The 144,179-nt window shown below is 41.6% G+C and overlaps 1 protein-coding gene across 1 annotated transcript; it reads right to left on the bottom strand.

Annotated features, from left to right (window-relative positions):
• Positions 1-40,000: 40,000 nt before the first annotated feature.
• On the bottom strand, positions 40,001-111,952 carry LOC148047268 (vomeronasal type-2 receptor 26-like). The gene is made up of 8 exons (XM_087708016.1): positions 111,525-111,952; positions 109,457-109,748; positions 108,344-109,150; positions 106,539-106,766; positions 105,634-105,760; positions 104,489-104,862; positions 99,855-99,916; positions 40,001-40,154 (listed from the first exon to the last, which is right to left on the bottom strand). Exons 1-8 carry the CDS (start codon positions 111,950-111,952, stop codon positions 40,001-40,003), a joined length of 2,472 nt encoding a protein of 823 aa, XP_087564142.1.
• Positions 111,953-144,179: the final 32,227 nt, after the last annotated feature.

The following is a 144,179-nucleotide window of genomic DNA, read 5'->3' as shown; positions in this document are numbered from 1 at the left end:
ATGTGAATGTGCATGTCCAGAATCCTGCCAAAACGTCCTGTTGGAGGATGTGATTGATGACTTCAGGCAGAGGGGAGGGGACACAGGGGTAAAGTTCAGATGCCGTTTAGTGGGATTTAGTTTCAGCTCCACAGAAGTCCGTGCCAAGATGTTAGTCCTAATAAAGAATGGGTTTTCTTTGAACTTTGTCTGGAGGCTCGTAAATTAATTAGGTCAGCTCTTGGAAACTTCACATAGAGTAGAGTAGAGTAGAGTAGAGTAGAGTAGAGTAGAGTAGAGTAGAGTAGAGTAGAGTAGAGTAGAATAGAATAGAATAGAATAGAACAGAACAGAACATATGGAAGGAACCTTGGAGGTCTTCTAGTCCAACCCCCTACTGAGGCAGGAACCCTTTTATTATTTCAGACAAATAGTTGTCCAATTTCTTCTTAAAAACTTCCAGTGCTACAACATTCACAACTACTGGAGGCCAATTGTGAAAGAATTGAGGACAACACAATTGTCAATAGTGGATCGCATCTTCCTAAAGACTGTTAATTCTTCTCCAAGGAATGCACTTTTCATCTACCCTTTAAAACTGTATTCAAAGAGAAACTGGCACATATTTAAGTCAGAATGCTGTATCTGTTAGACAAATAGGCCTGGAATTGCTAGGATCCATTTTATTCCCTTTTTATATATATGGGAACTACAATTGTCATCTTAAACCCAAAGCAGGTATGGCAGGTAAATGAACCTGCCAATAGAGGGTCCCACCAGCTGGGATATTTCATGAATTCTTCAGCTAGTAGAAAATCATATCTGGTGTAATAATGTTCTTAAAACCTTTTATAATGAATTTGATCATGAGCATTTTAGGATAACAATAGGTAACATGTCGGATAATATATTTGTAGTCTTTTTTCTAATGTGATTTGACATCTAGTCTCTCCTCACCATCACAGGTCTGCAGCAGAAACCCTCAAAGAAAAGAGGATGTGATCATGGGTAGATATTTATCTTTTGATCCTCTGCCCACACTGTTATATGAATCCCCAGCCATGAAACCTACAATGGACGTAGTGAAAAACAGCTCTTGAATTCTATGATGAAGATAAGAATGAATCTATCATCAAACACTACACCCCATTCACTTTGCCGGATAGGGGAACACAACCACTAACCTGTGGGACTTTGTAGGTTCCTCCTAGAGTTGACATCTGGATGGAGATGTCTCTGTGAGCTCTATCAACAAGTGCCAAAAGGTTGTCCTGCTTTCCACAGCTGTAGTTGGGAACATTGGCTTCTCCAGTAGAGAGCATGTCCAGCAAGGCATCTGAAGTGCCGAGGGTGTTATCATAGCTGTCCTGGATGTTGCAGCCAAGTGTGAGATTGTGCGAGGCCTTGTGATTTTTATTTAAAACTTCAATATTGAAAATGACACGTAGTATATATTTTTTCCGATGAGGTAAACTAGTGTAAAAACATGCTCATGTTAGAATTAGCAGCAGCAGCAACAACAAAATGCTCTAATCCATCTTTCTCCACAAGGCAACTGAGATTTAAGCCAATATTAACCCCAAACCAGAGGCTAATGATAGTCAATCATCATCCTTTGATGTTTGTGAGTGTGGAGAAGATAGAATGGACATAGTCCTCCAAAAGGATGAAAATCAGAAATACATCATTATTTGTAGCCGTACTAATTTCCATGAGCCCCGTAAACAGGTTGCAGAATAATTCAGTCATTAAAATAGGACAATCCTAAATGGAAAAGGATTTTGATAAGTAACCCAGAAAAGCTGTTCTAAAAACAACTCATCCGCTATTCCTATGAAAATGAGGCATTGAATATCAATAAGCAGGTATAAAAATATACAAACTGGACAGGGGAAATACAACAATCACAACTTTCAACAAAACGTAGTTCAGTTCATAAATAGAGGATTGAACAGAGAAAAGTATAAAATATGGACTTCTTTCAGGTTTTATTTTCCTTATGTCAGGATTTGAACCTCTCCCAGACAAAGTATAGAGGCTGTGGAAATCACAACGATTCAAGAAATTAGCCATGTCCTGTAATATAGGAGTAAGTAAAATAAGAAGAAGAAAAAAGAGAGTTAGAACTGCAAATGGAGGGAATGACACTCCATCACAGTGAATGACTTACAACTGAATCTGCCTAGAAGGAGCCACATTGAAAGGTAATGTTGTGTGTTCTGTTATTGATGGAGAGATGACTACACCAATGAGAAGATCTCCTGGTCTATAATAACTCCATGGCTTTTCTTCATCCTGATGGTCCAAATTCAGTGGGCACTTGATTGTAAGTTTCTCAGAGACTGGTTGAGACACCTGCAGCATCAGAAGTAGAAGCAGGAGGTTCATCATTCAATGGGCTAAATCAATCTCCTTCCTGTTTCTAAAAAAGAATTGGAAGCATTGGAAGCCTTCTCACATGATGGAATATCCAAGGATTTTCCTGATTCAAACGGAGATGAAAAAATATCCACCTGGCAAAGAGAGAGAAAGTATATTCAAGAGGACAGGTCCTGCCTATTCCATGACTTGTGCCACAAAGAGCATAACTTGTGCTATTTACCCTTTTCTGATGCAAGATCCTTTCCATGTTGCTTCTGTCAGATGTTTACATCAAAAGCAGCCACTGGAGAAGTAGGAGAAGAGCTCTCAAGACCAGAATGGTAATAACAGTGAGAAGGAAACTCTCCTCTTGGGACCCTGAGCTTCTTCGTTGTAAGGAAGGGTAGCTGGAGAAAAGCATGTTTGTTAAAATTTATAAAAACTCCCTTTGGGTCACTCTTCTGTAGTGGCCTTAGACCTTCCTGTTAGGACATGTCCAGAAAGTGGTGCTGAAGCAAGAAATATCAACAGCCAGAAAAGTGACTTCTGCTGTCCTTCAATGTGGTCCTTTGCCTCCAGAGACTGTGCTCTAATGCCATGGAAGCCATCAGTATCCTTGAACCCAAGCCTAATGTTAAGAGTAGGGCATATTTAAGATTTTCTTTTCAATGAGATCTTCAAATATTAATCCCAAATTGGAGCTGATTTTAGAATTCCTTGTAACTGAATGAAATTTCATTTGTCATCTGTTCTGGAAATATCAATTTTTGCATGAGACCTAAATGCTGTGCTGTGAGGTCTGCAGCTGAGATGGTGGCAGTGCCCACAGTGTGGGTGATGGTGTAACCTGATTTATTGCCGCCACCACCCAGAATTTGGTTTTGGGGGACCTGGGAACAGATCCTCAGGTTTTATAGATGCACATGGTGTGACTGTTGTGACATTCCTATCTCTGAGTCTTTGTTTGAAATTCCAGCCCAGATGACCTCCAAGTGCTTCCAAGATATAATTCAGAGTCCCCACCTTATGGTATTGATAAACTCCAGCCTGGTCAAGCATTCATGCTGTGTGAATGTGGCCCTTACAGGAAGAAAAATGTCTCCAGATTAGAAACGATCTTAGAAATGATTCTTCAGCCATTTGGTGAATTAATACGCATGATTAACTGACCCGTCAGCTGACAGGTTCAACCTCCAAAAATAAGCAATGGTTAAAAGTTGCAAGTGTGAACGCAGCTATTGGTGACTTGACCAGGTTAAGTGAGATGCATAGCTATGACCAGAGCCAGTCTATGGTCAAAGCATGAGGATAATAACCAGGAGACCATGAGTTCTAGTCCTGCCTTGGGCAGAAAGTCAGCTGGGTGAACCTGGACCAGCCAATCTGTCAGAGCCCTAGAAAAGAGTCAATGGCAAACCACTTCTCAAAAGCCTTGTCACCTATGATCTTTCTGATATCCTTCACACCCAGCCAGCTGAGGGTATGGGCCTTCTTCCCAGGTAAGTTTTTTTTTTTTTTTTTTTTAACAGAGAACTTTTTTATTTTTCTTTAAAAAAAAAAAACACAAATATGTCATCATTTGTCAATCATTAAGACATTGAAGTACAATTTTTTTTGTTGTGTGTACCCCTCCCTCCCTCCACCCCCCCATCCCCCCTCCTCCTTCCCCCCCCCGACTTCCCAGAACCCGTACACGGTATGGATTTTTAACTAACACAGTCTAAAATCTATTGAGAAAAAAGAAATAAAGAAATTAATGACATTCTAGATTGAACTTAGCTTCTTCTTACTGAACTGACTTTTAACAGTTTAAATCATTTCTGATCTTAAGCATAGGCTAACTGGAATTTCTTAGTCCCGTATTTATTTTGTATATAGTCAATCCATTTTTTCCAGTCTCGTTTATATCTCTCATTTGAATGATCTTTGAGATATGCCGATATTTTAGCCATTTCAGCTAAGTTTGTTACTTTCAATGTCCATTCTTGGATTGTAGGCAAGTCTTCCTTCTTCCAATATTGCGCCACCAACAGTCTTGCTGCAGTTATCAGGTGCAGAATCAAATTGGTCTCTACCACTGTAAAATCAGTACATATACCTAGTAAAAATAACTGAGGAATAAACTTTATCCTTCTTTTAAAAACATTTTGCATGACCCACCATATTTTTATCCAAAATGCCTTAACCTTTTGGCAGGTCCACCATATATGATAATATGTAGCATCGAGAGAACCACACCTCCAACATTTAGGCTGTACATTCGGATACATAGAAGCCAACTTTTTAGGATCTAAATGCCATCTATAGAACATCTTGTAAAAATTTTCTCTCAGATTTTGAGCTTGTGTAAATTTCACATTTCTTACCCAAATTCTTTCCCATGTATCCAACATTATTGGTTCCTCAATATTTTGAGCCCATTTTATCATACAATCTTTAACTAATTCTGTTTCCGAATCCATCTGTATTAATACATTATATATCCTCTTTATATGCATTAAGCTTTGATCTCTTATTTGTTTAAACAGATTATCCTCAACTTGAATAAAGCCAATTTTTTGATCTATTTTCCACCTAGCCTGTAATTGCCCATACTGGAACCATGTTTGAACTACCTTCTCCTCTTTTAATACCTCTAAAGATTTTAATTGTAATACCCCCCTTTCCGAGGTAAGAAGCTGTCTGTAAGTAAATCTGTCCTGTTTTTGTGCTGTATTCATATTTTCAATTGCATGTCTAGGAATTGCCCACATGGGTATCTTGTCATTTAATTTATATTGGTATTTCTTCCAAACCCGCAATAAAGCATTTCTTAAAATATGACTTTTAAAGTTCTTATCCAATTTTTTGTTGAATAACAGGTAAGCATGCCAACCAAATACCAGATCGTGTCCCTCAATGTTCAATATTCTATCATTGGTTAAATGAATCCAATCACTAATTACAGATAATGCCACTGCATCATAATATAGTTTTAAATTAGGTAGTTTCAATCCTCCTCTCTCACGTACATCTTGCATTATTTTCATCTTTACCCTCGGCTTCTTTCCTGCCCACACAAATTTGTTGATACCCTTCTGCCATTCTAAAAGGTTCGCATCTTTTTTAAGTATAGGTAACATTTGGAAAAGAAATAAAAATTTTGGTAAAATGTTCATTTTCACTGCCGCTATCCTGCCCAGCAAAGATAAGTGCAATTTCTCCCATTTTTTCATCTCTGTCTGTATGCTATGCCAAAGTGGTTCATAATTATGCTTATATAATTTCCCATTTGAAGTTAAAATGTTAACTCCAAGATATTTGACTTTTTTAACTACCTCACATCCTAGCATCACTCCTAATTCTTCCTTTTGTTTAATATTCATATTTATAGCTAATATTTTGGTTTTTCCTAAGTTTATTTTAAAACCAGACACTTGACCATATTGATTAATCGTATTCATTAAAACCATACTGGATTCCTGCGGTTGTTCCAATATTATGACCAAATCATCCGCAAAAGCGCGGACTCTATATTCTTGCTGCCTAATCTTGATCCCTTTTAAACCATCCAAGCCCCGTATTTTATTCAACAATACTTCCAAAGTTATAATAAACAATAATGGGGACAAAGGACAACCCTGTCTTGTACCTTTTCCAATTTGAAAAGAGTCTGTTAAACTTCCATTGACTATGATTTGTGCTGTTTGCTGTTGGTATATTGCTTTAATTGACTGTAAAAAATTATCTCCTATCTGCATTTTTTGCAATATCTTCAGCAGAAATTGCCAGTTAACTCGATCAAAGGCCTTCTCAGCATCCAAAAATATAAACGCAGCAGGGATCTGGTTGTTCTTTCCCAAATATTCTAATGCATTAATAATTAATCTGACATTACTTTTCATCTGTCTCCCTTGTATAAAACCTGTTTGGTCCGTGTGTATCAATTGTTGAATGACCAACATTAACCTATTTGCTAATATTTTAGTAAAAATTTTATAATCTACATTCAGTAATGAAATAGGTCTATAATTTTTGGGTTGAGTAGTATCTTGTTCTTCTTTGGGTATCAAAGATATAAATGCTGTCTTCCAAGATGGAGGGACTTTACCTTCTGTTTGAATCATATTAAATAATTCTCTAAGAGGTTCTACCATTTCTAACTGTAAGTTTTTATAGTAAACCGCTGTCAAGCCATCTGTACCTGGTGCTTTCCCTAACTTTAATTGCTTAATTACCTGCAGGATTTCCCCCGAGGTTATTGGTTGATTCAATTTTTGCCTGTGTTCTTCTCTAACTAAAGGTATTTTCTCTTTGTCTAAATATTTGTCTATGTCTAAACCATTAATTTTATCCCCTTTATACAGTTCTGTAAAAAATTCCCAGAAAGCCTTTTGAATCTCTTCCTGTTGAGACACCTCCTTCCCTCTGTAAAACAGTTTAGATATATTTCGAGTTTTCCTTTTTTTCCTAATCTGATAAGCTAACCATCTGCCAGGTTTGTTTGCATTACAAAAAGTATTGTGTTTTGCATATAATAGATTAGTAGCCACCTGGTCAGAGATCAACATGTCAAATTGAGATTTTAATATGTTAATAGCTTCCTTAACCTTTGTATCGTCTGGGTTCATTGTTAACTCCAGCTCTTTTCTCTTAATTTCCTCTTCCAGTTCTGTTCGTTTTAACCCTTGCTTATTTCTATGTGTTTTATTTATATTCATCAAAACTCCTCTCATATACGCTTTGCTTGCGTCCCATACAAATTCCATAGATGTACCCTTATTCATATTCAAAACAAAATATTCAGATAATAATTTTTTACAATCATTAATATACTTTTCATATCTAAATAAGTTTTCATTCAATCTCCAAGACCTTCTTGCCTGCACTACCCTTCCCAACTCCATCCAAACTGGATTATGGTCAGAAAGGACCCTAACTGCAATCTTTGTTTTCTTGACCCTAGAAAGCAAATCGTTAGTGGTTAGGATAAAATCAATCCTTGAAAGGGATTGATGCCTGTCCGAGAAGAAAGTGAAGTCATATTCCTCTGCATTTCTTTCTCGCCAAATATCTCTCAATTCAAAATCATCCATAATGTCAAAGAAAGATTTGGGTAACTTAGCTCGCATCTTGGTATTTAGGCGGGAAATCTTCTTATCTCTCTTAGTGTCTATCACTCCATTCCAGTCACCCAATAGTATACAGGAACTATAGTCCCACTGTACTAATTTAGCATGAAGATTTCTATAGAATCTATCTTGCTGTTGATTGGGAGCATAAATTCCCAAAAGTAATGTCTTTTTCCCTTCTAAGATTAAGTCTAAAGCAATATATCTTCCGAAGGGATCTGCTTCTATTAATTCAGCTTTCATATCTTTTCTTAAGTATACAACTATACCATTCTTCTTTTCCATAGCAGAAGCTGCAAAATGTTGACCAAGTTTTGAGTTGATCAAATATTTTTGATCAGTTGACTTGATATGAGTTTCTTGCAAACAAATTACATCGTTCTTAAACTGTTTGAGATAATGAAATATTTTCTTCCTCTTCTGTGGAGAGTTCAGTCCATTGACATTCCATGTTAAAATCTTAGTTGTCATTTTTGGTTGGTTGAAGCATTTTTAGAGCTTCCTGCACGGCCTGTTTAACCTTAGGTCTAGCTCCTCCCATTGCTTCCAGATTTGTTGTTGTAGATCCTTGATCGATGGCCGATGATTGTTGATGCTGTTGCTTTTTAGCTTGTTTCTCCATACGTCTAGTAGTCATGCGGCTAGGTCTTGGTTCCATAGCACCTTGCACTTCTAGAGAAGAAAGATGCTCCATCTTGTCTGATGGTTGTGTAGTTTGCTGTCTATCCTGTCTTTCTTGTGGTCTTTCTCTGGGTCCAGATGGTGCAGGGTGTCCGGCCTTCAATATATTATAATAAAAATCTCGGGCTTTCCATACAGAGTTGAGGCGGTACCTTTGCTTATCAAATGTAAATATGATGCCAAATGGTGCATCCCATCTATACTGTATCTGACGATTTCTGAGTTCTTCGACCAAAAAAGCGTAGTCTCTCCTGGCTCTTAACATTGGAGGTGGTATCTCTTTCAAAACAACCAGGTCTTGACCGCCAATTTGAAGCTTAGTGTTATAAGATGCTTGCAGTACCATATTTCTAAACTCTCTTGTAGTAAAATATATAACGATGTCTCGAGGAAGCTGCTTCTGCTTTGCCAGCCAGGAGTTGACGCGGTAAGCTTTGTCAATTTGCCAGCCTTGATTGGTCCCTGGTCTTCCCATCAGGCGGTCAAAAGCTTCCGATAGGATCTGTTTCAGGTTCTCCTGTTTCTCCTCACGCAGCCCCCTTACTCTTAATGCGAACTCCATTTGTCGGTACTGTATCATAATAATTTCTTTTTCAGCATTTTCCACTTTTTGTTCCACCACCTCTGTTTTCAATGTCAAGTTAGCATTGGCATCATTAAGAACCTCTAAAGTATCTTCCACTCCAGAAATATGTTCTGTTAATACAGTTACAAGACTCAGCATGTCGTCTCTAATTTTATCAACCTTAGCCTCAAATTTCTCATACAACTCCTGTTTAAGTCCTTTTATTTCACTTTTAATTTCATTTTTAATTTCTTCTTTCATTTCTTTTATTTCCTCTTTTCTCTCCTCTCTATTATCTCTAAATTTATCTTCCATTTTAATTGTCTGTGCATTAAGAGCCTCGCTTAGATTACTCAGAAAAAATTCTTTCGTTAACACATCCCCAGCAGGGGGCGTAGGAAGCGGAGGCTGCAGCTTTGTGCCAGGCACTGAGGATGTGCCCCTGGAAGTAGAGGGTGACGACTTCAAGTTAATATTTGGTTTTGAGGCCATTTCAAAATTTATCTGCCTGCAGTTAATAAAACTCTATTGCCTAAATAAGCAGCTTTAAAAAAAGAGGCTTTTATTTTGAAGTTTAAGGCTTGGCAAAACTTTCAGTGAGTAAACATTGTAACAAGACCATTCAGCAGATTCATCACCATTTAACTTCCAAATAAGCAAGGTTAATAAAGGAGTAAGATTCTTCTATTGTGAAACCAAAACAAATGATAAGCAATCTCTTTTGTTTTGCATTCTTTTGAGGGTTTGCATTGTCTAGCAAAAAGTGTTCGTTATTATCGGAGAAACCAGGCTGCTCGGCGCCATTTTAGAAGCCTCTGAGTAAATAATTTTTCGGAGGAGAAAAGGAAAAGAAGCTAAAATGTTGATAAGCAATTAATGTCCACAGTGAACGGATCCAGCTCGTGATAAGAATAAATCAAACAAAACTTTGATCAGAGTGGGAAAGACCTACTTTGTCCTGCACAAGGCAGTTTGAAGTTCCCAGCACGGACAGCCGTTCTGCCTTGGGCTAGCCCCCCTTTCCTTGCAAGCACAAAAGCTGCAAAAATCGAAGAGCATTTGCCAGCAAAACAGTTTCTTCTTTCCTTCTTGCCTGAAGGATAAGAAAACCTGATAAGACGTCAGATGGAAGATCCTCTAAACAGGTACGTAGCCAGGAATTCGGAGGCAGCTGATTTTTTGCTGCTTCCACCAGTAGGCTCCTCCCAGGAAGTCCGGTATGGGCCTTCTTGAGTCTGTCTTCAGTCCTGGAAAACCAGCCAAGCGGGCTCCAAATTGCTGAAATTGGCTGAAGTTTTTATCTGATTGCTCTGTGAAGAAGCAGCAGCAGGAAAGCTCCAATCTTGACCAGGAGGGTGGTTTCAAGTCCTCATGGAGGCTGTGGAAAGGGTGAAGAGGAAGCAGGGGTCCTGGAAGGACACACAGGGCTGCAGGACACTGGTGTCCCTTCCTGTCAAGGTGGCGCAGTGGTTAAATGCAGCACTGCAGGCTACTTCAGCTCAGCGGTTCAAATCTCACCGGCTCAGGGTTGACTCAGCCTTCCATCCTTCCGAGGTGGGTGAAATGAGGACCCAGACTGTAGGGGCGATATGCTGACTCTGTAAACCGCTTAGAGAGGGCTGAAAGCCCTATGAAGCGGTATATAAGTCTAACTGCTATTGCTATTGCTATCATGAACTTTTAACTAGGTGAAATTCTGATGTCATTTCCAGTATTGGAATTCCACAGCTATGTGCCAACATACCTGTCTTATTAAATTGGAACCTTAAACATAGTTTTGCCTTGGACTCTGATTTAATTCTACATGATATTTGGAATGCTGACATTATTCCAATACTCCCTTTAAATTAAATCACCAGCACCCCCTCCCTCATTGGGCGGGGGGGCTGGTGAGGGTTGCTGTTTTCCCTACTGCTGAGCCACCCGGTCAGTGTAAAATATCAGCGAACAATTAGGAGAAAGCCTTTTGAGATAAGAAGCTGAAATGAGACATAGATCTTCAAATCTTCAAAGGTAAAAGCAGTTTCGCTTTTAAAATTTATTGCCACTGGCAAGAAGCCCAGCCTGTGGGGGATGGTAAGAAAAGGAATGAAGGAGCTTATTCTCAATGCTGAGAATGGATGGCATGAAGATCTGATGAATGGAGATTCAAGCCACCCTCATGCAGTCAGCTTCGATGGAGATCCCAGACAATTCCGGACAACTAAATGTGAGTGCATACTACCCCTCCTTCCCCCCAGACAAGGCTTGGAAAACCCCCTGGAGTGGAGATTTTGACTCCTTCCAAACAGGGATATTTGAAATGAGCCAATGCCCTGCACCTGAGTTGAAGACAGAATCCCTATCAAGATGGGATTTTCAACCCAGCCAGCAAGAAGGGATTTGGCCAGAATCTTTCACTTGCCAGCCACCAGGAATTGGGCTGCAGCTAGTGGATGAAGAACCACTAAATTGGGCTTTCTTTCCAGGTATGATGGTTAAGATTCCAGTGAGCACCTCCTGGACCATCAACATGGGAAAGTCCCCCAAGCCAGCAGAGGGGCCCTTGGGCCAGAAATCCTCCAAGCCAGCAGAGGGGCCCTTGGCACATAAACCCCGCTAACCAGGCATCATTGGGTGAACTGCAACCTGTGAATCAGGCACCCTCGGGATGGGTCTTAATCCCAGGTCATGGATGAAAGGGATTCCAATTGGTACCTGCCCTTCCTCAGCAGATGGCCCCATGACAGAAAACTGGGCAGTGGCCAACTGAGGGATTGATCTCCCAATTGGTTCCTGTCTCCCCTGCAATGTCCCAAAAGATTCTTGCCCAACCTTCCTACAGAGAAAGGTTCTCAACAACGGAAGAAGGGATTACCAAGGGGCAAACTACAGAATGGATAGTGGAAAAATGTGATGAGGTGGTTCCTAACTTTAGAGATGTAACTAGGTCCCTTTCTTAATGGGGGAAAATAAAATGCCACCTTTGCTGTCAACTTGGCCACCAAACGTCAGAGTGCTTGGCTCCAGCCCCATTGCCACATATGTGCACAACAAATGCCACGGCGGAAAAGGGAAGGCCCCAGATGCCACCACAAAAGTGTCATCTGGCCCAACAACCTCTGGAAGAGGATCCCCAACTTAAGGTGACAAAGAGTCCTACCAAGGGGAAGGCCTCGGAGGAGGAAAATGCTGAAGATGACCCAATGGTGCATGCACCCATCCGCCCCTTCGCCTTCCAAGTCAACCTCTAAATTGGAACCGTAAGCATAGTTTTGCCTTGGACTCTGATTTAATTCTCCATGATATTTGTAACGCTGACACATAAGTTGTCAAATAAATGCAAAGGAAGCAAAAAACCCAATAATAATGGTTAATTAAATGAGCCTAAGAAACAACTGAACAGTCATTCATCTGCTTTAGTCATTAGATGTTCCTTAGTGTTTAGATCTGGTCTCAGGATGATAATGTAGCACTTGGGGAAGAAGATGCAGCCAAGCAGTCCAGAACTGGAGGCCAAGATGGAGAAGACCTGCACGGCCACCATGGACTTTCCTTTGGTGCTCAGATAGGTGGGCAGGAAAGAGATCCAGACACTGCAGAAGACCAGCATGCTGAAGGTGATCAGCTTGGCTTCGTTGAAGGCCCCAGGTAGGTTTCTGGCCAGGAAAGCCACAGTGAAGCAAATGGCAGCCAGGAAGCCCATATATCCAAGGACAACATAAAACAAGGTCACAGAGCCTTCATTGCATTGAAGGATAATCTCTCCAGGCTGGGAGTGCGGATCAGAGTCAGGGAATGGGGGTGATAGTCCCAGCCACACGACACAGATGAGAAATTGGACACCAGAACAAGAAAGGATGATGGAGTTGGCCAAGCTCTTCCCCAACCATCTTCTCACCCTGTTTCCTGGTTTTGAAGCCAGAAAGGCCAGCACCACTGTGATTGTTTTGGCCAACACAGAAGACACGGCTACTGAGAAGACAATGCTGAACACTGTTTGTCGGAGAAGACAAGTGGCTTTCCTTGGATGTCCAATGAAGAGAAAGGAAGACAAAAAACAAAGCAGGAGGGAGGACAGGAGGATGAATGAAAGGTCCCGGTTGTTGGCTTTGACAATGGGAGTTTGGAGGTATTTAATGAATATGATGAAAACAAAGCCTGTGGTTAGGAACAAGAGTAGAGCATAGAACACAAGGATTATGCCCAGATGTTCTTCATAGGACAGGAAGGTTATTCCTTTGGGGATACATTGGACTCGGTTCTTTGTTGGATATTGATCATCTGGGCACTTGGTGCATTTTTCAGTATCTGAGAAAACAAAGTAATATTTCTTTCATAATCTTTCAAATATCAAGAAAATACATTTGATGAGATTTGATACTGAAAGACAGGAAAGTTCTCAGTACATAGAATATACTTACACTTCAGCAAAACATCCCCTATACATACAACTATAAAAACAAGAGCAAAACCAAAATAAAATTAAAAGGAAAAAAAATCTGGCACTGCAAGCTCCCTTCTCTGAGGTAATCCACCTCACTCTTTTCTTGCACTGACCTGATTTTACCTCATTCCAAATGCCTGGGAGAAGTAGCAAGTCTCCAGAATTTTAAGAAGATGGGGGCCTATTGAATTTCAAGGGGATGTGGGTCCAATGCAGCAGGACCTGAACCAGAAAGAGCAGGTATTTGATGACCCATAAAGTGGGAATATTTTAGTGAACAGATCTTTTACATGCCAATTATATCTGCTGTGGTGGGGTCAGCAGATATCCTCAAGGAGAGGAAGCACTGCAGATACCCTGGTTGTGTCTCGTGTAGGGTTTTGAAGGTGAGTTTAATTGCACTTGGGAATAAACTGAGATCCCGTGGAGATTACACAATAGAGGTGTCCTATGGAACCACACATTGAAATCACAACACTATGCATGCCTTTACATTCTGGACCATCAGTAAATGGCAGGGATTTTTCGAGAACAACCCCATTTGTATGGGATAGAAACAGAAAACTGATGGCAGAAAAGACCGAGTGCTCCATCACATCTACCTTTTGAGATATTAGTTTTCATATTAATTTAATATTATATTTTATTTCATGTTTTAAATTTTTGTAAGGTGCTAGTCATACATGTATACCAATAATGTTTAAACTCAGTTACTGATGATTGACACACCAACTAGACTTTCAATCAATTTCTCTAAAAATCTTGGACAAGGGGTAAAAGTTGTCTTACATGGTTGGATCCATGGAGAGCCTCTTGAGAAAGGTTGCAACACTGCCTACTTCAGAGAGATTATACAGCCTCTTCCAGTTAAAACTCATTGACTACCCTGGATTAGGGAGTATCTCCAAGCTGTAAGGCCTTCTAGAAACCCCTGAAAATGTGATTCTGTCAATGGCCCTGGGAATCACCTGGTAACAGAGTCCTGCGTGCTGGTTGCATAGTTGTTAGCATCTTCATGCATTCCTCTCTTACTTTCTTGGAGTTTATTTCTCACTGTTTTAATTTTTAATTATTGCTTTAATTGTATGCCAACAAGGGTCCCTTTGTGTCAATATAAATTTGATAAATAAATTTGAAAATAAAAAGATCTTAAGAAAGATTAATTCATGAAATAATTCAAGAAGAGCAACTGAATCCATTTTCTAGATTTGGGCAACAATTTTAAATGGAGAATGAGTTCAACATTAGTATCAATAGATATTAAATAGATTGATCTTTTGTTAGTTCTCCCCCCCCACACACACTTTCTGTTCTTTTTAATCCTAAGGAGGAAGAAGGCGGGGCTTAGCAGTGAGAAGACGGACTTTCAGGCATCTCCTGAATGACCATCTACACCGGAGTCTTTTTTGGAGGATTCTTTTGAATCTAAGCTGTCCCGTAGAGAGAGTGACGTGGGAGAAACTCCAGTGGTCCCAGAGATGTTCGCAAAATCTCTGGGAACCTAAGGAAAACCTTCCTAATCCAGTGACTTCCGGATCGGCTCAGATGCCGACTGCAACTGCCATAGCCCAGACAGAGAGCTGAATATGAACATGTCGTTTGATGTGAGTTTTAAATCCTTTTTTCTTGTTGGAAAGAGAACACCCTAAATTTGGAAACTTAGTTTAAAATAAGGCTGATAAGTGAGAAAAGCGGCGGTGATAAATGTTTGCCACTTGGAAGTTTATTTTTCTGTTCCTTTTTTTTAATTCCTGGAAGCCGGGCTGGACTTTCCTGTAATTCGAATCGGCTTTTTGCGTTCCTTCTCTTTGTTGTCGATACCTTTAACTTTGAATCTAATGGGGCACTAAATCTTAAACTTAAAGTGCTTTGAAGATCGGGTTTCTTTTTTTTTGGGGGGGGGTTGTTTTTCTTCGTTGCCTTTTAGCCCTTTTGATGTTTTTTTTTAACAATTAGTAATTAACAAACGGAACGGACTAAAACAAGCTGTAAACTACAAACTACAAGCCAACACTGCCATCTTGTGGACTCGAACTTTGTCATTAAAATCCCCCCTGTAATGCATTTGATTTACGTGTTTACGCAGCTGGGAACCTGTGAGATAAAACAGCAAAGCTGAGCGTGACCTTGAAGAGACTCTTATCTTAGGGGGGGGGGGGGGAAAGAGTCCGGAAAAAATCATTTGTTTTAGCTTGTTGACATCCTTTCATCTCCCAACATCATTCTCATATTACCGGCTGTGGAGACATCGGCATTGAGTTTTTCCTTTTTGATCATCACCATCGACCTTTTGATCTTTTACATTTTTTTTCTTTTCTGTTTTGATTATTCTTTTTAACCTTTGGATCACCTCTTGACTATTTACATTTTTTCTGCTTCTTTCTTTTCTCACTTGCAATTGAAGCACCCCTTCTCCCCTTTTTGGAGGGGGGGTGTCTTCCTTTTTTTTTACTATTTCATACTCTCTTATATATATATATATATATATATATATATATATATATATATATATATATATATATATATATATATATATATATATATATATATATATATATATATATATATATATATATATATATATATATATATATATATATATATTTAATTGCATTCTACTGCATTTCATCTTTGAAAAAAAAGTTTCCTCTTCTTTCCTTCCTTTTCTCTCCCTTCTCTCTTTTCCTTCCCTTTCTCTTTTCTCCCCTTTCTTATCTCCCCCTCCTCTCCTCTGTGTACTTTACGTACTTAATCCACTATACTTATAACCCTCCACCCTCTAATACTAATTGGCTATGAGCAGAAAAGCAGCTGCCTCTGGCTTAATATCAACCCCTGCCCCCTCACCTGCGGGAGACCAGAGGACAACACAGACGATGTCCCATCAGGAAAAAGAGAAGGAAGCCAACTTTGAAACACTTATACAAATGATGCAGAAAATGCAAGCAGGAAACGATACCCTCGTAAAATAGCAGTAGACTTATATACCGCTTCATAGGCCTTTCAGGCCTCTCTAAGCGGTTTACAGAGAGTCAGCATATTGCCCCCAACAATCTGGGTCCTCATTTTACCCACCTCGGAAGGATGGAAGGCTGAGTCAACCCTGAGCCGGTGAGATTTGAACCGCTGACCTGCTGATCTAGCAGTAGCCTGCAGTGCTGCATTTAACCACTGCGCCACCTTGGCTCCTCAAAAAAAATGGAGGCAATGGAACAACAAAACCAAAGCATAGTGCAAAAAGTTGATAATATGGAAGGAAAAGTAGAAAGTATACAAAACTGGATGCTGAAATATGAAAATAGGATTCAAAAAATTGAAAATAAGATTCAAGAAGGAGAGAAGAAAACTGAAAAGCTAGAGATCAGACTAAGTGATGTAGAAAGAGAGAGCAGTAGAATATTAAGATGGGAGATGAACAGGTCTGAATTTTTTTTAAGATTTCAAAACATAGAAGAAGAAAAAGGAGAGGACTTAGTTCAGATAATTTCAAATATTTTGATAGATGTTCTGGGGATGTCCCAGGACCAAATAAAAGAAACAATCGATGAGACTTTTAGAGTATACACAAGGTATGCAATGAGAAATGCTCTTCCAAGAGAAGTGCATGTAAGATTCACTAAGAAAACAATTAAATCACAAATCCTACAGAAAATGAGAGATAGAAAATTAGAATATAAAGGAAAGGAGATTGTAGTACTCAAACAAATTCCAAGAGAGGTGAGAGAGAGGAGAAGAGAATATCAATTTCTGACCAAAGTATTGATAAAAAAAGGTGTTAACTACAGATGGCTCATACCGGAAGGTTTATTATGTACTTGGCAAGGACAAAGACACAGGATAGGTACAACTGAGAAGGCAGAAGCTTTCTACGAAGAATACTTTAGAGAAACGGTGGAGAAAGCTGGGAAAGACGATGCAGTGATACAAATACTGGAACCACCTGTAACCGCGACCGAAAAAATAGAAGGAGCAGTAGGTGGAAGTGAGAAAGAAGGGGAGACAGGGAATGGGAGCCGCAAAGAAAAACGAGAACCTAGATCCACTAGAGCGATAAACCCTGTATAAAAAGTATAAACATGGAAGAAAGAAAAATGATTACAATTAACATTAATGGACTCAATTCAATAACTAAAAGGAAGAAAGTATTCCATAAATTAGAGAAATTACAACTTGACATAATCTGTCTGCAAGAAGTACATATTCAAAAGAAATATGAACATTTACTGACTCAACCAAAGCTTGGGAAAATGTTTTCATCATTGGCAAATTGTAAGAAAAGAGGAGTGGTCTTCTATATTAAAGGCAACATCCCAACAAAAGTAGTATACGCAGAGGAAGAGGGAAGAATTTTGATGGTGGAAATTATGGATACTAAAAAGACACTCCTAATTGGAATCTACGCCCCCAATGAAAAACAAGATGAATTCTACAAAAAACTACACAAAAAAGTTTTGGAACTAGACTATGCTGATATTTGTATGATGGGAGACTTTAATGGCATTGTGAATCAAAATATGGACTATAAAACACATAAAACAAAAAAATTAAATAGGAAGCCTCTGCCGAAATCTTTTTTTAGGATGACAGATGAACTAAATTTAAAAGATATATGGAGAGAAAGAAACGTTAAAAAAGAACAATATACCTTCTACTCAAATAGACATTCTTCATTCTCTAGAATAGATATGATATGGGTCTCAGCGGAGTTGAGCTCCAACATAAAAGAAATTGAGATTGAAGCAAGTACCTGGGCGGACCACAATCCAATTTTAATTAAATGGAAAGGCCAAAGGGCAAGATCTAGATGGACACTAAACAACACTATATTGAAAGAAAAAGAGTTTGTACAAAAAATGGAAAAAGAGCTAGTCCTTTTTTTAAAAGAAAATAGGAAAGAAGATACGTCGTTGCAGAATCTCTGGGACACAATGAAGGCTGTTATCAGAGGTTTGACAATAGACTACATAAGGAAGAGAAACTAAAAAAAAAGACAAATGCACAAAGCTTTAGACAATGACTATAAAATACTTGAAAGAGACCTACAGAGAGCACCACAAAAAAAAGATGTTAAAATAAAAATGGACATAATTAAACACAAAATGGACCTATTAGAAAAGGAAGAACTGGCACAAAAAATTAGAGGTGCCAAACAGAATTATTTTGAAAATGCGAACAAACCAGGCAGGTGGTTAGCATATAAGATGAAAAAAGAGAGAGAAACAAAGAAAATACTTCAACTAAGAGATAAACAAGGAGAAATTCAATATGCGAATACCGAAAAAAAAAAAATTATACATGACTACTACGTTAAACTCTATGAACAAGAGAAGGTGGAGGAGGGATGAGTCAAAAAGTATCTACAAGATGCCAATCTCCCCCAGGTACCGGATGAAACTAGAACAATGTTAGAAAGAAAAATAACAATGATGGAACTAACAGAGGCACTTAAAAAACAAAACAATGGGAAAGCCCCAGGACCAGATGGCCTACCCGTGGAATTCTATAGAACATTTGAAGAAATATTGACCCTCCCACTTTTACAAGTCATGAATGAAGTGATGACTGAGAACCAAATACCGAAGTCATGGTCAGAAGCGTATATCACATTACTACCCAAGGAAGAGACTGATTCAACACAAATCAAGAATTATAGACCAATTTCTTTATTAAACTCAGACTACAAGCTATTTGCATCGATACTAGCTGAGAGACTTAAAAAATACTTAAATGGCTTCATTCATTCAGATCAAAATGGCTTTTTACCTAAAAGACAAATCAAAGACAATATGAGAATAATTTTGAATACCTTGGAATACTATGAGGCCCACCCAGAAAAACAATTGGCATTGATGTTCCTTGATGCGCAGAAGGCCTTTGATAATGTGAATTGGCAGTTTATGTTTTTGCAACTGGAGCAGATGAACTTTGGCAAGAAATTCACTCAAAGTATACGAACGATATACCAGAAACAAGCAGCAAAGATAATGGTAAATGGAGAACTAACAGAACCGATTGAAATAAAGAGAGGTACAAGACAAGGCTGCCCACTATCACCGCTACTCTTTGTCCTAACACTAGAGGCCTTAAATAGAAAGATTAGAGAAGAAGAAGAAATAAGAGGAATGAAAATTAAGAGAGAAGAGTATAAACTGCAAGCGTTCGCAGACGACTTAGTTTTCATTCTTGAAGATCCATTAGAAACCGCACCTAAATTGTTAGAAAGAATAGAGGAATATGGAGAAGTAGCAGGCTTGAAAATAAACAAAGATAAAACAAAGATCATGACAAAGAATATCCCAGCTACACAAAAGGAACAGTTGTCAGAAATGTTGCAGATTCAAAACACAAGTAAGATTAAATATTTGGGGATACATTTATCACCTAGATGTAGCACTCTTGAAGAGGATAATTATACCAGATTAAAACGACAAATAGCAATCGATTTGGAGAAATGGGAAAACTTGCATTTATCAATGATGGGAAGAATTTCCACAATTAAAATGAACATTCTACCTAGAATTCTATATCTGTTTCAGACAATCCCAATTAGACTGGGTAAGGATTTTTTTCTAGACTTAAATAAAATAGTTTTGAAATTTATTTGGCAAGGGAAAAAAGCTAGAATAAAGCTTAAATTACTACAAGATGTTAGATCAAGAGGAGGTTTTGGATTACCCGATTGGGAGCTATACTATCAGGCAGCAAACCTGATGTGGATTAAGGAGTGGATATCATTAAAAAACTCTAGATTATTGAACGTAGAAGGTCACGATCTGCTGTTGGGATGGCATGCTTTCTTATGGTATAAGGGAACTAAACCACATGGTTATTTTAGAAGACATTATATAAGGGAGGCGTTGTTGTTAAATTGGGAAAAGATTAAAAAATTACATTATTTAAAAATTCCAGTCTGGACATCAACAATTGAAGCATTCTCGTATCCGATAATACATAAAAAGGAACAAACAGTTAGATATATAGAATTACTGAATACAGAGGGTGAGCTCAAATCTAGTCAAGAGTTGAAGCAAGAAGGGATGGAAATGAACTGGTATTCATATGTACAGATACAATCTAGATATAATGAAGATAGAAAAACTAAAGGTCTCTATAATAAAATGACTGAGTTAGACAAAATTCTAACAGGTACTGATGAAAAAGTAATTAAAAAACTATATGGATATTTATTGGAGTTTAAATTGCATGAAGAACAAGTTAAAGAAACTATGATTGCTTGGGGGAAAAATTTTAAGTATGGGATTGATTTAGAGAATTGGCAGAAATTGTGGTCTCAAAATTATAAAATGACAATGTCTACTGCATATAGAGAAAACTTGTATAAGATGTTTTACAGGTGGCACCTACCCCCGACCAGAATCGCAAGAATGTTCAAGAATAAATCAGAAAAGTGTTGGAAATGTCACCAGATACCTGGCTCATACTACCACATGTGGTGGACTTGCACTGAAGCCAAAAGATACTGGACTAAAATCCACATGTGGTTGGAGAAAATGATACACAAACAAATAGACTTTAAACCAGAGGTCTTTTTATTGGGAATCTTACCAGAAATCTACAACAAAGACTTAAAATATTTGATTGTAAATGTGTTAACAGCAGCCAGAATTGTATTTGCAAAAAACTGGAAAAATGAAACAATACCAAAAGAGGAAGAAATCATTCGAAAAATAATGGACTGTGCCGAAATGAGTAAATTGACATTTGAAATTAGAGAGCAAGAGGATGAACAATTTTATAAGATATGGGACTTGTTTTATCAATGGCTAAAGGAAAAAAAACAAAATCTTGGAAATGAAAAATGATACACTTATGTCTTAATTGGAGAAAGTAAATAATGATATAATTATGCTGTGAAATAATTCAACAATGATATAAGGAAGTACTAATATAAGGTCTGGTGATATAATGTATAAGGTTAAGAACTTACTATAATGATATTTCGCTGCTGATAAGGCAATTCTAATAGGGGAACAAATGAAAACTGGAATATACAGGCAGCGATGCCTTGTTGAATAATGAAGGAATAAGATCTCTGTTTGAAGGTATGAAATGCAAGATTAACAATGAATAGAAGTATATTCTCTGGGGGAAAATAATGCTAATGTTAACTGAATATATATTGTAGAAGGAAAATGAGACCTTTAGTTACATTAGAGGAAATATCTGAGATGGTAAACAGTATTTGAAGATGTAGATGTTAAAACAACCGTAATCAAACGACATGTTGCATGTGATGATGGTTTTTTTTTCCCCCTCTTTTCTTTTCCATTCCTTTTTGGACTTTTTTTTTTGCCCTTTTTGGCCTTCCCCTCCTCCCCCTACCCCTTTTTTCCGTTTTTTTTCTTCTCTCTCTCCCTTGTTTTATTTTGTTGTTTTTTGTTTCTTAAACCCTAGCTTATTGTGGTGCTTATCAAATATACAATAGAGAGATATGGGATGTATAAACTTAGTAGGGATGCACCTGTGATTAAACGACATATTATATGTGAAGATGGGTTTTCCCTCCCCCCCTTTTCCTTTTCTTTTTTTTCCCCATCCTCTCCCTTTCCCATTGTTGTCTGTGTAATAAAAAATAAAAATAATTAAAAAAAAAATGCATATCTCTCACCCACCTTCCTGAGTGGAGATGGTCCCCTCTGGACAAGGAACACAGTCATAGCAGCAAACTGGCTCTCCTTCTCGAGCCTTCCTGACAAATCCAGGCTGACATTTATCAACACATTTGGACTGAGGCAGAGACTGAGAAGAGAAAGAAGAAATGCCAAAGAAAATATGTAGAGGTTCATCATTCATGTAAGATGGAAGTAGACAGGAACGTTACCCAAATATTCTCTAGCCTTCATTTAGGCAATATGAAATCTCTAGAAACTTCCAAATGTTTCAGGAGATACAAATCCAGGCAGATGCTTCATTTAGTTCCTCTTCCTTTTCTTGGGACATATCAGATAGCAAAAAATGTACCTTTTTACTTAACAAAGTCTGAAGGGATGAAATTGAGAAAAGATTTAAGCATCAAGTGACAACCAGGGTGTTCTGCCTTACAGTCTATTTAATATGCATTCCTCTATTCTTCATATAGGCATGATTTTAAAATAAGATCAGGGGTTAAATCCTCCCAGTTTGACCCAGTTTGCTCAAACTGGTAGCAAAGATAGGCCAGGGTTTTCAGAACCGGAGGTAAAAATCCCTGGTGGCCCCACCCTCGCCTGGTTGCCCGATCGCTGCTTGCCCGATCACCCGATTGCTCGCTCACCAGTTCAAATTCAGCTGCTTGGCGCTTCCCTTACGCCCCACCAACCTCCTATATAATGTCCCTTTGCCACGTGGTCTAGCTACTTGGTTCGCCGACCCCTGTTGGATCAGAAGCCTCTCCTGGAACTTCTAAGAAGCCTTGTGGATAGCTGCCCACTCAAAAACTTATGCATTTCTGATTGCAGGGTAGAGTGTCTCCCCCACTGGGTCCCCTGGCTCCCCTGTCTGGCCTGGCTAAACTAGGGTGACCAGATGTCCCACATTTGGCGGGACAGGCACGATTTTTCATCATTTTTCCCGCGTCCCTCCTGCTTCTCAAAAAACCCTGCTTTATTTTGGCGCTCGCTGGCTCCCCCGCCCATCATCAGCTGCCGCTAGCTTGCTCGTTCCATTCCCCCATCTATTCTACTCTACACTAAAAATCTAAGCCAGCCCAGCCTGCCGCTCACTGATTGGCCTGGACTCCAGCCAATCAGTGAGCTGGCTGGGATGGAAAACGCGGCGTGCTTAAATTTTTCCATCCCAACCAGCTCACTGATTGGCTGGAGTCCGCTTAGCATGCCGCATGAGTCGCATGAGTCTCCATTTCATTTCGCTTTCACTGCCGTTTGCTTTGTTTTGCTGCTTCACTGGTGAGTAAACCGGGAATTAGTAACCTGCGCGGGGTTAGTGAAACAGCCGCCGCCGCCCTCCTCCCCTTCCCTGTGTGCGAGAAAGGCGCCCGCTCGCCAGCCTGCGCCAGCCCGCTCACCCTTGGGCTCCGGGGGCAGCACCTTCCCAGCTCCGCCGCTGCCGTGCTGCTTCCTTCGCGCCCTGCGGAGTTTTCCCTGTGTCTCCCAGGTCGTGCCCATTCTGTGTGCGAGAAACTCTGCAGGGCGCGAAGGAAGGTGCTGGGGAGGTGCTGCCCCCGGAGCCCAAGGATAGGTGGGCGGACTGTCGAGCGGGCGCATTTCCCTGTGTCTCCCAGGTTGCGCCCATCCTGTGTGTGAAAAAGCCATCCGGGGCGGCTTTCCCAGCCTCCTTTCTGTGCCCCTGCCCCGGTTCCACCTCCTCCAGCTGGCAGCCAACGTGAGGGAAAGGCGGAAGAGCGAAGGTGACGATGCTGCTGCTCTTCTCCGCCCTCCGTTCGCGCCTCCATGCCCACCCCAGCCTCCCGTTCACCCCGGATCCAGCCACCTAAGCAGATCCCTCGCTGTCTGGGGCAGCTTTCCCAGCCTCCTTCCTCTGCCCGTGCCCCAGTTCCACCTCCTCCAGCTGGCAGCCAACGGGAGGGAAAGGCGGGAAAAGAGCGAAGCCCTCCGCTCACGCCTCCGTGCCCACCCCAGCCTCCCGTTCACCCCGGATCCAGCCACCTAAGCACATCCCTCGCTGTCTGGGGCAGCTTTCCCAGCCTCCTTTTTCTGCCCACGCCCCGCGCCCTGGTTCCACCTCCTCCAGCTGGCAGCCAATGGGAGGGAAAGGAGAAGAGCAAAGGCGACACTGGCGCTGCTCTTCTCCGCCCTCCACTCGCGCCTCCGTGCCCACCCCAGCCTCCTGTTCACCCCGGATCCAGCCACCTAAACACATCCCTCTCTGTCTGGGGCAGCTTGCCCAGCCTCCTTCCTCTGCCCGTGCCCCAGTTCCACCTCCTCCAGCTGGCAGCCAACGGGAGGGAAAGGCGGGAAAAGAGCGAAGCCCTCCACTCGCGCCTCCGTGCCCACCCCAGCCTCCTGTTCACCCCGGATCCAGCCACCTAAACACATCCCTCTCTGTCTGGGGCAGCTTTCCCAGCCTCCTTCCTCTGCCTGTGCCCCAGTTCCACCTCCTCCAGCTGGCAGCCAACGGGAGGGAAAGGCGGGAAAAGAGCTAAGCCCTCCGCTCACGCCTCCGTGCCCACCCCAGCCTCCCGTTCACCCCGGATCCAGCCACCTAAGCACATCCCTCGCTGTCTGGGGCAGCTTTCCCAGCCTCCTTTTTCTGCCCACGCCCCGCGCCCTGGTTCCACCTCCTCCAGCTGGCAGCCAACGGGAGGGAAAGGAGAAGAGCGAAGGCGACACTGGCGCTGCTCTTCTCCGCCCTCCGCTCACGCCTCCGTGCCCACCCCAGCCTCCCATTCACCCCGGATCCAGCCACCTAAGCAGATCCCTCGCCAAGCGGCTCTTGCAGGAGATCCTCTAAGGAAAGGCTTGGCTTGCAAACTGTCTTCAGGAGCTGCGCAGGGCAAGCCCGGTTCTCGTCCTTACTTAAGACGGCGGGCCCGTCCTCGCTTGCGGGGAGCCACCTAAATCTTGGTAACCGGCAGGACAGGCGGCAGAGCTTCCCGGCTGTTGCAAGATAAGGCAGGCAGCTTCCTTGGGGAAGCAGCGCTCACCGCCTCTTGCCCGCAAAGGGCTTGTTTGCTCTCTTCGGAGGATGCTCCCTTTTCAGGGCAGGGATTCCTCTTCCTCTCTCTCTCACACACACAAACACACACTCAATCATACTCTCTTTCACACACACACAAACACCCTACTCACGCTCAACTTCCTTTCTCTCTCTCTCACACACAAACACACTCAGTCATTCTCTGTCTCACATACACACACCACTCACCATCACTCTCACTCTTCCTTTCTCTCTCTCCTTCACACACACACCCCATTCTTAAGAGACCTTTGTCCAGTGTATCTCAATTAGGGGTGGGGACGTTTTAAAGCTGCCCCGTTGCAAGATTTTATTTTATTTTATTTTTGGAACAGAGAACTGCCTGAATACAATCTGTATCATTCACTGGAACCAGAGGTTTACTCTTCCAAGCTTTGGGACTTGGCCTGGAGAGCCCATCCTTAGGGAACTTCTCTCTATTTGAATGTGTATATTGAGACAGAGGGCTGTCTGTTTTCTTTTTTCCACTGAATTGGTGAAAATTACTTTCTAAACTTAAAAAAAGAAAAGAAAAATGGGCTGGAAGGAAGAGAGAACACTTTGAGTTAAGATGAGCCACAAGATTTTAGGGAAACAAGACAGGGAAAGAGCAGAAAGACAGAGAAGGTGAAGGTAGATAGGCAGAAGGAAGGAAGAAGGAAGAAATAGGAAGGAGGGAAGGTGAGAGGATGGAAGGAGGAAGGAACAGAAGCGAAGAGGAAGAGAGAAATGGAAAGAGCAGAAAGACAGAGAAGGTAGATAGGCAAAAGAAATGAAGCTGAAAGAATGGAAGGAGGAAGGAAGAGAAAAGGAGGAAGGGAGTGAGTGAGGAAAGAAGAGAGGATGGAAGGAGAAAGGAAGGAAGAGAGGGAAAGAGCAGAAGACGGATAAGGTGAAGGTAGATAAGCAAGAGGAATGAAGGAAGAAGTGAGGTGTCTCGAGGAGGGGGAAAACATTTAGTGACCAAAGTTACAATGGCATTGAAAAAAGTGACTGATGACCATTTTTCACACTTAGCGACCGTTGCGACCATTTTTCACATTTAGCGACTGTTGCAGCATCCTCATGGTCACGTGATCAAAATTTTGGCAACAGATTCGTATTTATGCTGGTTTCAGTGTCCTGGGGTGACCTTTTGACAAAATATAAAATTTTTAATCAACCCCCCCCCCCCCCCCCGCCAGTCAAAGGTGTCCCTCTTTACCAATCTGAAAATCTGGTCACCTTAGGCTAAACCGCCTGGCTAACTACCAACTTTCCCCCCCAACTTCCAGCTTACTTACCTTCGCTCTTCAGACCGAATCTGGAGCTGCCTTCCTGTTTCTGCTTTTGAAATCCCTGGCTTTCTGTCTGCAATCCATCTCTTTGGCTAACAACTGAATCTGCCTTCTGCCTTCTGCCTTCAATTGGGTAAGTAAGTGGGGGATTTATTTTTACTTTTTTAAAAAAAGGTTACTTGGGGCTTTTTTTAGGAATTTAATTTTTTGGAAATAATAGCCATTTATAAAGTTTTAGCTGCTCTTATAAATTTAGATTTGTGCAGCTTTCTGAGATTTTGTGTGTTTCGTAGTGTTTCACATGCACTACACAATCACACACAATCAACACCCAGCTGCATGTCACATTTTGTGCTTGTGATAATTCGTATTGTGAGGTCCCTATGGCTGTGATTTCCCTGTTTCTTGTTGCAGGGAACATTTTGTGTGCTTTTGCATTGCGTGACAGTTGCACAATGGCATTGTGTTTTTGTTAAGTGTGAAAGTTGTTCTTTGAGCTCTTTGCGGCTTTGTGAGTTTCCTGCTTGTGCCAGGGGCCATTTTGTTTGCTTTTGCAATTCTGCTTGGGCAGGGGGTTGGACTAGATGACCGGCAAGATCCCTTCCAACTCTGTTTATCTGTTAAATCTGTTAAGTCTGTTGCAGGAGCCAGTTTCTGTGAAAAAATGTTGAGACTCTAGAAAGAGTGCAGAAAAGAGCAACCAAGATGATTAGAGGACTGGAGGCTAAAAGATACAATGAACAGTTGCAGGAACTGGGCATGGCTAGTCTAGTGAATAGACGGATCATATCTGGGCGGCTGAATAGAGAGGTGGGAGTCAAGCTCTTTTCCAAAACACTTGAAGGTCAGTCAAGGAATAATGGATGGAAACTGAACAAGGGGATAGTCGAATTGGAAATAAGGAAAAATTTTCTGTGAGTGAGAGCAATCAACCGATTGAACAGAAGTTGCCTTCAGAAATTGTGGGAGCTTCATGACTGGAAGCTTTCAAGAAGAGACTGGACTGCCATCTATCATAAATGGTGTAGGGTCTCCTGCTTTAGGGGGTTGAACAAGATGACCTACAAGGTCCCTTTCAACTCTGCTATTCCGTTATTCCCCAATTGGACCAACAGAACTTCCATCCATTCTTGATTCCATTTCATTGGATTCAATTGAAACCTGAAGTCAGGCTCTGATTAATAGAATTGCCTTCATCTCTGATATTTGAAGACAAGGAACAAGTGAACCTGAAGCTATTAACCTCAAGTTCCTAAGCATATGATTTCTCTCAACAGCTTAATGGTGACAAATGGCAAAAGGGACATTAATTGGCAATGATTTGTGTCCTAAATAATAATCACCCCAAATTTCATTTCGGATATAGATGAATCAGCTTCAGAATTGTAGCATCTGAAGGATACTTTGGTCAAAAGAACTGAAGCCCCCTCGCTCTATCTAATATAATTATAGATGTTTCATTCTGCACATTAAATTCTCAATGCAGGATACCAACTTTTTTGACTAGGTTTACCCCACTTGAAAAGGGTCCTAATTCTTTGGAAAAATGAAGAAAAGACATTAATATTTTCCCCACCTTGTTGAGCAACTGGAGCTGTGAGAAAGCAAATTGGTTGATTTTAAGTCGTTGCCTTTCAAACCTCCCCAAAAGCCCTTTGACGGGATCATACTTTGGAAAAACCACAGTAATAAATATTCCCAGATCTGCTGCTAGGTCTCCATTTTGATTCAAGTACAATTCAACCAGGGAAAGATTGTACAATTCCTTCTTCTTTAGAAATGAATGGAACTAAAATGGAAACATCCAGGAATTTTAAAAGCAGAAATCTTGGTTTTTTTTCCAATCTCACATGACTTTTTCACATTTGAATCTCTCTACTGTGGTTGATTAACTTCTAAATATTGTGAGTTGGAAGAACAAGTGTTGCCATTTCTTCAAAACCCAAGAACAAAGGTTCAGTAATTGTTCTCAATCATTTAGTATATTGACCAAAAGTGTAGTGAGAAGATACATGTCAACCTTGAAGTGAACCTGGCTGAGGCCATCTTTTTGTCTGTATTGCTGCCCCAAGGCAGAAGAGGAGACAGAGTGGGGGAAATTAGGTACATGGTGTTTCACCGTCAAAACCAAAAAAATTTCCTGTGGGAACCAAGGACATTCCAGCATGTGGCTTAGAGAGGAGGAGTAGAGTATCCAAGCAACCTGCCAGCACCTTTATTGGACAATGTGACTGATGACTTGGGGGGACAGGGGGAACTTTCATTTTTTTAATTAGGTGAAAATTGTGGGACCTTTCAGAATCAGCTTTCACCATTGTGTCAATGTGATGTATCCAACAAACTTTTTCTTGAGGAATCTTCCTGCCTGGGAGTTCTACTTTCAATGGGTTCATTACTTGAAACACTGACAATATAATTGATTAAAATTTTCATTCATAGGTTACATTTTAGGAAAGGTCACAAATCAATTGAAGAAAAAACACAAATAATTAGAGTATTCATAAACTCCTTGAAAACAACCGGGTGATTAGCAGAAAAAAAAGCATTTGTTAAGAAGATGGTTGCAAGGCTAATCCTTATTCATATAGAATAGGGGGGAATGACCCGTTGAACTAATTCTCCTTTATTGTGAGACTATATTAACAATGGGAAGGTCCAAATCATTTAATAAACTCTTTTGATGGTCAAAATTAGGGAGGAACTTATCTGAGTTTCTTTTTCTGACTGTTTTGCAGCTGCTGGTTTCCTCCCCCACATCTTATCCAATCCTTCCCTGTGCAGCATCTCTTTCTCTCATCCTCCAAATTCATTCCCACATATCATCACATTTCCTTATTAAACTGTGAGAATGCTGGAAGTATAATTTGATTTTAGCAAAGAATCAACAAAATCCTTTCTGATGTGGTGAATGGGGATCTATTTAATTGAGCACTGGATGGCATGATAATTAAGTGGACATAACTGTGTTTAAAATTGTATTCAAATTTTTTTTACTGTTACTGATAAAATTGGGGAGTTATAAAAAACAATTGGACCTTGGTCATTATTTCTTTGATATTTTCATTAAAAAAGGAAGGAGATAAATCATGATTTGTGATACAGAAATTATAAATTATTTTGATCTCTTTTAAAAAATCACAGTTCAAGAATATAAAAATATGATTTTGAAATAGGGAGAGGGGCATATGTAAAATCCAGTTGGAAACTAATTTTGAGCTCCTAGTACTTAATATATCATTACATTTGGTATAACACAAATGAATGGCAGCCACAATCTACATCTTTCTTTTAAGATTTCATTTGTAGTTTTTCTAATATTATTCTGAATGTACAGTGGTTGCTGATTATAATAAAGTAATAGTGATGTTTAAATGATTTGATAATAATAACATTACTAATTTGATAATGTCATGAACAGTGACGTGCGGTGAAGGATACCGTTGGTGAGGCAAGAGTGGTGAGTCCCTCCCCAGCCAGCCAGCCAGCCACCCCCACCCGACCTGCTCCCTGCCTGGCCGGCCAGCCGGCACAAAGACAAACCACTCTTCTGCTCGCAGCCAGCCAGCCACCCGACCTGCTCCCAAGAATGTCAGTGGGGACGGAGGAGGCGGGGGCGAGGTGGCAGAGCGCGTCCCCGCTGACATTCTTGGGAGCAGGTCGGGTGGCTGGCTGGCTGGGAGGAGAAGAGTGGTGAGTCTTTGTGCCGGCCAGCCGGCTGGCCAAGCAGGGAGCAGGTCGGGTGGGGGTGAGTGCTGGCTGGCTGGGGAGGGACTCACCGCTATTCTCCCAGCCAGCCACCCACCCACTCCCACTCGACAAGGGCTCACCGCTCTTCTCCTCCTCCTCCTCCTCCTCGTCCTCCCTGCTCGGTGCTGGGCTGGCTGCTGAAGAAATGGCGGCTAGTGGTCAAAGAAAAACCTCTCCAGAATCACCCTTGCACTTGCACAGTCGCTCAAGTGCAAGACATGATTCGCTGCTCCCAGATCAGGAGGCGGGAGAATCAGTGCCTCTTTTGCATATTAAATATTTTGCTTTTTAACTCCGCCTTAACTTTTAAAAGGTGAAAAATTCCTTAAGCAAAAGAGGATCTGAATTCTCTCGCCTCCTCCTAGTTAACACTGAGAGCAGACACCAAGCCACTGTGACTTGAAATCTGGTGGCAACTATCCTGGCTTTAATTCATTAAAAAAAAATATTTAAAACTCTTTCCTTTCTCTCAGGAGACTGCGGAGGCTCTGCCTCCCTTGCCTCTAGTGACTGCACGTCCCTGGTCATGAATCACACAGTGGATTCATACCAGGTCTCCTAAGAGGCACCACACTTGGAGAAAACATTACACAGAATTTTCATCAGCTTTAGGCAAGGACAAAGAAGGGGAGGAAGAGATCAGTTTTTAGCCTTGAGGAAAGAGAACAAGCAGAAGACCCATGTTGGTTTACGGGAGCTTAAAATCAGAAGGAATTTGGGGGAACTTTTTCAAACATAGAAAACATCTTGGTTGTAGAAGGGAAAACACAGCTCTCTTCCAATAAGTACAATAAGATTTTATACAAAAGCTTAAGATCTTGAACAACTAAGCTCAGAGAGTCCCAAAGACCCTGAAAGGAATTTATAGTTTGATGGATCCTTGTAGGGACCCCTTACCTTCCATGGATGCAGCCTTGGAGCCCCCAAACTCTCTTCTCCCTTCTTCCTTCTCCTCTTGGTCTTGGATGCAGAATTTAAGGCATGAGCCAGAATCTTAATGGGACTGTAAACAGAGCCGTCATTTGGGATCTGCATCCTATTCTCTTTCTCCTGGTTCTCCACTGGTGCTTTCTGGGTGCATCTTCTTCGGCCTTTGACAGAAAATTCATGTTTTGAAACAGAGCAGTGAAAATACTCAGCTTGAAATTCACGTTTTACAAAGAAAGGATCTTTATAGGCATCATCTCTTTGAAATTCAGGAGTAGAGGTCCAAATACTATGGACGTACTTGAGACGCTCGGCCTTTGTTATAAAATATACTCCAACCATTGTCGTGATCCACACTTTCCCTTCAATGGGTCCTGGCAAACTTTCAAATATTGAATGGAAAGGAAGAATTCTGTCAAAGGGAGACTCATATTCCATGAAGTGAACAAGGACATTGACTTGTCTCCACTTAGAGAGGGCATCCCTGAGGGTTGCTGTTTGTCCAGTCGCTGAGAATTGTTGTGATATAACAACACAAATTCTATTCTTGACAAGCATAGGAGTAAAAGTTCTCATGAAATGCTCTCCTTTCTCTGTGTCCGAAGCAAAGAGACCAATCAGGGTCCATTCAAAATGGAGGAGCAGTTGGACAATTGCTGGGTACTGAAACCCTTCTGTGGGGAGCATCGGATGGAAAAAAGGGAATTGACTTTTATCACTCAGAGTTTCTGAAGCAATTCTCTGACTGATCTGAAAAAGCAATGAAGAACTCTGAGTTATATTTAGGGTGTAAAGTCCAATTTTTTAGCTTTTAATAAACTCAGCTTTTTTCTCATGCACATATCAGAACAGTTTCTTGTTGATTAGTCATAAGGACATATCAAGATACAGAATATAAAACACAGAATTGGTTTGGATTCTTTGTGCAGAATTTTTTTTAGTTATTTGTCCAATTACATAAAGACAGAGAGACCACAATTCCTAATATGATTTGCAACATTTCAAGAACCTTTTATTTGAAAAATATTTGTTCTAACAGATTTTTTTTTGGACTGTGTCACTATCCATACCATTAATTTTATAAAAAACAATTATATGCCTTAATTTTATAAATTGTAGAAATTCCCAATTCAGCTCTGAAGGCAGCAGCTGAAGTCCTTTTATCCACCCACAAGATGCTTCTCATTGGATGTGATCAAATTTGTTCAAATAGTGGTATAAATTAAATCCCAAAGTTCAGCTCAATATAAATGCATGGTGTTAACTTTGGCCTTTTGTACTTTAATCATTCAGGCTAACAAGGCTCCATAGCTATGATTTTTTAAAAATTCTTTTAATTTTTTAAAATTCTTTTAAAAGAATTTGACCCATATGGGCATGGCAGATATTATTTATATGTGTAAATGAAGTTGCCAATATAGGGTCCCACCAATTGGGATATTTCTTGAAAATCCTCTTCACTGGCAATGTTGTTTTTCAAACCTTTTATGATTAAACTGATCATGAGGATTTCAGGGTAAAACATAATTAACAGCATGGATAACATATCTTTAGTTTTATGTAAAATGGTTAATTAATGTTACTGGTTCTAACAGGTTCATAATACCTAGTGATTTATCAACAGTAGGAGAGATAATCCAGTAAGGCTCTGTTTATACATCTTGGATTTGTTCGTGTTGGATAATACTATTATTTTGACTAAGATCATATTTTTAAAAAGTGAGCTTTCTATTATTGCTGCACCTTCCTGTTGTACAGAAGACCCTTTGATTGAACACAGAGCCTCTCCTCACATTCACAATTATGCAACACCAGACCTCTAAGCAATGAGGAAGGGGTTATGAGAAGATAGGATTCTTTGAATCATGGCTCCCCCGCTCACTGTATATCCCAATCCCTAGTCATGACACCTACAAATGCCATGGTTAAAAGCAGTTCTTGAATTCCATAGAGAAGACATGGCTGGATCTATTCCTCACAAACAAAACACCCCACTTACTTTATCAAATACAGAAATGCAAACACAAACCTGTGGGATTTTGTAGGGGCCTGTTAATGTTGACATTTGGATAGAGATGTTATCAACAGCTCCATCAAGAAGAGCCAAAAGGTTGTCCTTCCTTCCACAGCTGTAGTTGGGAACATTGGCTTCTCCAGTAGAGAGAACATCCAGCAAGGCATTTGAAGTTCCGAGTGTGTTTGAATAGTTGTCATGGATGTTGTAGCCAAGTGTGAGATTGAGCAGGAGGAGGTATCCTTTGTTAACCATTTCAATGTTGAAAATCATTCTTTCTTTTTCATGAAGTACATTGCTGTAAAGCTATGTTCATGTTAACATTAAGATTATCAACAGCAAAAATTAAATACTTCTCTCTATTTAACCCTTTTTTACTCTACAAGCTGAGACTTAAGCCAATATTATCCAAAACCTGAGGTAAATTATAGTGACCTATCACCCTTTAATATTTCTGAGTATTGAGAATATCGGATAGAGATACTCTTCCAAAAGGATTAAAAATCAGACATACGCTATAAAAAATTAAAAAGGCATATACCATTATTTGTAGATGTACTAATTTTCATCAGCCCAGTAAAAGGTTGCAGAATAATCATTAAAGTAGAACAATCATAAATGGGAGAGAATTTTTGATGAGACATACAGAAAAGTTGTTCTAAAAACAAATTATTCCTATAAAAATCAGGCACAGAATATCAATGAGAGGTTATATAAAATATGGAAATGAGCTGGGCAGGGAAAGCTACAACAATCACTACTTTCAACAAAACTTAGTACAGTAGAACCTCAGTAGAACAAACAACAGGAAATTTGGCACTTACTAAAAAATCCTGATTTGGTCAGGGTCAGAAGCGTTCGTGACCAGAGGTTCTACTGTATTCAAGTCATGGATTTAGGAATGAACAGGGAGAGGAAATTAATGTGGAATTCTTTTTGGTTTTATTTTCCTTATGTTTTTATTAGAGCCTCTTTCAGGTAATAAAACAAAAAAGTGAGAGGCCGTGGAAATCAAAAGGATTCAAGAAATTAGTCAGGTCCTGCATTACAAGAATAAGTAAAATAAGAAAGAAAGAAAAAAGTATGTTAGAACTGCAAATGGAGGGAATGAAACTCCATCACAGTGAATGACTTACCCCCAGGTCGGAATAGAAGGAGCCACATTGAAAGGAAATGTTATAGGTGTTATGTATGATGCAGAGACGACTATACCAATGAGAAGATCTCCTGACCTATAATAGCTCCATGGCTTCCACCCATCCTGGTTGTCCAAATTCAGGGGGCACTTCATTCTCACTTTTCCAGAGATAGGCTGGGACATCAGCAGCATCAGAAGCAGAAGCAGGAGGTCCATAATTCACAGGACTGAATCAATCTCCTTCCTGTTTCTAAAGAAGAACTGGAAGTATTGTCACAGGATGGAGTATCCAGTGGTTTTCCTGATTCAAACAGAGAGAAACCGAGATTCCCTTGGAAGAGAGAGAAAGTACATTCAAGAGGACAGTTCCTGCCTCTCCCATCACTTGAGCCACAAAGAGCATAGCCTATGGTTTTTATCCTTTTCTAATGCAAGATCCCTTCCATATTGCTTCAGTCTGATGTTTACATCAAAGACAGTCAGGGGAGAAGTAGGAGGAGAGATATCAAGGCCGGCATAGTAATAATAATAGTAAGAAGGAACTTCACCTCTTGGGACCCTGAATTATTTCCACGTAAGGAAGGGTAGCTGGAGAAAAGCATATTTGTGAGAAATCACAGATGTACCCCTTGGGGCCTTGTTCTGTGGTGGCCTCACTCCTTCCTCTTAGGACACATCCAGAAAGTGGTGCTGGAGCAAGAAATATCAACAGCCAGAAAAGTGACTTCTGCTGTGGTCTCTTGTCTTCGGAGACTGCTAGGAAAGGTCGAACAGAGCTATGGAGTTTGATGCCACTTTAGGTTGGTGACACTTAACACTAGTGCTGCCTGTGCTCCAAAATCATGGAAGCCATCATTATCCTTGAACCCAGCAAATGTTAAGAATAGGGCCTGTTTGGGATTTTCTTCTCAGTGAGATCTCCATAGATTCATCTTAAATTGGAGCTGATTTTATAACTACTTGTAACTGAAGTGAAATTTCATTTGCCCTCTTTTCTATAAATATTTTTTTCATGAGATCTAAGAGACAAGATCATGAAAGCCTGTGGACCACAACACTGAGTAAGAGAGAGAAAATGATAGAGTTGATTAGTTTCCTTGACAAATTATGTGTTGTTTTTCCATACTGAGGGGCTTTAAAGTTTCTTGGTCTCTTAAATAAACAGTGAGCTGTGAGGTCTGCAGCTCAGATGGTCTGTGTCCATAGTGTGGTGGATGGTGTGACCCAGTTCTGGCAGCCGCTACTGCCGTTTCACTCAGGGACGCACTGCACATTGGAGCTTGATGCGCACTATGCGCGCATAAGCAGTACAACAAAGATTGCTCTGCATATGTACAGAAGCCAAAAACAAGATTGCAGGGCCTATGGTGCTGCCGGGAGAACCGGTTAAGGGGCATCACAGGCCTGGGTTTCTGCCGGTTCCAGCGACCCAGGCCGCCAAACTACTACCATTTTGGCTGAACTGGGAGCCGAACTGGAAGGAACCCATCACTGGTGTGACCTGGTTTCTTGCCACAACCATCCAGAAGTTGTCTTAGGGGGACCTCTTAGCAGTTCCTCTGTGTCTTCTTTCTCCCTTGCATCTTCAGAGAAACCTCTAAGGAGAAGGAGACTCATCTTTGGTTGGCCACGGAATCCCTGAAAATATTACTAAGTTTTAAAAAGTGTTTCATAGATTGCAATAGCTGGGAATCTTGTCCTGTTGAAGTGTGCAAAGCAGAGCATCGGGCTAAGCCCAGGGTTTTGTTTATATATTTTGGCATGGCCCATTATGCCAATGGAGCAGTTTTCTGTCCTTAACCTAAGTAAAGGATATTGTGTGATGGTCAATGCAGTCTATTTTCACAAAAGATTGAAAACTTTTTATATGATCTGCTTTTGGATTCAGGGTCCATGGCAGGGGCAGGTTCCTCATGGTTTGCACCGGTATGCCAGAACCTGTTCGTGAAATTGAGCGCACATTTTAGAACCTGTTTGTCCGGTGGGACAGTACCGAAACACTCCCTTTCACCTGCCCCCCTCTCTCATTCTCCCCCCCCCCATGTTGAGTCACCACTCGTTCACTTGCCCCACCCGTTCCGTCACCACTCGCTGCCCCCACCCATCGGCACCATGCTTGCCCTGCCTGCAGCTCACTGATTGGCTGGATCACAAATCGCTTAGAGCACAGGGCTGCAGGGCCATCAGTAAGCACGGGGGAGGGCAGGAAACCAACTGGAGTGGCCTGCCCCCATTGTAAGCAAGTCTGGTGATCTTTTGCGGCCTTCACAAGGATCCCATGCTCACTTATAGAGCAGGGCCACGTGGCCACCAGTAAGCATGGGGGAGAGTGTCGGCAATCGAGCTGGACCGGCCTGCCCTGGCCCTGCACTATAAGTGAGTCCAGTGATCTTTTGCAGCCTTCGCAAGGATCCCGGGCTTGTTTATAGAGCAGGGCCACATGGTTGCCAGTAAGCATGGGGTGGGGTAGGGGGCAGCGGTGGCAGTCCAGCTGGGGTGGCCTGCCATGGCCTGCAGTGGTCTTGCACTATAAGGGAGTCCGGTGAACTTTCGTGGCCTTCGCAAGGATCCTGGGCTCGCTTATAATGCAGGGCAGCATGACCACCAGTAAGTGCGGGGCTATGGTGGTGGAAAGACAGCTTGAGCGGCCTGCCATGGCCCTACACTATAAGCAAGTTCGGTGATCTTTTGTGGCCTTGCAAGGACCCCGGGCTGGCTTATAGCACAGGGCCACCTGGCCGCCAGTAAGCGCGTGGGGGGGGGGGGCAGCAAACCAACTGGAGTGGCCGGCTGTGGCCGTACACTATAAACGAGTCCTATGATCTTTTGCGGCCTTCGCAAGGATCCCGGGCTCGCTTATAAAGCATGTTCTTCTGTGGAGCCAGAACTGATTACTGGTTAATGGTCTTTGCACTTTACCCCTATCTCTCCCCTCCCTCAGTCTTTGTCATAAATCATATCCACCAACAAGGTTGTAGAAATATGAGATCCGACTCTGGCTGAAGGGATTCATGGAATCCTCCCTCCCGTCTATGTCAACTTGATAATAGTCATGGCAATGCTTTACAAGTTGACATTAGGAATGTCTCAACATCATCTCTTTCACAGTTCTTTTTGAATTTGTCTTTTCATACCACTGAGGTTTGGGTAGTGCCCTAACTGGTGTTGGTGCTCCTTCTCTTTCTCTGGATGTGCCTTTTCTCAGCAGTTAGTTGAACTCCAGATCAAGTTCCATCCTCATCATTGCTTCCTCTCTCTGAGCTTCTAGTTCCAGTTTCTTGGAAGGAGATGCTCAACAGTCCTTTTGATTTCCTGTGAGGAGTGTCCTGTAGCAGACACTTTTATAGCCTGAGCTTTCCTGACAAGGTTTGCCTAACAATTCTCTTGGCTGCTTCTCAGCTGACTGATTAAGCCTGCAGAACTGATAATCCCAAAGGTGCTTTTCTTTTCAGTAAGCAGCTGGACTTTCTTTTTTTTCTTTTGAAGATGTTTTGCTTTTCATGCAAGAAGCTTCTTCAGCTCTGACATGAAGCGGGGAATGGAGGATTTTTATTCCTTGCAGACAGCTGGTCATTTCTATTCTTTTAGAGGGTTGGATGCTCTGGGCCCAGTGCCGAGCCTGTTATTGTGTGCCTATCGAATTTTCAGATTCATATATTGGACTCAGAGGCTGCTAATCTTGCAAAATCTACTTGACTGGTTCCAAAAACTAGTATTGTAAGTAAACTGGAATGGCTACCATGAGCTGTGGTAATATGGTTGCAATAAGGTGCACTCATAAGTGTACACAGCACCTTTACTTTACTTTACTTTACTTTACTTTACTTTACTTTACTTTACTTTACTTTACTTTACTTTACTTTACTTTACTTTACTTTACTTTACTTTACTTTACTTTACTTTATTGTCATTGTACATATCAGTGGTGGTTTGCGGGCAGTATGCCCTGGTATGGGCGTACCGGAGCCTGCCCAGAACACTGGCTACCATTCCAGTATGGTGCTCCGAAGGGCCCACCCAGCCGAACTCATTACCTGTCCTTTAAGCCTTTGGCACTTCTGCGCACACGCATGGCGCATATGGCCCCTGCGGGATGTTCCACTAAGCAGCTGGAGTATCATGGAGGCTTGGGGAGGCATTGCAGGCAGGTACAATACATCTGTGTGCCATGCGTGTCCATGTGAGTGATGCCGGGCCTGTTCCAACCGTACCGGCTGGAACGGGATCCGGAACCCACCACTGGTACATACCGTATATACACAGTTTATACATACAACAAAATTCACATAACACCTAGTGACTGGGCCCAACATACATAACAATCCCCAAACACACCCCCACTCACCAAAAAATTCCCCGCCTCTAAACCACCCAAACATCCACACAACAGAACAAGTAGTGTTGTCCAGTATCTTCCTTAGCATTCTCGGGAAGTACAACCTCTTCTTTGCCTTCTTCACAAGCATGTTAGTATTCATGGTCCATGAGAGGTCCTCCGAGATATAAATGCCCAGAAATTTAAAACTACCAACCCTCTCCACCTCCTTGCCATTTATGTACAATGGTTAATCTACATCTCTATTCCCCCTGAAGTCAATTATAAGTTCTTTAGTGTTTTTTTTTTTGGGTGTGTGTGTTAAGTGTAAGATTATTTTCTTTACACCACAATGTCAGCCCTTGTACTTCCTTCCTATAAGCAGACTCATTGTTCTTACTAATGAGCCCCACCACTGTCATGTCGTCCACGAATTTAATAATTACATTGGTGTTATACAATGGGGTACATGTATGTACAAAGAATAAAGGAAGGGGCTTAGCACACAAGCCTGGGGGGCTCCCGTGCTTAATATCAAAGAAGAAGAATGGTGAGATCCCATCCTTACTGACTGTGACCTATTTGTTAGAAAATCCTTTATCCACAAATAAATCCTCTGATTTATATCCAAATTGGACATTTTAAGAAACAACCTATTGGGCAGAATGGTATTAAAGGAAGAGCTATAATCCACAAATAGCAACCTTACAGGCGTTCTCTGTTGTTCCAAATGATTTAATACAGTGTGGACAACAATAGACATAGCATCAGTTGATCTATTACTCCTATATGCAAATTGTTATGGGTCCAAAGTAGATGGAAGACTAGCCTTAATATAGTCCCACACAGTCACTCAAAACATTTCATGACAACAGATGTTAAAGCTATTGGTCTAGAATCATTAAGAGATACCACTACTGTCTGCTTAGGGACTGGCACTAGAATGGATGTCTTCAGGCAAGTAGGGACAGAGCACTGCAATAGGGATAGATTGAAAATATCCATAACCACTCCAGATAGCTCTGCAGCGCAGTCCCTAACAACCCATCCCATGATTCCATCAGGCCCAGCTGCCTTCCAGGTGTTCCGCCAAAGAGTCATTACTGCTGGACAGCAATGACTCTGCCCTCTGCCATACCAGACAAGAGTCTGAGTTCTGAAAAAGAGGTTCAATCCTCCGTCTGTATGTAGCTTTAGAGTCCCTGATGCCCCTTTTCTATTTAGCTCTCACCTCGCTATACTGTTGCGCATCCCCAGAGTGGAAAGCAGCATTTCCAGCTCTTAGTAAAAGACACACTTCTCTATTTATCCAGGGCTTGTTGTCAGAGAATACTTGTCTGGTGGTAGTGACAACATCAATGCTGCTTTTGATATAAAACAGTACTGTTGAAGTGTAAGGATCAATATTGTCCTCCTCCAACCTCGTCAAACCAAATTAAGCCTCTATCAAATGGAAGAGAAGGACCCGAGCAGATAATCCTCTCCCTGGCACAGACTGTGCATCTCTGCTGGCTCTTTGGAACAGCCAAATGCTGCACCAAAGTGTGAAGAGAGGCAACGTAAGAGCAGAATGGTCAGTTATCCTCTATAAAAGAGTCTTCATTGAAAGGAGTGTAACAGTTCCTTCATTAGGGCCAGATTTTGTTTTTATGGTCTCCCAAAAATAAAGTTAACTTTTTTTTACCTTTTCAGATCAATCACAGTTTTGCTTCCCAGGTTCCGAGTTATGAAAATCCTTTCTTCTACCCAATGCTCCCTGCTGAAGGAGCCCAGTACCCCGGGATGGTGAAGCTGCTCCTCCATTTCAGGTGGACCTTGGTGGGTCTCCTTGCTCCAGACACTGAGAAAGGACAAAGATCATGAGGACGTTGACTTCCATGCTGGTCAGGAATGGCATTTGCCCAGTTTTAAAGCTTTTCTCCAACTTCTTGGACTGTGAACATAGACTGGCCTTTATACTGTAGTTGGAGAAAGGTGAAGGGCTTTATTTATGGTGCAGACTTGACTTCATTCCATGCAGGTGTGGCCCTTTTGGGTCAGGTATTTGAAATGATTATAATGAGCCTCCAGGAGGAAAAGCCCTGATCACCACAATCCGCTGGGACACAAAAAGAATCCTTTCCTGCTCGATACATCCATAGCATATTTTACTTTCATATGATGAAAAAGTACAAAGTATGGTGGGCTTATGAAATGTTATCCTCTTATGACACACTTTGTAGAACCTCTTTCCTGTGTTCCTACACCAACAATGCCTTTTCGGTGAAAGTCTGGAGACGGTGCAGGCAGAGAGAAGACCTGGCGGCTCTCAAGGAAGAGGAGAGAGATTCAATCCTGGTTCTTGACAACTATTTCATTTACAACACAATCTGGGCTGTGGCACGGGCCTTAAATGCAACTTATTTATTCAGATCCAGTAGGATATCTAAAGGTGGTAAAATCTTGAAAACCCCATGCTGAAAGTTATGTATTTTCTATTGCACTGCTCTCCAAGGCAGTTTGGAATCGATGTTACAATTGTAAGAATCGGGTAACTATCCTGACAATAGTTATACTGTATTCTGAATATAAACATTAAATTAAATTCCAATTTTCCATTGCTCTCCTTTCTGCAATTCATTTCACCCTGTTTCTTTCTTTTCCTATTTCTTTTTACAAGCTTCTTGGTAAAAATATTATTCTTCCACCTCTTTCTTCTTTAACTCTTTTTTTATAAGCAGGACCATTACCATGTCACACAGAGTTGAAAGAACTGTCCTGTGTATATTAAGTTGTCTAACATCTCTGATCCCCTCACTTCCTGGGCTGCCCTTCTGCTCCAGGACAGCCTTTGCTCAGAATAGATCTCATCCTTCGGCTAAGAATCCCTTTGATTTTCCTTCCCCAGCTCAAAACTCTCAGTAGAATCATAGGTATCAAAGGATCTCATCAAACAGCAACATATGGAGTAGCCACTTTGGGCCAAGAAGCTCAGCAGCCTAAGGGCAGGTGAGAAGATGAAGAACCTTGGACTGGGAAAAAGCCTAGAAGCAGCGAGTGGAAAGAATATTCTGTAAAACATTCCATAAATATGCAATACAATTGAAGGAGGTGACCTCAACTGGTACCAGAGATCATCTTTCACAATGAAGACATTGGGGTCTCTTCTCCGTGCCAAGTGACCCATCTTCACTTCAATGCAGAGTTTCATAAGCACAAGAGGGATGGGTTGCTGTCGGTTTTACTTCCAGTTCACAACCCGTGTGCCAGAAGCGCATGCGCTGTTCAATATAAATTGTACTTTGCACATACACAGAACAATTTACAGTGAACTGCGCATGCACAGTCACTAAAAACCAAAATGGTGGCAGCCGCAAGGGACCTTGTTCGGGGACGTGACAGGCCTGGGTTGCTGCCGGTTCTGCGACCCAGGACTGAATTCCACTACCGGTTCAGCCGAACCAGGCCAAACCAGGAGCAACCCACCTCTGTAGCACAACCTACTGGTAGAGCAGTGGCTCTCATGGTAATCCTCAAACTGAGCAAAGATTTTTCTCTAGCCATCTGCCCATCGACCTGTACACCAGTTGTTTATAGCTTTGTTTCTGCATAGAGGATCTGACTTTATTTTGGCTTCACAGGCAGAATTCCTTCAGGGTGTTTGTGCACAGCATCCATTTCCTTTTGGGTTTTAACTTTGGACCTCATTAGTTCACACTGGATGTATCCTTTGCTGAATTTCCCTTTGACTTTCCAATCTCTGCAGTGACAGCCATGAATGGGAAAGATAAAGAACATCATTGTTATTTTCCAAGTCATTCTTGCTTTTTCTAAGAAGATGCTTATTCTATTCTTCTTCAGTACAGATCCTTCATGCCAGCTCAAACGGAGAAGTCTTGACAGAGAGCTTTCTGTGTCTATATGTAATATCGCCCATTTTCTCTTCCATTCCAGCTTCATCCTTTCCTTCCAACCACTCAGTTTTATAATAATTCCATCAATGGGGTATATTTGGATGAGAATGGAGAGCAGGTAGCAGACCTGGACATTGTGAACATGGTGGTTCCCCCCAATTTGTTTGTTAGCCAGATGACAGTTGGGAGGCTGGAAAGAGTGGGATCCTTGGATTTCAAGTTGATGATGAACCAGAATGCTCTTGCAAGGATGAAAATGCTGGACAAGGTGGGAAGAAAACTTTATTCTTTTTTTAAAAAAAAGTCTTACCAAGAGGATTGCTATAAGAGTTACATATATGTTTGTGTGTTAAATGTTCAGGTGTCCATAAGAAAAATATCTTTAACTATTCCAGTTAATTGTTTATCATTTTTTTGCCCGCAATCTAGATTGAAATCATGCGGCAAATGAATGATTTTGCCAAAGCAGAAATCCATTCACCTTTGTCTTTAATTTGAAGTTAAATTGAGAACTCAAAATAAAATTGTAGAGGAAGGAAAATTAGACAAGACAAAGAGGCAAACCGCAAGCAGCCAAATCAATTTGATGAGCTCCAATTTTTTGTTATAGCAAAAATCTAGCAAAGCAAGGCTTGAACTGAAGATCCCCAAACTTTTCCTTTTACCTCCTTTAGGAAATGCAATAAATCATTTTGTGGATGTTATTCATTTCCTTCTCACGGCCCAGCCCCTGCCTCCTTCCAGGTGTGTGGAAATTTGTCCTACTGGATTGAGGAAGAGGGCTCAGGAAGGGAAGCCCATTTGCTGCTATGACTGTCTTCCTCGTGCAGAAGAATCCATCTCCATCATGGAAGGTGGGTGGGAGCAGGAGAAAGGGGAAGGCTTTAGGAAGGACCAATTTCGGAAGTCTTGGTCCTAGTGTGTCCCACCTCTTACTGTTGATCAAGATGTACCTTATTTGTTTTTGATGAAACTTAGTTGCTGCAGTTCTCATTTCAAAGCTATTCCAGGCAGCTTACAAAATATCAGTATCAATATCTATAGCACTTAGATTTATATACTGCTTCCCCTAGTGCTTTACAGCCTTCTCTAAGGGATTTACAGAGTCAGTATATTGCTCTCAAATTTCAAGCCTCGTGGCATAAGGTATTCTATTGTGAGCAGAAGAGTGGAGTACTCTTCTTGTCAAATACCTCTGAAGTCGCTCAATTGTGTTCATGTCCGATATAGTGTGCTGATTCCAGGCAGATGAGCTGTATTCGAGGATTGGTCTGGCAAAGGTTTTGTATGCCTAGTTAGCAGTACAATGTTACTGGAGGAGAAGATGCTTTCCAAAATTAGGTTAACAACTCTTAATGTTTTATTGGCAATGCTGTTGCAGTGAGCTCTGGGGCTTAGATGGTTTGAGATGAGTACTCCTAGGTCTTTAACAGAGTGAGGGCTGTCTACAAGGTCGTATCCGGCTAGTTTGTACTTGGTGTTCTGATTTTTGTTGCCAATGTGTAAGATTAGAGCATTTGTTGGTTGAGATTTGAAGTTGCCCCTTGTTCGACCATTCTTACACATAGTCCAGGTCCCTTTGTAGGACAGCAGTATTGTTGGTGGTTTTAAATAGTTTTATGTCACCAGCAAAGAGGACACAGTGACTTTATTTTGTCAGCCTCAGGTGTCTCCTGGGTTTGTATCTCCTAAAGATGACATTCCACAGGTTCTGTAGGAGGCTCTTCTTTAAAGTCATTCTATGAATCCTGGCCCATGATAAGGTGTAAAGTATCGTGAATTGGGACTGAGCCAAACCTCCACCTTGACCTTAGGGAAGATGACTCCCTTTTGGTTTTTATGAAACAGGGGTCCATTTCGATATCCTAACTTCACATCAGTAGGTCTTCTTGAAGCGGAAGTCCACCTAACGTTGCTTTCTCCATGGCAAAAGTCATTTTTATATCCTTCAGTTTGCATAAGCTACGTTAAGCGATCCTTCACGTGTGCTTCATTCCATTGTAGGCAGGTTCTCATTGGTGCCTTAAAGCACTGGGAAAAGTCTCAATTTTCAAGAGGTTGAGCTGTGAAAAGGTAACATGGTGGAACTCCCTTCCTTCCTAGAATCCTTCCTTCCTCCCTCTTTCTCTCTCAACAAGTTCATTGATGAATTGGGGACATCAAAAAAGAAAAGTAATATTAAGATGCTCTAGCTGGAAAGGACGGAAGAAATATATTTTCACCTACATGCAGTCATTCACACCAAACATTTATTTTTACCCAAACAATGCATTTTTATTAAAGGACATGTTAAAGGAACTTTAACTCTTGCTCTTTTTCAGATGCAGACAAATGTACCAAATGTCCACAAGCTCAACATCCAAACACTAAATGAATTCACTGTATCTCCAAGATTAAAAGTTATCTTTCTTATGAGGAAAATCTGGGGATTATCCTGACTTCCATTGCCTTGTTCCTCTCTTTAATCACAGGCTCCTTCCATTCATGGAAACACCAACTGTCAAAGCCAACAACCGGGACCTCTCCTACATCCTCCTGGTCTCCCTCCTGCTTTCCATCTTGACCTCCTTCTAATCTTGCGAAGCTTCTTCTCCAGTAATATTGTACTGTAAACTAGGGCACACAAAACCTTTGCTGGACCAATTCTTGATGAAGATCATCTGGAATCCACAATATATCGGACATTAAGACAATTGAGAGAGTCCAGAGGTATTTCACGAGAAGAGTACTCCACTCTTGTCATACCTGCAAGCCATCTTTTCTTTTGGGACTTCAGGCCTGCCACACTTTCTACTGTGGGAAAATGGGAGGGGGTATTATATGGAGTTGGGTGAAATGTAGCCATAATAACATTCTTCTTAGAAAGCCAAGGTCATCTTTGTCTCTGCACCTGGCTGGAATTGGATGGGTGGAATCTTTCTTCATGGCAGTGGAAGATTGGACCATGTGATGAATTTGTGAGGGTTGGGACAGGATCTTGAACTTGCAACTGGGTGGGGAAACCTGGAAGCTTTCAGATTCGGTTTTTCCCACATATGCCAACATGACATCTCTAATAAAGTGTTACTTGGAGGAAACCCAAGCATTGCAATTTCAGGTAATACAATACAATAATACAATACAATAGCAGAGTTGTAAGGGACCTTGGAGGTCTTTTAGTCCAACCCCCTGCCTAGGCCTTATACTATTTCCTACAGAGATCACCCCTCAGTCAGCTGGCCCTCCCCAGCACCCTCTGGCCTTACCTTCCGCAGCATTGACTTTCTGTTGTGATTGTGAGGAGTTGGCCCATTGGCTTGATACAGCCTGCCACATCAAAGCATCCAGCATGTGGAGTGATGGGATTCAGCACCTCCCCTTGCCCTGCCCCTCACTGCTGGCCTTATCTTCCAGTGAGCATCTACTCCAGCTTCACTTCTGGTTAGTTATTTCACCGGTTGAGCTGCATTCTGATCACATGGCTGCTGCTGAAGGTAAGGCTGGAGGGTGCTGGGGAGGGCCAGCTGACTGAGGGGTGATCCAGAGCTAGTGTGTGAGTAGGGGAGGGGCTGCTGGTGCCTTGAAAAGCAGTTCTGCTTCTGGCTTGTAAGGTAGTTCTTTAAAAGTCTTTAAAAATGCTTTAAAAACAGCCTTTCAGAAAGTTTTTCAAAGCCATATGATCCTTAGGGGAGGGGCAAAGGGAAATAAAATGGTAAATTGGCCATGCCCACCCAGTCACATGACCACCTAGCTTCACCCACCCAGTCACATGACCACCTAACCATGCTCACCCAGCTCTCAAACATCCAAGGGACCGTGAATCAGCCCCCTGTTTTAAAAGTTTGAGCACCCCTGTTTTAAACTCACAAACTCATAAACGCCCAAACTCACTGCAAATAAAAGTTGCCATGCAGGATTTGGGAGCTTTAGCTAAGCGAATCACACAACAATCCCTCCAGGAGTTTCTAGAATCGGATGATCTCAGCTTGCCTGGGACAGGTTGGCTATGAAACCTGACTCTAGAATTCCCAATACTTCTGGCATCCCAGTTCTCTGCTCAGGGCAATGTTTAGGACTTTTGAGTTATTGTTTCCAGGAGAGTGCAAGGCTAAACCCTGTTCTCTTGGGAGATCCATATAGTGACTTTGAGGTCAAATGGGGGAACAGGACTTTGAGAAAAATAAGGTCTTAGATATATGGAATTGATTAAATCAAGTTGCTATAAAGCAATATAAGGCCAACGTTTGTTATCTCAATTCAACAATCCCAAAGATTTCCAAGGGGAAATGCTTTCTTTTGGGGGTCTGGTATTATCAAAGTGGCTCCTCCTTTTGATTTATGTTTTCTCCCCTGTTTTATTGCTTGATTGGGATTTGTTTGTTTTTCCTTAGTCCTTCCTTCCCTGAAGGAAAACAGAAGGAACCTGAGCCCACTTATGTATACAGTAGTAGCTTGACATCCTTTACCTCTGAATATGTGTGCTTACATCACTTGGTTCTTATGCGTTAGTCTCTCCGGTCATTTTCAGATGATATGAATACAACTCTTTGTTCTGTGGGGCCTTCTCTCCATGTTATTTGAGGGACTCCCACCAGTCCATGCAAATAAACACTACAGTAGGAGTTCATTACTTGCTTTGTTTCCTACATCTGATTCCACATGTAGTAGGATATTGAACACTGGAAGGTACCATAGAATAGAGGAATTTTCCCTCCTTTAAAAAAAAAGGATTTCTTTCCACTGTCAACTGGCAGAGGTCACATTCAAACTACAGGCATTCAAAGTGAGTGGTTCCTCAGAGGGCTGGAGAGGAAGAAGGGTGGGAACAAGGAGGCCAAATTGGCCAATAGCTGTTCCCCCATAGCTGGGTCTCTTCAGAACTGAAGGAGCTCAGAGGAGGGGCAGGTTCGACCCTGAGGACACCTTTTCCATTATTATATGGAGGTAGAAGTGGGATATTGAACACAAGGGGGGAACCAGGGAATCAAGAGGTTTTTTTAAAAAAAACAAATATTCCTTTGACAATCAACAGAGTTTGCATACCAACCACAGGTCTTTATTTAGTCCCCTCCCCCTAGAAACTGGCAATGATGGACAGGCCAGGTAGTGCTAGGACAGTCACACAGCTGACAAGTGACAAAGACTAGCAGTATGCCAACCCTCTCAGAAAGACACAGGCTATGAAGATCTCTGCTACAGAAGATTCCTCACTAGGAGGCAGAAAGTCTGTTCAGCATCTCAGCCCAGAGAAACTGGAATGGGAGGCTAAGAGAGAGGAAGCCACGAAAAGTGTGAAAGTTGATCTGGAGCTTAACTGAAGGGAGATTGCTGAGAAAGAGCAGCAAACCCAAACAGAGCTGTTGAAATTGCAACATCCTCATCATCCACACTAACCCTTCTCCTCCCAATAGAACCAGACCTTGGGGAAATTGAAGTGCCAATTCTGAAAGAACCATGAAGGAGATGAGTTTGAGACACTCCTAAATAACTGTGAAGATACTACCAAGCTGAAAACACTCCCAAACCCAAGACATGGTTCATATGTCTCTTCCCTTAAAGAATTGCTTAAGTCAATTATTGGCTAACTTGTGTGCTGAGGAAAAGGAGGGCAACCAGCAGTTTAAAAATACAAACATTAACTATTAAGTTATTTTATTCTTTAATGATTATCTTGATTTGAATTTCATTAATGTAACTATTGTTAATTCCTTTAAATTTAAATAACTTAAACTGTCAAATAGAAGCAAACAAAGCATATAAAGCAACAACAATTGCAGTCAATAATCAAATGTTATGAGTGTAAGAAACCATTTAATTATCAGTTCCCTTCTTTTATCGTTAGATGTTCCTTAGTGTTTAGATCTGGTCTAACAATAAGAATGTAGCACTTGGGGAAGAAGATGCAGCCAAGCAGTCCAGAACTGGAGGCCAAGATGGAGGAGACCTGGACGGCTACCATGGACTTTCCTTTGGTGCTCAGGTAGGTGGGCAGGAAAGAGATCCAGACACTGCAGAAGACCAACATGCTGAAAGTGATCAGCTTGGCTTCGTTGAAGGCCCCAGGCAGGTTCCTGGCCAAGAAAGCCACTGTGAAGCAAATGGCAGCTAGAAAACCCATGTAGCCAAGGACGATATAAAACATGGTGACGGAGCCTTCGTTGCATTGAAGGATGATCTCTCCAGGCTGGGAGTGCATGTCAGAGTTCAGGAATGGGGGAGAAACTCCCAGCCACATGGCACAGATGAAAATTTGGACACCAGAACAAGAAAGGATGATGGAGTTGGCCAAGCTCTTCCCCAACCATTTTCTCACCTTGTTCCCTGGTTTTGAGGCCAGGAAGGCCAGCACCACCGTGATGGTTTTGGCCAACACAGAAGACACGGCTACTGAGAAGACAATGCTGAACATTGTTTGTCGGAGAAGACAGGTGGCTTTCCTTGGTTGTCCAATGAAGAAAAAGGGGGACAAAAAGCAAAGCAGGAGGGAGCTCAGGAGGATGAAGGAGAGGTCCCGGTTGTTGGCTTTGACAATGGGAGTTTCCAGGTGTTGAAGGAATAGGATTAAAATGAACACTGTGGTTAGAAACAAGAGTAGGGCAAAGGAGATGAGGATGATGCCCAGATATTCATCATAGGACAGGAAGATTATTCTTTTTGGGACACATTGAATTCGGTTCTTGATTGGATATTGATCATCTGCGCACTTGGTGCATTTTTCAACATCTAAAAAAACAAAGTAATATTTATTTTATAGTCTTTTAAATTTCAATAAAACCTTTGAGTGAGATGCGATACTGAAAGATGGGAAAGCTTAATCAATTGAATATACACTCCAGACAAAAATTCCCCAGTGTATAAAACTATAAAAAGAAGAACAAGAAGAAAATAAAGTTTAAAGAGGAAATATCTGGTGTCACAAAACTCCCATCTCTGAGGTCCTCCACATCCTCCAGATTCTTATCTTTCAATGACTGTAAGTTAGTTACTTAGTTTGTTTGTTTGTTTTAATTTTAATTTTTGACAGATGCTATACATATGTTTCTACCAGGAATATTTAAATTCAGTTACTGATAATTGATTCACCAACTATGCTCTCAATCAATTCCTCTAAAAATCCTGGACAAGGGGTAAAGGTTGTCTAACATGGTTGGATCCATGGAGAGCCTCTTGAGAAGGGTTGCAACACTGCCTACTTCAGAGAGATTATACAGCCTCTTCCAGTTAAAACTCATTGACTCCCCTGGATTAGGGAGTATCTCCAAGCTGTAAGGCCTTCTAGAAACCCCTGGAAATGTGATTCTGTCAACAGCCCTGGGAATCACCTGGTAACAGAGCCCTGCCTGCTGGTTGCGTAGTTCGTAGCATCTTCATGCATTCCTCTCTTACTTTCTTGGAGTTTATTTGTCATTGTTTTAATTTTTAATTATTGCTTTAATGCCAACAAGACTCTCTTTGGGTGAAATAGAAAGCCATATAAATTTGATAAATAAATTTGAAAATAAAAAGATCTTAAGAAAGATTAATTCATGGAATAATTCAAGAAGTGGAACTGAATTCATATTCTAGAATTGGAGAACAAGTTAAAATGGAGAATGAGTTCAACATTCGTATCAATGGATATTAAGTAGGTTGATCTTTTACTAGTTCTCTCCCTCACACATTCTGTTCTTTTTAATCCTAGCACAGCATGTTAGACTTTTTTCCCTTTCAAAGCAGGACTACATTCCTTTTTTTGTTGGTGTTATAACTGTTTGTATCTCAATACTTAACAATATAAGAAAATTGGAAAGATAAGAACAGGATGGAAGGAAATATCCACTTGATGATTTTATGATGAGACATCTATTTGGTTTTCATTGTTCCTTCAATGCAAAATCTCTCCCTCAATTGTTGCTCCCAATTAGATATTTCATTTTATTAGGATTTATGATCTTCATAAAGATTACCTGATTAAATGTATGATTGATGAATCTTTTCGCTTGATTTGGGTGAGCAAATCCCATTGAACTAAAACCATTCCTCAAATTACAAAGAGTTCATATATTTTTAAGAAAGAGAAATATGGAAGGATACATCCAAATTGGCAAATAAAAGAGAGATTTCCTAACCAATTCACAACATCCTTCTTCCTACATCATCCTTCAAAATCTTTTTCTTATCTCTCCCATTATGGAAGGAATTGGAAACCATGAAAATTAAGAACAAAACCATCAAAATTTCATTTGTCTTTAAAATGCATATTGTCACCCACCCTCCTGAGTGGAGATGGTCCCCTCTGGACAAGGAACGCAGTCATAGCAGCAAAATGGCTCTCCTTCTCGAGCCTTCTTGACAAATCCAGGCTGACATTTTTCCACACATTTGGACTGAGGCAGAGACTGAGAAGAAAAAGAAGAAATGCCAAAGAACATATGTTGAGGTTCATCATTCATGTAACATGAAGGTAGACATGAACATTGCCCAAATATTCTCTTGGCTTCACTTAGGCCAATACGAAATCTGTAGAAACTTCCAAATGGTTGCAGGAGATACAATTGCAGGCAGATTCCTCATTTAATTACTCCTTCTTTTTCTTGGGATATATCAGATAGCAAAAAATGTACCTTTCTACTTAACAAAGTCTGATGGGATGAAATTGAGAAAAGATTCAAGCATTAAGTGACAATATAGCAGTAGACTTATATACCGCTTCATAGGGCTTTCAGCCCTCTCTAAGCGGTTTACAGAGAGTCAGCATATTGCCCCCAACAATCTGGGTCCTCATTTTACCCACCTCGGAAGGATGGAAGGCTGAGTCAACCCCGAGCCGGTGAGATTTGAACCACTGAACTGCTGATCTAGCAGTAGCCTGCAGTGCTGCATTTAACCACTGCGCCACCTTGGCTCTTGACAACCAGGGGGTTCTGCCTAACAATGGAATTAATATGCATTCCTCTATTCTTCATATAAGAATGATTTTGAAATAAGATCAGGGGTGAAATCCTCCCAGTTTGGGCCGGTTCGCTCAAACTGGTTGCGATCATAGGCAATGGTTCTCCGAACTGGGGTTAAAAATCTCTGGTGGCCCCTCCCTCAACCGGTCGCCCAATGGCTGCTTGCCCGATCACCGGATCGCTCGCGAAACATAGCTACTCAGTTCGCCAACCCCTACTGGATCAGAAGCCTTTCGTAGAACTTCTAAGAAGCCTCACGGACAGCCGTCCACTCAAAAAGTTAAGCATTGCTGGTTGCAGGCTAGAGTGTCCCCCCCCCCCCCAGGGGTCCCCTGTCTCCGCTGCCTGGCCTGGCTAAACCGCCTGGCTAACTATGAACTTTCCCCCCAGCCTCCAGCTTGCTTACCTTCGCTCTTCAAACTGAATGCGGAGCTGCCTTCCTGTTTCTGCTTTTGAAATCCCCGGCTTTCTGTCTGGAATCCATCTCTTTGGCTAGCAACTGAATCTGCCTCTGAGTTTTTTCTTTTTCTTTTTTAAAAAAATTACTTGGGGTTTTTTTAGGAAATTTTTTTTAAGGAAATAATAGCCATTTATAAAGTTTTAGCTGCTTTTAGATTTTTAAATTTGTGCAGCTTTATAACATTTTGTGTGTTTCTGTAGTGTTTCACACGCACTACACAAACACACAAAATCATATCAGATTTCCTGCTTGTTGTTGCAGGGGACATTTTGTGTGCTTTTACATTGTGTGAGAGTTGCACAATGGCACTGTGTTTTTGTTAAGTGTGACAGTTGCTTTTTGAGCTCTTTGTGGCTTTGTAAGTTTCCAGCTTGTGGCAGGGGCTATTTTGTGTGCTTTTGCAATTCTGCTTGGGCAGGGGTTGGACTAGATGACCTGCAAGGTCCCTTCCAACTCTGTAAATCCATCTGTTGCAGAAGCCATTTTCTGTGAGGTACAGCTGCTTTTGCATTGTGTGTCAGTTACACAATGTTGTGAGTCAGTTGTGCTGTTTTTGTGTAAAGTGTGAAAGTTCCTTTTTGAGCCCCTTGTGGCTCTGTGAGTTTCCTGTTTGTGGCAGATGCTTTTTTGTGTGAGATTCAGCTGCTTCTCCGTTGTGTTGCTTTTGTGTTGTTTTTGTGTTAAAACTAGTTTCTCGTGTTTTTGTGTTTTGTGTGCTTTTGTACTGCTCCCATCACTGGCCCTCAGCTAACAAAGCTCTTTTTCTTCCTTTTGCAGTAGCAGCCTTCACCAGCAAGGATGAAAAGGCAACAAACTTTTATTTCTCTTCTGTAAGTATTCTTACTTAAGAATTCTTCATTATTCTTATTTAAGTATTAAACGCCCTGAAATAATTGGGATATTTTTTGTAGGTCATAAGGGCAAAGAAGGGATGTTGACTTGGCCACGCCCACCCAGTCAAATGATCACCAAGCCACGCCCACAGAACCAGTAGAGAAAATGTTTAGATTTCACCACTGAATAAGATCTCTCATTTTAAAGTAAACTTTGCTGTAAAAGATTTAAACATTTATTCCATTAGGTTTATTAGAATAAAACTGTGATGAAGAAAGAAACATCTGAGCAGTAGGAACTGGAAAGGCTCTTTTCTGAATTATATAAAACATTGCAAAGTTGCTTCCCTTTGAAAGCAATCCAAAACTATCCCCCACTTAAGATACAGAGGAAACATTCCTTACAAACAAGGACTGAAAACCTTCAAGGATTTGCTCTTTGTTTGTATATTTATTTGTTCAATTTATATGGCTACCATGCTGGTGAACTAAAACTAAAATTGACTGTAGTTTCTAAAACTATAGTGCACTCTTAAAAGCCAAAGCTCAAATTTAAGCAATGTTTCCCTTATTTCTTCAGATATCAGGAGTCTTTTTCACCAAAGTACTCCAGTTTCCAAGCCATTATCATGGTAAAATGGGCAGCAAATAAATTTAATCAACCAATGGATAAATAATCTCACATCAGACCAGTCACTATTATTTCATGTGAACTGAAAGCCTTGGACCTCCTTCCTAAATTCCACTATCCCAGTGGAGTTAAAGAGAGTATAAATATGGTCTCAGAACATTAAAAAATGGCACAGATTATGGGTCTGCAAACTTAGGAGACCCTGACTTTAACCAGGCAATGGGGGATTCAGTCAAGATCCCATGAGGTACTATGACCACTCTGTAAAGCAGTGACGTGCAGTCACTAGAGGCAGGGGAGGCGGGGCCTCACCAGTCTCCTGAGGGAAAGGAAACTATTTTTAAAATAATTTAAAAGGCCAAGGTAGTTGCTCCCAGACTCTAAGTCACAGTGACTCTGAGTCTCCTTAGTGCAGTTAGTAGGAGGAGGCTAGAGAACTATGGGCCTCCTTTGCAAAAGGAATTTTTCACCTTTTAAGTGTCAACCAAGGGTTAAAACGCGAAAAATTACGTATGCAAATGAGGCACGTGATTCTCCCGCCTCCTCCTGCAGAGGGCACTTTGTTTAGAGCCTATTTTAAAATGGTTAAGCAGAGTCATCCATGTGGTGACTCTAGCAGCAACTAGCCTAGCCTGCCTGACCCCAAATCTAGCATTTTCGACGCAGCTGGAAGGTATGTGGGAGCGAGGGGGCAGGGGGGAGGAATTCAATTTATTTGTAATGTAAGTAATTGTAATTTGTTTTTATTATGTGTATTTGCATCTGTGTGTTTGTTTGTTTTTTTACCCGCCTCTGCTGGGGCGCGGGCTGGCACATCTATTTTTATTTTTCATTTATTATTTTTCATTTTTTATTTTTCATTTTTCATTTTTATTTTTTAAAGCCATGCCGCCTCGGTGCACCATAGAGCGAAACATGCCTGGTTTGTGGCCGGGCGGCATGCACTTTAAAGTGCAAGCGTGTAGCCCGGCCACAAACCAGGACATGTTTCTCTGAATGGCGGCCGAGGAGCAAGCTAAAGTGTCGGCATTACTTTGAAGTGCCGGTTTGCCTTCTGTGCAGGCCCGCGCGGAAGGCAAGCAGGCATTTAAAGGCATGCTGGCAGTTTAGAACTCGGCCACCATTCAGCGAAACATTTTTCGCTGAATGGCGGCCGAGGGGCAAGCTAAAGTGCCGGCATGCACTTTAAAGTGCCAGCGTGCCTGTCCGCCATAGAGCGGGCTTGTTCTCCGCTTTAAGGGGGCTTTGCGTGGGAAGGGGGGGCTCTCCTTGGCTTTCCCCCCTCTCCTCAGGTGCTGCTGGGGTGAGGGGGGTGGATGGTGCGTGCGCGCGCACTATTCTGGTGGGTGGGGGGAGGCAAAATGTCACAAGGAAAATCCTGGCACGCGAGAGTGGACGGAGGCAGGGGGCTCTGCCAACGCCAGCCGCTGCTGCCCCTCCTCGGTGCTTCTGGTGTGCGAGGCTTCTTGGGGAGATTATTCATTTCTTGCGTTCAGACGCTTGCCTTAAAGCCCCCACCACCACCCCTCACCCAGCTATAGCGAGCGTGCGCGCGCTCGAAGAGGCAGGCTCCGAGGCAAGCCCTCCAATCCTTATGTGGTGGGGAGATGAACCCTTCAGCTTGTCCTACCTCCCCTCCCCAAGCGGGTGCCCTCCTCCTCCTCCTCCTCTCCTTCAAAGGCAAGAGGCGGGCAAGTTTTTTTTTCAGGAGCAGCTTGGACCCTGCCTAGATTGGAGGGGTGGGGGGAGGAGAATATAGAGGTCCTGCCCACTTGCCTCACCGGCCGTGAACTTCACCGCATGTCCCTGCTGTAAAGCCTTAGTAAGGCCACAGCTAGAATCCTGCATCCAGTTTTGGTCCCCACACTGTAAAAATGATGATGAGACTCTAGAAAGAGTGAAGAGAAGCGTAACTAAGATGATTAGGGGCCTGGAGGCTAAAACATACAGTGTACGGTTGCAGGAACTGGACCTGGCTAGTCTAGTGAAGAGAAGGATCATATTTAAGCAGCTGCACAGAGAGGAAGGGGTCAAGCTATTTTCCAAGAGACCTGAAGGCCAGACAAGGAATAATGGATGGAAACTGACCAAGGAGAGATTCAGCCTGGAAATAAGGAGAAACATTCTGACAGTGAGAGCAATCAACTCATGGAACAGAAGTTGCCTTCAGAAGTAGTGGGAGCTTCATCACTAGAAACTTTCAAGAAGAGATTCGACTACCACCTGTCAGAAATGGTGTAGGGTCTCCTGCTTTAGAGGGTGGGTTGGACAAGATCAGTGGTGGGATTTTAAAAAAATACTACCGGTTCTATGGGTGTGGCTTAGTGGATGTGGTAGGGGAGGATTGCTGCAAAATCCCCATTTCCTTCCAATCATCTGGGACTCGGGAGGCAGAGAATAGATGGGCGTGGGGCCAGTCACAGGCAGTATTTACTGATTCTCCAAACTACTCAAAATTTCCACTACCAGTTCTCCAGAACTGGTCAGAACCTGCTGAATACCACCTCTGGACTAGATGACCTACAAGGCCCCTTCCAACTCCTTTTTTCTGTTATTTCCCAATTGGACCAACAGAACTTCCATCCAATCATGATTCCATTTCATTGGATTCAGTCCAAACCTGAAGTCAGGCTCTGGTTAACAGAATTGCCTTCATCTCTAATATTTGAAGACAAGGAACAAGTGAACCTGAAGTTATTAAAGTGAAGTTCTTCAGCATATCAGGCCCTCTCTCACCAGTTTTAGGGTGATAAATTGCAAAAATGGCAATGATTTATGTCCTAAATAATAATCACCCCAAATCTTATTTGAGATATAGCTGAATCAGCTTACAACAGTATTCAGCATTGTAACATCAGAAGGATACTTTGGTCAATAAAAGAGAATACTCCCTATCTGTCTAAGAAAATAATAAGTTTTACTCACACATTCAATTCTCAATGCAGGATACCCACTTTTTTGACTAGGTTTATCTCCCTTGAAAAGGGTCCTGATTCTTTGGAAAAAAAGAAGAAAATGAAGAAAAGACATCAATGTTTTTCCCACCTTGTTGAGCAACTTTAGTTGTGAGAAAGTATCTTGGTTGATTATCAATCTCTTGCTTTCAAAATTCCCCAAATGCTTGTTGATGGGATCCTTCTTGGGAAGAATCACCCTACTAAAGATCCGCAGATCTGCTGCTACGTCTCCATTTTGATCCAAGTACAATTTCAGAAGGGAAAGGTTGTACAATTCCTTCTTCTTTAGAAATGGGTGGAACTAGAATGGAAACATCCAGGAATATTAAAAGCAGAAATTTTGGGTTTTTTCTCCTTTCTCACATGATTTTTTCACATGTGAATCTCTCTTCTGAGGTTGTTTAATTTCTAAATATTGGGAGTTGTGAGAACAAGTGTTGCCACTATGTTCTAAACTCAAGAACCAAAGTTTCAGTAATAGTTCTCAATCATTAAGTATATTGACCAAAAGTATATTGAGAAGATATATCAACCTTGAAGTGAATCTGGCTGAGACCATCTTTTCAGTTTCATGGTTGCCACAAGGGGACAGGGAGGGGGGAAATTAGATAGATGGGGTTTTGCTGTCAAAAGAAAAAAGTTTTCCTGTGGGAACCAAGGTCATTCCAACGGGTGGCTTAGAGAGGAGAAATGGAGTTACCAAGCAACCTGCTAGCACCTTTATTGGAGAATGTGACTGATGACTTGGAGGACAGGGGGAACTTTCAGAGTCAGCTTTCACCATGGTGTCAATATGATAGAGCCAAGGTGGTGCAGTGGTTAAATGCAGCACTGCAGGCTGACTGCTAGATCAGCAGTTCAGCGGTTCAAATCTCACCGGCTCAGGGTTGACTCAGCCTTCCATCCTTCCGAGGTGGGTAAAATGAGGACCCAGGATTGTTGTTGGGGGCAATATGCTGACTCTGTAAACCGCTTAGAGAGGCCTGAAAGGCCTATGAAGCGGTATATAAGTCTACTGTTATTGCTATATTGCTATTGCTATTGCTATATCCAATAAATGGTTCTTTGATAAATCTACTGGCTGGGAGTTCTACTTTCAATGGGTGCATTGCTTGAAACACTGACAATATAATTGACAAAAATTGTCAATTATAGGGTACATTTATGAAAGGTCACAAATCAGTTGAAGAAAAAATACAAATAATTAGAATATTCTAAGCTCCTTGAAAGCAGCAGGGTGATTAGCAGAAAGCAAGGATTTGTTAAGAAAATGAGGAGAAATTTCCTGACAGTTAGAATTAATCAATGGAACAGCTTGCTTCCAGAAGTTGTGAATGCCCCAACACTGGAAGTCTTTTAGAAGATGTTGGATAGCCATTTGTCTGAAATGGTACAGGGTTTCCTGCCTATGCAGGGGGTTGGACTACGAGACCTCCAAGGTCCCTTCCAACACTGCAGTTGTATTGTATTGTATTGTATTGTATTGTATTGTATTGTATTGTATTGTATTGTATTGTATTGTATTGTATTGTATTGCTTTGCATTGCATTGCATTATAAATAGTTGAAAGGCTAATCTTCATTCAAGTAGAGCAGGGTGTCAAAAGAAAAATGATCAGATGAACTAACTCTACTTTTTTGTAAGACTGTATTAACAATTGGGAGATCCAAATCTTTAATGAAGTCTTTTGACAGATCTTATCTGAGTTTCTTTTTCTGCCTGTTAGGAAGCTGCTGGTTTCCTCCCCCACATCTTATCCAATCCTTCCCTATGCAGCATCTCTTTCTCTTGTTCTCCAAATTCAATCCCACATATCATCACACTTCCTTATTATACTGTGTGAATGCTGGAGGTATAACTTGATTTTAGCAAAGAATCAACCAAACCCTTCCTTGTGTGGTGAATGGGGGTCTATTTAATTGAGCTCTGGATGGCACGTTAATGAAGTCGATGCAACTGTTTTTAAAATTGTACTCAAATAAAATTTAACCTTACTTATAAAATTAGGGAGTTATGAAAAACATAGATCTTGGTCATTGCTTCTTTGATATTTTCATTAAAAAAGGAAGTAGATAAATTATGATTTTGCAATGGAGAAATTTACAATAGGAGAGCTGGAAGGGACCTTGGAGATCTTATAGTCCAACCCCCTGCCTTCACAGGAAACCCCATACCATTTCAAACAAGTGGCTATCCAACATCTTCTTAAAGACTTCCAGTGTTGGGGCATTCACAACTTCTGGAGGCAAGCTGTTCCATTGATTAATTGTTTTAATTGTCAGGAAATTTCTCCTCAGTTCAAAGTTGCTTCTCTCATTGATTAGTTTCCACACATTGCTTCTTGTTCTACATTCAGGTGCACTGGAGAATAGTTTGACTCCCTCTTCTTTGTGGCAACCCCTGAGATATTGGAAGGCTGCTATCATGTCTCTCCTATTCCTTCTTTTCATTAAACTAGACATACCCAGTTCCTTCAACCGTTCTTCATATGTTTTACTCTCCAGTCCCCTAATCAGCTTTGTTGCTCTTCTCTGCACTCTTTCTACAGTCTCCATATCTTTTCTACATCGTGGCGACCAAAACTGAATGCAGGATTCCAAGTGTGGCTGTATCAAGGCATTATCAAGTGGTATTAACCACGTCATCTTGATTCTATCCTTATGTTTATGTAGCCTAGATCTGTGTTGGCTTTTTTGGCAGCTTCTGCACACTGCCGGCTCATATTTAAATGGTTGTCCACTAGGACTCCAAGGTCCTTTTCATAGTTACTACTGTTGAACAAGGTACCACCTATACTGACCCTGTGCATTTCATTTTTCTTGCATAAATGTACAACCTTACTCTTTTCACCATTGAATTTCATTTTATTAGATAGTGCCCAATGTTCAAATTATAGCAATGCTTCAAGAAAGTTATTTTTATCTTCTTTAGAAATTCCCAGCTTTCAAAAAATAAAAATATGAGTTTGAGATAGAGAGAGGTGCATACATAAAATCCAGTTAGAAAGAAATTTTGAGCACCTACGACTTGATATATCATTGCATTTCGTATAACATAAATGAATGACCGCCACAATCTACATCTTTCTTTTAAGATTTCATTTGTAGTTTTGTAATATTATTCTATATGTAGATTGGTTGATGATTATAATAAAGTAATAGTAATGTTTTAATGGTTTGATAATTAACATATTACTAATTTGATAGTGTTCTGAATCATACAGTGGATTCATACCAGGTCTCCTAACAGTCACCACATTTAAAGAAGATATTGCTCAGAATTTTCATCAGCTTTAGGCAAGAACAAAGAAGGGGAGGAAGAGATAAGTTTTTAGCCTTGAGGAAAGAGAACAAGGAGAAGAGCCATGTTGGTTTACAGGAGTTTAAAATCAGAAGGAATTTGGGAACACTTTTTCAAATATAGAAAAGATCTTGGTTGTAGAAGGGAAAACACAGCTCTCTTCCAATAAGTACAATAAGATTTTATACAGGTACTTAAGATCTTAAACAACTAAGCTCAGAGAACCCGGAAAGAAATTTATAGTTTGATGGACCCTTGTTGGGACCCCCTTACCTCCCATGGGTGCAGCCTTGGAGCCCCCAACCTCCTTTTTCCCTTCTTCCTTCTCCTCTTGGATTTGGATGCAGCATTTAAGGCATGAGCCAGAATCTTAATGGCATTGTAAACATAGCCATCATTTGGGATCTGCATCCTATTCTCTTTCTCTTGGTTCTCCACTGGTGCTTTTTGGGTGCATCTTCTTTGGCCCTTGACAGAAAAGACATGTTTTAAAAAAGAACAGTGAAAATACTCAGCTTGAAATTCATGTTTTACAAAGAGAGGATGTTTATAGGCATCATCTTTGTCCCAATTCTTTTTCCATTGAAGAGGAAAGGTCCAAATACTGTGGACGTACTTGAGACGCCAGTCCTGTCCCATTGAATATACTCCAACTACTGTCATGATCCAGACTTTCCCTTCAATGGATCCTGACAAACTTTCAAATGTTAAATGGAAAGGAAGAATTCTGTCCCAAGTGGACTCAAATTCCACGAAATGAACAAGGACATTGACTTGTCTCCACTTAGAGAGGGCATCCCTGAGAGTTGCTGTGTATCCAGACGCTGAGAATTGTTGTGATATAACAACACAAATTCTATTCTTGACAAGCATAGGAATAAAAGTTCTCATGAAATGCTCTCCCTTCTCTGTGTCTGGAGCAAAGAGACCAATCAGGGTCCATTCAAAATGGAGGAGAAGTTGGACAATTGCTGGGAACTGAAACCCTTCTGTGGGGAGCATCGGATGGAAAAAAGGGAATTGACTTTTATCACTCATAACCTCTGAAGCACTCCTCTGACTGATCTGAAAAAGCAGTGAAGAAACTTGTGTTATATTTGTGGTTTATCAAGTCCAAATTTTTAGCTTTTAATAAACTGTTTTTTTTCTCATGGACATATTAGAACAGTTTCTTGTTGATTAATCAGTAGGACATATCAAGATACTGAATATAAAACACAGAACATTAACAAGCTCATATATTAAAATAGAATTTGAAATATTAAGTAGAATAGAATAAGCATAAAGAATAAAAATAGTATTTTATATCATTCCCATAATTTATTGCTATCAAATACATAAGAAGATTTCATCTGAATTAATTTCCGCCAAAAAAGGGCTATCTATGTAAATAAAAATGTAATGGTTGTTTGTTCAAAATCGCTAATCTCTGAAAGTTCTTCACTGATTGCTTTGAAATTTTGACACAACATTGCATTCGAATATGTGAATATTTTTTATATACGTATCTTATATAGATGTCACACGCATGACAGGTAAAAACATGATTTTTTGTAAAAACATGTTTTTTTGAAAACCAGCGCCATCTGGTGGACGTAAAAGCAACACACGCTATACTAAATATTTCATGATGCCATTTCAATGTTTCCGATTGCATTGTGATATTGAATTCTCATAGATTTTGATTTATTTTCATTTTGATTTAATTATTTTGTGTGATGTTGCGTTGGAATTGAGCTGTGTCATTTACCATAGCTTTCATTTAGTGAGTATAGTATATTCAGAACAGTTCAGCCACTCTCCAGCTTCGTCCCGATGGTCCCTTTATATGTGTGGCTGGGCTGCGGCTGCATCCTTTCCCCTTTCCCCCCATCTTCTGATGAGCTTTGGCCTTTTCTGCCAAGGGGAGCCGAAGCCCTTCGGCCTCCCTCTCCCCTCTCTCCCCTCCCCTCCTGCCGGGCCTTTGCTATCTGCATTGGGGTGCCACCTACACCATCCCTCAGCCGCCTCACCCACCCTTAAGCCTGCCTACCCCAGGCCAGCCCAGCGGAGCTCCAGAGCAGGCAGAGGCAGAGCATTTCTTCAGCCCGGCTGGCCGTGCACGCTCTACAACCCCCCTCACAGCGAGCTTGCTACAGCCTTGCCAAGGCGGCTCCAATGTGGGGTGCGGTGTCAGCCTGAGGTACAGCAGGGTTGGGGCAGCCCCTGGCTGCCCCGTGAGGTGGCACACCAAGGACCTCTCCTCCTCAGAGATCGTGGATGTCTCACTCACCCAGGCCACCCACTTGGGGGAGCCCGAGCGCAGCTCATCCGAGGAGATGCTCAACAACTTCCACGAGACCGATAATCCCAGCACCATCTCCCCCAGTCAGCCTCATCCAGCCCAGCAGCCCTGAGTCCTGACCAACGGCAGCACCCACCTGCCGCCCCACTACGCCCAGACTGGGCCACAACAACACATAGCCGGGTACAGCTAGAATTATATATAATTTCTGAATTCTGACCACACATGAAATATGTTGCTTTAATATTAGGATCTCAATAGATTTTTTTCTCTAAAGTGCAGTCTAAGATATTAATCTCCCTTTTTCTTATATAATTGACATTCAAAATAATTGAAATATTACATCTTCTCTATCTGGAGCTTCTCAAAAACAAGTATATTCATTGGAAGGTTCAACTCAATACTTGTCAATTTGGAAGCAGCTAATGCATTTCAATGTGCCAACCTTACTGAGGATGGCTATGTCTTTCTTTCCTTTGAAGATCTTGGATTCTTTCTGCAGCATTTTTTTATTTTTCCTCCAATTGCATAAAGACAGAGAGACCACAGTTCCTAATATGATTTGCCAGTTGTACAATTCAAGAACTTTTAATTTTAAATTTATTTGTTCTAACAGATTTTTTTTGGAGGGCTGTGTCACTTTCCATACCATTAATTTTATATAAAAAAGAATTCAGCTCCAAAGGCAGCAGCTGAAGTCCTTTCATCCACCCACAAGATACTTGTCATCGGATGGGATCAAATTTGTTCAAATAGTGGTATAAATTAAATCCCAAAGTTCAGCTCAATGTGAAAGCATGGTGGCAACTTTGGCCTTTTGTACTTTAATTATTCAGGCTAACAAGGCTCCATAGATATGATTTTTTAAAATTCTTTTAACAGAGCTTTCACTTGTCCCTTTGGTCTAAATGAGCTCCTTTGATGTTGAGGGAGCCAAGATCCAGTCACAGAGAAAAATACCCAAGGTAAGGAAAGGTGTGAACTTGCTTTATTGGCTCATCATCAAATAGACCTAGATGGCAATATGTCATTTTACAAAGACCCTAACTTTTGATTTTGACTTATGAATAATCAGGTAATTCTTGTGAGAATAGGAGCCAAGTCTTCTTAACAGTATATGAAACCCAGATGTCATATTGGCAGCAGCCTTGGTTTACCTTCTGGTAAGGATCAGTCTCACATTCTCTGACAAATGAAGAAAGAACATGGAATAATTGGAATGGAAGGGATCTTGGAGATTTTCTAGTCTGACCTATTGCATTGATTAATGGTTCTCATGGTCAGTGCTTGTAGAGAGGGCGTTGAGCAGGGTCAACATTCTGAGTTCCATTTTAAGGGCAATCAGTTAATTCTATGATTCTTACTTTGTTATAGCAAATATTCTAAGAGCAGCAAAACATTATTTCCTCTGATTGATATTTTTAGAGTTAGATTGTTCAAGACGACACAATTGTCAATACTGGGTCAAATCTGGTTCTTCTACAAGGAATGCACTTTTCATTATTCAAAGGGAAGATGATATATATATTAGTCACCATGTCTGTTAGAGATATGGGTCTGGAATTGCTAGGGTGCTTTTTATTCCCTGTCTTTTATCTATTGGAATTATGTTTGTCCCATATGGGCATGGCAGATATTATTTATATGTGTAAATGAAGTTGCCAATAGAGGGTCCCACCAATTGGAATATTTTTTGAATTGTTCAGCTGGCAATATTGTTCTTCAAATCTTTTATGATGAATTTGATCATGAGCATTTCAGGGTAAAATATAATTAACAGCATTGCTAACATATTTGTAGTTTTTTGTAAAATGATTAATTAATGTTAGTGGTTCCTAAATGTTCATAATACATACTGATTTATCCACAGTAGGAACGATAATCCAGTAAGGCTCTGGTTATAAATCTTGGATTTGTTCGTGATGGATAATACCATTATTTTGACTAAGATCATATTTTAAAAAGTGAGCTTTCTATTAGTGCTGCACTTCTAATTGTACAAACGATCATTTGATTGAACACAGAGCCTCTCCTCACCTTCACAATTATGCAGCAGAAGACCTCTAAGCAATGAGGGAGGGGTCATGAGAAGAGATATTTATTTTGATCATTGCTCCCCCCTCACTGTATATCCCAATCCTTAGTCATGACACCTACAAATGACATGGTAAAAAGAAGCTCTTGAATTCCATAGAGAAGATATGGTTGGATCTATTCCACACAAACCAACACTCCACTTACTTTATCAAATACAGAAATGCAAAGACAAACCTGTGGGACTTTGTAGGGGCCTGTTAATGTTGACATCTGGACAGAGATGTTCTCACTAGCTCCATCAAGAAGAGCCAAAAGGTTGTCCTTCCTTCCACAGCTGTAATTGGGAACATTGGCTTCTCCAGTAGAGAGAACATCCAGCAAGGCATTTGAAGTTCCGAGTGTGTTCACATAGTTGTCATGGATGTTGTAGCCAAGTGTGAGATTGAGCAGGTATTCTTTGTTAACCATTTCAATGTTGAAAATCATTCTTTCTTTGTTATAAGGTAAATTTCTGTAAAACCATGTTCATGTTAACATTAAGATCATCAACAGCAAAAACTAAATACTTCTCTCTATTTAATCCTTTTTGTCTCCACAAGCTGAGTCTTAAGCCAATATTGATCCAAAACCTGAGGTAAATTATAGTGACCCAATACCCTTTAATATTTGTGAGTATTGAGAAGATCGGATAGAGATACTCTTCCAAAAGGATTAAAAATCAGACATACGCTAAAAAAATAAAAAAGGTATACACCATTATTTGTAGATGTACTAATTTTCATCAGCCCAGTGAAAGTTTGCGGAATAATCATTAAAGTAGAACAATCATAAATGGAAGATAATTTTTGATGAGAGATCCAGAAAAGTTCTTCTAAAAACAAATTATTTCTATAAAAATCAGGCACAGAATATGAATGAGAGGATATATAAAATGTGGAAATGATCTGGGCAGGGAAAACTACAACAAATTAATTCAGTGGCCACAAACAGCAGGAAAATTGGTGCTTTCAAAAGAATCCCGATTTGGTCATGGTCAGAAGCGTTCGTGACCAGAGGTTCTACTGTATTCAAGTCGTGGATTTCGGAATGAACAGGGAGAGGAAAATAATGTGGAATTCTTTTAGATTTTATTTTCCTTATGTTTTGATTAGAGCCTCTTTCAAGATAACAAAATAAAAAAGTGGGAGGCCGTGGAAATCCAAAGGATTCAAGAAATTAGTCAGGTCCTGCATTACAGGAATAAGTAAATAGAGAAAAAAAAAGTGTTAGAACTGCAAATGGAGGGAATGAAACTCCATCACAGTGAATGACTTACTCCGACATCTGAATAGAAGGAGCCACATTGAAAGGAAATGTTGTATGTGTTATTTCTGATGCAGAGATGACTATACCAATGAGAAGATCTCCTGGCCTATAATAGCTCCATGGCTTCCACCCATCCTGGTTGTCCAAATTCAGTGGGCACTTCATTCTCAGTTTCCCAGAGACAGGCTGGGACACCAGCAGCATCAGAAGCAGAAGCAGGAGGTTCATAATTCACAGGACTGAATCTATCTCCCTCCTGTTTCTAAAGAAGGATTGGAAGCATTGTCCCAGGATGGAGTAGCCAGTGGCTTTCCTGATTCAAACAGAGAGAAACCAAGATTCCCTTGGAAGAGAGAGAAAGTACATTCAAGAGGACAGTTCCTGCCTCTTCCATCACTTGAGCCACAAAGAGCATAGCCTGTGGTCTTTATCCTTTTCTAATGCAAGATCCCTTCCATATTGCTTCAGTCTGATGTTTACATCAAAGACAGTCAGGGGAGAAGTAGGAGGAGAGATATCAAGGCCAGTATAGGAATAATAACAGTGAGAAGGAAACTTCTCCTCTTGGGACCCTGAATTTCTTCCACGTAAGGAATGGTAGCTGGAGAAAAGCAGATTTGTGAGATATCAGAGATACACCCCTTGGGGCTTTGTTCTGTGGTGACCTTACTCCTTCCTCTTAGGATACATCCAGAAAGTGGTGCTGGGGCAAGAAATATCAACAGCCAGTAAAGTGACTTCTGCTCTTCTTCAATATCATCTCTTGCCTCCAGCAACTGCTAGGAAAGGTCAAACAGAGCTATGGAGTTTGATGACACTTTAGCAGGGGTGAAATCCACCTGATTCAGCCTGGTTCGGCTGAACCAATAGGGGTGATTGAATTGAATTGAATTGAATTGAATTTATAGGCCGCCCAATCCCGAAGGACTCCGGGTGGCTTACAGAGAATAAATTTTAAAAAGTAAAAAGTTAAAAATAGAGAAAAAGCCACTTCATGCATCCAGTCAAATTGGGGCTGGACCTCGGTCCTGAGGTCAACAGCCCAAGGCCTGTCAGAATAGCCAGGTTTTGATAGCTGACATTGTCTGGCTGACGGCACCTGGAGAAGGCCCACCCTGTGCGATCTTATCGGTCGCTGGGAGGTATGCAGCAGAAGACGGTCTTGCAGATATCCGGGTCCCAGGCCATGTAGGGCTTTAAAGCTAATAACCAGCACCGTGAATCGTGCTCAGAGACCAATAGGGAGCCAGTGCAGCTCGCAGAGGATAGGTGTAGTGTGGGTGTACCTTGGTACACCCAATATCACTCGCACGGCTGCATTCTGGACTAATTGTAGTCTCCGAACTCTTTTCAGGGGCAACCCCATGTAACGCGCATTATAGTAGTCGAGTCTTGAGGTGACGAGGGCGTGAGTGACCATATGAAGTGCCTCCCGATCCAGATAGGGCCGCAACTGGTGCTCCAGGTGAACCTGGGCAAAGCCCCCCCTGGTCACAGCTGACAGATGATGTTCTAACATCAGCTGTGGATCCAGGAGGACCCCCACGTTGTGGACCCTCTCTGAGGGGTGTAAATTGTCACCCCCCCAGGCTTAGAAATGGACTATCTGGACAGTCTTTGGGGGGCAACATCTACAGCCACTCGGTGTTGTCAGGATTGAGTGCAAGTTTGTTCATTCCCATCCAGACCCTGACAGCTTCCAGGCACTGGCACATCACTTTCACCGCTACGCTGAGCTGGCACGGGGCAGAAAGATACAGCTGAGTATCATCCGCATATTGATGGTATTTGATCCCGTGTCGATGAATGATCTCACCCAGTGGCTTCATGTAGATATTGAATAGGAGGGGGGACAAGACCGAGCCCTGCGGCACCCCATATTTAAGGGGACTAGGGGACTTTGCCCTCCGACCAACACCGACTGTGACCTGTCAGAGAGGTAAGACGAGAACCACCATAGAACGATGCCTCCCACTCCCATCTCTTCCAGCCGTCACAGAAGGATACCATAGTCGATGGTATTGAAGGCTGCTGAGAGGTCAAGGAGCACCAGGATAGAGGAGCACCCGCCAGAGATCATCGGTTAGTGCGACCAAGGCGGTTTTGGTGCAGTATGCAGGCCTGAAACCAGACTGAAAGGGGTCTGGATAATCTGTTTCATCCAAGGTCCATCGGAGTTGTAGGGCCACCACCTTCTCGACAACCTTCCCTAAGAAAGGAAGGTTGGAGACCAGATGATAGTTTACCTCCCTGCTAGTCGAGACCAGCCAAGAGGGACACGGATCCAGCAAACATCGCTCTCATGGCCTTGTCCACTTCCTCAGGGGAGACAAGCTGTAACTCATTCCAGGAAATCTGAGGAAGACCCTCCCTCAGCATCTCCACTGGTACTGTCCAAATGGAGGCAAGGTCCGTCCGAATCCAAGTGATTTTGTCCGACAGAAACTGAGCAAATTTCTCAGCGTGTCCCTGTAAGGGTTCCCCCGTGTCCTCCCCTTTCATTGTCCTTGGATCTGCAAACCGGTAGGAGAAAAAAAAGCTTCCAAGGATCAGCTGAGAGCTTCATGATTGTCTGAAGCTTTTTCCCCACTTTTTAAAGCATTTTTCTCCTGCCAGTTCGGGCAGTTTCAGGCAGGGGAAAAATCCTTTAAAAAGCTTTTTTTAAAGTTTCATGGTTTCTTAACAACCATTCTGTGGTTTGAGGTCTGCAGATCAGATGATGGCAGCACCTAGGGTGTCATGGATGGTGTAACCTTATTTTTTGCCACAACCACCCAGTAGTTCGTTTAGGGGGATCTGGTGGAAGTTCCTCTGGTTTTGTAGATGGTGCAATTCCTGTAACATTCTCATCTCTGAGGCTTCATTTGAAACTCCACCCAGAAGACCTCCAAGTGCTTCAAAGGGCCAGTTTGGAGTTCCTGTGTTCTGGTTTAATTTGGTCAATTGTTGATGGATTATGTTTCTTATCTGGAGGGGGATGTTAATATGCACAGTTTGGCCTAGAAGGGAGAAATATGGGGTGAGGGTTGAGTGAGAGGGGTAGCAGAGTGATTAGGAAGATGCATCCTTATAATGAGGAGAAGAGGATGACCAATACCCCATTATTTGAAAGTTGTCCTACAATAGAGTCCTCAGCTTCTACTCTCAGTGTCTGTTGGTGGCTCCATGTTCCATTTGTTGTCTGTGAATTGGAGTGCCAGGTTGATGTGTAACATGGCTTCTCCTGTCCATCATGTTACTGCCATGTCTCATTGAAGGCCAGCCCAGAGGGAAGGAAAACTTTCCTCAGTTGGAAATGTTGCCACCTAATTTGTGGGTTTGTGTCTGGTGAGAACCCAGGGAAGTGGAGGAGAGGTGGCTGTGGTCATCCATGGTTTGTTGTAGCCTTTCAGAGGGCTGCATATAGAGCTTTCTTTTGTCCCTGGGTGGCTGCAAGAACATTTCCTCAGTCTGCTGAAGTATATTGTGTGAATGTGGCCTTAACAGGAACAAAACATTTTTTTATAAATGATTGTTCAGCTATACACATAATTCACTAACCCTTTGGCCAACAGGTTCTCAACCTCAGAAAATAAACCACGGGTAAAAGTTGCAAGTGTGAATGCAGCCTTTGGTGAAGTGACCAGGTTAAGTGGGTTGTATGGCTATGATCAGAGCCTGTCTATGGTCAAGACTTCAGGGCAATAACCAGGAGATCATGAATTTTACTCCTCCCTTGGGCACAAAGCCAGCTGAGTGAACCTGGGCCAGCCAATCTCTAATGCCCCAGGAAAGAGGCAATGGGAAACCACTTCTGAAAACCCTTTGGGTTTTCAGTTCTAATTTGGGACATTTGGGGTTCCAGTTTTAAGGCAGTGATTGATGGGCACAAATGTGCTGCTTGCAGATGTTTGGGGTTAAAATACAGCTGGGAAGGTTGAGAGAGAGAGAAGAAAGGGAAGGGAAGGGATATGGGTGCAGGTAAGGAGTGGGGTAGTGAGGAGAAACTGATCTTTTAAAGATCAAGCCAGCCTTATGGGCTCCATAAGAGTCAACTTAACAGAAAGCCAATAATGGAAAACAGGGTGGAAAGAATTTGGGGATCTTTTAAGAGACTTTGAAATGCTGAACAAGTGTCGGGGGAAGCTGGGAAAGGAGAAAACTGAGTTGTTTCAATTGTGTTAGGTTTTGGAAGTTTTTTAAAAAAATCCTTTTAAACTGTGTTCCCTTTGTGGAAAATTATCTTCTTTCAACACCTTTAGTATAGTTGGTTTTCATTTAAATCTGGGAGTTGACCCATGGCCATCTTATACCTGCCTCAGCTTGGCTGAGCTACTGACGCCTGAAATGAGACTAGGATGAATTTTATCTTCCATCCTCTTCAGTCAGATCAACTTGAATACTGATATGCCAAACTGCCAGGAAGCTAGAAACTGTAAATAAATGTCTTCTATTGGAAATTCCTCACTAGAAGTCAGAAAGTCTCTTCAGCCCCTCAGACCAGGGAAGCTGGAACTAGAAGCTATGATAGAGGAAGCCATGAAGAGGAGAAAACTTGATCTGGAGCTGAAATTTAGGAGGTTGCTGAGAAAGAGCCCATCAGGAGAAAAAGAAGGAACACCAACATCAGTGAGAGATGTTGAAGTTGCAACACCATGTCATCTTCCCCAACTCTCTTCTCCCCAGGAGAACCCATAACTTGAAGGAATGGAGATACCAATTCATAAAGAACCATGATAGAGATGAGCTTCAGACCTCCCTAATTAACCTTGAAGATGCCTGATATGCTTACAGTAGGCAGAGCTGGGAGGGGAACCAGGCAGCCTCTGGTTTCTATATTTATCTCTGGAACAGGATTTTCAAATCTCAGCCACTTTTAAAAGTGTGCACTTCAACTCCATGCTGGCTGAAGAATCCTGGGAGTTGGTCCACACCTTCTTAAAGTCGCCGAGTTCAAGAAAGGGCAGACGCCATGGTCTCCAAGCAGAGGTGGGTTTCTGCCGCTTTAGGTGAACCGGTAGTGGAGGCGGTTGGAGGCTCCACCCATCTGCCCAGAAACTTCTGCACATGCACAAAAGCATCACATGGTCATGAGGAAACCGGTAGTAAAATAAATTGAAAGCCTCCACTGTCTCCAAGACTCTTCCCAAGCCTCACATTTGGCTTTTGCTTTAATGTCCAATTTCACTGCGTCTTCTACCTTTTAATCTAATTTTAGTTCCCATTTCCCATTTTCCTTCTCTCAAGGTCTCTAATTTTCCCTTCATTTCAAACATAGTTTTGAATATGGTTTCAAGTTTTTTTCCTACTCAGGGCTGCCTCTGATCAGAGTTTCCCTAAAAGAGAGAAGATTTTCCCCTTCAGCCCCTCCAGTTCTGAGGGAAGACAGAAGCCCCGCCCCTCTCTCTCCCTAGTGGCTGCCTCTGTTCCTGGCCTGTCCTTGTCGTCACCGCAACCCAAAAGCAGCCAACCAAACAGGAGGTGAACATGGTTGCCTGGCAGCTCAGCCAACCATTCAGCCTCCTGGAGAAGAGGTTAAATAAAGAAAGACAAATCAGGGGAGGGGGGAGAGAATTTAAAATAAATACAAAATTAAAAGGTTTTAAGTGTGATGAGAAAGAGAAGGGAAAAAACAACTCAGAGAAATTCAGAGGGGGGGGGAGACTGAAGTCCTGGAAGGGACTTTCCCCTCCCCCACATAGAAATGGCTGCCCTGGAGATCTTCTCCTCCAGTGGAGGCTCTGGAGCAAGTGGGAGCAGCGGCTGCCCAGGAGAGCCCGTTCGGAAGGTCTTCAGGGGCCACAAGGGACCCCCAGGATGCCCCTTCCTCAGAGCCCCAGAGGGTCTCTCCAGGGAGACCCCCCTTGCCTTCTTCTCCCCAGCAATGCCGGATCCCCCTTTGGAGACCAAGGCCCTTCATGGCTTCCCCCAGACAGCAGCCTTTCCTGCAAAGACACGAAGGGAAACTGGAGCTTCACAAACCCCCATTGGCTGCATTCCCTTAAAATGCAACTCCAAAGCCCATAACCCACGTTAGTCCCTTCCAATAATAAGAGGGTGAACATTTTCCTCTGATCCCCTCCTCCTTCCTGGGACTTTTCCATGGGAAACGTGAAGAGTCTGGGCTCTACTTTTCCCCCTCATTGCCCTATGTGTGGAAGAGAGTGGAAGTGGAGCATGGGTTCCTCTTCCCTCCCTCTCTTCCTTACATGGGGTGAAAGGCATCCTTTATTTCTCTAAAGTTTCTCTCTCTCTCTCTCTCTCTCTCTCTCTCTCTCTCTCTCTCTCTCTCTCTCTCTCTCTCTCTCTCTCTCTCTCTCTCTCTCTCTCTCTCTCTCTCTCTCTCTGCAGGTGCGATATTTTTTTAACTATACAAATTTCTGATGACTAATTTTTGACATAGGTCGGTTTTGTCCTTGTGGACTGGTAGTCCTTGAGTTATGACCACAATGAAGCCCAAAAGCTATGTTGCTAAGTTAAGAGAGTTTGTCCCATTTGATGACTTTTCTTGCCACATTCGTTAAGTGAATCAATTCGGTTGTCATATTAGCAACAATGTTGTTAAGTGAATCACGTTTCCCCGTTGACCTTGTTGGTCAGAATGTCACAAAAGGGAATCACATGATCCTGGGACCGTCATAAATGTGAGTCAGTTGTCAAGCATGCAAATGTAAATCAGGTGACCATGGGGGGTCCTACAACAGTCATAAGTGTGAAAAATAGTCATAAGTCACTTTTTTCAGTGAATGGTCACTAAGTGAATGGTTGCAAGTCGAGGACTACCAATATTGCATCAACCTTTTGTGGTGGAGCCCTTCAGCATTAACTTTCAAAATGAATTAAACTTTGGCTCTAACTCAGTAGGAAGCCATTTCATTTCTGTGACATGTTCAGGCATGAAATAATCCCCAGGGTTTTCCCTTTAACCTCCATGCCAACAAATATCACACTTCTTTTCCTTCTTCAGCCACAGGTGCCGTGTCTTCCCTCTGGGCCAATTTCAAGCATGGAGCTTTCAAACCTCTCAATTCTTGGTGACCGATTTAATTCCGTCTCTACCCTCTCATTTTGAACCCTGTGGGGACTGTTTCCCTTCCGTCTCTCTCCAGAGAAAAGCCCCACAAACTCTGAGTCCAAGAACTAGTTGAATTAGCCAGGGATCTCCAGTGAGGAGGAGAATTATTATCCTCAAAGTTTCATCTCTGCTCTTTGGCCGAATCCTCCAGGGAAGACTTTGGGCAGAGACAGAGGGAGTCAGCTGCAGTTCACTTCTCAGACTGACCCAGAAGGCCCTAAATGGAAAACTTTCCTGGTGGAGAACTTGGCTTTAGGCAAAAAGACTCACTGGATGATTTCAGACTTTAGACTTCCCTCCCCTCTAAAAATGAGGGCTGTCAAAAACAGTCAAACTGTTTTACCCTGGATAAGATAAGATCTGAATACAAATGCTATATGCTCTACTCTATGTTAAGAGTGTTGGAACTGGGTCAAAGCTTAATCAATCAGTCTGACCCTTCCCTGGGTCAAAAATGCTGGTTGTGTTTGTCCGCTGGACCTTCATCTTATCATGCTGTTCCAGTTGAGCCAGATCTTTGGGAAAAAACAAAAGCTACGATAGTCTTTGACAAGGGAGGTAGATGGGGAACCAAAATGGCAGAAGCCCAGCTGCAAGGTGATCTGTATGATGCACTCAAAAGGATGGGGATGAGCCATCTCCCCATCATTGGCCCCATAGCCGTTGGTGTAGAAATCATACGGTCACCCTCCTTGTGCATCAAATTATATCAAGAACCTGGCATTCCTGTGGGGTCACTGTCAGAAGAACAATCGCCATCTGAAATGTACCTTGCCCCTAGGAAGACGTGAGATTAACTCGCAGCATGTCTCCCTCTGCTCACAAGCTCTTCCAACAGAAAGTCACTTTCTCGCTCCCACCTCCACTCATTTTTAACCATTGAAAAGGGAATCTGATTAATGGAAGGTGCCCAAGGCCATTCCAGACACCCGACTTCCCGTTTGGCTTTCAATACAATCCACTAAGGCAGTGGTTCCCAAATTGGGTGGTACTTCCACCTGGGGGGCAGTGGGATGACTTAGGGGGGCACTAAGAAGCAGGGGGTGGCAGGGGGGCGGTAAGAGGCAAGGGAGGTGGAAGAGGAATGCTGGAGGTGTTCTGCTGTACTGTACTCCCGACTTGCCTAGCTTAGCATGCAGGCGCGGAAGGGAATGAGATTGGACCAAAAGTGAGAATCCTTGTGTGGAGGTGAAAGCTCAGTCTCGCCTCACCAGGAACCAGTGACGCCATGCCTTTCGGAAGGTTCAGGTCTCGCACGTGCCTTTAACGTGTGGAAGGGCTAGGTTCTTCTTTGTCGCATGAGACTGGCGATTAAAACTGTTCCTCCAGCTGCAGGAGGGAGGCCGTGAACCCCTAAACATAGCGATGGAGTTGTCTTCCCACTTCTCGCCAGCTTTGCCCCCTTCCTTCTCCGCAGCCTGCTGAATGGGCGCGTGGATGAACAGCTTCACTAGGGCCGAAGGTCGTGTTCCACCTGACATGAGCGCACGGAGACCCTCGGTCGGTCTGTCATACTATGTAGAAACTGAGCTGCTGCCTCTGTAAACAATTGCAGGGGAAGCTGAAATTTTGGAACGTGATTCTTAAGGGGAAGAGCGTCTAATCCGCTAAAGCTACTTTCTTATGTAAATAAGGATTGAACAGCATACAAAAGAGGCTGAAGATTGTATCCCTTTCATGGTGGGGCAGGGCGTGATTTTGCAGCTACTTCATAGATGCACATTTTTTTTCCTATAGTATCAGGATTGTTAATAGGATTCTTTTTAAAGTCACCTGGATTACTAAACAATCTTAATCTTGCCCACTGCTGGAAATACTCCAGAAAATGCCTTTTAAATTAGTAACAATTTTTATAGCATTAGCTGGCTGGCTGATCTGCTGGAAGAGGGAGGCATGTTTTGTTCAGAATAGTTTGTGGAATTGAGACAAGTGGTTCTCAAGCATCGACACACCTATCAAAAGTAGCTTATAGTGCAGTTTCACATCATGTCCTGACTACATCCTTGTGTTTCCCCCCAAAATGAATCGTCATTGCCCTGATCTCATTCGCAGTAATGAGTGAAATATCTTTAATCAGCCTATCAGCAGCCTATTGTGGGGAACAAAAATGAATTTGGGAAGTGGCACATCTCTCCAGTGTTCATAAGACAGAGACCTCTTGCGTTCCTGACAACAGCAGAGGTCCAGCAACACTTGGTTTCCGGCTTTGTCAGGCCTAAAGAACCATGAACAACACATGGACTTACGTCTGAACAGTTTCTTTATTGTTGCTCACCTACAATCTTGCTAGTCTACAGCGAATACCTGCCGTAATTATAGATATAATCGTAGTCCTAATCGAAATCGACTCCAGATTACTGAAGGTGATTTAAGACTCCTGCTAAGTGACTTAAAACCAGAGATTGGGAAACTGGTATCCCTTCATCAAGCCCATCCATCACATTAAGAATTTACCGAATCGTGAAGTAGTTACTAAATTTGACTGAGTTTACTAAGTAACTAGTCACTAAGGTTCTTGATAAATAACTATCAGACTTTGAAAACCTGGTATCACTGGATGATGTTCAACAATTTTGTTGAATTAACATTAACTAAAAAGGTTTTTAAATTGGATTTTGAATAAATGTGCAATTAATTGTTACAGTTTTGAATTTTACTGTTACCATCTTCCTTCCGTCCTGCAAATCACCCATTCACATGATCCCCCCAGCCACGCCCACCAAGCCACACCAACAGAACTGTTAGTTAAAAAAATTGAATTCCACCACTGGGTGGGGGGCACTGAGGATCAGTTTGTAGCACTAAGGGGGTGGTGGACTGAAAAAGTTTGGGAACCACTGCACTAAGGGATTGTGTGTTTACTTTCCCCCTGGAAACATCAGTTCCCAATATCTCTTTGAAGGTCCAGTCCTCAGGAATAAGCTAACGGCCCCTGACTGGTATGTTCCTAGCAGGAACCTTACAAGACTGGACTAATGAAAGGAACCTCCAAGTCCATGCCTTCTCCATGAACATTAGTGTATGTGTAGGAGAAAATGGGGTTTTCTTTCCATGTGGGAGAAATACATATCTATGTTTACCCACTAATTGGACTGGCACAGGCACTCTAATACACCTCCTCCCTAAAATGGGTGTGGTAAGTGGGGAACAGGCTCTTCCTGTACCCCTCATGGGACATGTCCAGAAAAGATTGCCACTCCTAATCTCACTATTAGCGATCCTGGGAATAGGGGCAGCAGTGGGTGGAATGACCCACTCCATCACACAGTTTAGGCAACTGTCGGATGAATTCCAAGAAAGCCTAAATCAAATTGAGGGCACCCTGGTTGAGGTCCAAGATCAAATAGATTCCTTGGCAGCAGTGATTTTGCAAAACTGTTGTGCCATAGACCTCTTAACTGCTGAAAAGGGTGGGCTATGTGTATTCATGGGAGAAGATTGTTGTTTCTATATGAATAGATCAGGGGCAGTCTGGGGGGTGGTCAAAGGACTACAGGACCAAGCTTCCTCAATTGCTGAAAGAGTGAAAGGGACAGATTCATGGTTTTCTTGGCTACCGGGATCGGGTTGGGTTAAACAAATGCTGCTTCTTCTGCTATGTGGGATCGCAAGCTTAGCCTTTCTCCCTTGCATAATACTCCTCCTTAAGCAACTCATAATCCCAAACAGGCCCTATTCTTAACATGTGCTCGGCTGAAGGATACTGATTGCTTCCATGATTTTGGAGCACAGGGAACACTAGAGTTAAGTGTCTCCAATCTAAAGTGCAGCTGTTAAATCTAATTCCCTCCACTCACTGGTTCTGTGGGCATAGCTTGATTCAGGGTGCGGGTCGTGTGACTAGGTGGGCATGGCCAACTTTTTCCCCACTTTTTAAAGCATTATTTTAAAGCTTTTAAAAGCATTTTTTCCATGCCAGTTCGGCTGAACCGGGAGGATTTCACCCCTGCTAAACTGTCATCAAACTCCATAGCTCTGTTTGACCTTTCCTAGCAGTCTCCGGAGGCAAGAGACCACATTGAAGGACAGCAGAAGTAACGTTTGTGGCTGTTGATATTTCTTGCTCCAGCATCACTTTCTGGATGTGTCCTAAGAGGAAGGAGTGAGGCCCCCAAAGAACAAAGCCCCAAGGGGTGTATCTGTGATATCTCCCAAATATGCCTTTCTCCAGCTACCCTTCCTTACACGGAAGAAATTCAGGGTCCCAAGAGAAGAAGTTCCTTCTCAGTGTTATTATTCCTATACCAGCCTTGATGTCTCTCCTCCTACTTCTCCCTTGACTGTCTTTGATGTAAACATGAGACTGAAGCAACATGGAAGGGATCTTGCATTAGAAAAGGATAAAGACCACAGGCTGTGCTCTCTGTGGCTCAAGGGATGGGACAGGCAGGAACTGTCCTCTTGAACGTACTTTCTCTCTCTTCCCAGGGAATCTCGGTTTCTCTCTGTTTGAATCAGGAAAGCCACTGGATACTCCATCCTGGGACAATGCTTCCAATTCTTCTTTAGAAACAGGAAGGAGATTGATTCAGTCCTGTGAATTATGGACCTCCTGCTTCTGCTTCTGATGCTGCTGATGTCCCAGCCTGTCTCTGGGAAACTGAGAATGAAGTGCCCACTGAATTTGGACAACCAGGATGGGTGGAAGCCATGGAGCTATTATAGGCCAGGAGATCTTCTCATTGGTATAGTTGTCTCTGCATCAGTAATAACACCTACAACATTTCCTTTCAATGTGACTCCATCTATTAAGAGATGGGGGTAAGTCATTCACTGTGATGGAGTTTCATTCCCTCCATTTGCAGTTCTAACACTCTTTTTTCTTTCTTTCTTATTTTACTTATTCCTGTAATGCAGGACCTGACTAATTTCTTGAATCCTTTTAATTTCCACGGCCTCTCACTTTTTTCTTTTATTATCTGAAAGAGGCTCAAATCCAAACATAAGGAAAATAAAACCTGAAAGAAGTCCACATTATTTTCCTCTCCCTGTTCATTCCTAAATTTGTGACTTGAATACAGTAGAACCTCTGGTCACGAACGCTTCTGACCATGACCAAATCAGGATTTTTTAGTAAGTGCCAATTTTCCTGTTATTTGTTTACAAAGAAGAGTGACCCACATGTGGCCGCTGAATTAATTTTTCATTAATTTTGGTTAGGTTCAGGTCACCACCAAATTGGATTGAGAGTTATGGAACTAATTATGGTTGTGACCAGAGGTTCTACTGTACTAAGTTTTGTTGAAAGTAGTGATTGTTGTAGCTTTCCCTGCCCAGCTCATTTCCATATTTTATATAACCTCTCATTGATATTCTGTGCCTGATTTTTATAGGAATATATTGTTTTTAGAAGAACTTTTCTGGATCTCTCATCAAAAATTCTCTCCCATTTATGATTGTTCTACTTTAATGATTATTCTGCAATCTTTTACTGGCCTGATGAAAATTAGTACATCTACAAATAATGGTATATGCCTTTTTACTTTTTATTTTAGCGTATGTCTGATTTTTAATCCTTTTGGAAGAGTATCTCTATCCGATCTTCTCAATACTCAGAAATATTAAAAGGTGATAGGTCACTATAATCTACCTCAGGTTTTGGATAATATTGGCTTAAGTCTCAGCTTGTAGAGAAAAAAAGGTTTAAATCAATAGAACTGTTAGTTTTTGCTGTTGATGATCTTAATGTTAACATGAACATGGTTTTACAGCTATATACTTTATGAAAAAGAAAGAATGATTTTCAACATTGAAATAGTTAACAAAAAATACCTGCTCAATCTCACACTTGGCTACAACATCCATGACAACTATTCAAACACACTTGGAACTTCAAATTCCTTGCTGGATGTTCTCTCTACTGGAGAAGCCAATGTCCCCAACTACAGCTGTGGAAAGAAGGACAACCTTTTGGCTCTTCTTGATGGAGCTGGTGAGAACATCTCCATCCAAATGTCAACATTAACAGGTCCCTCCAAAATCCCACAGGTTTGTGTTTGCATTTCTATATTTGATAAACTAAGTGGAGTGTTTTGTTTGTGAGGAATAGATCCAGCCGTGTCTTCTCTATGGAACTCAAGAACTGCTTTTCACCATGTCATTTGTAGGTGTCATGACTAGGGATTGGGATATACAGTGAGGGGGGAGCCATGATCAAAAGAAATATCTCTTCTCATGATTTCATCCTCATTGCTTAGAGGTCTGCTGTTGCATAATTGTGAAGGTGAGGAGAGGCTCTGTGTTCAATCAAAGGGTCTTCTATACAACAGGAAGGTGCAGCAATAATAGAAAGCTCACTTTTAAAAAAAATATGATCTTAGTCAAAATAATAGTATTCTCAATCACGAACAAATCCAAGATGTATAAACAGAGCCTTACTGGATTATCTTTCCTACTGTTGATAAATACCTAGGTATTACGAACCTGTTATAACCAGTAACATTAATTAACCATTTTACATAAAACTACAGATATGTTAGCCATGCTTTTTATTATGTTTTGCTCTGAAATCTTAATGATCAAATTAATCATAAAAGGTTTGAAAAACAACATTGACAGTGGAGAGGATTTTCTACCAGCTGAACAACTCAAGAAATATCCCAACTGGTGGGACCCTATATTGGCAACTTCATTTACACATATCAATAATATCTGCCATGCCCATATGGGCCAAACCTAAAAGAATTTTAAAAAATTAAAAGAATTTTAAAAAATCATAGCTATGGAGCCTTGTTAACCTGAATGATTAAAGTACAAAAGGCCAAAGTTACCACCATGCATTTGTATTGAGCTGAACTTTGGGATTTAATTTAGACCACTAACTTGAACAAATGTGATCACATCCCATGAGAAGTATCTTATGGGTAGATAAAATGACTTCAGCTGCTTCCTTCATAGCTGAATTGGGAATTTCTACAATTTATAAAATTAAGGCATATAATTTTTTTAAATAAAATTAATGGTATGGCTAGTGACACAGTCCAAAAAAATCTGTTAGAACAAATAATTTACAATTAAAAGGTTCTAGAATTGTTGCAAATCATATTAGGAACTGTGGTTTCTCTGTCTTTATGCAATTGGACAAATAACTAAAAAATACAATAATACAATAGCAGAGTTGGAAGGGACCTTGGAGGTCCAACTCCCTGCCTAGGCAGGAAACGGTATATGATTTCAGAAAAATGGCTATCCAACATCTTAAAGACTTACAGTGTTGGAGCATTCACAACTTCTGAAGGCAAGCTGTTCCACTGATTTATTGTTCTAATTGTCAAAAAATTTCTCCTCAGTTCTAAGTTACTTCTCTCCTTGATTAGTTTCCACCCATTGCTTCTTGTTCTACCCTCAGGTGCACAAAAATGCCGCACAAAAAATCCAAAACAATTCTGTGTTTTATATTCTGTATCTTGATATGTCCTTATGACTGATCAACAAAAAAAGTGTTCTGATATGTGCATGAGAAAAAAGCTGAGTTTATTAAAAGCTGAAAATTTGGACATGGTAAACCCCAAATATAACTCAGAGTTCTTTATTGTTTTTTCAGATCAGTCAGAATAGTGCTTCAGAAACTCTGAGTGATAAAAGTCAATTCCCTTTTTTCCATCCGATGCTCCCTAAAGAAGGGTTCCAGTACCCAGCACTTGTCCAACTACTCCTCCATTTTGAATGGACCCTGATTGGCCTCTTTGCTCCAGACACAGAGAAGGGAGAGCATTTCATGAGAACTTTTACTCCTATGCTTGTCAAGAATAGAATTTGTGTTGTTATATCACAACAATTCTCAGTGACTGGATACACAGCAACCCTCAGGGATGCCCTCTCTAAGTGGAGACAAGTCAATGTCCTTGTTCACTTCATGGAATATAAGAACCCCTTTGACAGAATTTTTCCTTTCCATTCAATATTTGAAACTTTGCCAGGACCCATTGAAGGGAAAGTCTGGATCATGACAGTGGTTGGAGTATTTTTTATAACAAAGGACTGGCGTCTCAAGTACGTCCATAGTATTTGGACTTTTCCTCCTCAAGGGCAAAGAGAAGATGCCTATAAAGATCCTTTCTTTGTAAAACGTGAATTTCAAGCTGAGTATTTTCACTGCTCTGTTTCAAAAAATGAATTTTCTGTCAAAGGCCGAAAAAGATGCACCCAGAAAGCCCCACTGGAAACACAAGAAAGAGAGAATATGATGCGGATGGGAAATTCAGCCAGTACTTACAGTGCCTTTAAGATTCTGGCTCAAGCCTTAAATTCTGCATCCAAGTCCAAGAGAAGAAGGAAGAAGGGAAAAAAGAGATTGGGGGCTCCAAGGCTGCATCCATGGAAGGTAAGGGGTCCCAACAAGGATCCATCAAACTATAAATTCCTTTCAGGGTCTTTGGGACTCTCTGAGCTTAGTTGTTCAAGATCTTAAGCTTTGTATAAAATCTTATTGTACTTATTGAAAGAAACCTGTGTTTTCCCTTCTACATCCAAGATGTTTTCTATATTTGAAAAAAGTGCTCCCAAATTCCTGATTTTAAGCTCCTGTAAACCAACATGGCTCTTTCTCCTTGTTCTCTTTCCTCAAGGCTAAAACCTGATCTCTTCCTCCCCTTCTTTGTCTAAAGCTGATGAAAATTCTGTGCAATGTCTTCTCCAAGTGTGGTGCCTCTTAGGAGACCTGGTTTGAATCCACTGTGTGATTCATGACATTAACAAATTAGTAATGTGATTGTTATCATATAATTAAAATATTACTACTATTTTATTATAATCAATCCACATGTAGAATAATCTGAGAAAAAGAAAGATATTGATTGTGGCTGCCATTCATTTGTGTTATACCAAATGTAATGATATATTAAGTCCTAGGAGCTAAAAATTAGTTTCCAACTGATTTTACATATGCACCTCTCCCTATTTCAAAATCATATGTTTATATTCTTGAACTGTCAATTTTTAAAGCAGATCAAAATAACTTATAATTTCTGTATCACAAATCATGATTGATCTACTTCCTTTTTTAATGAAAATATCAAAGAAATAATGACCAAGGTGCAATTGTTTTTTATAACTCCCCAATTTTATCAGTAACATTAAAATTTATTTGAGTACAATTTTATGCACAGTTATTGTCCACTTAATTATCATGTCATTTAGTGCTCAATTAAATAGATCCCCGTTCACCACATCAGGAAGGATTTTGTTGATTCTTTGCTAAAATCAAATGATACTACCAGCATTCACACAGTTTAATAAGGAAGTGTGATGATATGTGGGAATGAATATGGAGGATGAGAGAAAGAGATGCTGCACAGGGAAGGATTGGATAAGATGTGGAGGAGGAAACCAGCAGCTGCAAAACAGTCAGAAATAGAAACTCAGATAAGTTCCTCCCTAATTTTGACCGTCCAAATAGTTTATTAAAAGATTTGGACCTTTCCATTGTTAATATAATCTTACAATAAAGTAGGATTAGTTCAACTGGTCATCTCTCCCCCACTATTCTACTTGAATAAGGATTAGCCTTGCAACCATCTTCTTAACAAATGCTTTGTTCTGGTACTCACCCTGTTGTTTTCAAGGAGTTTATGGGGCTTCCTGGGAGGAGCCTACTGGTGGGGGCAGCAAAAAATCAGCTGCCTCCGAATTCCTGGCTACGTACCTGTTTAGAGGATCTTCCATCTGACGTCTTATCAGGTTTTCTTATCCTTCAGGCAAGAAGGAAAGAAGAAACTGTTTTGCTGGCAAATGCTCTTCGATTTTTGCAGCTTTTGTGCTTGCAGGAAAGGGGGGCTAGCCCAAGGCAGAACGGCTGTCCATGCTGGGAACTTCAAACTGCCTTGTGCAGGACAAAGTAGGTCTCTCCCACTCTGCTCTAAGCTTTGTTTGATTTATTCTTATCACGAGCTGGATCCGTTTACTGTGGACAATAATTGCTTATCAACATTTTAGCTTCTTTTCTTTTTCTCCTCCGAAAAATTATTTACTCAGAGGCTTCTAAAATGGCGCCGAGCAGGCTGGCCTCTCCGGTAATAACGAACACTTTTTGCTAACTCTCACAAAAATTCAAAACAAAAGAGATTGCTTATCATTTGTTTTGGTTTCACAATAGAAGAATTTTACTCCTTCATTAACCTTGCTTATTTGGAAGTTAAATGGTGATGAATCTGCTGAATGGTCTTGTTACAATGTTTACTCACTGAAAGTTTTGCCAAGCCTTAAACTTCAAAATAAAAGCCTCTTTACTTAAAGCTGCAAATTCAGGCAATAGAGTTTTATTAACTGCAGGCAGATAAATTTTGAAATGGCCTCAAAACCAAATATTAACTTGAAGTCGTCACCATCTACTTCCAGGGGCACATCCTCAGTGCCTGGCACAAAGCTGCAGCCTCTGCTTCCTACACCCCCTGCTGGGGATGTGTTAACGAAAGAATTTTTCCTGAGTAATCTAAGCGAGGCTCTCAATGCACAGACAATTAAAATGGAAGATAAGTTTAGAGATAATAGAGAGGTGGTAAAGCAGGAGAGAAAAGAGGAAATGAAAGAAATGAAAGAAGAAATTAAAAGTGAAATAAATGGACTTAAACAGGAGCTGTATGAGAAATTTGATGCTAAGATTGATAAAATTAGAGACGACATGCTGAGTCTTGTAACTGTATTAACAGAACATATTTCTGGAGTGGAAGATACTCTAGAGGTTCTTAATGATGCCAATGCTAACTTGACATTGAAAACAGAGGTGGTGGAACAAAAAGTGGAAAATGCTGAAAAAGAAATTATTATGATACAGTACTGACAAATGGAGTTCGCATTAAGAGTAAGGGGGCTGCGTGAGGAGAAACAGGAGAACCTGAAACAGATCCTATCGGAAGCTTTTGACCGCCTGATGGGAAGACCAGGGACCAATCAAGACTGGCGAATTGACAAAGCTTACCGCGTTAACTCCTGGCTGGCAAAGCAGAAGCAGCTTCCTCGAGACATCGTTACATATTTTACTACAAGAGAGTTTAGAAATATGGTACTGCAAGCATCTTATAATACTAAGCTTCAAATTGGCGGTCAAGACCTGGCTGTTTTGAAAGAGATACCACCTCAAATGTTAAGAGCCAGGAGAGACTACGCTTTTTTGGTCGAAGAACTCAGAAATCGTCAGATACAGTATAGATGGGATGCACCATTTGGCATCATATTTACATTTGATAAGCAAAGATACCGCCTCAACTCTGTATGGAAAGCCTGAGATTTTTATTATAATATATTGAAGGCCGGACACCCTGCACCATCTGGACCTAGAGAAAGACCACAAGAAGGACAGGATAGACAGCAAACTACACAACCACCAGACAAGATGGAGCATCTCTCTTCTCTAGAAGTGCAAGGTGCTATGGAACCAAGACCTAGCCGCATGACTACTAGACGTATGGAGAAACAAGCTAAAAAGCAACAGCATCAACAACCATCGGCCATCGATCAAGGATCTACAACAACAAATCTGGAAGCAATGGGAGGAGCTAGACCTAAGGTTAAACAGGCCGTGCAGGAAGCTCTAAAAATGCTTCAACCAACCAAAGATGACAACTAAGATTTTAACATGGAATGTCAACGGACTGAACTCTCCACAGAAGAGGAAGAAAATATTTCATTATCTCAAACAGTTTAAGAACGATGTAATTTGTTTGCAAGAAACTCATATCAAATCAACTGATCAAAAATATTTGATCAACTCAAAACTTGGTCAACATTTTGTAGCTTCTGCTATGGAAAAGAAGAATGGTATAGTTGTATACTTAAGAAAAGACATGAAAGCTGAATTAATAGAAGCAGATCCCTTCGGAAGATATATTGCTTTAGACTTAATCTTAGAAGGGAAAAAGACATTACTTTTGGGAATTTATGCTCCCAATCAACAGCAAGATAGATTCTATAGAAATCTTCATGCTAAATTAGTACAATGGGACTATAGTTCCTGTATACTATTGGGTGACTGGAATGGAGTGATAGACACTAAGAAAGATAAGAAGATTTCCCGCCTAAATACCAAGATGCGAGCAAAGTTACCCAAATCTTTCTTTGACATTATGGATGATTTTGAATTGAGAGATATTTGGCGAGAAAGAAATGCAGAGGAATGTGACTTCACTTTCTTCTCGGACAGGCATCAATCCCTCTCAAGGATTGATTTTATTCTAACCACTAATGATTTGCTTTCTAGGGTCAAGAAAACAAAGATTGCAGCTAGGATCCTTTCGGACCATAACCCAGTTTGGATGGAGTTGGGAAGGGTAGTGCAGGCAAGAAGGTCTTGGAGATTGAATGAAAACTTATTTAGATATGAAAAGTATATTAATGATTGTAAAAAATTACTATCTGAATATTTTGTTTTGAATATGAATAAGGGTACATCTATGGAATTTGTATGGGACGCAAGCAAAGCGTATATGAAAGGAGTTTTGATGAATATAAATAAAACACATAGAAATAAGCAAGGGTTAAAACGAACAGAACTGGAAGAGGAAATTAAGAGAAAAGAGCTGGAGTTAACAATGAACCCAGACGATACAAAGGTTAAGGAAGCTATTAACATATTAAAATCTCAATTTGACATGTTGATCTCTGACCAGGTGGCTACTAATCTATTATATGCAAAACACAATACTTTTTGTAATGCAAACAAACCTGGCAGATGGTTAGCTTATCAGATTAGGAAAAAAAGGAAAACTCGAAATATATCTAAACTGATTTATAGAGGGAAGGAGGTGTTTCAACAGGAAGAGATTCAAAAGGCTTTCTGGGAATTTTTTACAGAACTGTATAAAGGGGATAAAATTAATGGTTTAGACATAGACAAATATTTAGACAAAGAGAAAATACCTTCAGTTAGAGAAGAACACAGGCAAAAATTGAATCAACCAATAACCTCGGGGGAAATCCTGCAGGTAATTAAGCAATTAAAGTCAGGGAAAGCACCAGGTACAGATGGCTTGACAGCGGTTTACTATAAAAACTTACAGTTAGAAATGGTAGAACCTCTTAGAGAATTATTTAATATGATTCAAACGGAAGGTAAAGTCCCTCCATCTTGGAAGACAGCGTTTATATCTTTGATACCCAAAGAAGATCAGGATACTACTCAACCCAAAAATTATAGACCTATTTCATTACTGAATGTAGATTATAAAATTTTTACTAAAATATTAGCAAATAGGTTAATGTTGGTCACTCAACAATTGATACATACAGATCAAACAGGTTTTATACAAGGGAGACAGATGAAAAGTAATGTTAGATTAATTATTAATGCATTAGAATATTTGGGAAAGAACAACCAGATCCCTGCTGCGTTTATATTTTTGGATGCTGAGAAGGCCTTTGATCGAGTTAACTGGCAATTTCTGTTGATGATACTGCAAAAAATGCAGATAGGAGATAATTTTTTACAGTCAATTAAAGCAATATACCAACAGCAAACAGCACAAATCATAGTCAATGGAAGTCTAACAGACTCTTTTCAAATTGGAAAAGGTACAAGACAGGGCTGTCCTTTGTCCCCATTATTGTTTATTATAACTTTGGAAGTATTGTTGAATAAAATATGGGGCTTGGATGGTTTAAAAGGGATCAAGATTAGGCAGCAAGAATATAGAGTCCGCGCTTTTGCGGATGATTTGGTTATAATATTGGAACAACCGCAGGAATCCAGTATGGTTTTAATGAATATGATTAATCAATATGGTCAAGTGTCGGGCTTTAAAATAAACTTAGGAAAAACCAAAATATTAGCTATAAATATGAATATTAAACAAAAGGAAGAATTAGGAGTGATGCTAGGATGTGAGGTAGTTAAAAAAGTCAAATATCTTGGAGTTAACATTTTAACTTCAAATGGGAAATTATATAAGCATAATTATGAACCACTTTGGCATAGCATACAGACAGAAATGAAAAAATGGGAGAAATTGCACCTATCTTTGCTGGGTAGGATAGCGGCAGTGAAAATGAACATTCTACCAAAATTTTTATTTCTCTTCCAAATGTTACCTATACTAAAAAAAGATGTGAACCTTTTAGAATGGCAGAAGGGTATTAACAAATTTGTGTGGGCAGGAAAGAAGCCGAGGGTAAAGATGAAAATAATGCAAGATGCACGTGAGAGAGGAGGATTGAAACTACCTAATTTAAAACTATATTATGATGCAGTGGCATTATCTGTAATTAGTGATTGGATTCACTTAACCAATGATAGAATATTGAACATTGAGGGACACGATCTGCTATTTGGTTGGCATGCTTACCTGTTATTCAACAAAAAATTGGATAAGAACTTTAAAAGTCATATTTTAAGAAATGCTTTATTGCGGGTCTGGAAGAAATACCAATATAAATTAAATGACAAGATACCCATGTGGGCAATTCCTAGACACGCAATTGAAAATATGAATACAGCACAAAAACAGGACAGAATTACTTACAGACAGCTTCTTACCTCGGAAAGGGGGGTATTACAATTAAAATCTTTAGAGGTATTAAAAGAGGAGAAGGTAGTTCAAACATGGTTCCAGTATGGGCAATTACAGGCTAGGTGGAAAATAGATCAAAAAATTGGTTTTATTCAAGTTGAGGATAATCTGTTTAAACAAATAAGAGATCAAAGCTTAATGCATATAAAGAGGATATATAATGTATTAATACAGATGGATTCGGAAACAGAATTAGTTAAAGATTGTATGATAAAATGGGCTCAAAATATTGAGGAACCAATAATGTTGGATACATGGGAAAGAATCTGGGTAAGAAATGTGAAATTTACACAAGCTCAAAACCTGAGAGAAAATTTTTACAAGATGTTCTATAGATGGCATTTAGATCCTAAAAAGTTGGCTTCTATGTATCCGAATGTACAGCCTAAATGTTGGAGGTGTGGTTCTCTCGATGCTACATATTATCATATATGGTGGACCTGCCAAAAGGTTAAGGCATTTTGGATAAAAATATGGTGGGTCATGCAAAATGTTTTTAAAAGAAGGATAAAGTTTAGTCCTCAGTTATTTTTACTAGGTATATGTACTGACTTTACAGTGGTAGAGACCAATTTGACTTTGCACCTGATAACTGCAGCAAGACTGTTGGTGGCGCAATATTGGAAGAAGGAAGACTTGCCTACAATCCAAGAATGGACATTGAAAGTAACAAACTTAGCTGAAATGGCTAAAATATCGGCATATCTCAAAGATCATTCAAATGAGAGATATAAACGAGACTGGAAAAAATGGATTGACTATATACAAAATAAATACGGGACTAAGAAATTCCAGTTAGCCTATGCTTAAGATCAGAAATGATTTAAACTGTTAAAAGTTAGTTCAGTAAGAAGAAGCTAAGGTCAATCTAGAATGTCATTAATTTCTTTATTTCTTTTTTCTCAATAGATTTTAGACTGTGTTAGTTAAAAATCCATACCGGGTACGGGTTCTGGGAAGTCGGGGGGGGGGGGAAGGAGGAGGGGGGGTGGGGGGGTGGAGGGAGGGAGGGGTACACACAACAACAAAAAATTGTACTTCAATGTTTTAATGATTGACAAATGACATATTTGTGTTTTTTTTTAAAGAAAAATAAAAAAGTTCTGTTTAAAAAAAAAAAGGAGTTTATGAATACTCGAATTATTTGTGCTTTTTCTTCAATTGATTTGTGACCTTTCCTAAAATGTACCCTATGATTGAAAATGTTAGTCAGTTATATTGTCAGTGTTTCAAGTAATGAACCCATTGAAAGTAGAACTCCCAGGCAGGTAGATTGCTCAAAGAACAGTTTATTGGATACATCATATTGACACAATGGTGAAAGCCGACTCTGAAAGGTCCCACAGTTTTCACCTAATTAAAAAAAATGAACGTTCCCCCTGTCCCCCCAAGTCATCAGTCACAATCTCCAATAAATGTGCTGGCAGGTTGCTTGGATACTCTACTCCACTTCTCTAAGCCACCTGTTGGAATGTCCTTGGTTCCCACAGGAAATCTTTTGGGTTTTGACGGTAAAACACCCCCTACCTAATTTCCCCATCTCTGTCTCCTCCTCTCCCTTGTGGCAGCCATGTAGACAAAAAGATGGCCTCAGCCAGGTTCACTTCCAGGGTGACAAATAACTTCTCACTACACTTTTGGTCAATATACTAAATGATTGAGAATTATTACTGAACTTTTGTTCTTGACTTTTGAAGAAGTGGCAACACTTGTTCTCCCAACTCACCATATTTAGAAGTTAATCAACCACAGACGAGAGATTCAAATGTGAAAAAGTCATGTGAGATTGAAAAAAACCCCAAGATTTCTGCTTTTTAAATTCCTGGATGTTTCCATTTTAGTTCCATTCATTTCTAAAGAAGAAGGAATTGTACAATCTTTCCCTGTTTGAAGTGTACTTGAATCAAAATGGAGAATTAACAGCAGATCTGTGGACCTATAGTTGGGTGATTCTTCCCAAGGAGGATCCCATCGACAAGATTTTGGGGAGGTTTCAAAGACAACAATTTAAAATCAACCAAGATGCTTTGTCACAGCTCCAGTTGCTCAACAAGGTGGGGAAAATATTGATGTCTTTTCTTCATTTTTCCAAATAATTAGGACCTTTTCAAGTGGGGTAAACCTAGTCAAAAAAATGGGTATCCTGCATTGAGAATTTAATGTGCAGAGTAAAACATCCATAATTATGTTAGATAGAGCGAGGGGGCTTCAGTTCTTTTGACCAAATCCTTCAGATGCTACAATTCTGAAGCTGAATCACATATGTGCAAAATGAGATTTGGGGTGATTATTATTTAGGACACAAATCATTGCCTATTAATGTCTCTTTTGCAATTTGTCACCATTAAACTGTTGAGAGAAATCATATGCTGAGAAACTTGAGGTTAATAGCTTCAGGTTCACTTGTTCCCAGTCTTCAAATATTAGAGATGAAGGCAATTCTATTAACCAGAGCCTGACTTCAGGTTTCAATTGAATCCAATGAAATAGAATCAAGAATGGATGGAAGTTCTGTTGGTCCAATTGGGGAATAACAGAATAGGAGAGTTGAAAGGGACCTTGTAGGTCATCTAGTTCAACCCCCCAAAGCAGGAGACCCTGCACCATTTCTGACAGATGGCAGTCCAGTCTCTTCTTGACAGCTTCCAGTGATGAAGCTCCCACAATTTCTGAAGGCAACTTCTGTTCAATCGGTTGATTGCTCTCACTCATAGAAAATTTCTCCTTATTTCCAGTTTGAATATCCCCTTGTTCAGTTTCCATCCATTATTCCTTGTCCGGCCTTCAAGTGTTTTGGAAAAGAGCTTGACTCCCACCTCTCTATTCAGCCGCTCAAAAATGATCCGTCTTTTCACTAGACTAGCCATGTCCAGTTCCTGCAACTGTTCATTGATAGCAATAGCAATAGCAGTAGACTTATATACCGCTTTATAGGGCTTTCAGCCCTCTCTAAGCGGTTTACAGAGTCAGCATATCGCCCCCAACAACAATCTGGGTCCTCATTTTACCCACCTCGTAAGGATGGAAGGCTGAGTCAACCCTGAGCCAGTGAGATTTGAACCGCTGAACTGCTTATCTAGCAGTCAGCTGAAGTAGCCTGCAGTGCTGCATTTAACCACCGCGCCACCTCGGCTCATTGTATCTTTTAACCTCCAGTCCTCTAATCATCTTGGTTGCTCTTTTCTGCCCTCTTTCCAGAGTCTCAACATTTTTTCACAGAAACTGTCTCCTGCAACAGAGTTAACATATTTAACAGATTAACAGAGTTGGAAGGGACCTTGGAGGTCATCTAGTCCAAACCCCTGCCCAAGCAGAATTGCAAAAGCACACAAAATGGCCCCTGCCACAAGCAGGAAACTCACAAAGCCACAAAGAGCTCAAAGAACAACTTTCACACTTAACAAAAACACAATGCCATTATGCAACTCTCACACAATACAAAAGCATACAAAATGTCCCCTGCAACAACAAGCAGGGAAATCACAGTCATAGAGAACTCACAATACGAACTATCACAAGCACAAAATGTCACATACAGCTGGGTGTGATTGTATGTGTTTGCGTAGTGCATGTGAAACACTACAGAAACACACAAAATCTCAGAAAGCTGCAAAAATCTAAATTTATAACAGCAACTAAAACTTTATAAATGGCTATTATTTCCTAAAAAATAAATTCCTAAAAAAAGCCCCAAGTAACCTTTTTTTAAAAAAAAAAAAAGGAAAAGAAAACCCCCACTTACTTACCCAATTGAAGGCAGAAGGCAGAAGGCAGATTCAGTTGTTAGCCAAAGAGATGGATTGCAGACAGAAAGCTTACCTTTTTGAGTGAGTGGCTGTCCGCGAGGCTTCTTAGATGTTCCAGGAGAAGCTTCTGATCCAACAGAGGCTAGGCCACGTGGCAAAGTTACCTTATATAGGGGTTTGGTGGGGCAGAAGCGAAGCGCCAAGCAGCCGGAAGTGAACCGGTGAGTGAGTGATCGGGTGATCGGGTAAGCAACGATCAGGCAACCAGGCTGGGGGTGGGCGACCAGGGATTTTTACCCCCAGTTCAGAAAACCATGGCCTATCATCGCTACCAGTTTGAGTGAACTGAATCGAACTGGGAGGATTTCACCCCTGATCATATTTCAAAATCATGCCCATATGAAGAATAGAGGAATGCATGTTAATTCCACTGTTAGGCAGAACTCCCTGGTTGTGACTTGATGCTTAAATCTTTTCTTAATTTCATCCCTTCAGACTTCGTTAAGTAGAAAAGTACATTTTTTGCTATCTGATATGTCCCAAGAAAAGAAGGAGGAACTAAATGAGGCATCTGTATTTGTATCTCTGGAAGCAATTTGGAAGTTTCTAGAGATTTTGTATTGCCTAAGTGAAGGCTAGAGAATATTTGGGTAATGTTCATGTCTACTTCCATCTTACATGAATGATGAACCACAACATATTTTCTTTGGCATTTCTTCTTTCTCTTCTCAGTCTCTGCCTCAGTCCAAATGTGTGGAAAAATGTCAGCCTGGATTTGTCAGGAAGGCTCGAGAAGGAGAGCCAGTTTGCTGCTACGACTGCGTTCCTTGCCCAGAGGGGACCATCTCCACTCAGGAAGGTGGGTGAGAGATATGCATTTTAAAGACAATGGGTTTTATTAATGGTTTGGTTCTTAATTTTCATGGTGTCCAATTCCTTCCAGAATGGGAAAGATAAGAAAAAGATTTTGAAGGAAGAGGTAGGAAGAAGGAGATTGTGAATTGGTTAGGAAATATCTCCTTTATTTGCCAATTTGGATGCATCCTTCTGTATTTCTATTTCGTAGGAACTTCTGAATTCTTTGTATGTTATGTTATCTTATGTTGATTTTATTTATATGCCGCCCTTTTCCCCTGAAGGGGACTCAGGGCAGCTCACAACTCAACAGGGAAGGGGATACAAACAGAATTTAAAACGACATAAAAAACAATGCAAAATTAAAACACAACAGTCATACCAATTCCAGACGGGGGCAGCAGTTCTTTAGCCCCTGGCCTGTCAGAACAGCCAGGTTTTAAGGGCTTTGCGGAAGGCCTGGAGGGTGGTGAGGGTTCGAATCTCCACGGGGTGTTCGTTCCAGAGGGTCGGAGCAGCCACAGAGAAGGCCCTCCTCCGGGTAGTCGCCAGTCGACATTGGCCGGCGGATGGAATTCGGAGGAGGCCTAATCTGTGGGATATAATCGGTCTAGTGGAGGTGATTGGCAGCAGGCGGTCTCTCAAGTACCCAGGTCCAATACCATGAAGGGCTTTATAAGTGACGACTAGCGCCTTGAAGCGTATCCGGAGACCAATAGCTAGCCAGTGCAGCTCACGGAGGACAGGTGTTACGTGGGTGAACCGAGGCGCACCCACGATCGCACGCGCGGCTGCATTCTGGACAAGCTGAAATCGCTGAATGCTCTTCAAGGGCTGCCCCACGTAGAGCACGTTGCAGTAGTCTAGTCTAGAGGTCACAAGGGCATGAGTGACTGTTGTGAGAGCCTCCCGGTTCAGGTAGGGATGCAACTGGTGCACCAGGCGAACCTGTGCAAATGCCCCCCTGGTCACAGCCGACAAGTGGTGTTCAAAAGTCAGCTGTGGGTCCAGGAGGACTCCCAAATTGCGAACCCTGTCTGAGGGGTGTACTGTTTGACCCCCCCAGCCTGAGAGATGGAACACTTGGCCAATTAGTAGGAGGGAAGCACACCAGCCACTCGGTCTTATCTGGGTTGAGTACAAGCTTGTTAACCCCCATCCAGTCCCTAACAGCCTCGAGGCCCTGGCACATCACGTCAACCGCTTCACTGAGTTGGCATGGGGCGGACAGATACAGCTGTGTATCGTCCGCATACTGATGGTATTTCATCCCGTGCCGTCGAATGATCTCACCCAGCAGCTTCATGTAGATATTAAACAGGAGGGGGGACAGGACCGATCCCTGCAGCACCCCATAATTCTGGGGCCTAGGGGTCGACCTCTGCCCTCCAACCAACACCGACTGCGACCTGTCCGAGAGGTAAGAGGAGAACCACCGTAGGACAGTGCCTCCCACCCCCACCTCCCGCAGTCGTCGCAGAAGGATACCATGGTCGATGGTATCGAAAGCCGCTGAGAGGTCAAGGAGCACTAGGATGGAGGCATAACCTCCATCCCTGGCTCTCCAGAGGTCATTGATCAATGCGACCAAAGCGATTTCCGTGCTGTAGCCCAGCCTAAATCCTGACTGGAAGGGATCTAGATAATCGATTTCCTCCAAGGACCGCCGGAGCTGAAAGGCTACCAACTTCTAAACAACCTTCCCCACAAATGGGAGGTTGGAGACTGGACAGTAATTGTTTAAAACGGCTGGATCCAGAGATGGCTTCTTCAGAAGGGGTCTCACCACCACCGCCTTTAGAGCGGGGGGGGGGGAAAGAACCCCTTTGGAACGATCTCCCCGTGGAGATCCGTACTCTCACCACCCTCCAGACCTTCTGCACAGCCCTTAAGATCTGGCTATCCCGTCAGGCCTGGGGTTAGATTGTAATCCGTCCCCTCCCGAATGATGAATGTTGTGTTCTATTTTTAATTATGTATTGTTTTATGTCTCACTGTTTGTATTCCCCTCCCCATGAATTGTAAGCCGCCCTGAGTCCCCCCAGGGAAAAGGGCGGCCTATAAATAAACTTTCCAATTCCAATTTCCAATTCCCTCCCGAAGGGAGGCGGTAACAACCGCCTGGATCCAGCCCCATGTCAGGAGGGGCACGGGTCCAGTACACATGTGGAGGCACTTGCAGCTCCCATGGCCTTGTCCACGTCCTCAGGGGTAACAGTCTGAAAATCAACCCAGTGATGTCCTGCCAGATTCTCCCCTGGTGCCTCAGCTGGTTCTGTGCAATTGGAGTCCAGGTCCGTCCGAAGCCGAGCAACTTTATCCATGAGAAATTGGACGTAATCCTCAGCTCTGCCTTGCAAAGGATTGCTCATGTCCCTCCCATTTAGGAGGGAACGGGTTATCCTGAACAAGGCGCTGGGCGCGACTCAGCGGAAGCAATCAGAGAGGCAATGTGTGTTCGTTTAGTCGTCCTAATTGCCCGGAGGTAAGCTCTGATGCTGGATGTTAGAAGCGCTCAGTCTGACTCGGACTTACTGGATCTCCATCGTTGCTCTAGGCGTCTCTTTCGGTGCTTCATCTCCCGGAGTTCCTCAGTAAACCAAGGGCCCTCCTGGATCCACTGCCTCGGATCGGCCGTAAAGGCGCAATCCGGTTAAGAGCCTCTGTCGCTACTGAGTTCCAGGCAGCAACCAGAGTCTCCGCCGGACTGCAGACGAGGGTATCAGGAATGACTCCAAGCTCCGTCTGAAAGCCCAAAGGGTCCATAAGTCGCCTGGGGTGGAACCACCTAATCGGTTCCTCCTCCCTACCGTGGGGGTTTGGTCTCCAAAAGTCAAGCCTCAGTAGGTAGTGGTCCGACCATGACAGGGGTAAGATCTCACTACCCTTCAAACCAAGATCACAACTCCACTGCTCCGAGAGGAATACGAGGTCAAGCATGTGACCCGCTGAGTGAGTCGGGCCCGAATTACTTGGGTCAAGCCCATGGCTGTCATGGAAGCCATGAACTCCTGCATCCCATCAGAGTGTTCACCGAGCGAAGACAAATTGAAATCCCCCAGAACTATAAGCCTGGGAAACTCAATTGTCAGCTCGGCTACCGACTCGAGGAGCGAGGGGAGGGCTGCTGCAATGCTGTTGGGAGGCAGGTACGTTAGCAGCAAACCCACTTGACCCTTGAGGTCCAACTTCACCAGCAGGGACTCACCAGCAGGGACTTGTAACTTGAGGAATGGTTTTAGTTCAATGGGGTTTGCTCACTCAAACTAACTTTATATAACAGGCCAAAAGATTCATCAATCATACATTTAATCAATCAATCTTTATTAAGATAATAAATCCTAATAAGCTGAAATATCTAATTAGAAGGAGCAATTGAGGGAGAGATTCTGGGTTTAACGAACAATGAAAATCAAAAAAATGTCTCATTATAAAACCCTCACGTGGTTCCTTCCCACTTTTTCTTATCTTTCCAATTTTCTTATATTGTTAAATATTGAGATACAAACAGTTATAACACCAACAAAAAAAGGAATGTAGTCCTGCTTTTGAAAGGGGAAAAAGTCTCACATGGTGTGTTAGGATTAAAAAGAACAAAAAGTGTGAAGGGGGGGAGAAGTAATAAATGATCAATCTATTTAATATCCATTGATACAAATGTTGAACTCATTCTCCATTTAAAATTGTTGCCCAAATCTAGAAAATCTATTCAATTGCTCTTCTAGAATTATTTCATGAATTAATCTTTCTTAAGATCTTTTTATTTTCAAATTTATCTATCAAATTTATATGGCTCTCTATTTCACACTGAGACCCTTGTTGGCATACAATTAAAGCAATAATTAAAAATTAAAACAATGAGAAATAAACTCCAAGAAAGCAAGACAGAAATGCATGAAGATGGTACCAACTATGCAACCAGCATGCAGGGCTTTATTACCAGGTGATTCCCAGGGCTGTTGACAGAATAACATTTCCAGGGGTTTCTAGAAGGCCTTACAGCTTGGAGATACTCCCTAATCCAGGGTAGTCAATGATTTTTAACTGGAAGAGGCTGTATAATCTCTCTGAAGTAGGCAGTGTTACAACCCTTCTCAAGAGGCGCTCCATGTTAGGCAACCTTTACTCCATGTCCAGGATTTTTACAGCAATTGATTGAGAGCATAGTTGGTGGATAAATCATCAGTAACTGAGTTTAAATATTCCTGGTAGAAATATATGTCTAACTTCTGTAAAAATTAAAATTAAAACAAACTAACTAACTAACTCAAAGATAAGTGAAAGATAAGAAACTGGAGGATTACCTCAGGGAAGGGAGTTTGTAGCACCAGATATTTCTTCTTTAAACTTTATTTTTTTCTTGTCCTTGTTTTTATAGTTTTATACACTGGGGATTTTTTGTATGGAGTGTATATACAATTTATTAAGGCTTTCCCATTTTTCAGTATCACATCTCACACAAAGATTTTATTGAAATTTGAAAATACTATAAAATAAATATTGCTTTGTTTTCTTAGATACTGAAAAATGTACCAATTGTGCAGATGATCAATATCCAATCAAGAACCGAATTCAATGTATCCCAAAAAGAATAATCTTCCTGTCCTATGATGAACATCTGAGCATCATCCTCATCTCTTTTGCCCTACTCTTGTTTCTAACCACAGTGTTCATTTTAATCCTATTTCTTCAATCTATAGAAACTCCCATTGTCAAAGCCAACAACCGGGACCTCTCCTTCATCCTCCTGATCTCTCTCCTGCTTTGCTTTTTGTCCCCCTTTTTCTTCATTGGGCAACCAAGGAAAGCCACTTGTCTTCTCCGACAAACAATGTTCAGTGTTGCCTTCTCAGTGGCTGTGTCTTCTGTGTTGGCCAAAACTATCATGGTGGTTCTGGCCTTCCTAGCCTCAAAACCAGGAAACAGGATTAGAAGATGGTTGGGGAAGAGCTTGGCCAACTCCGTCATCCTTTCTTGTTCTGGTGTCCAAATTTTCATCTGTGCCATATGGCTGGGAGTTTCTCCCCCATTCCCAGACTCTGACCTGCACTCCCAGCCTGGAGAGATCATCCTTCAATGCAACGAAGGCTCCGTCACCATGTTTTATGGTGTCCTTGGTTACATGGGTTTTCTAGCTGCCATTTGCTTCACAGTGGCTTTCTTGGCCAGGAATTTGCCTGGGGCCTTCAACGAAGCCAAGCTGATCACTTTCAGCATGTTGGTCTTCTGCAGTGTCTGGATCTCCTTCCTGCCCACCTACCTGAGCACCAAAGGAAAGTCCATGGTAGCCGTGCAGGTCTTCTCCATCTTGGCCTCTGGTGCTGGGCTGTTGGGTTGCATTTTCTTCCCCAAGTGCTACATTATCCTCCTGAGACCAGATCTAAACACCAAGGAACAACTAATGATAAAAGCAGGGACCTGATTTTGAAATCGGTTCTTTGGATTATAACATTTATTTTTTGATTGTAGTTGTTTGTTTATATGCTTCATTTGCCTCTATTTGACAACTGATTTTTTTAAAAAAACTAAAGGAGATAAAAATAGTTATTTTAATCAATATAATAATAAAGCAACAATAAGTAATCAAACAATAAAGTAGGTTAGCAGTTAATATTTGTACTTTAACCAAATTGGTAGCCCTTCTTTTCCTCAGCACTCAAGTTAGACAATATCTGGCTTAAGTAATCCTTTAGGAGAGGAGATATATGAACCATATCCTGGGTTTTTGACTGCTTTTAGCTTGGTAGGTAACTTCAGAGTTACCTAGGAAGATCTCAATTTCATCTCCTTCATGTTTCTTTCAGAATTGGTATTTCAATTCCCCCAAGGTCTGGTTCTGTCAGGAGGAGAAGGTTCAGTGTAGATGAATCGGTGTTGCAACTTCCAGAGCTCTATTTGGGTTTGATGCTCTTTCTCATTAATCTCCCTTCAACTTTCACCCTTTTCATGGGTTCCTTTCTCTAAGCCTCCCATTCCATCTTCTCTGGGCTGAGATGCTGAACAGGCTTTCTGCCTTCTGGTTAGGAATCTTCTGTAGCAGAGATTTTTATAGCCTGTGCCTTTCTGAGAGGGTTGGCATACAAGTATCTTTGTCACTTCTCAGCTGTGTGATTGTCTTAGTACTACCTAGCCTGTCTATCATTGGCTGGTTTTTTGTGAGGGAGGGTAAAGACCTGTGGTTGATATTTGAACTTTGCTGATTGTCAGAGGATTTTTTAAAAGGAAAAAACCTCTTGATTCCCTATTTGCTCCCAAGTGTTCAATATCCCACTTGTACCATTATATAATAATGGAAACGGTGTCCTCAGGGTCGAATCTGTCCCTCCTCTGAGCTTCCTTCAGTTCTGAAGAAACCCAGCTGTGGGGGAGCAGCTATTGGCCAATCTGCTCTCCTTGCTCTCTCCCTTCCTCCATCCAGACCTCTGGAGAACCAGAAGAGGATTGAAGGGAAAATCCTCACCCATCTTGAATGCCTGTAGTTAGAGTGTGACCTCTGACAGCTGACAGTGGAAAGAAATTATTTGTCTTAAAGGAGGGAAAATTCTCTATTCTCTGGTACCTTCTGGTGTTCAATATTTTACTACTTGTGGAATCAGATGTAGGACACAAAGCAAGTAATGAACTCCGACTCCAGTGTTTATTTGTATGGTCTGGTGGGAGCCCCTCAAATAATATGAAGAGAAGGTCCTACAGAACAAAGAGTTGTATTCATATCATTTCAAAATGACAGGAGAGATTAACACATAAGAAACAAATGATGTAAGCACACAGATGTAAGTATTCAGAGGTAAAGGGTTTCAAGTTACAATACGTAAGTGAGCTCAGGTTCCTTCTTCTGCCTCTTTGCCTTCAATGAAGGAAGGATTAAGGCCAAAAACAAAAAACAAATGAGTAATAAAACAGGGAAGAAAACATACATCAAAAGGAGGAGCCACTTTGATAATGCCAAACCCCAAAAAGGAACCATTTTCCTTTGCAAATCATTGGGATTGTTGTATTGAGATAAGAAACGTTGGCCTTATATTGCTTTATGGCAACTTGATTGAATCAATTCCATTTATCTAAGACCTGATTTTTTCCCACAGTCCTGTTCCCCCATTTGACCTCAAGGAGGTCACCATATGGATCTCCCAAGAGAACAGGGTTTAGCTTTGCACTCTCCTGGGAACAATAACTCAAAAGTCCTAAACGTTGCCCTGAGCAGAGTAATGGGATAATGGCAGCCAGAAGAATTGGGAATTCTAGAGCCAGGTTTCATAGCCAACCTGTCCCAGGCAAGCTGAGACCATCCAATTCTAGAAACTCCTGGAGGGATTGTTGTGTGATTCGCTTAGCTAAAGCTCCCAAATCCAGCATGGTAACTTTTATTTACAAGGAATAGTTTGTGAGTTTAAAGCAGGGTCCTCAAACTTTGTAAACCAGTGGGCCGCTTCATGGTCCCTCAGACTGTTGGGGGGCAGGACCGACTGGGTGAGAATGGCTAGGAGGTCATGTGACTGGGTGGGTGTGGCTAGGTGGTTATGCGACTGGGTGGGTGTGGCAAATTTAGCATTCCATTTGCCTTTGTCCCTGCTGTGCTTTCCCCTTCCCTACTCACCCGCCTGCCCTGGATCATATGGCTGTGAAAAACATCCCCAAAGGCTGTTTTTAAAGTGTTTGTAAAGACTTTAAAAACTGTCAGCAGAGCTGCTTTTCAAGGCAGCAGCAACCCTTCCCCTACTCACACACCTGCCCTGAATCACGTGGCTGCACTGGCAAGATCCCCCCTCAGTCAGTTGGTCCTCCCCAGCACCCTCCGGCCTTCCTTCAGCAACAGCCATATGACCAGAAGCGCAGCTCAACCAGTGAAATAACTAACCAGAAGTGCAGCTGGAGTAGATGCTCAAAGGAAGATAAGGCTAATGGTGAGGGGTGAGGCGAGGGGAGGGTTTGAATCCAATCACTCCACAGGACATATACTTTGATTTTGCAGGCCGCATCCTGCCAATGGGCCGTAGTTTGAGGATCTGGAAACTCCTCACAATCACAACAGAAAGTCAATGGCCAAGATGTCCTTCAAAATTGCTGTTCTTGGCTGTTCCTAACCTTCGTTCAGGACAGCAGGAGCATTTGAAGTTTGGTTCATACTTTTTATTACTAAACAAGCCACTTTTCTATTATTGAGGTAGAAATGGGCTGCTATGACTGTTGAGCCAATTATGGAGATAGCAAGCCCATAAGCGTCTCTGCATTTAATTACGCCATAAGGTCATCACAATTTTACTGTCCCGTGAAAAGCCCCCAATGAGGTTTATGTTCACACACACTTCCTTGGGTTCGTGAGGAATGTAGTTGTGATCAACTGGCATTGCATGGAAAGAGAATAAGTGCCCAGTGGCACAGGGAGCCTCCTGAAGCATCTGGCAGAAAATAGGAGATGACACAGTTTCCACACAGCAAGTACCATCCCTTTGGTGAGCGTGATTGAATTGGGACAGGGCCCATTTCTGTTACATGCATGCAGTTTTCAATTGGTGATAAGAAAAGACATGTGTTCTTGTCATGACAATGAAGCAGTCATACTCAGTTGCTCCCCTGCAGGTTGCCCTTGCTTTCCCCCCTGTAGAGTGCTTGGTTGATCCACTTGTGCTTGAGTGGGAGTAGACTCAACATAGAAAAGGGTTTTCCCTAGAGAGTTAAGGATCGGTGGTTTATGCATTGGGGCCAACTGAGAAATAATAGGAACCCATCCAAAAACTGCTCCTGTGCCCCTAGAAAGAGTTTTTTGAACACAAAATCTCAGTTTGTTACCTTACTAGCACAAAGAGATTCCCCAGGTAGAATGACCCAAAGGTTTAAAGTTAAATGAGAGCAATTGGTAGTCAGCCAATCCAGTGGCTGCTTCATCTTATACCTTGATGACTGAACTACGCATTGGCCATTAGAGGTGAAACTTTTAGGGGAGCCATTTCTTTGCTTGAAGACAGAAAGTAAAGAAGAAAAGGGTAAGAACACAGTAATGCAAAAGAAATGCATTTGTCGTAAGAGCCTAACTATCAAAGCTGATCTATTACGAAGTCTTAAGTCCATCAACACTCGTTCTAAGAGCTCTTCAAGATTTCGTAGTCAAAGCTTCACCTTCTTCATTCTTCTACTCACTTCCTGGGAACCTGGAACGATGCCTTTGTTGATCTGGGATTTCTGGAGCTGGAGGGCTCCTGAGGGGACTCAGATGAACTCTGAAGGTCAGGCCTCCAAACCTGGCACTGCTATGAGCAACTAATAGCACCAGATATGGGCCTTCCACCATGGGGACAGACTCTTCTTTCTCTGACGCACATTGTGATGCCCCCAATCTCCTGCTTGCAGCTGCTCATAGGCTTCCGTGTCAGGTATCCCTTTCTGGTCCTGATGAAGTCTGACTCCTGCTTGGGTCAGGTGCTGCTCCGGTTGAAAGGATTGTATAGGAATAAGGAACTTGACCATGGGTCAGGATGAAGAACACCTTGTGGGATGGGAATTAATTCAAAGTCTAAAGCCATGGGTCTCCCACAGACAATCTCATAGGGAGACATCTTCAGCTTGTCTTTTAGCTTGATGGACAAGATTGCTATTGGAAGCACATCTATCCACCCCTAGCCAATTATTTCTACTCATTTCTCCAGGAATTCCTGCCATCTACTTGGACAAGGAGGATTTGATTCAAACTATTTTTCAATCAAGTCAAATGAGGCTGCCACAAAGAAGAGGGAGTCACTTTATTTTCCAAAGCACCAGAGGGCAGGAAACAATGGATGGAAACTAATCAAGGAGAGAAGCAACCTGGAATTGAGGAGAAACATCCTAACAGTGAGGACAATTAACCAATGGAGCAGCTTGCCTTCAGACGTTGTCGATCCTTCATCACTGGAGGTTTTCAAGAACAGTCACTGAAATGTTACGGCGTCTCCTGTTTGGGTAGGGGGTTGGACTAGGAGACCTCCAAGGTCCCTTCCAACTGTATTCTGATTCCGATTTTTATCCTGTCTTTATTATTTTCCAGTCCTGTGAGGTGGGTTGGGCCAAAGTTTTCCAATTGGTTTTTCAAGCCTAAGGAGGGACTAGAACTCACCGTCTCCTGGTTCCTGGGACAGCACCTTCAGCACTAGACTGAAGTGGTTCTCTGTGACATTTGAGTTCTGTGCCCAGGACAGTCTATTCATTGGATGACCCTCTTCGTAAAGTGACTCCCTCGATCTGAATGGATCACTGCTGAAACACCCCATTTGGCCAGTGCAACAGCACCTGCTTTCCTGGGAGCAAAAGCCTCCATTGAATTAAATGAGATACTTACGACCACCAATAAACGCTTCTTCTGTTTATATCAGAGCATCTCAGCAAGGTACATTTGCATCATCTGGAAAGGCAGCTGAGAGGAATTTTCCTCTTCTTCTTCCTGTCCTAGTGCTGCCCAGGTTCCAAACTTCCCTTCTCCAGACTCTACAAGGTTCGCTCTCACCAGGCCTGAAGAAGGGGAATTTATTTGTCCACTTCCCTATGTACAGAATGACCATTGAATTTTACAGTTCCCGTGGCTCTCTGTGTTTAATCATTCCCAGTCAAAATTGATGTTTCTCCCAGGAACTCCAAATTCCCATAAATATGCTTATCTTATTGATTGCTTCCTGTGTCCAGGATCTGATCATTAGTAGTGTGGAAAGCCACACTCACCCTCCTAAGAAGAATGAAATATTTTGAGGAATGTTAAAAAAGGCAGAATATTATATTTCCCTAAAAGAGAAGTTTTTTTCGTAAAAGACGGAAAGACTCAATCTCCCTCCTCTCAGCAGACATTTTGTGCCCACTGAGAAAGACTGGGCCAGCCTAGCTACAGAACAAAGGACTTTCAGCTCCAGGTTGAAGGGATTAAGACGTGACCCTCCAGGACTTCATAGGATTAAACCACTAAGACACAGAGCTCACTACATTGCACAATCTCCTGAGGACATTGCATCACCCTCAGAAACCTCAACCAAACTTCTCAGACAACCTACAGAGCCAGCTATGACCCCTGCACAGCCCCATGGGAATCTGACAACAGCCAATAGAATGCATGTTCTTGCACAGGAACAGGAAGCTCAAGTTCAAAGCCCAAGAGAAGGTACAAAAACCCCTCACTCTCAACTCCATGTGGTCCCGTTTGTCAATAAATGGACCCTCTTTCCAATCAGCCTCCAGCCTCCATTTTGTCTCCAGTGCCTTCCTCCCGGCTTGGAACTGAACCAAATGGATATTTCTTCTAACAGTGGCTTCCTTCTTTTCCTCGCTATTTCTCTGCAATATTCTTTGGTCCTTGGATTTGCATGGCAGGCAGTTATTAACCTTACAAACACATTTTTACACACTCCCTTGCTCAAAGGGAATTGGTTTTTGATTGCCCTCCCTGCCAGTAGTAGCTAAGGCAATTTCTTTCACTGAGACAGCAGGGTAAAAGTGGAGTTTAAACCAGTGGTGGGAATCAAAAAAATTTATTACCGGTTCTTGGGTGTGGCTTGGTGGGCATGGCATGGCTTGGTGGGCATGCCAGGGGAAGGATCCTGTAAAATCTCCATTCCCTCCCCTCTACAGGGGAACATTACTACAAAATCCCATTTCCTCCCAATCAGCTTGGACTTGGGCGGCAGAGAATAGATGGGGGTGTGGCCAGTTAGAGATGGCGTTTACTGGTTCTCCGTACTACTCAAAATTTCCGCTACCGGTTCTCCACAAGTGGTCAGACCCTGCTGAATACCACCTCTGGTTTGAACTGAGCCTCAGGGCCAATTTCTGCTCAGCACAGAAGGGTCACTATTACTCCTTCAATTCAGACACCTCCAGTATTTCTCAGTTGAATTCTCTACATGAAAGAACAGAACTGAGAACAGAATGAAAAAAGGGCCACAGACATTAAAGAAAACTCCCTAACCAAAATAAAACTTTAGACACAGATTGTTGCCTTAAGCACAACTCCAAAATGGTGCCCTTTTTTGGCAGCAGGAAAGAACATGGGATCAAACTCCTCATAGCACGAAGGATCTCTGCCATCATCCTTGGTCACAGATCAAAAATTGTGAATCCCATTTCTGACACCAGTTTCTGTGGAATCAAAACACTGAAACCAAAGCCAACCCTCAAGGCTTACTACAGTGTTTATTACACAGGATATAGTGGGAGTGGATCTCACCCCCCAAAAAGAGAGAAACTCCCTCAAACAAAGGGATGCAGTCACATCATCCACCCACATCCCCTTTGTACTGTTATGGGATTTTAATAAGTTTTTTAATATTGTGAATGTTAAAGTTGTAAGCTGCCCGGTGGAATCTATAGGTGAATGTGGCATCCTCATACATTTATTTAATAAGAATTTATAAATATTTATAAATTGCAGGAAAGAGGGCAAAATAATGCAAAACAGGAGGAGAGAATGAGCTATATGTACATAAATAATAACATAAGAAATCTCAATTTACTTATTTTCCCTTCTGTTATCTGCAAAGAAAAATGGTCTTAGTTCTAAAGAGCATTTTCATCTTCAGACTCAGGAATTGCTGTGGGAAAGTTCTCATAAAACTTCCCATAGTTCACTAGGAGCTGTAAAGCTACATTCCTTATGTCGCCATTTCCTTACTGGAAAGAGTCATTCATCTGGAAAGTGATTTTACTGACATTATCAAGCCTAAAAAAGACTTGATATTTTGTTATTGGTTTGTTTAGGAATACAGAAGAATAGGAACAGGAGTAACTTTAGGAATAGGAGGGATATCTGCTCCACCTGTACATCTTCCTCTCCACCCCTTCACTCCTTTATCAATTTTAAAACAATGTTAGTGATAATATTTATTATTTGAATGATTTAAAGATTCACTTGTTTTTATTGATTGTAAGCTTCATAGAGTCAACTTTAGGCAAGATGGGAAGCATATCAGTTCAATACATAAATACTAAATGATCTAAACCTGTTAATTGAGACTATAAAATGCCATTTCTGAAAAATATTTTTTTTCTATTTTATTTTGACATGAGATGTTCTTTGGTGTTCAGATCTGGCCTAAAAATAATAATGTAGCACTTGGGGATGAAGATGCAGCCCAGCAAGCCAGCACTGGAGGCCAAGATGGAGAAGACCTGAACAGCCACTGTGTCCTTCCCCTTGGTGCTCAGGTAGGCAGGCACAAAGGACACCCAGACACTGCAGAAGACCAGCATGCTGAAGGAGATCAGCTTGGCTTCGTTGAAGGCCCCAGGGAGATTCCTGGCCAGGAAAGCCACCGTGAAGCAGACAGCAGACAGGAAGCCCATGTACCCAAGGGCAACATAAAACATGGTGACTGAGCCTTCATTGCATTGTAGGATGATCTCTCTAGGTTGGGAGCGCATGTCAGAGTCAGGGAATGGGGGGAAAGTGCCCAACCAGATGATGCAAATGACAACTTGGAGACCAGAACAAGAAAGGACAATGGAGTTGGCCAAGCTCTTCCCCAACCATCTCTGCACTTTATTCCCTGGTTTTGTGGCCAAGAAGGCTAAAACCACTGTGATCGTTTTGGCCAAGATGGAAGAAATGGCAATGGAGAAGACAATGCTGAAGGCTGTTTGTCGGAAGAGGCAGGTCAACCTCCTTGGCCAGCCAATGAACAGGAAGGAGGTCAAGATGGAGAGCAGGAGGGAGAGCAGGAGGATGTAGGAGAGGTCTCGATTGTTGGCTTTGACAATTGGGGTTTCCATGAATTTAATGAAGATCCCTAAACCAAAGCTTGTGGTTAAAGAGAGGAACAAGGCAATGGAAGTCAGGATAATCCCCAGATTTTCCGTATAAGACAGATAACTTTTAATCTTGGGAATACAGTGAACTCGCTTGAAGTTTGGATGTTGATCTTCTGGACATTTGGTACATTTGTCTGCATCTGGAAAAGAGCAAGAGTTAAAGTTCCTTTAACATGTCCTTTAATGGAATGCATTGTTTGGGTAGAATTATTTTTGGAGTGAATAGCTGTGTGTCGGTGAAGACAGTATGTGTATCTTCATTCCTCTCCAGCTAGAAAAGCTAAATATGTCTTTTTTGATGCCACCATTTCATCAATGAACATTGAGAGAAAAGGAAGGAAGGCAGTTCTACCATTTTACCTTTTCACTGCTGAACCTCTTGAAAAGTGGAGCCCAGCCTTGTCTCAGTGCCTTAAGGCAGCAATAGAATTCAGCTTACAATGGAATGAAGGACGTGAGAGAGATTGCTTAGGGGAGCTTATGCCAGCTGAAGTGGATAATCAGCCCTTTTGCAAAGAAACATTAGGTGGAGGTGAAGATGAATTGGATCTGGAGTGAAGATGTTAAAATGCATTCCTCTATTTTCTATAAGCAACAACAGCTTTGCACAAGGTCAAGAAGGAAGTTAGCCTTGGCCATGATTCTCTCTTCTCTTCTCTTCTCTTCTCTTCTCTTCTCTTCTCTTCTCTTCTCTTCTCTTCTCTTCTCTTCTCTTCACTCCTCCTCTCATCTCCTCTCCTCTCCTCCCCTCCCCTCCCCTCCCCTCCCCTCTCCTCTTGTTAGGTCATGAGTCAGACAATGGATCTAAAGAAGAACCCATTGAATGTCTCCCTCAGGAAAAAAAATGAATGTTCATGGAAAATGTCAGCATTATCGTCCTTCCAAAAAGACTTTCTCCTGCTGTCACCCACCTTCTATGGTGGAGATGGTTCCTTCTGCACATGGGCGACAATTGTAGCAGCAGATGGGCTTCCCTTCCTGAGCCACCTTCATGAATCCAGGAGAACAGCTTTCAACACATCTGGAGGGAGGGAAGGGCTGGGCAGAGAGGAGGAAAATTTAAAAATCCACAAATGAATTGTGGTATTTCCTAAAAAGAAGTAAAAGGTAAAGTTTGGAGCTATCTGCATAAGGCTTATCTTTGCTAAATTTGAAGAGGTCCTCAAGTGCAATTCCCTGCTCAAGAAGGAGACCTTATATCATTATGGACAAATGGCTGTCCAATTTCTTCTTAAAACCCTCCAGTGGTGGAGCACCCACCACTTCTCTAGGCCAGCTGTTCCACTGATTAAGTGTTCTTACTGATGGGCAATTTCTCCTTCATTCTTGCTTGCTTGGATCTCTCTTTGATCTGCTTCCATCTGTTACTTCTTCCCTTGTCTGCTGATGATTTGGAGAATAGGTTGACACCTTCTCTGTGACAGCCCCCAAATATTGGGAGACTGCTATCATGTCACCCCTAATCTTTTTTTTTGTTTGAATTGACATTTCCAGTTTCCACAATTGTTGATGATATAGCTGAGCCTCCAGTCCCCTAATCATCTTTGTTACTCTTGTCATGTACATACTCAAGGGAAAGTTGGAAGGATTCTCTGCTTTGGAAAAGTGAATCATGTTGCCCTTTGATTTAAGCCTTGCTCCTGCACAGAAATTGATAGACTACTAACTGGATGTAAGGATATTTTTCTCAGACAGCTGAACATGTAACCAAAGAAGATATTTCCTCTCTGGGAAAACTGAAATGACATCCCTGCCCCAATTGTGCAATCCTCTTGGTGAGACCTTCAGAAAGGGTTGAATAAAGTCTTTCCCCCACCTTGTCTAGCATTTCCATCATTGCAGTAGCATTCTGGTGGATCATCAACTTGAAATCCTGGTATCCCTCTCTTTCTAGACTTCCAAATGTCACTCTGTTGATAGACATATTAGAACAAATAACCCAATGCATAATGTCCAAGTCTGCCACCAACTCTCCATTCTGATCTAAATATACTCCATTGATGCAATTATTATAAAACTGAGAGTTTTGAAAGAAGGAATGAAGCTGGAAAGGAAAAGAAAAATGATAATGTTACAAATGACATACAAAGCTCTATTGGAAAAATCCACAGTTTGTGCTGGAATGATCTGTACTGAGGAATATGCAATAATATATATATATATTAAACCATTCAATGACCATTCAAAGCAAAGACTGATAAAAGTTGTCCTTTATCTCTCCACATTCATAACTGTCACTGCAGAGGGAGATTAGAAAACCAAAGGGAAGTTTAGGAAAGGAGACACCCAGTGTGAGCTAGGGAGGTCCAAAGTTGAAACCCTAAAGGAAGGGGATGCAGTGCACAAGCACATTGGAGGAATTCTGCCAGTGAGGTCAACATGAACTACAGAGAAACAAGGCTATAAAGAACTAGTTAACGATCAATGGGAGGATAGGAAGAGAACAATCTTGGCTCAGTTTGAGGTTACCTCTCAGAGCTTTTGCTCTAGTAGCATGTTGTGCTTAAGAATCTTGCATTGAGGTGAGAGATGAGCTATTTGGTTTGGAGAAGAGACCCCAGATGCTCACTGGGAAAGATGATTCTCTCACACCAGTTAAGGTCACCTCCATATAATTTTATGCAACATCTATGGAATTTTTTATAGAATGTTCTTCACTCTTGCTCCTTCTAGACTTTCTCCTAGTTAAACCTTTCACCTTGTGAGCTGACTTCAGCCCTCTTAGCTTCTTGGCCCAAAGATCTTTACCACTTTTTGATGTCTCAGATCCTGCTGAGAGTTTAAAGCAGGGGAAGAGGAATCCAAAGAGGGGTCTTAGCACAGAAATGAGACCCCTCTGGGTCAAGGCTCCTTTGGAGCAGAGGGGCAGCCCAGGAGGTCAGAGTGTTTAACTGCCTAATATGGAGAGCACGTTTTCTGAGGCTGGGTGGGAGAGGGCAGTGCTCCTGCTTGTGAAGAAAAGAGTCCAAGATAAAAGAGCTGAATGTAAATCAGAAGTTAGCAAGAAGCTTTTGTTATAAAATAAAACAAAACAAAAGAAGTTGGAGGCTAAACATACGAAGAATGGCTACAGGAATTTCATAGATCTTGTCTAGTGAAAGAAAGAACTGGGGTGACATGAGGGGGTTTCCAATATTTGAGGGGCTGCTACAAGGATGAGGGGATCAAACATTTTCCAAAGCAGCTGAAGGCAGGACAAGAGGCAATGGAGGGAAACTAATTAAGGAAAGAAGCAACCTAGAACTCAGGAGAAATTTCCTAACGGTGAGAACAATCAACCCATCAAATGATTTGCCATCAGAAATTGTGGTTGCTCCATCACTGGAGGCTTTTAAGAAGAGACTGGACAACCGTTTGTCTGAAATGGTCTAGGGTCTCCTGCTTGAGCAGGGGGTGGGAATAGATGACCTCAAAGCTTCCTTCCAGCTGTGTTGTTCTATGTTTTAGAAATGAGCAAGATAAAATGAAAGCAACAGGGAGACCAATCGAAAGTTGGAACTCAATTTATTTTTTCTATAATCAGACTAAACTATTACTATTGTCAGAACAGTTACAGAGTTCTTACAATTGTAAAATTGATTCTCAACTTCAGTGGAAAGCTGTGAAAAAGAAAATAAGTACCTGCCAGGCCTTCAGCACTGGATTTTTGAAGTTTCTAATATTTTTAAATGTTGTGCTCCTGGACAAATAAGCTGTATTTAAGGCCCGTCCCACAGCCCGGATTGTGTTGTAGATGAAATAGCTGTCCATAGTCAGGATCCGATCCCTTTCCTCTTTCCTCAGAGTTTCCAGGTCTACTTTCTGCGTGCACCGTTTCCGGACTTTCACCGAAAAGGCATCCTTGGTGTAGGAGCACAAGAAAGAGTTTGCTATAAAGAGGATCATGGAATGAAGAAACTCGATATTCCACTCATCGTTTGACATTTGACTTTTCTTCATAAGAAAGGAAAAAACGCCATGGAAGTATTGAAAGGAAACACTTTTATCTTTCAAATAACGACTGAAGCCCCAGCGGATTGTTGTGATCATAACTTTTCCTCTAAGAGGTTCAGCAAGATATGCAAATATCTGATGCATAATTTTAAACCCTGTAGCACATGTATTCATGTCTGCACCATAAATAAAGACCTTCACTTTTCTCCACCTGAGGTATTGTTCTATGTATATACTTGGTTTCCCAAGAGCTGTGGGAAAGGTTTGTGATATAACTGGGCAAATGCCATTCCTGATCAGCATGGAAGTCAACGTCCTCATGAATCTTTGCCCATTCTCAGTGTCCGGAACAAGGAAACCCACCAAGGTCCACCTGAAATATAGGAGAAGCTGGACCATCCCTGGGTACTGGGCTCCTTCCTCAGGGAGCAGGGGGTGGAAGAAAGGAAACTGAATTTTATCACTCAGAATCCGGGAGTCAAAACTGTAAGTGATCTGAAAAGGAAAACAAAGAAACTCTATTTTACTGAAGAGCCGGGGAGGGGAATAACTTTAATGTAGGAATAGTTTCAATCCTTGTAATGAAGAACTTTCCCTAGACACATTCAGCAGAGTTGTACAATCTGCTTTAAGAGTCCGCCAGAGAGAGGATTGTCTTCTCTGCTCCTTCTCTGCCATTTGATAGAACCTCCATCCTTACTTCATGCAATTCCCACAATATAACATTGTTCTTCATTTACAAGAGAGGCTGTGTGGCTGTAAGTTGCGTGTCTACAAATGGTCTTCCCAACAAAGACACACCTGTGGGATTTTGTAGGGTCCCAACATGGTCGAAATCTGGATGGAGATGTCAGTGTCAGCCTCTTCCAGAACAGCCACTGTGGTTGTCTGCCTTCCACAGCTGTAGTTGGGAATGTTGGCCTCCCCCTCCGAAAGCAGGTCCAGCAAAGCCTCCGAGGTCATATCTGCTCTGAAATAATTGTCATAGATGTTGTATCCCAGGGTGACATTGAACGAAATGTTAGGATCCTTGTGGATCGCTTGGATCGCAAAAAGGAAGGACAGGATTTTCCAGTAATCTGTTGTTGTTCTCCTGAAAGTGTGAATGTATCAGGACATAATCAATGGAAGCCCCATGTCATTTAACCTTTCTTTCATCAATTGTATTTCTAATCCACGTAAGGTTGAGAGGTTTGGAGGCATTTTCAAATCTCCAAAATAGACATTTATCTCACCTATCTGAATGGAACTCTAGGATTCTTTCCATTTTTCTTTCATTTAGGATTATTGAAGGCATATTATGTCTGGATTTATTTAATTATAGCTATATTATCTCTGAGTTTATCTAGTTTATCTAGTATTACTTCCCTAACTCTTTTTACATTTAAATTGTTTAAGAATTTCTCCAAAAAATGAAATGTTAATCAAAAGAGAAAAAAAGGAAATAAATACATAAATAAGGAGAATTCAAGAAATAAAAAGAGAAAAATAATCTGATTTCCAACCTTCTTTTCAACAGACATTTTTCATTTCTTTAAATTCTATATTTTTCACAGTCAAGTCTCCCACTCTGAGAATTCCATGTTTCTTCCATACTTGAGCATACAGCAACCTTGCTGCAATTACCATATATACCTTAGATTCATCTGCTATGAATGCCTTTTCATTCATTGTTCAGAAGTCCCAATAAAAAAGAATTCTGGTTTCTTCACAATTTTTAGCCTTTCTAATCCTTTGCATGATTGTGTCAATTTGTATCTAAAATGTCTTCGTTTTCTCACAAATCCACCCTGCATGATAAAATGTTCCTTCATGTTTTTCACAATTCCTGCTTTTGTTTGAAATATGTTTTACACGGTTTTGATAAAGTCTCTGGTTTCATATACCAAGAATAGAACATTTTATTTTTTTTAAAAAAGCATTCTTTTAAATTATGACAGAATGCAAATTGAATACCAGTTACCCAAATTCTACCTATTTAATTTCCAAATTTAACAGTGCATTCAGACATGCAAATTTAATTTGTTCATCTTCTTTCAAATGCTTAAGACTTTATACATTTTTCTTATTAAATGTTCACCATTTGTACATAATTCAGTTTTAAATTTAGCTTTAGCTTATTCTTCAAATTGTCCTTATTCTTGCTGTTGATTAAGATTTCAGACTGTTTTTCCATTTCTTTTTGTCCCTTTGCCTATTTATCTTTGCTAATAATTAATAATTGGAAGTGTGACAATTGGAAGAGGAACATACAGAGACACCCACAATGGCACAAAAAATGAGCAGCTACGATTGTTAACAAATGTGGAAAGTGCTCAGTTGCTGAAGGTGTTTATATGTCCACAATAGAGACTTAGCTGACATTTAATTCATCGTATGATAAAGATACTGGCAATCACTCAAATGGGATCTAGGCACTTAAGAAAAGTCAATTCTGAACTGGGATCCATTCATTTAACAGATGGTACAGAATACAATTGAAGATATCTCATTTTTACTTCAGAGAAAAAATATTTCTGCATTTTCTGTATTTTTCTACCCCTGCTGATGACCTAATTGGGCATGAGAGTGATAGAATAGAACCATTCTCTCTTCTCCATCCACAGTCCAACTCTGCTGAGGAAGCATCAAGAAAAGCAGAAGCTTGTTCTTCAAGGTCAGGAAAAATAGACAACCTCTATTGTTTATTTATTTGAGAATTTCAAATCAGGTTCATCAGCTGAAAAAAGTGATCCAAGGATGAAATGAGTCAGAAAGAGAGAAAAACTAGCAAATCAAAGAGATCATTCATTGTAAGAGAGGCAGATGGAACTTTAGAACTTAGGGTGAAATGGAGAGGCTCTAATTCTGAGCAGAAACTTTGACATACTGAGCAATTTGAGTCAAAGGAGATTTGTTGAAGCTTAATGGAAGAAGAAACATCCTTGTTGCAGAGACAATGCCACCAATGAGAAACTCTCCTGGCTTGTAATAGTTATCTGGATGCACCTCGTCCCACTTCAGAGTCAGGATGCATTTGGCTCTGAGACTTCCCAGAACTTCCTGGGGCAGAAGAAGCAGCAGAAGCAGCAACATGACTTGTGCTCCTGATGGAGTCTCCAGTCTTGCTTTGAAGGCAGGATGATAGGTGGAAGAAACTAAAGTCCACTTCCAAGACTGAAGCTCTGGAAGTTTCCTAATCCAGGCAGAGTCAGACAAGGCTTCACATTTGCAACTCTTGCCTGTCTTAAAAGCTTTCAAGGTTCTCTCTTTCTCCAGGGCCACATATGCTCCCAAGATTTTCCAGTGCAAAGACATTAGCCAAAGAGGCTTTGATGTACTATCAAAGAGGAAGCATGCTATGTCTGTCTTTGTATGACATCTTGAAGCTTTCCAATATGTCTTTGGAGATTTAGTACCAAGAGAAGAAATAAATCACTGTGATTTGGATAATGGCCACAAGGAGAGACATCATCTCTCTAAACTCTGAGTGAGTCAACAGGCAGATGCACAACGGGAGGAGTCACCAATGGGGTGAAACTCTGAAGATGAGCCCAGGAGTGAGAGAGAAGCTGCTCCCTTAACGCCTCTTAGAAAATCTCTTGATACTTTCCACCCTGAAAAGAGAAGTTTGGGATGAATCTGAAATGTCAATCCTCAATATGGATGCAGTTTATCCTGCTTTAAGGTGGACTTTGGCTGCCTTTATTAAGAGATGGGTGCCTGCTCTTCTTTCCATTCCTACTTCTTCTCTCTTATAATGTACCAAACTAGAACAAAATCCCTGAAAATGACTTTTGTTCATTATTTTATATGAATAAAATAACTTTTATTCATTATTCATAAACGGTTGAGTCCATGTTCTATTATTGGAGTATTTCAACTTTGAAAAAAAAAAGCTATTGTTCTGCAATAGAGAGAACATACACTGTTCTTTGTAAAGGTAGAATTAAGCCATAGAAGAAACCAGAATGTGTTTCAGGGACCACTAAAAAAAGAGAGAGAGAGAGAGAGAAAATACAAAAACTTATGTACATCTTTAGAGATAAATAAATAAATAGGTCAAATTAGGACAGCATAACATTTTCAGATGTAAAACCTTTGAAACCTGTTGAGGGGATCTAGGCAATCAAACTGAATAAAATCTACCATCTATAAAACTTCTTCACTTTATTTAATTCTCTATAGCAGGGGTGTCAAAATGGCGGCCCATGGGCCGGATGCATCATGTGCAGGCCACACCCACCCCAGCTCCGCGAAGGGGGAAAGTCGTGAAATGTCACATGACGGCAATATCATGCAGTGAGTTTGACACCCGTGTTCTACAACCTTTGGTTAGATTAAGGTGACCAGACGTCCCGCTTTTGGCGGGACACACCTGCCTTCCAATGCATTTTCCCGCGTCCCGCCCGCCTTTTTAAAAGGCACACTTTTTTTGGCGCTCGCAGCTCCCACCCATCAGCTGCTAGCTTGCTGGGCTGGCTCATCGTTCTGTTCTCTATCCTACCAGATGAGCCAGCCCAGCAAGCTAGCAGCTGATGGGCGGGAGCTGCGAGCGCCAAAAAAAGCGTGCTTTTAGCCTTTTACCTACTACCTACAAATTTAAGCCAGCCCAGCCTCCCGCTCACTGATTGGATTGGCCTGGACTCCAGCCAATCAGTGAGCTGGCTGGGATGGGAAATTTTCAGCACGCTTGCGCGAGTTTCCATTTCCTTTCTACAAAAGACGAAAGAGGTTGCAGCTGCACTGACTGGTGAGTAATCTAATTCTAATCGAATTTTCCGCTCGCCGCGGCAGGAGGAGAGGGTGGGGGCAGCTGCAGCCGCCCGCGGCAGAGAAGTTCCATGCGGTGCAGGGGCTCCCGCCGCCCGGCAGAAGCCCCTGAACCGCGTGCGGGTGGCTGCCCCCTCCTCCTCCCTGTCCTCCTGCGGCCGCGAGGAGTAGTCCATTCGTGCAGAAATTGCCCGCCCTGGCTGAGTGAATTGGGATCGCCTGCGGCCGCGAGGAATACTCCGTTCGTGCAGGAGTCCTCGCGGCCGCAGGCGATCCCAATTGAATTCACTCTGTGCGGGCGGCTCGGCTGCCCCCCCTCCTCCCTCTCCTGCGGCCGCGAGGAGTAGTCCGTTCGTGCAGAAATTGCCCGCCCCGGCTGAGTGAATTGGGATCGCCTGCGGCCGCGAGGAATACTCCGTTCGTGCAGGAGTCGGGCGGCTCGGCTGCCCCCTCCTCCTCCCTCTCCTGCGGCCGCGAGGAGTAGTCCATTCGTGCAGAGATTGTCCGCCCTGGCTGAGTGAATTGGGATCGCCTGCGGCCGCGAGGAATACTCCGTTCGTGCAGGAGTTGGGCGGCTCGGCTGCCCCCCCCTCCTCCCTCTCCTGCGGCCGCGAGGAGTAGTCCGTTCGTGCAGAAATTGCCCGCCCTGGCTGAGTGAATTGGGATCGCCTGCGGCCGTGAGGAATCCATTTGGGCAGGGGTCCTCGCGGCCGCAGGCGATCCCAATTAAATTCACTCTGTGCGGGCAGCAGGCGCTGCGCCCACGAGGAGCTGCCTCTTCGTGAATGGGATTGCCGCCTCCGAGAGCATGGGCGCAGCGGCTGCCGCCCGCACAGAACGTCGTGCGGGGGTCCCGCCGCCCGGCAGAAGCCCAGGGACCCAGTGCAAATTCGCTGCGCGAGGTGAAACGGCCGGCAGCAGCCTCGCTCTCCTGCTGCGGCTTCTGTTTCAGTAGGGAAGAAAACTTCCTTTCGCTTCCCGGGCTTCTGCCGCCCGGCAGAAGCCCCGGGACCCAGTCAAATTCGGGAAGCGAAAGGAAGTTTTCTTCCCTACTGAAACAGAAGCCGCAGCAGGAGAGCGAGGCTGCTGCCGGCCGTTTCACCTTGCGCAGCGAATTTGACTGGGTCCCGGGCTTCTGCCGCCCGGCAGAAGCCCCGGGACCCAGTCAAATTCGCTGCGCAAGGTGAAACGGCTGGCAGCAGCCTCGCTCTCCTGCGGCCAGCGTCCGTTTCAGTCGCTTCCCTTGTCCGTCTTGATTGCTGGAAGCAGTAACAAACGGCGCGTCCGCTCCGCATCACCCTGACAACCACCCCAGCCGGCGGCTACCGGGCCTCGCTGGAGTCAATTGCAAAACTGCGTTCAGCGCTTTGAGGACCTGAGGCATCTTGGGAAATGTAGTTCCCTATCAGAAAGAATGGAGTAGCTGCGAATTTGTAACAACATAATATAACTTGGTGCTTCGCAGGTTACGAAAATCTCGTTTGATTTGCACACTGTTTTTTAAAAGTTAGATAAAGAAATTATGCTGTGAAAGCGACTAGATAGCCCCCCTCCCCTTCCTGTGTGTGAGAAAGGGAAGGAGAGGAAGGAAGGAGGGGGGGGAGGAAAAGAAGAAGGGAGGGGGGGAGAAGAAATTGAAGGAGAAAAGATGGATGGAAGGAGAAAGAATGGAAGGAGAAGGAGGAAGATGGAAGAAGAAAGGAAGAAAAAGAAGAAGGGAGGGAGAAGGAAGGAGGTAGGAAGAAAAGGGGAAGAGAGGGAAAGAGCAGAAGGACAAAGAGGATGAAGTTGATAGGCAAGAGGAAGGGGGAAGGAAGGGAAAAAAGAGGGAGAGAGGAAAGAAGAAAGGATGGAACTAGAAAGGAAAGAAGGGAAGGAGGGAGGAAAGGGGAAGACAGGGAAAGAGCAGAAAGACAGAGAAGGTGAAGGTAGATAGGCAGAAGGAAGGAACAAGCAAGAAATAGGAAAGGAGGGAAGGAGAAAGGAACAAAAGCAAAGAGGAAGGGAGAAATGGAAAGAGCAGAAAGACAGAGAAGGTAGATAGGCAAAAGAAATGAAGCTGAAAGAATGGAAGGAGGAAGGAAGAGAAAAAAGGAAGAAGGGAGTGAGTGAGGAAAGGAGATGATGGAAGGAGAAAGGAAGGAAGAGAGGGAAAGAGCAGAAGATGGATATGTTGGCATGAAAGTGATCCGGGCACAATCTCACCTGTTCCAAGTAAAGTTGCCTTTTGCAATTGGCTACTGGTAATCCTCGACTTACGACCAGGATTGATCCCCCAATTTCTGTTGCTAAGGGAGACATTTGTTAAATGATTTTTGCCTCATTTTGCGACCTTTTATTGCCACGTTAAGTGAATCATGGTAGTTGTTAAGTCAGGAACATGGCTGTTTAGTGACCAAAATTACAATGGCATTGAAAAAAGTGACTGATGACCATTTTTCACACTTAGCGACCATTTTCACACTTAGCGACCGTTGTGGCATCCTCATGGTTACGCGATCAAAATGTTGATGTTTGGCAACAGATTCGTATTTCTGATGATAGTTTGAAATGGTGACAGTATAAATTATTGCTGGTGTAATACTTAACAATGGTTTTTAAGGATTTCTTTTATTTATAGAATACCTTTTTTATTATTTTGGGGGGATTTTTACTTTTAAATTGTTTATAAAATGTATTTACTACAAGAAATGTTCCTTTTTGCAAATGTGATCTTTGCAAATCTTTGTGATGCAATATGTTCAAACCAGGTTTATGTGTCTCAAAGTGGCTGCTATTCTATGGGCAGGCCAGGTTGGTGCAAGGCAGCTTTGCCAGATTTTGTGTGTTTCACCCTCATTGAATTTTATATCGTATAAAGAATGGAAGGAGGAAGGAAGAGAAAAAAGGAGGAAGGGAGTGAGTGAGGAAAGAAGAGGATGGAAGGAGGGAGGAAGGAAGGAAGAGAGGGAAAGAGCAGAAGACAGATAAGGTGAAGGTAGATAAGCAAGAGGAATGAAGGAAGAAGTGAGGAGTCTCGAGGAGGGGGAAAACATTTAGTGACCAAAGTTACAATGGCATTGAAAAAAGTGACTGATGACCATTTTTCACACTTAGCGACCGTTGCGACCATTTTTCACACTTAGCGACCGTTGCAGCATCCTCATGGTCACGTGATCAAAATTTTGTTTGGCAACAGATTCGTATTTATTCTGGTTTCAGTGTCCTGGGGTGACCTTTTGACAAAAAAAGTTTTTTTAATCAAGCCCCCCCCCCCCCCCCCGGTCAAGGGTGTCCCTCTTTTCCAATCTGAAAATCTGGTCACCTTAGGTTAGATGAATGTAAAGAATTGGTCTGAAAACGGAGTATATTAATTAAATGACTTCTTGGCAGCCAAGGTGGCCCAGGGAAAAAGGTCCAGGGGAGATTCCTTGTGAGGCATCTGGATGGGTTAACTGGGGACAGACGAACCAGTTGGACCTCAGGAAGTGGACAGGATCCTTAGGACTGAGAGCTCAGCCATTGCCTTTAAACTCACGCCCTTTATGGCTGACGAAAGAGCCCTGGTGGAACAGGGGTTAGAATGCAGTACTGCAGGCTATTTCTGCTGACTGCCGAATGCCAGAAGTTCAGCAGTTCGATTCTCACTAGTTCAAGGTTGTCCCATCCTTCCGTCCTTCTGAAGGCAATGTGTTGGCCCTGTAAAGTGACGGGAAAGAGTTGTAAAACACTGTAAAGCGGCATATAAGTCTAAATGCTATTACTATTGCCATAAAAGCAGCCTGGAGGTTTCCCTGAGGCCTGCTAGGCCAAAAATGGGGGGGGGGTCCATCTTTACTCCCAGGAGGCTTCCCTGATGGCTGCTAGGCCAAAAATGACATGGGGTGGGCATACTAAGAAAGAAAGAAAGAAAGAGAGAGAGAGAGAGAGAGAGAGAGAGAGAGAAAGAAAGAAAGAAAGAAAGAAAGAAAGAAAGAGAAAGAAAGAAAGAAGAGAGGGAGGGAAAAATGAGAGGGAGGAAGGACCACAAACGTGGCACTAGATGCAGCTTCAGAGGATACCTTGAAAGAGCCCAGCAATCCAGAGCTGGAAGGGAACTAGTCCAACCCCCTGCTCCAAGGGCATTGTTAAAGGGAGTTTCTGTATTTTGACCCCACACACACAGGACTACATAGCCACGCCCACCCAATCACATGACACCACCACCACCAAGCCACACCCACAGAATCGGAAGGAAATATTTTTAGATTTCACCCTGATATCGAGTTTCACCAGTGGTGGGTTTAGAATCTCTTCTGTAGGGGTGGCCTCCTTTGTGGGAGTGGCTTGCCAGCCATGTGACCTAGTGGGAGTGGGCAACTTGTAAAATGTGGTGAAACTCACTTAACAGCGCTCTTGCTTTGCAATCAAAATGTTGGCTGAGTAACTCTGGCATTTGAAGCACGCAAGTCTTAAAGCTGTCAAGTTACAAGATCCTTGCACCCCTAACCCTTTAGAAAAAAAAAAAACCCCAAGGGTGTTCAAACCTGACAGCTTTAAAACTTATGGACTTCAATTCCCAGAATTCCTCCTCTCACTCTTCATCTTGATGATGTGAGGACGGGCGGGGGGAGGGAGCTGGAACCGGTTCTAAACGGCACTGTAGATTTGTGGAAACTCTTTCTATAGAAGAGCTTAGAACTGGCAGGAACCCACCCCTGAGTTTCACCCAGAATTGTTTTTATGACCATATGACGGTCAGAAACTACGGTACAACACCAGCACTGTTTAAAGCAGTACATATGTTTTTACTTTTGTTTTATGGTAAGTGGAATGCCAGGACAACTACACTGTGTTCAATATATTCATATGTAAAGAATAAAAATATAACTTCAAAAGAAAAGACTTGAGCTGCTTCCCAAACTAAAGGAAGACAATGGGAGGTTACATCATTGACGAAGAGAGAGAAAATTACAGAATGGATGGAAATATTTCTTTTTGTTCCTTGACACTTTCTGAGTTGCGTTTCCATACTGATGAAAACATTGAGAGCCATTAAATTCTGATATATATTTTTTTGCTTTCTTAGATACAGGCTGTGCTGTGAGGTCTGCAGCTGAGATGGTGGCAGTGCCCACAGTGTGGTGGATGGTGTGACCTGATTTCTTGTTGCCACCACCCAGAATTTGGTTTTGGGGGACCTGGGAACAGATCCTCAGGTTTTATAGATGCACATGGTGTGACTGTTGTGACATTGCTATCTCCGAGGCTTTGTTTGAAATTCCAGCCCAGATGACCTCCAAGTGCTTCCAAGATATAACTCAGAGTCCCCGTGTTATGGTATTGATAAACTCCAGCCTGGTCAAGCATTCATGCTGTGTGAATGTGGCCCTTACAGGAAGAAAAATGTCAGTTTATTTCTCTTAGAAACGATTCTTCAGCCACTTGGTGAATTAATACACATGATTAACTGACCCATCAGCTGACAGGTTCAACATCCAAAAATAAACAATGCTTAAAAGTTGCAAGTGTGAACGCAGCTATTGGTGAAGTGACCAGGTTAAGTGAGATCCATAGCTATGACCAGAATCAGTGTATGGTCAAGGCATGAGGAAAATAACCAGGAGACCATGAGTTCTAGTCCTGCCTTGGGCAGAAAGTCAGCTGGGTGAACCTGGACCAGCCAATCTGTCAGAGCCCTAGAAAAGAGTCAATGGCAAACCACTTCTCAAAAGCCTTGTCATCTATGATCTTTCTGATATCTTTCACACCCAGCTGGCTGAGGGTATGGGCCTTCCTGAGTCTGTCTTCAGTCCTACAAAACCAGCCAAGTGGACTCCAAATTGCTGAAATTGGGTGAAATTTTTATCTGGTTGCACTGTGAAGAAGCAGCAGCAGGAAAGCTCCAATCTTGACCAGGAGAGTGGTTTCAAGTCCTCATGAAGGCTGTGGGAAGGCTGAGAAGGAAGCAGGGATCCTGGAAGGCCACACAGGGCTGCAGAAGGTTGATGTTTCTTCCTGTCAAGGACAGGGAAGGTGTGCTGGAAAAGAGGAAGGCAGGTGGATCCCGTACCTGATCTGGCTCAGGCAGCCTTGGAAAATGTTTCTTTGAAGGAGGAGCCCTAATAGCAACTGGGGGAGGAGGGCAATGAAGGCTCCTGGAGAGCCAGGATTGAGGGGGAGTGAGGTGGGGAATGCGGGAGGTTTATGTGCCTTCCGGGCAAGGGCAGGGAGGGGTCTCTGGAAGAGGGGAAGGCAGGTGGAACCCACAACCCAATTCAGCCAAGGCAGCCTGGGAGTGTGATCAGAAAGCTCTCTTCTGATGGGGGGACCCTCCTCACATTCAGAGAGGCAGTTGAGCCACACTGACCACACAGACAATGTTTTCTTTGCTTTCTTCCTTCCTTCTCTCTACTTTTTTTTAACTCTGCAGTCAAAGTAACTGATTTGGAACCAACCTAGAAGTAGGGAGAAATTTCCTGACAGTTTAATTCTGGGCTGGGGGAGGAATAAATGTCTTATCACTACTTGCAAAGCTGGGTCAGAACAGATACATACTGTATGGAGAATGTAGGAATGCAGGTTAATAATACAGTTATGAAGAGGAACCCACTGGTTGTTACTTAATGACAATTTTCTTACTTCATCCCCCTACACATGATCAAGTAGAAAAGTCCATTATTGCAATGTGGGCTACCAGAAGCAAAAGTGGGGAACTAAATTAAGATTCTGTAACGGATTGTATTTCTTACAATCTGGGACCGGTTAGCAATTTCATATTTACCTAGGTGAAGACCAGAAATTATAGGTGGAATGAGTACTAGATTCATGGTGATCATTTTGATCAATGTGAATAATATTAAAACCACATATATGTTGACTATTTTGTTGTTTTTCTTTTCTTTCAACATGTCCAATTTCTTCCATAATTTGAAATTTAAGAAAAATATCTTCAGTGAGGAGAGAGGAAGCAGTACAAGGACGTGAGGAATTGGGCAAGATTACTTTTGTCAGAGGAAATGTCTCTCTTGCTCTTCAGTTTGGAAGAGTCCCTCATATTTGCTTTCTTAGCAACCTTTGATATTTTTTTCAATTTGAGGAATGGTATCAAGTCAATGGATTTTGCTCACCCAAACCATTTTCACATTACAGGGCAAAGAATAGAATAGGATACTTTACTGTAATGGCCAAGAGTGATTGGAAACACAAGGAATTGGTCTGTGGTGCATAAGCTTTCAGGATGCTCCACATGGAGTTGCTCTTAAAGATCACCTGGAATGAACAAATGGTCCAAGAATGGAATAGCATGCATATGTTGGGTTTCCCTACATTTTATCATATTATACCCCTGTGATGTGAACTGCAGAGTCCAAGTTTAATTTCCAATTGAAATTTAATTCACCATTAAAGCCCTACTTTGCATAGGACCAAGGCATCAGTGGAACCTCCTCTACCTCGAGTTATTTGCCTTTCCCACAGGTATAATAGTCATGTTTTAGATATTTTATTTGGGACCTGCCTTTTTGGTTGAAACTCCTGCACTATTGAACATCCTCCCTCTTAAATTGCAACAAGATTCTTCTCCTCCTCCTCCTTCTTCTTCTTCTTCTTCTTCTTCTTCTTCTTCTTCTTCTTCTTCTTCTTCTTCTTCTTCATCTCCTCCTCCTCCTCCTCCTCCTCTCCCTCCTCCTCCTCCTCCGCCTCTTCCTTCTCCTGCTTCCAGGCATTGGGAAAAGGCAAGGTCAGTGCAGGATGAAAATGTGGCTGTTTATATTGATGAAGTTAGTTGTGGCAGCAGTTATTTCACTTTTGTCCTTCCTTTGGAGAGGGACATTGTTTTTGTAGTCATATATATTGAGAGGTTTTCCTGGGATGGAAGATACCCAAAGTTTGCTTTAAGATGTTCAAACATGTAAAGGTTTTGCATATGTATGCATGCTGCTATTTAAAATTTACTATAGCTTTTTCACCTCTCCTTCTAAGCTGTCAACCAAAGGTACTTCATGAAATGTGAGAGACTAAAATATTACTTTCTGTTTTTTTCAGACACTGAAAAATTCACCAGGTGTCCAAATGAAAAATATCCAACCAAGAACAGAGTCTGATGTATAAAGAATAACCTTCCTGTCCTATAAAGACCATCTGAGTATCATCCTGGTCTCCTTTGACCCACTCTTGTTCCTAACCACAGGCTTTGTTTTAATCACATTCTTTCAATACCTTCAAACTCTTATTGTTAAAGCCAACAACCGGGACCTTTCCTTCACCCTCCTGATTTCCCTCCTCCTTTCCTTCTTGTCTCCTTTTCTCTTCATTGGTTGACCTAGAAAAGCCACCTGTCTTTTGCAACAAACAGTGTTCAGCGTTGTCTTCTCAGTAGCTGTGTCTTCTGTGTTGGGCAAAACAATCACAGTGGTGCTGCCTTTCCTGGCCTCAAAACCAGTAAAAAAAGTAAGAAGATGGTTGGGGAAGTGCTTGAGCAACTCCATTATGCTTTGTGGTTGTTCTGGTCAGATTTTCATCTCTATCATGTGGTTGGTAATTTCTCCCCCATAAAGGCCAGGAGATGACTCATATGTCTCTTCTCTTGAAGAGTTGCTTAAGACAAATATTGGTTGACCTGTGTGCTTAGGAAAAGTAGGATTACAAATAGTTTAAAAAAACATAAACATTATTTTTTTGTTTATTATTTATGTATTTTATGATTATCTTGAATTTTTTGTTTTACGAACAAACCTCACATATTTATTTCCTTCAATTTTAATAAACATAAGTTGTCAAATAAATGCAAAGGAAGCAAAAAACCCAATAATAATGGATAATTAAAAGTTATGAGCCTAAGAAACAATTGAACAGTCATTCCTCTGCTTTTGTCATTAGATGTTCCTTAGTGTTTAGATCTGGTCTCAGGATGATAATGTAGCACTTGGGGAAGAAGATGCAGCCAAGCAGTCCAGCACCAGAGGCCAAAATGGAGAAGACCTGCACGGCCACCATGGACTTCCCTTTGGTGCTCAGGTAGGTAGGCAGGAAAGAGATCCAGACACTGCAGAAGACCAGCATGCTGAAGGTGATCAGCTTGGCTTCGTTGAAGGCCCCAGGCAGGTTTCTGGCCAGGAAAGCCACAGTGAAGCAAATGGCAGCCAGGAAGCCCATATAGCCAAGGACAACATAAAACAAGGTGACAGAGCCTTCATTGCATTGAAGGATAATCTCTCCAGGCTGGGAGTGCAGATCAGAGTCAGGGAATGGGGGTGATATTCCCAACCACATGACACAGATGAGAAATTGGACACCAGAACAAGAAAGGATGATGGAGTTGGCCAAGCTCTTCCCCAACCATCTTCTCAACCTGTTTCCTGGTTTTGAGGCCAGGAAGGCCAGCACCACTGTGATTGTTTTGGCCAACACAGAAGACACGGCTACTGAGAAGACGATGCTGAACATTGTTTGTTGGAGAAGACAGGTGGCTTTCCTTGGATGTCCAATGAAGAGAAAGGAGGACAAAAAGCAAAGCAGGATGGAGGACAGGAGGATGAATGAAAGGTCCCGGTTGTTTGCTTTGACAATGGGAGTTTGGAGGTATTTAATGAATATGATGAAAACAAAGCCTGTGGTTAGGAACAAGAGTAGAGCAAAGAACACAAGGATTATGCCCAGGTGTTCTTCATAGGACAGGAAGGTTATTCTTTTGGGGATACATTGGACTCGGTTCTTCGTTGGATATTGATCATCTGGACACTTGGTGCATTTGTCAATATCTGAGAAAACAAGTAATATTTCTTTCATAGTCTTTCAAATTTCAAGAAAATACATTTGATGAGATTTGATACTGAAAGGAGTGAAAGTTCTCAGTAAATAGAATATACTTACACTTCAGCAAAACATCCCCTATACATACAACTATAAAAACAAGAGCAAAACCAAAATAAAATTAAAAGAAAAAAAATCTGGTGCTGCAAGCTCCCTTCTCTGAGGTAATCCACCTGGTTCTTATCTTTCACTGACCTGATCTTACCTCATTCCAAATGCCTGGGAGAAGTAGCAAGTCTCCAGAATTTTTTTTTTATCAATATACTTTTTTATTTTCCATTTTCATAACATATAATCACATGTATACTATTACATAGCCAATATCCTTTTGTATTAAGTAGTAATTACATCAGTTCCTCTTGCCATCAACACCCAGAAAGATAAAAACCCATTATTAGCTCTTCTGCTCTCCCTACACCTCTTTCTTCTACCTCTCTCCTACCTCCTTTCTTCCCTCCATCATCCTTTCCTACTCTACTCCCCCTTCCTTTCTCCTCCTCCTCTCTCTTCATTCCACTCCTCCTTATCCTTCCATCTTCCCCCTTACCCTCTCTCCTATCCCTCTCTTCCCATCTTTCTTCTCTCCTTTCCCACTCTTCCTCTCATTCATTTGGTGTATTTCAGCTTCTGAGCAAACTCCATTCTATATTGATGGTATTTATGCTTCCATATCAATATACTTCACATATCTTAGTTTTAAAGAAAAAATAAGAGAAGACAGTATACATGTGCAATCATATTACTTTAAAATCTAACACCCCTCGTCAAACCTAATATACATCCCCCTCCCCCCTCCCCCACCCCCCCAGCCTTCCCTCCCCCGACTTCCCAGAACCCATACACGGTATAAATCTTTAACAAAAACAGTCTAGAATATATTTGAAAAAAGAATAGAAAATTGATAACATCTTTAAATTGAACTTAGTTCCTCCTTGCTAGGCTAACTTTAAACAATTTATATCATTCCTGATCTTATTCATAAGCTATCTGGAATTTCTTAGTCCCATATTTATTTTGTATATAATTGATCCATTTTTTCCAGTCTCATTTATATCTCTCGTTTGAGTAGTCCTTAAGATATGCAGATATTTTAGCCATCTCGGCTAAATTTGTGACTTTCAATGTCCATTCTTGAATTGTAGGCAAATCTTCCTTCTTCCAGTATTGCGCCACCAACAATCTAGCTGCAGTTATTAAGTGCAAAATCAAATTAATCTCTACAGCTGTACAATCAGTAATTATACCTAACAAAAATAACTGAGGGGTAAACTTTATCCTTTTTTAAGAACATTTTGCATAATCCACCATATTTTTATCCAAAATGCCTTAACTTTTTTGCAAGTCCACCATATATGAAAATATGTAGCATCAAGAGAATCACATCTCCAGCATTTGGGTTGTAAGTTCGGATATATATAAGCCAACTTTTTAGGATCTAAATGCCATCTATAAAACATCTTGTAAAAGTTTTCTCTCAAGTTTTGGGCTTGTGTAAATTTTACATTTCTTACCCAAATCCTTTCCCATGTATCCAACATTATTGGTTCTTCAATATTTTGAGCCCACTTTATCATACAATCTTTAACTAATTCTGTTTCGGAGTCCATCTGTATTAATACATTGTATAGTCTCTTTATATGCATTAAGCTTTGATCTCTTATTTGTTTAAATAAATTATCCTCGATTTGCATAAAACCAATTTTTTGATCTGTTTTCCACCTGGCCTGTAACTGTCCATACTGGAACCATGTTTGAATTACCTTTTCCTCTTTTAATTCATCCAAGGATTTTAGTTGTAGTACACCCCTTTCTAGGGTAAGAAGCTGTCTATAAGTAATTATCTCCTGTTTTTGTACTATGTTCATATTTTCTATTGCACGTCTAGGAATTGCCCACATGGGTATCTTATCATTTAATTTGTATTGATATTTTTTCCAAACCCGCAGTAAAGCATTCCTTAAAATATGACTTTTAAAATTCTTGTCCACTTTTTTGTTATATAGCAGGCAAGCATGCCAGCCATATACCAGATCATACACCTCGATATTAAGTATCCTATCATTTGTTAAATTAATCCAATCACTAATTACAGATAAAGCTACTGCGTCGTAGTATAGTTTTAAATTGGATAATTTCAAACCTCCCCTCTCACGCGCATCTTGCATTATTTTTAGTTTTACTAAACTAAGAAGATGGGGGGCTATTGAATTTCAAGGGGAAGTGGGTCCAATGCAGCAGGAACTGAACCAGAAAGAGCAGCTAATTGAGGACCCATAAAGTGAGAATATTTTAGCGAACAGACCTTTTACATGCCAATTATATCTGCTCTGGTGGGGCCAGCAGATATCCTCAAGGAGAGGAAGCACTGCAGATACCCTGGTTCTGTCTCGTGTTGAGTTTTGAAGGTGAGTTTAATTGCACTTGGGAAGAAACTGAGATCCTGTGGAGATTACACAATAGAGGTGTCCTATGGAACAACACATTGAAATCACAACACTATGCATGCCTTTACATTCTGGACCATCAATAAATTGCAGGGGTTTTTCGAGAACAACCCCATGAGTATGGGATAGAAACAGAAAACTGATGGCAGAAAAAGACTGAGTGCTACCCTTCGAGATTTTTGTTTTCATATTAATTTACATTTATCCCAATAATGTTTAAATCAGTTACTGATGATTGAAACACCAACTAGACTTTCAATCAATTCTTCTAAAAATCCTGGACACGCGGTAAAAGTTGTCTAACATGGTTGGATCCATGGATCCTCTTGAGAAGGGTTGTAACACTGCTTACTTCAGGGAGATAATACAGCCTATTCCAGTTAAAACTCATTGACTACTCTGGATTAGGGAGTATCTCCAAGCTGTAAGGCCTTCTAGAAACCCCTGAAAATGTGATTCTGTCAACAGCCCTGGGAATCACCTGGTAACAGAGCCCTGCATGCTGGTTGCATAGTTGATAGCATCTTCATGCATTCCTCTCTTACTTTCTTAGTGTTTATTTCTCATTGTTTTAATTTTTAATTATTGCTTTAATTTCATGCCAACAAGGGTCTCTTTGTGTGAAATAGACAGTCATATAAATTTGATAATTAAATTTGAAAATAAAAAGATCTTAAGAAAGATTAATTCATGAAATAATTCAAGAAGAGGAACTGAATCCTTTTTCTAGATTTGTGCAACAATTTTAAATGGAGAATGAGTTCAACATTAATATCAATGGATATTAAATAGATTGATCTTTTATTAGTTCTCCCCCTCACACTTTCTGTTCTTTTTAATCCTAACACAGCATGTTAAACTTTTTTTCCCTTTCAAAAGCAGGACTATATTCCTTTCTTTTGTTGGTGTTATAACTGTTTGTATCTCAATACTTAACAATATAAGAAAATTGGAAAGTAAGAAAAAGTGGGAAGGAAACATCCACTTGATGGTTTTATAATGAGATATCTGTTTGGTTTTCATTGTTCCTTAAACCCAAAATCTCTCCCTCAATAGCTCCTTCTAATTAGATATTTCAGCTTATTAGGATTTATTTTCTTAATAAAGATTGATGGATTAAATGTATGATTGATAAATATTTTGGCTTGTAATATAAAGTTGGTTTGAGTGAGCCAACCCCATTGAACTAAAACCATTCCTCAAGTTACAAAGAATTCAGAAGTTCCTAAGAAAGAGAAATATGGAAGGATACATCCAAATTGGCAAATGAAAGAGAGATTTCCTAACCAATTCACAATCTCCTTCTTCCTACCTCATTCTTTAAAATCTTTTTCTTTTCTCTCCCATTATGGAAGGAATTGGAAACCATGAAAATTAAGAACAAAACCATTAACAAAAACTATTGTCTTTAAAATGCATATCTCTCACCCACCTTCCTGAGTGGAGATGGTCCCCTCTGGACAAGGAACGCAGTCGTAGCAGCAAACTGGCTCTCCTTCTAGAGCCTTCCTGAAAAATCCAGGCTGACATTTTTCCACACATTTGGACTGAGGCAGAGACTGAGAAGAGAAAGAAGAAATGCCAAAGGAAATATGTAGAGGTTCATTATTCACGTAAGATGGAGGTAGACATGGACATTACCCAAATATTCTCTAGCCTTCACTTAGGCAATACGAAATCTCTAGAAACTTCCAAATTGTTTCAGGAGATACAATTGCAGGCAGATGCCTCATTTAGTTCCTCCTTCTTTTCTTGGGACATATCAGATAGCAAAAAATGTACCTTTCTACTTAACAAAATCTGACAGGATGAAATTGAGAAAAGATTCAAGCATCAAGTGACAACCAGGGGGTTCTGCCTAACAATGGAATTAATATGTATTCCTCTATTCTTCATATAAGAATGATTTTGAAATAAGATCAGGGGTTAAATCCTCCCAGTTCGACCCAGTTGACTCAAACTGGTAGTGATGATAGGCCATGATTTTCTGAACCAGAGGTAAAAATCCCTGGTGGCCCCCATCCTCGCCTGGTTGCCCGATCGCTGCTTGCCCAATCACCCGATCACTCCTGCACCGGTTCACTTCCGGCTGCTTGGCGCTTTGCTTCCCCCCCACCAACCCCCTATATAAGGTCTCTTTGTCACGTGGCCTATCTACTCAGTTCACCGACCCCTACAGGTTCAGAAGCCTCTCCTGGAACTTCTAAGAATCCTCACGGACAGCCGCCCACTCAAAAAGGTAAGCAGGCTAGAGTGTCCCCCCGCCTGGGGTCCCCTGGCTCCCCTGCCTGGTCTGGCTAAACCACCTGGCTAACTACCAACTTTCACCCCAGCCTCCAACTTGCTTATCTTTGAAAGAAATCCAAAACTATCCCCCACTTAAGATACAGAGGAAAAATTCCTTACAAACTAGAACTGACAACCTTAAAGGATACGCTCTTTATTTCTATATTTATTAGTTCAATTTATATGGCGACCATGCTGGTGAACTGAAGATAAAACTGACTGGCTAGTTTCTAAAACTATGGTGCACTCTTAAAAGCCAAAGCTCAAATTTAAGTAATTTTTCCCTTGAAATTGTCCCTTAATTCTTCTCATACCAGGATTCTTTCACACCAAAGTGAGTCTTGAGTACTTCAGTTTCCAAGCCATTATCATGGTAAAATGGGCAGCAAATAAATTTAATCCACCAATGGATAAATAAGCTCACATCGGACCAGTCACTATTATTTCATGTGAACTGAAAGCTTTGGACCTCCTTCCTAAATTCCACTATCCCAGTGGAGTTAAAGAGAGACAAGTATAACTATGGTGTCAGATCATTAAAAAATGGCACAGATGATGGGTCTGCAAACTTAGGAGACCCTGACTCTAACCAGGAAATGAAGGATTTGAGGTACTAATAACACTCTATAAAACCTTAGTAAGACCACACCTAGAACATTGCATCCAGTTTTGGTCACCACACAATAAAAAAATGTTAAGACTCTAGAAAGAGGGCAGAAAAGAGCAACCAAGATAATTAGAGGACTGGAGGCTAAACGATACAATGAACAGTTTCAGGAACTGGGCATGGCTAGTCTAGTGAATAGACGGATCATATTTGGGTGGCTGAATAGAGAGGTGGGAGTCAAGCTCTTTTCCAAAACACTTGAAGGCCAGACAAGGAATAATGGATGGAAACTGAATAAGGGGATATTCAAACTGGAAATTAGGAGAAATTTTCTGTGAGTGAGAGCAATCAACCGATTGAACAGAAGTTGCCTTCAGAAATTGTGGGAGCTTCATCACTGATGAAGCTTTCAAGAAGAGACTGGACTGTCATCTATCAGAAATGGTGTAGGGTTTCCTGCTTTGGGGGGCGGGGTGGGGTGAACTAGATGACCTACAAGGTCCGTTCCAATTCTGTAATTCTGTCCTTTCCCAATTGGTCCAACAGAACTTGCATTCAATCCTGATTTCATTTCATTGGATTCAATCCAAACCTGAAGTAAGACACTGGTAACAGAAATCCCTTCATCTCTAATATTTGAAGACAAGGAACAGGTGAACCTGAAGCTATTACACTGAAGTTCCTCAGCATATGATTTCTCTCAACAGTTTAATGGTGACAAATTGCAAAAGAGACAATAATTGGCAATGATTTGTGTCCTATATAATAATCACCCCAAATCTTATTTTGGATATAGGTAAATCAGCATTACATTACCTTATAACAATATTCAGAATTGTAGCATCTGAAGGATACTTTGGTCAAAAGAACTGAAGCCCCCTCGATCTATCTAATATCATTATGGATGTTTTACTCTGCACATTAAATTCTCAATGCAGGATACCCACTTTTTTGACTAGGTTTACCCCACTTGAAAAGGGTCGTAATTCTTTGGAAAAAATGAAGAAAAGTCATCAATATTTTCCCCACCTTGTTGAGCAACTGGAGCTGTGACAAAGCATCTTGGTTGATTTTAAGTTGTTGCCTTTCAAACATCCCCAAAATGTTGTTGATGGGATCCCCCTTGGGAAGAACTACCCAACTAACAATCCACAGATCTGCTGCTAGGTCTCCATTTTGATCAAAGTACAATTTAAACAGGGAAAGATTGTATAATTCCTTCTTCTTTAGAAATGAATGGAACTAAAATGGAAACATCCAGGAATTTTAAAAGCAGAAATCTTGTTGGTTTTTTTCAATCTCATATGACTTTTTCACATTTGAGTCTCTCTTCTGTGGTTGATTAACTTCTAAATATTGTGAGTTGGGAGAACAAGTGTTGCCACTTCTTCAAAACTCAAGAACAAAGATTCAATCAGTTAGTATATTGACCAAAAGTGTAATGAGAAGATGTATGTCAACCTTGAAGTGAACCTGGCTGAGGCCTTCTTTTTGGCTTCATGGTTGCCACAAGGCAGAACAGGGGAGAGGGAGGAGGAAAATTGGATAACTGGGGTTTTGCCGTTCAAAGAAAAAGTTTTCCTGAGGGAACCAAAGACATTCCAACAGGTGGTTTAGAGAGGAGTCAGCTTTCACCATTGTGTCAATATGATGTATCCAATAAACTGTTCTTTGAGGAATTGACCTGCCTGGGAGTTCTACTTTCAATGGGTTCATTACTTGAAACACTGACAATATAAAATTTTCAATCATTTTAGGAAAGGTCACAAATCAATTGAAGGAAAAACACAAATAATTAGAGTATTCATAAACTCCTTGAAAACAACAGGGTGATTACCAGAACAAAGCATTTGTTAAGAAGATAGTTGCAAGGCTAATCCTTTTTCAAGTAGAATAGTGGGAGGGGGGATGGCAAGTTGAACTAATTCTACTTTATTGTAAGACTATAAATCATTCATCAGGGTTGACTCAGCCTTCCATCCTTCCGAGGTGGGTAAAATGAGGACCCAGATTGTTGGGGGCAATATGCTGACTCTCTGTAAACCGCTTAGAGAGGCCTGAAGGCCTATGAAGCGGTATATAAGTCTACTACTGCTATTTAATGAACTCTTTTGATGGTCAAAATTAGGGAGCAACTTATCTGAGTTTCTTTTTCTGACTGTTATGCCGCTGTTGGTTTCCTCCCCCACATCTTATCCCTTCCCTGTGCAGCATCTCTTTCCCTTATCCTCCAAATTCATTCCCACATATCATCACACTTTCTTATTAAACTGTGTGAATGCTGGTAGTATAATTTGATTTTAGCGAAGAATCAACAAAATCCTTCCTGATGTGGTGAATGGGGATCTATTTAATTGAGCACTGGATGGCATGATAATTAATTGGACATAAATGTGTTTAAAATTGTACTCAAATAAATTTTAATGTTACTGATAAAATTTGGGAGTTATAAAAACAATTGGACCTTGGTCATTATTTCTTTGATATTTTCATTAAAAACAGAAGTAGATAAGTAGATGATTTGTGATATAGAAATTATAAGTTATTTTGATCTGATTTAAAAATTCACAGTTCAAGAATACAAAAATATGATTTTGAAATAGGGAGAGGGGCATATTTAAAATCCAGTTGGAAACTAATTTTGGATTCCTAGGACTTGATATATCATTACATTTTGTATAACACAAATGAATGGCAGCCACAATCTACATCTTTCTTTTAAGATTTCATTTGTAGTTTTTCTAATATTATTCTGTATGTACAGTGGTAGCTGATTATAATAAAGTAATAGTAATGTTTTAAGGTGGCGCAGTGGTTAAATGCAGCACTGCAGGCTACTGCTAGATCAGCAGTTCAGCGGTTCAAATCTCACCGGCTGAGGGTTGACTCAGCCTTCCATTCTTCCGAGGTGGGTAAAATGAGGACCCAGATTGTTGGGGGCAATATGCTGACTCTCTGTAAACCGCTTAGAGAGGCCTGAAAGGCCTATGAAGCGGTATATAAGTCCACTGCTATTAATGATTTGATAATAATCACATTAGTAATTTGATGTTATGAATCACACAGTGGATTCATACCATGATTCCTAAGAGGCACCACACTTGAGAAGACATTGCACAGAATTTTCATCAGCTGTAGGCAAGGACAAAGAAGGAGAGGAAGAGATCAGATTTTAGCCTTGAGGAAAGAGAACAAGGAAAAGAGCCATGTTGGTTTATAGGAGCTTAAAATCAGGAGTTTGGGAGCACTTTTTCAAATATAGAAAACATCTTGGTTGTAGAAGGGAAAACACAGCTCTCTTCCAATAAGTACAATAAGATTGTATACAAAAGCTCAAGATCTTTAACAACTATGATCAGAGAGCACCAAAGACCCTGAAAGGAATTTATAGTTTGATGGATCCTTGTTGGGACCCCATACCTCCCATGGATGCAGCCTTGGAGCCCCCAACCTCTCTTCTCCCTTCTTCTTTTTCCTCTTGGTCTTGGATGCAGAATTTAAGGCATGCGCCAGAATCTTAATGGCGCTGTAAACACTGACTGGATTTTCCACCTGCATCCTATTCTCTTTCTCTTGGTTCTCCACTGGTGCTTTCTGGGTGCATCTTTTTCGGCCTTTGATAGAAAAAATGTGTTTTGAAACAGAGCAGTGAAAACACTCAGCTTGAAATTCACGTTTTACAAAGATAGGATCTTTATAGGCATCATCTCTTTCCCAATTCTTTTTCCATTGAGGAGGAAAAGTCCAAATACTATGGATGTACTTGAGACGCTTGTCCTTTGTTATAGAATATATTCCCACTGTTGTCGTGATCCAGACTTTCCCTTCAATGGGTCCTGGCAAAGTTTCAAATATTGAATGGAAAGGAAGAATTCTCTCAAAGGGAGACTCATATTCCATGAAGTGAACGAAGACATTGACTTGTCTCCACTTAGAGAGGGCATCCCTGAGGGTTGCTGTGTATCCAGTCACTGAGAATTGTTGTGATATAACAACACAAATTCTATTCTCGAAAAGCATAGCAGTAAAAGTTCTCATGAAATGCTCTCCCTTCTCTGTGTCTGGAGCAAAGAGGCCAATCAGGGTCCATTCAAAATGGAGGAGCAGTGGGACAATTGCTGGGAACTGAAACCCTTCTGTGGGGAGCATCGGATGGAAAAAAGGGAATTGACTTTTATCACTCATAGTTTCTGAAGCAATTTTATCACAGATCTGAAAAACAATAAAGAATTCTGTGTTATATTTGTGGTTTATCAAGTCCATTTTTTTTAGTTTTTAATAAACTCAGCTTTTTTCTCATGCACATATCAGAAGAGTTTCTTGTTGATTAGTCAGAAGGACATATCAAGATACAGAATATAAAACACAGAATTGTTTTCAATTCTTTGTGTAGCATTTTCTTTGTCCAATTGCATGAAGACAGAGAGACCACAGTTCCTAATATGATTTGCAACAATTCTAGAACATTTTAATAGAAAATTATTTGTTCTAACATATTTTTTTGGGACTGTGTCATTATCCATACCATTAATTTTATAAAAAACAATTAAATGCTTTAATTTTATAAATTGTAGAAATCCCCAATTCAGCTCTAAAGGCAGCAGCTGAAGTCCTTTTATCCACCCACAAGATACTTCTCATGGGATGTGATCAAATTTGTTCAAATAGTGGTATAAATTAAATCCCAAAGTTCATCTCAATATAAATGCATGGTGGTAACTTTGGCCTTTTGTACTTTAATCATTCAGGCTAACAAGGCTCCATAGCTATGATTTTTAAAAAATTCTTTTAATTCTTTTTGGCTTGACCCATATGGGCATGGCAGATATTATTTATATGTGTAAATGAAGTTGCCAATATAGGGTGCCACCAGTTGGGATATTTCTTGAATTGTTCAGCTGGTAGAAAATCCTCTCCACTGTCAATGTTGTTTTTCAAACCTTTCATGATTAATTTGATCATGAGCATTTCAGGGAAAAACATAATTAACAGCATGGATAACATATTTGTATTTTTATGTAAAATGGTTAATTAAGGCTACTGGTCCTGATTTATCCACAGTAGGAAAGATAATCCAGTAAAGCTCTGTTTATAAAACTTGGATTTGTTCGTGATGGAGAATACCATTATTTTGACTAAGATCATATTTTAAAAAGTGAGCTTTCTGTTAGTGTTTCACTTCTAATTGGACAGAAGATCCTTTGATTGAACACAGAGCCTCTCCTCACCTTCACAATTATGCAGCAGAAGACCTCTAAGCAATGAGGATGGAGTCATGAGAAGATATGTTTCTTTGGATCATTGCTCCCCCCTCACTGTATATCCCAGTCCCTAGTCATGAGACCTACAAATGTCATGGTGAAAATCAGTTCTTGAATTCCATAGAGAAGATATGGTTGGATTTATTCCGCACACTGACACCCCACTTACTTTATCAAATACAGAAATGCAAACACACAGGGATAATAGATCAAAAAATTTGCAAATCTGACCAATACCTCCTAGTCCATATTCTGACAGCGTCAAGGATTGTTTACGCACAGTGCTGGAAGAGTGAAAATGCCCCCACCAACACTATGGTGATGAATAAAATTTTAGAACTAGCAGAAATGAACAGATTGACGATGCGAATTAATGACAAAGAAGATACAGACTTTTATACAGTCTGGGAGAAGCTGTACAAATGGCTTGATGAGTCAGTGAAGACTTAGACATAAAAAGAGATAGCTGACTAACCTAATACGATTAAACCAATAACTCAAATGAACAATATATAACAACTGAGAGATAAGCGAAAGGAGAAATGTATCAGGGGCGAGAACCCACCGTCGAGCAATTTTGTTACACTACAATGTTGGGAAAACTTAAAAAAGCTGATAGGAAATCCGCTATAATTACCTGCATGAAATTAGCGATTAAACTTCATTTTAGATGAGGCGAGAGGACTTATAATCCTTGCCTCTTCAAGCAAGGAAAGGAAAAGAGAACCAGGTTGTCCTCAGCAGAGGAAAATATGCAAATGTAACAAAGGTTAGAAGGGAGGGAAGGAGGACAGTAGGGAAGTCAGGATGGAGAGGAGAAAGGAGAGGAATAGGAAAGGCAGAAGAAGGGGGGAAGGACAAAGAGGAGGAAGAGAAAGAAGAGAAGGGAAAGAAGGTGGGAAGAAAGAAGGAGAGAAGAAAGAGAAGAAACTGGGGGAGGAAGGAGGGAGGGAAGAAGAGAGGGTAGTAAAGAGGGAAAGAGGGAGGGAAAGAAAGAGAGAAGGAGTGTTGAAAGGAAGGAAGGAAGGAGGGAGGAAAGGAGGGAGGTTAAGAGAAAAGAAAGGAGGAGGGAAAGAAGAAGGGAAGGTATGTGTGAAGGAGGGGGGGATCGAGGGAGGGAAAGGAGGGGGAAGGAAAGGAGGAAAGGAGAAAAGAAAGGAGGGAAGGCAGGGGAGAAGGAAGTAAGGGGGGAGGGAAGAAAAGGGTATGGGAAAGAAGAAATGAGGGAAGAGAAGAGGGAGGGAAGGAATAAGATACCTAACCTTTGATGTTTATAATGATTTGATAGTATGGGAATATCTCGAAATGTAGTTGTATTGTTTTTTACAAGTTATGGATGTTGTATTTTCTTTTTACCAATAAAATCTTTTTTAAATTTTTTTTTTTAAAAAAGAAAGAAATGCAAACACAAACCTGTGGGACTTTGTAGGGGCCTGCTAATGTTGACATCTGGATGGAGATGTTCTCACCAGCTCCATCAAGAAGAGCCAAAAGGTTGTCCTTCCTTCCACATCTGTAATTGGGAACATTGGCTTCTCCAGTAGAGAGAACATCCAGCAAGGCATTTGAAGTTCCAAGTGTGTTTGAATAGTTGTCATGGATGTTGTAGCCAAGAGTGAGATTGAGCAGGTATTCTTTGTTAACCATTTCAACATTGAAAATCATTCTTTCTTTTTCATAAAGATAATTTCTGTAAAACCATGTTCATGTCAACATTAACATCATCAACAGCAAAAACTAAATACTTCTCTCTATTTAATCCTTTTTCTTCTCCACAAGCTGAGACTTAAGCCAATATTGATAAAAAAACCTGAGGTAAATTATAGTGACCATCACCATTTAATATTTGTGAGTATTGAGAAGATCGGATAGAGAAACTTCCAAAAGGATTAAATATCAGACATAAACAAAAAAAAAAAAAAAAAACAAATCAGGCATACACCATTATTTGTAGTGGTACTAATTTTCATCGCCCAGTAAAAGGTTGCAAAATAATCATTAAAGTAGAATAAACATAATGGAAGAGAATTTGTGATGAGAGAACCAGAAACGTTGTTCTAAAAACAAATTATTCCTATAAAAATCAGGCACAGAATATCAGTGAGAGATTATATAAAATATGGAAATGAGCTGGGCAGGGAAAATTACAACAATCACTACTTTCAACAAAACTCAGTACATTAGAACCTCTGGTCCCAACCATAATTAATTCCATAACTTTGGTCGCTATCCGCTTTGGTCGTGACCTGAACTTAACTAAAATTAATGTAAAATTAATTCAGCAGCCACATGTGGGTCACTGTTCTTTGTAAACAAACAACAGAAAATTTGGCGCTTACAAAAAAACCCGATTTGATCATGGTCAGAAGCGCTTGTGACCAGAGGTTCTACTGTATTCAAGTCATGAATTTAGGAATGAACAGAGAGAGGAAAATAATGTGGACTTCTTTCAGGTTTTATTTTCCTTATGTTTGGACTTGAGCCTCTTTCAGATAATAAAAGAAAAAAGTGAGAGACCGTGGAAATCCAAAGGATTCAAGAAATTAGTCAGGTCCTGCATTACAGGAATAAGTAAAATAAGAAAGAAAGAAAAAAGAATGTTAGAACTGCAAATGGAGGGAATGAAACTCCATTACAGGGAATGACTTACAACTGCTGCTGAATAAAAGGAGCCACATTGAAAGGAAATGTTGTATGTGTTATTGCTGATGCAGAGACGACTATACCAATGAGAAGATCTCCTGGCCTATAATAGCTCCATGGCTTCCATCCATCCTGGTTGTCCAAATTCAGTGGGCATTTCATTCTCAGTTTTCCAGAGACAAGCTGGGACACCAGCAGCATCAGAAGCAGAAGAAAGAGGTCCATAATTCACAGGACTGAATCAATCTCCTTCCTGTTTCTAAAGAAGAATTGAAGCACTCTCACAGGAAGGAATATCCAGTGCTTTTCCTGATACAAACAGAGAGAAACCAAGATTCCCTTAGAAGAGAGAGAAAGTACATTCAAGGGGACAGTTCCTGCCTGTCCCATCACTTGAGCCACAAAGAGCATAGCCTGTGGTTTTTATCCTTTTCTAATGCAAGATCCCTTCCATGTTGCTTCAGTCTGATGTTTACATCAAAGACAGTCAGGGGAGAAGTAGGAGGAGAGATATCAAGTCTGGTATAGTAATAATAATAGTGAGAAGGAACTTCTCCTCTTGGGACCCTGAATTTCTTCCATGTAAGGAAGGGGAGCTGGAGAAAAGCATATTGTGATAAATCACAGATACACCCCTTGGAGCTTTGTTCTCTGTTGGCCTTACTCCTTCCTCTTAGGACACATCCAGAAAGTGTTGCTGGGGCAAGAAATATCAACAGCCAGAAAAGTGACTTCTGCTATTCTTCAATGTGGTCTCTTGTCTCCGGAGACTGCTAGGAAAGGTCAAACAGAGCTATGGAGTTTGATGCCACTTTAGGTTGGTGACACTGAACTCTAGTGCTGCCTGTGCTCCAAAATCATGGAAGCCATCATTATCCTTCAACCCAGCAAATGTTAAGAATAGGGCCTGTTTGGGATTTTCTTCTCAGTGAGATCTCCATAGATATACCTTAAATTGGAGCTGATTTTATAACTACTTGTAACTGAAGTGAAATTTCATTTGCCTTCTTTTCTATAAATATCTTTTTTCATGAGATCTAAGAGATAGGATCTTGAAAGCCTGTGGATCACAGCACTGAGTAAGAGAGAGAAAATGATAGAGTTGATTAGTTTCCTTGACAAATTATGTGTTGATTTTCCATACTGAGGGGCTTTAAAGTTTCTTGGTCTCTTAAATAAACAGTGAGCTGTGAGGTCTGCAGCTCAGATGGTCTGTGTCCATAGTGTGGTGGATGGTGTGACCCAGTTCTGGCAGCCGCTACTGCCGTTTCACTCAGGGACGCAGTGCACGTGTGAGCTTGATGTCCATTAAGAGCATATATGCAGTACAACAAAGATTGCTCTGCATATGTACAGAAGCCAAAAACAAGATTGCAGGGCCTATGGTGCTGCCGGGAGAACTGGTTCAGGGGCGTGGCAGGCCTGGGTTTCTGCCGGTTCCAGCGACCCAGGCCGCCAAACTACTACCATTTTGGCTGAACTGGGAGCCGAACTGGAAGGAACCCATCACTGGTGTGACCTGGTTTCTTGCCACAACCATCCAGAAGTTGTCTTAGGGGGACCTCTTAGCAGTTCCTCTGTGTCTTCTTTCTCCCTTGCATCTTCAGAGAAACCTCTAAGGAGAAGGAGACTCATCTTTGGTTGGCCACGGAATCCCTGAAAATATTACTAAGTTTTAAAAAGTGTTTCATACATTGCAATAGCTGGGAATCTTGTCCTGTGGAAGTGTGCAAAGCAGAGCATCGGGCTAAGCCCAGGGTTTTGTTTATATATTTTGGAATGGCACATTATGCCAATGGAACAGTTTTCTTTCCTTAACCTAAGTAAAGGGTGTTGTGTGATGGTCAATGCAGTCTATTTTCACAAAAGATTGAAAACTTTCTATATGATCTGCTTTTGGATTCAGGGTCCATGGCAGGGGCAGGTTCCTCATGGTTTGCACCGGTATGCCAGAACCTGTTCGTGAAATTGAGCGCACGTTTTAGAACCTGTTTGTCCGGTGGGACAGTACCGAAACACTCCCTTTCACCTGCCCCCCTCTCTCATTCTCCCTCCCCATGTTGAGTCGCCACTCGTTCACTTGCCCCGCCCGTTCCGTCACTACTCGCTGCCCCCACCCATCGGCACCATGCTTCCCTGCCTGCAGCTCACTGATTGGCTGGATCACAAATCGCTTAGAGCACAGGGCTGCATGACCACCAGTAAGTGCGGGGCTATGGTGGTGGAAAGACAGCTTGAGCGGCCTGCCATGGCCCTACACTATAAGCAAGTTCGGTGATCTTTTGTGGCCTTGCAAGGATCCCGGGCTGGCTTATAGCACAGGGCCACCTGGCCGCCAGTAAGCGCGGGGGGGGGCGGCAGCAAACCAACTGGAGTGGCCGGCTGTGGCCGTGCACTATAAACGAGTTCTATGATCTTTTGCGGCCTTCGCAAGGATCCCGGGCTCGCTTATAAAGCATGTTCTTCTGCGGAGCCAAAACTGATTCCCGGTTAATGGTCTTTGCACTTTACCCCTATCTCTCCCCTCCCTCAGTCTTTGTCATAAATCATATCCACCAACGAGGTTGTAGAAATATGAGATCCGACTCTGGCTGAAGGGATTCATGGAATCCTCCCTCCCGTCCATGTCAACTTGATAATAGTCATGGCAACGCTTTACAAGTTGACATTAGGAATGTCTCAACATCATCTCTTTCACAGTTCTTTTTGAATTTGTCTTTTCATACCTCTGAGGTTTGGGTAGTGCCCTAACTGGTGTTGGTGCTCCTTCTCTTTCTCTGGATGTGCCTTTTCTCAGCAGTTAGTTGAACTCCAGATCAAGTTCCATCCTCATCATTGCTTCCTCTCTCTGAGCTTCTAGTTCCAGTTTCTTGGAAGGAGATGCTCAACAGTCCTTTTGATTTCCCGTGAGGAGTGTCCTGTAGCAGACACTTTTATAGCCTGAGCTTTCCTGACAAGGTTTGCCTAACAATTCTCTTGGCTGCTTCTCAGCTGACTGATTAAGCCTGCAGAACTGATAATCCCAAAGGTGCTTTTCTTTTCAGTAGGCAGCTGGACTTTCTTTTTTTTTTCTTTTGAAGATGTTTTCTTTTTATCCAAGAAGCTTCTTCAGCTCTGACATGAAGCGGGGAATGGAGGATTTTTATTCCTTGTAGGCAGCTGGTCATTTCTATTCTTTTAGAGGGTTGGATGCTCTGGGCCCAGTGCCGAGCCTGTTATTGTGTGCCTATTGAATTTTCAGATTCATGTATTGGACTCAGAGGCTGCTAATCTTGCAAAATCTACTTGACTGGTTCCAAAAACTAGTATTGTAAGTAAACTGGAATGGCTACCATGAGCTGTGGTAATATGGTTGTAATAAAGTGCACTCATAAGTGTACACAGCACCTTTACTTTACTTTACTTTCCTTTCCTTTCCTTTCCTTTACTTTACTTTCCTTTCCTTTCCTTTCCTTTCCTTTCCTTTCCTTTCCTTTCCTTTACTTTACTTTACTTTACTTTACTTTCCTTTCCTTTACTTTACTTTACTTTACTTTACTTTACTTTACTTTACTTTACTTTACTTTACTTTACTTTACTTTACTTTACTTTACTTTACTTTACTTTACTTTATTGTCATTGTACATATCAGTGGTGGTTTGCAGGCAGTATGCCCCTGTACGGGCGTACCGGAGCCTGCCCAGAACACTGGCTACCATTCCAGTATGGTGCTCCGAAGGGCCCACCCAGCCGAACTCATTACCTGTCCTTTAAGCCTTTGGCACTTCTACGCACACGCATGGCGCATATGGCCCCTGCGCGATGTTCCACTAAGCAGCTGGAGCATCATGGAGGCTTGGGGAGGCATTGCAGGCAGGTACAATACATCTGTGTGCCATGCGTGTCCATGTGAGTGATGCCGGGCCTGTTCCAACCGTACCGGCTGGAACGGGATCCGGAACCCACCACTGGTACATACCGTATATGCACAGTTTATACACACAACAAAATTCACATAACACCTAGTGAGCAGGCCCAACATACATAACAATCCCCAAACACACCCCCGCCCACCAAAAAATTCCCCGCCCCTAAACCACCCTAACATCCACACAACAGACCAAGTAGTGCTGCCCAATAGCTCACTGATGGTGGCCCTTTAGTTCATTGTTGAGTGGAATTATAGCTCTGGCATAAAAGCTATTCAGAAGACATGTGGTCCTAGTTTTAATTGTTCTGTATCTTCTGCCAGAAGGCAACAGTCTAAAAAGATTGGAAGCAGGATGGGAAGAGTCTCTGAGATTGTTATGCAACTTCCTCAAACAGCGAAATGCGAAGATGTCATCCAGGGCTGGTAGCTGGAGCCCGGTGATATTCTGGGCAGTTTTAATGATTCTCTGTAGAGCTTTTTTGTCCGCTGCAGAGCTGCCCCCCATACCATGCAAGAATGCCGTATGTCAGGACACTCTCAATAGTGCTGTGATAGTAGGGCAGAAGTAGATGCTGAGATAGATGTATCTTCCTTAGCATTCTCAGGAAGTACAACCTCTTCTTTGCCTTCTTCACAAGCATGTTAGCATTCATGGTCCATGAGAGGTCCTCCGAGATATAAATGTCCAGAAATTTAAAACTACCAACCCTCTCCACCTCCTCGCCATTTATGTACAATGGTTAATCTACATCTCTATTCCCCCTGAAGTCAATTATAAGTTCTTTAGGGGTTTTTTTGGGTGTGTGTGTTAAGTGTAAGATTATTTTCTTTACACCACAATGTCAGCCCTTGTACTTCCTTCCTATAAGCAGACTCATTGTTCTTACTAATGAGCCCCACCACTGTCATGTCATCCACGAATTTAATAATTACATTGGTGTTATACAATGGGGTACATGTATGTACAAAGAATAAAGGAAGGGGCTTAGCACACAACCCTGGGGGGCTCCTGTGCTTAATATCAAAGTAGAAGAATGGTGAGATCCCATCCTTACTGACTGTGGCCTATTTGTTAGAAAATCCTTATCCACAAATAAATCCTCTGATTTATACCCAAATTGGACATTTTAAGAATCAACCTATTGGGTAGAATGGTATTAAAGGAAGAGCTATAATCCACAAATAGCAACCTTACAGGCGTTCTCTGTTGTTCCAAATGAATTAATACAGTATGGACAACAATAGACATAGCATCAGTTGATCTATTACTCCTATATGCAAATTGTTATGGGTCCAAAGTAGATGGAAGACTAGCCTTAATATAGTCCAACACAGTCTCTCAAAACATTTCATGACAAGAGAAGTTAAAGTTATTGGTCTAGAATCATTAGGAGATACCACTACTGTCTGCTTAGGGACTGGCACTAGAATGGATGTCTTCAGGCAAGTAGGGACAGAGCAATAGGGATAGATTGAAAATATCCATAACCACTCCAGATAGCTCTGCAGCGCAGTCCCTAACAACCCATCCCATGATTCCATCAGGCCCAGCTGCCTTCCAGGTGTTCCACCAAAGAGTCATTACTGCTGGACAGCAATGACTCTGCCCTCTGCCATACCAGACAAGAGTCCGAGTTCTGAAAAAGAGGTTCAATCCTCCGTCTGTACATAGCTTTAGAGTCCCTGATGCCCTTTTTCAATTTAGCTCTCACCTCGCTATACTGTTGCGCATCCCCAGAGTGGAAAGCAGCATTTCCAGCTCTTAGTAAAAGACACACTTCTCTATTTATCCAGGGCTTGTTGTCAGAGAATACTTGTCTGGTGGTAGTGACAACATCAATGCAGCTTTTGATATAAAACAGTACTGTTGAAGTGTAAGTATCAATATTGTCCTCCTCCAACCTCGTCAAACCAAATTAAGCCTCTATCAAATGGAAGAGAAGGACCCGAGCAGATAATCCTCTCCCTGGCACAGACTGTGCATCTCTGCTGGCTCTTTGGAACAGCCAAATGCTGCACCAAAGTGTGAAGAGAGGCAACGTAAGAGCAGAATGATCAGTTATCCTCTATAAAAGAGTCTTCATTGAAAGGAGTGCAACAGTTCCTTCATTAGGGCTAGATTTTGTTTTTATGGTCTCCCAAAATTAAAGTTAACTTTTTTTTCCTTTTCAGATCAATCACAGTTTTGCTTCCCAGGTTCCGAGTTATGAAAATCCTTTCTTCTATCCAATGCTGCCTGCCGAAGGAGACCAGTACCCAGGGATGGTGAAGCTGCTCCTCCATTTCAGGTGGACCTTGGTGGGCCTCCTTGCTCCAGACACTGAGAAAGGACAGAGGTTCATGAGGACGTTGACTTCCATGCTGGTCAGGAATGGCATTTGCCCAGTTTTAAAGCTTTTCTCCAACTTCTTGGACTGTGAACATAGACTGGCCTTTATACTGTAGTTGGAGAAAGGTGAAGGGCTTTATTTATGGTGCAGACTTGACTTCATTCCATGCAGGTGTGGCACTTTTGGGTCAGGTATTTGAAATGATTAATGAGTCTCCAGGAGGAAAAGTCCTGATCACCACAATCCGCTGGGACATCACTATTTATTTTACAAAAAGAATCCTTTCCTGCTCGATACATCCATGGCATATTTTACTTTCGCATGATGAAAAAGTACAAAGTATGGTGGGCTTATGAAATGTTATCCTCTTATGACACACTTTATAGAACCTCTTTCCTGTGTTCCTACACCAACAATGCCTTTTCGGTGAAAGTCTGGAGACGGTGCAGGCAGAGAGAAGACCTGGCGGCTCTCAAGGAAGAGGAGAGAGATCCAATCCTGGTTCTTGACAACTATTTCATTTACAACACAATCTGGGCTGTGGCACGGGCCTTAAATGCAACTTATTTATTCAGATCCAGTAGGATATCTAAAGGTGGTAAAATCTTGAAAACCCTATGCTGAAAGCATGGCAGTTATGTATTTTCTATTGCACTGCTCTCCAAGGCAGTTTGGAATCAATGTTACAATTGTAAGAATCGGGTAACTATCCTGACAATAGTTATACTGTATTCTGAATATAAACATTAAATTAAATTCCAATTTTCCATTGCTCTCCTTTCTGCAATTCATTTCACCTTGTTTCTTTCTTTTCCTATTTCTTTTTACAAGCTTCTTGGTAAAAATATTATTCTTCCACCTCTTTCTTCATTAACTCTTTTTTTTATAAGCAGGACCATTACCATGTCACACAGAGTCGAAAAAACTGTCCCGTGTATATTAAGTTGTCTAACATCTCTGATCCCCTCACTTCCTGGGCTGCCCTTCTGCTCCAGGACAGCCTTTGCTCAGAATAGATCTCATCCTTCGGCTAAGAATCCCTTTGATTTTCCTTCCCCAGCTCAAAGCTCTCAGTAGAATCATAGGTATCAAAGGATCTCATCAAACAGCAACATATGGAGAAGCCACGTTGGGCCAAGAAGCTCAGCAGCCTAAGGGCAGGTGAGAAGATGAAGAACCTTGGACTGGGAAAAAGCCTAGAAGCAGCAAGCAGAAAGAATATTCTGTAGAACATTCCATAAATATGCAATACAATTGAAGGAGGTGACCTCAACTGGTACCAGAGATCATCTTCCACAATGAAGACATTGGGGTCTCTTCTCCATGCCAAGTGACCCATCTTCACTTCAATGCAGAGTTTCATAAGCACAACAGGGATGGGTTGCTGTCGGTTTTACTTCCAGTTCACAACCCATGTGCCAGAAGCGCATGTGCTGTTCAATATAAATTGTACTTTGCACATGCACAGAACAATTTACAGTGAACTGCGCATGCGCAGTCACTAAAAACCAAAATGGTGG

Source organism: Thamnophis sirtalis, unplaced genomic scaffold (assembly GCF_051295495.1).
Source record: "Thamnophis sirtalis isolate CommonGarterSnake01/CBP01778 unplaced genomic scaffold, rThaSir2_p1.2 scaffold_3, whole genome shotgun sequence".
Classification (NCBI taxonomy): Eukaryota; Metazoa; Chordata; class Lepidosauria; order Squamata; family Natricidae; genus Thamnophis; species Thamnophis sirtalis.
Note: the sequence above shows the minus strand (reverse complement) of the source record. Positions and strands in the feature narration are given on the sequence as shown.

What these genes read in the sequence shown, in the direction of transcription:
- LOC148047268 (XM_087708016.1), bottom strand. Translation starts at nt 111,952, where the DNA reads ATGTCTTTGCACTGGAAAATCTTGGGAGCATATGTGGCCCTGGAGAAA. An exon ending in CCTTTGACTCAAATTGCTCA is followed by an intron (nt 109,749 to 111,524) that starts GTATGTCAAAGT and finishes TCACACTTTCAG; the next exon opens with GAGAACAACAACAGATTACT. An exon ending in GACCCTACAAAATCCCACAG is followed by an intron (nt 109,151 to 109,456) that starts GTGTGTCTTTGT and finishes TTTCCTTTTCAG; the next exon opens with ATCACTTACAGTTTTGACTC.